A 144,179-nucleotide genomic window follows, 5' to 3' on the forward strand; every position below is an offset into this window, starting at 1 on the left:
GTTATTCGGGACATCGGCTACTAAAATTGATCCAGTAAAAGCTAACATTTATAAAAGAAAAAAAATGAACGATATCTGGAAACAACTGTTTCCTTCCACTTCAAAGAAATCAAGAAATTTAAATACTAGAGGACTTAAGCCCTATGATTTTGCTTTAAGAGGCGGCAGGGAAAAAGTGACATATTGCCAATGCGTAATGTAACGCTACTTTTCTTGAATATCGTTTTGGTCATCAAATTGTGAACAAACGGTTAATTTGTTGAGCGCACAGATGTTTGGTAGATGAGGGTCCCCAAATGTTGTTATACTGGGGAAAATCCATCCGTCCGTCAGGAAGTGCTCCCATTCGATTAACCAATTACTTAATAGAATTCAAATCTCACTTTAAAAAAAAAGAAAACTGGTGGAACATAGTAGTTTTTAAAAAATATCTTAGCCCAAATTATAGTTTAAGCATCCTTAATTAAAATATCCAGAAGCCCTTCACTAACCTTGTAAATAAATAAATAAAGAATCCGCTTCATAAAGGATCCTCTTCAAGCGGTTAGCTTCTGTAACCATTTGAACCAAACCCATTAAAGTTTTTAAGAAACGTACGAACTGTATTACGCAAGAAACTTGACACATTTCTGGTAGCGATGTCAATGCTAAGATGCAAAAACACAATGCAAGGTTGTGTCAGTTAAATTTCCCACGTTCTGCTTATCACTCCTCCATATCTCCCTCCCAGCCAGTAGACTCGTCTAACACCACCTGCGTGCCGCTACGAAGAAGTCAATACCAGTACGAGAACTAAGTTCGAAGAGCGTAGTATCTCGCTCATACGGTTTTACGTTAGTAAGCGCGTTGTCATAGAAATGACCCTCTGTTAGCTTGGTGTTTGTGCATGTCATATGGTGGAAACTTGTTCCTCCTCACTGAAAGATACCGGACATCCCGTCAGCTGGTTTACTCCTATGTTGCATGCTGGGCTTCTCTTCGTGTTGTAAAACGGACAGGAAGTTTATAACAATGAATAGGGATATTACTGGCGGACTGCACATGGCACGTGGTGAGACCATCTTTTCACGTTTATATATTACATTTGATTAGATAGGAGTTGTATTTGTGCTTTGTTCATGACGGAGACTATATTTATAAACTAAAGATTTTGTGATTTTATACTACGGGATTTAGTTATCTTTGGAATGAGTACAGTCCGTTACACAACTGGTTGTCTCTGAACAGCTTCAGTATGCTGAGCAAAGATAGTTGATGAGTTTGGGAATTGCGTTAACCGTTGTTGATCCGTTTGGAAGAACTGTTTTAATTTCGTCTTTCAACTGTTTAACGAAAATCTTCTATCTTTTATCTTTCTGTGATTTTGTTTATGGGGTTATCAGATTGTGTTAAAGGGTGTTAAAATCATCAAATTGTGTTTCTTAACCTGTAGTCCCCAGGCTGCTTGTGGTCTGTGCATTGATTAAAAATCAGTGGATTGATTTTATTATATATTTTTAACAGAAAGCTAGTTTTACAACAATGTTTTCTTAGATCGCATTTGTCATAATAATATAATTTCTATTATTTTAGTGAAATCAAAGATATAAAATATATCGGTAGTCTGCTTAAAATTTGTCAATTGAAGGCGATCCTCAACGTTGAGAAGATATCGAGTGAAATCAGTCACTATCGTAGATTGATCACACGATGCGTTTTACAATCCAGATAAAGGGATGTTTCAGTCCCTGTTAAAATCGTAACGTACGTAGTAATGTATATTATCATTTTGAAAAGTAATCAAATAAATTTAATTGTGTCGTCTGGAATTCAAGTATTTGCCACAATTGGCGTGACATAATTTTATCTGCTTTTTTTTTTTTTTTTTTTTTTTGAAACAATTTTTTGCGTTCAGTTTGGGATTCGTGGGGGATAACAAGGGGATAGGGTCTTCTAAGCTCTTCCAAAGTTGTTCGGCCAGGTCTGAAATATTTTCCTCTTCTAAACTGCCTTCCAGCACTTCAACTTTGTCGACATTCCCAGCAGTCGTGTTTGCAGCATGATTATCGTAGTCGTGATTATGAAATATTTACCACTCGTCATACGATAGCCAAGTCACCAGTCAGGTATGTTCACAGTCACTGTTTTATGAGGGGGAATGTCTGTGACTAACACTATAATCACTTATAAGACAGTTTCTTTCCTCCCCCCCCCCCCCTTCTTACCTCATGCGCATTTCTTGGAGTTTGGCGAAACGCGATCTAGTTAGCCAGGTAATCTATCTCATGTGAATTCTGATTTTAATGTGTGACAGCTTCTCAATTACGGCAGTGTGCGTGTTACGACTTACGTTATACTTTAGCAACTTCAAGTATGTGTTATACTTTGGATGATGATTGTTATTGAAAATAAAATTGAGAATAAGAATGTAATTCTCTAAAGTGCGGTTGCATTACTAGTTTGTTTTTTAGGGTGGAGGATTGTGGTTTGTAACGGTATATGGAGGCAGATTATATATAAAATATAGACATTTAAAAATCCAGTTTAAAATGTATTTTAAATTATCTGTTTTTAATATTCAGTGAAACATAAAGGTAGTTATCCAGCGTTGGGCTTGTCTGGTGTGAGATAACACTAGCGCTCCCCCTAGTAGTCTTGATCGAATTTATACTCCTAAGAATCTGAAGTTGTAAAACAAAATATTTTTCTGGATTAATTTGAAAATATATCTCCTTATAAAATTGTTTAAATTGTAAAAATGCAAGTTGTAGTAAAATACATTATGTCCTGTTGGTCGTACAGTTCTCTTTCATGGAGTAATAGTCTAAATTAACTGAAAGACGTAGAAGCGTAATGGATTCTAGGCTAGAAATCAAAACCATCCCATCAAACTCGTTGAATTTGATAGAAAAGTGTTCATTTGGTTGTTTGTCTTATTAATAGCGGTGTCGTAATACTTTGGTGTTTGGGGGAGGCGATTCGACATTGGTAAATTGATGTTTATTAAAATAATAACAGAACTTCTGCTGTTGTGTAATAGGCTGTCAGTTTTCAACCAGAGGATTGTAATTGTGAACCTCTAGGAACTCTTGAGATACGAATACAAAAATTAAAACGCAACGCAATCTCAGTAAAAGAAGGGCATTAAACATGTCATAACCAGTGGACAAGGGTGTAGTTGCAGAGTTTTTTTTTTTTTTTCTTTGTTTAAAAGGGGTGTTGATCACTAAAAGAAAGTTCCGAACTACTTCGCTAAGCAAACTCTAGTTAGAGAGGGGTGGGAGAACTGATAAAATAATCCTACGGTTTAAGGATGTTGATTGATGTGTCAGGTCATTTCTATGAATTGTATCTAAGCACATCACGAAAAATAAAAGAAATATAATTTCTTTTATTTCTCATACTCAGATCTCCTTATTGAAATGAGATGTCACCATCCCTTCATTGCTGCTGTCAACAGCAGCGCTATATTTCAGATGATGTGCAGCCGCCTGCTTTGATAACTTAGCATCATATTAAATTAGTAAACTAATTATCAATCAATGCGTCATTGTTTTTGATTCACGGTTCTATTTAGTTTTAAAGTTGGTTCAGTTAAGACATTTAAATACTATATTTATTCTTACTATTACGATGTTTAATAAATTATTAATTTGGTATATTTTAATAAGCTTTTTTGTTTTATAGAAAATTAAAATAATTTCACTTTTTGCTTGTAGATTTTTCATACAAACTGTTTCATATTGCGTAAGGTGAGGAATTTATTTATGGTTTTGTTATGGAGCAATGTAATAAGGGGATGTGTGCGAATTGCTAAATGGATAATTTTCGCAGTCACTTAGGCACTTTTTCCCTTTCCCTGTGGCTGTAATTGTTAAAACACTGACCATTTAAACATTATTTAAATACTGATATATATGTATATATTGTTCATTCTTACTTTAATCCTGACATAAACACATCATTAGTATACCTCTCCATTGGTCAGTTGCCGAAGTAACACTTTTTTTTTTTAAGTGACCATTAATAGCTTTACTTATGATGTGATTTGTTTAAGTCGGGTTGATTAATAGAGTATAATTAATTCAATGATTTTAATGCTTGCAGCAGAAAATTTTTTTGTTACGAACGAGTTACCTTGAATTTCACTACGTCTGAATAAATAGGGTTTCGAACCTTATTGACAAAAGTGTTATAGAAGTTGTTCGATGAGGAATACCATGAGGAATTTAAGTTAGAACTTCGAAATTATAAAATAGCTAATGCTGTTTTGGCTTTTTCAAAAGGATGAAAAGTAAGGGCTGTTAGTGCCTGACATTTACTATTTGATAACCACGTCAGATAAGTGTCGGGCACTTTTTCAGTAAACCGGAAATACTGTCAGCGCAGCGTCTCACTCTTAAAAGTAAATAGCAGATTAAAAAGCAGTTTGTGAGCATTACTGCTGAACCACAAACACGAGAGACAAGATAGGCTTCCATTGTTTCATCAAATTAGTGCTGATTTTGAAATTGTGATAATTTCTGACCTCTCTATACAGGCTATTGTTAAAACTTCTGCACTTTTAAACTTTCGTGAATGCACAGAGTTGTACTGGAAAGTAATGCCCCTTTCCTGAGAAAATAAATTTTCATCATATAATCCGGGAGCTGCATAAGGTCAAAGGAATGTCCAAATTAGAGACTACAAGAATATTTTTGTATTTTGTGGTATCGCGCGGATTCGACCTCGCGGAATGCGTAATTCTGTATTTTTTAACTCTGACTATTCGGCGAAGTGCAGCAGACCTTAGCGCAGGGGTGGCGAACCTATGGCACGCATAAAAATTAAGGGCACGCGGAATTCAGAGCGTCCAAAAAAATTTTCAAACTTCGAAACAACATCACTCCAGAATCCACCTTGAGTCGTGAACTACGCACACCCATTCTGTCTGCCAGGCATGTAGTGACATAACACCATTCAGTAAATAGTGTTTATGCAGCGATTTGTTTGAGGTTAGAGTGGTGAGACGTACGATACTCAAGACGAAATTGTCTTGAGTATCGCCTTCCCGAGGGGCACGTGAGGGTAGTTTTTTAAAAGGTTTATCCAATTTTGGCACGGACCCTTAAAAAGGTTCGCCACCCCTGAGCGAGTTACTTCGGACGATTCTTGAGTCCGTCTGAATTTTCTTGGTGGCTTCCCATTCAGCGCAGCTCCAACTACACAGGACCCATTAAATAAAACATTTTAGGAACTAATTTCGTTTTCTTCTCTAATTGTTATTAGTATAATGATCCACGTTCACGTAGTGTGAACATGATCTAGTCCTTTTTCCCGGTATTTTAGGCGACATGAGTTCTTTCACATATCTCACTAAACTGTCGACGGGCAGACATTGATTTCGTAACGTGCTCTATAAAAATGTCTAACGGTGTTTCTGCGTATGAATCAAAAGGCAGGTTCATATTTGGGACGACCATACTTCCCTTTTATTTATATATATATATATAAGCGATTGGTTCGTTGCTGTGTGGCATATCGATTCTGGTCACAGTGCGCTGGTTCATATGAAATACTAGTTCCTTCTTTTGTTTGCTTTATCATGTATTAAATGTATGAAACGAACATGAGAAAGACTACTATTTAAAAGACAGTCTGTTTATATTCTCTCATGACCACTAGGTCAGACGAGTTTAAACTATCATTTTAACAAGAACACAATTGTTAATAGTATTTTGCAGTCACCTGAGCTTGAACCACGGTAAACTCTAACGCATGTGCTACTACACACCGGTTCTTGACCACTCGTCCACGTCGTGCCTTCAATGTGCTGTGCTGTGTTATTTCTTTCGATACATCAAGTAGTAATGAATAATTCATACTTTACAATGCAATTCTAATTTATTTTTCATGCTTTCATTCACTACGTTCAGAATATAACTTGTTGACATTTACTCTACTGTGATTTGAAAATTCGGAGCCATCGGTAGAGGAAAGCTGCCTTCGTGAACTTACTAAACATCGTGCTTGACAAGATAAATGTTTTTCACTTAAGACCAATTTTGAATGAAATTAGCCAGGTAGGATAAACTGGACCAGACAGAGCTACGAGAATTGGAAGGTCGTTGTGCGTCAGGGGTAAATGAACTTGTCCAGTGTGCGACGAACAAGTAGTGAGCCCAAGGTTATCCTAACGATGCTATATGTAAGAGCGGTTCTTCAAGGTGATTTTCCTCTGTTTGCTAGAGAAAACCGGAATACTTGAAGAAGAATGTTTACTACACGTCTGTCAACTAGACATCCCTCATAACTTTGAGAAGAGGGGGAGTCTATAGGGGATTTTCGGTTTGAGAGTAAACGGAAGCATCCGAAGTATGCACCTTGCAGTCCCACTTGACTAGATATGGTATGTGATGATATTTAATGACGGGTTTTTGAACAACTAGATTTACCTTAAAGATAAAAAAAAGATTACAGGATTTTCACTGATAAACTGCCAATTTGTAAAAATTTCTGGTGCAGTATGGCCAAATGCATAGTTTTTTTTTTTTTTGTTTTTTTTAACTTTTATCATGCTTTGTAAATGTTCCACCGTGAAACTTTATTGCTTTACTGAGGTGTGGGAGGATTGTTGAGAATTTAGTTTCCATGGTAAGTTGTACATCTAGTTTAACTTGAAGAATGGGTCTTGTTTCGTTTACAATGCACAGCAAAAAAAAAAAAAAAAAAAAACCGTTGTAAAAAAAAACACACCAAGTAAATAAGAAAATACAAATTCAGTTGACTTTGAATTTATTCAAACTGTCAGCCTGAACTACCTGCGAGGGCAACTTGTTCTAGCAATTAACGACTCTGACGAGTTTTAAAATCTAGTCGTATAACTAAAATTTGGCCTAGTTTTCAACCATCGATGATACTGTATTGTTAAAAATTCAGAATATCAGAATGATTCTTAAGATGCAGTGTCGAAGTAGTGGTCACAAAAAAGAGTTATTTAGAAGATACCACATTTCTATTAAAATCAAATTATTTCCGATTAATTTAATGTTCTTTTCTTTTCTTTTTTTTATCCCTGTGTGTCAGCAGCCCGTTCTAGACTGATGAGTACATGTAATTATCAGGTGTAATATGTCATGGCACTTACCTTAAGGCAGTCCACTACAGCAACGCTAAATTAATTGTTAAAATAGAAAATATGTGAGAAATTTATAAATTCCAGGTTTCCGATTGGATAGAAACAAATGGTTGTTCGAACAAATATTAACTGCATCGTGTTAATGACAGATGCCTTGCACCATTTTTCTTCCAGGGTCAAGAAAATGGGCTTTGAAGTTGCTTAGCTAGTTCTTAAAAAAATAGGATTTATAACTAACATTTGGAGTACTGTGTTCAAGTATGGAAACATCGTCTGAAAAAACACAGAGTTTAAAGGGTCCAAAGAGGAGCAATTCGAATTGTGAGATCGGCGAAAGGACAACCGTCAGGAAAGATTCCTATTATGTGTGCTACGGAACTTGGCAACCAGGCACCTCAGAGGTGACCTGATTGAGGTTTATAAGGTACTGAGAGAGATTATTAAATGAATGAAGGTGGAATTTTCACTGTTATAAAGAATTCCAGAATTAGGGGCCATAAATTCGAATTATAAGGGTTATGATTTAGATTAGATTGTAGGAAGTTTTTAGTCAGAGTCGTTAATTGCTAGAACAAGTTGCCCTCGCAGGTAGTTCAGGCTGACAGTTTGAATAAATTCAAAGTCAACTGAATTTGTATTTTCTTATTTACTTGGTGTGTTTTTTTTTGACCGTGCAGAAAATTCTGTGGCTTCCTTGCACTATATTGCGAATACTGTTATTATTAATATTAGGACTAAGTTGCGTAAACCCAGATGATGCATAGAAGCGGACTTTCTTCATCAGCCAAATAAAAATTATAAATAATAAAACAAAATATAATATTCATATTATTCACATTCCTGCAAGATAACCATGTAATTCTACCTTTAGTTTAGCCAGAATCACTGCCTCTACCACTTTTGGTACCTTATTCCAGTATTACACAACGCACTGCCCATTAGTGAATAAGATAATAATTAGAAATGGAGGTAAATTAACAAGTGAGCTTAAGAAGCTATTAGCGAGCGGAGGGCAGAAGCTTAAAATTAAGTTGCAGTCATTGTGGTTTTAAACCGGAATGGTCTTAGTAACGTCTATATTAAATGACTCATTGGACGCCAATAGACATCACATTTTTCTGCGATACGATCGCAGACCTCTTTAGATTTATCGTTTTACACTCCTCAGGTGCCAATAGCCGGTTTGCGTCAAGGGTTTAAAATATAAGAAAAATTAATTTGTCTTCGTTAACTTGGTACGAACCGGCTCCATTTTTATACCTCCTTATTAACTATTCTCTGAACAGTTGACTAAAACTGGTAGTGTTAGTCTCCCTTTTCCATTTATAACCTTGTCGGTCTGATTCGGAATTCCAGATTACCGTTTTGTGTGCCGTGTTTTAGACAAGGTTGATATTTTAATGATTAAGCGATTCGTCTCTTGCGGTAACTGTTAGCTTTACGTACTAATGTCAATTAAAAGCAAAGTCAAATAGTATAAATCGTACAAAAAGAAACTTCCACTGCTTCAAACCGACCTATTTGGACATGCACAAATTTTGAAATCAGTATGATTAGTGTAGGACCTACTGGAAGTTAATTAATACAGCGAGAACCGGAATCGCCCATTTGACAAGAACGAACTTAATATCCTACTGGAAAATTCCTGGAGAAGGCGCTCACATGAGCAATTACTTTAGATTCTCATGCTTATTAATTCTAGAAGTTAAATTTGAATTGAACTGGTTAAGTCAACGAATCCAGACACGACAGAAATACCAGAAACCAACTGTAACACCCACAGGGTGTGAGGGGCTTCAGGTTAAACCCCCCGCAACAATTTCTGGATACGTCTTTTATCACAAACATATAGTGAATGGCTGATATAATGAATGCGGAATTTGAATATTGTAAATACAGTGAATTTAGAAAGGATAGAAATGATAGAACTTGGAGGAGGGGTTATACATTTAATTATCAAATACAGTAATGTAAATTCAAGATGAGCGTATCCAATAGCAAACTATATAGTCAGTCCGGCGTAATATCAGTATTATTAAGGCCAAATGATGCAAGCATGCGACTTTTGAAATGAAATATCGAGACAAAGTGGTGATTATTCCATTATATAAAGCAGTGGTAAAGCCATTGCATAGAGACTTGGATATACCGTTTCAGGAAAGATGTGGACCTGTTTGAAAGGGTTAGAGAAGAGCGATAAGCTTGGTCAAAGGTAAACCCAGCATAAAGCGGTATCCTTATCCAAAGGGAATTAAGTTAAGTCAGTTGTTGCAGTGTTTGGAATCCAGGCATCAGGAGAGGGCCTGATCGTGGTATTTAAGGGTTTGAAAAGGTTTAGTATACTAACCGCCGAGGGCATCGTCACACTTAGTCACGTGACGGGTCATAGATTTAAATTGCAATGCGATAACTGTAAAATTAATGTCCGAAAATTTTCCTTTATTGAGTGTTCGAATTAACTCCCACTCTGTTCAAGGTTGAAAGTTTATCTACGATATCAGTTACACTGGGTGTTTTTTTTTTATGTTCATCAGAAATATGATATGCTTCCTTGCATAACTTTGCGAATACACCAACCTTGCTTTTCATTAACGATTGAAAATCTCTGAAAAAAATTTTGTAGTGTTCCCCCTCTTCTACATTGCGAAATCTACTATTGATATCCAAGTATTTAAAGCAGCAGAGAAGTGGGTGATGCGTAAATGAACTTGACACAGTTTCATTGGTGCTACATGTATGTACATGTAGCGCACAAAAAATTCCCAACATTAACAAAGCTTTGTAGGCGTATTTATACACGCTTATAAAGATACCTATGTTTATATGTATCTTTATAGATGAACTGGTGATTTAGAGTAGTTTGTAAGAGTTTTTAAATATTGGGATGAACACTTAAGCCTTTATTCTGTAAACTAGTTGCTTATAAATAAGATTTTTTTGCACACATCATGCCTTATGACCCTTATTAAGCTATCAATTTAGAGGATTGTAAATAATTCTGTCTCTCCTGGCACAGTTTATACTTAATAATACGCTTGACGCATTAATCCAGTTTTTCGAAGAAAACAATAACATCAGTTAATAGAATCACATCATCGCCCTACAGCAGGTAACAGATTTTTTTTTTTTTCAATTGTTGACCGCGACAGAGATGCAGGGAACAGGTTAGACCGTTAGAGCATTAGATTCAATACAGTAGAGCCTCCCTGAAAACATCACTGTAACTATTCAAGGCAGAAACAAAGGAATACGAATATTCGGTGTATTTAAATACGATCAGGCTTTCTCTGTTACATTTCAAGTCATATTTCCTGCATCTGACATGAATTATTAAAAATATTGATTTAAGTTTTTTTTGTTGTGTAATCTATGCGCATGTGAACGGTAATCAGGTCATAATACTAATAGTGGCACGTGATGAAAGAAAGCAAGCGTATGAGCTTATTTAGCATCAGCCAAAAAAAAAAAAAAAAAATTCCCGCACCGATTCCCTCTAAATGTTTGTCCAGTTTCTCCTTCAATTTATTTAAGCTATCAACTTCCACAACGGCAGATGGAAGTTTGTTCCAGCAATTAACCACCCGCTGGCTAAAGGCAAATTTCCCCACATCTATGTGAGGCCTCCAGACCTGTACTCAAGGCGTGGCCTGACCATTGCCTTATACAAAGGGATAATCGCCTCCTTTTCCCTGCTAGCTGTATATCATTGACAAAACCCCATGACTTGCTCTGGCAGCCTGTCTGCATTCCTAAAAAAACTTCATATCTGACTGCACAATTAGTTCCAGGTCCCTTTCATTTTCTACCACCCTGAGTGTAGTACCACACAGTTGGTACGTTCCACTGGGGTTACTTCTCAGCCCATCTGCCCAAATTTTCTAGATCCTGTTGCAGTAGCCCACTGCCATTACTGTCATTAACAACCCTGCCAACCTTTGTATCATCTGCAAACTTCGACACTAAGCTTGATATGATATACCTTCATCAATATCATTGATAAATATACAAAACAACAGTGGACCCAACACCGAACCCTGTGGGACTCCACTGATAACATTAGTCCACGAAGAGCAGCGTCCATTGATTACCACGCTGTCTTCTCCCACTCAACCACCCTTTTATCCATTTTAGCAACTTACCCTTAATACTATTCTGCTCCAATTTATACAGTAGTCTTCCATGCCCAACAGTGTCAAAAGCTTTCCTAAAATCCAAGTGTATGATGTCAAAATCATTTTTTGCATTCAGTTCCTTTGTGACCACATCATAGTATCCAATCAAATGTCAGACAAGACTTTCTCTTAACAAACCCATGCTGTGTCTGAATTATTGCTGCAGCCTTGTCTAGATTATTCTGCAGTGCATCTTTAACCATTGATTCCATTATTTTACCCGGAACAGAAGTTAAACTAACAGGTCTGTAATTATTCGTGTCACCCTTCGATCCCCCTTAATCACTGCACTGCTTGCATCTTAACAGTTACTTGTAATTAAAATAAGGATGCATATTATATTAGCCTATTCGGAGTATTTAAATGCGATGAAGATTGATGGCGCTAATGGCGTGTATGGCAAACGTTTCTAGATCCTGTTGCAGTAGCACACTGCCATTACTGTCATTAACAACCCTGCCAACCTTTGTATCATCTGCAAACTTCGACACGTTATTCAGCCCGCATAAATATTGAAACGCCGTAGAAGAAAACCGGATGCTCTCTATTAAATCCATCACCCACGAATTTAATTGGCATTCAAGTCTTCAAGCCAACAAATTCACTGTGGGAATTTTCAAAAGCTCATAATAGTTAAGTAACTGTTAAGGTGGCGATAACAACTTCACCAGTAGTTAGGTCTGCTTTTGGATTAAGAACGCATTTAACTACTCAGACCAAATGGGTAATTTAAATTTAAAGCAAAGGATTTCAGTTTATTACCGAAGCAGATTCGGGTCACTTGTATGACAGTTCGTAAACGTACGAGTTTTAAAGTGATGAAATGTCATTTCCTTGTGCATATTAGTAATTTGGTGCATGGAAACAAAGCCTACACTGCATAAAAAAAAAAAAAAAAAAAAAAAAAAATCCTGTTTCTTCATGATATTAGTTCTAATCTTCGTTAAATTTATTCAAACTGCCTACTTTCACAACATTAGATGGAATATTATTTCAACAATTAGCTGCTCTTTGGCTGAATGCAAGTTTCTGTACGTATATTCTGCAACCATCTTTTTTTTTTTCTTCAATTTAAATTTTTCCCCGTGTGTGTCACCTGAGAGAGTAATGATGCCATGAGCATTCAGTTTATTTATCCTTTTAAGGCTTAATACACTTTAATTCGGTCACCATATAAATGCATAGTTCTGAGAGGCTAGTTTACAGAAACCCTGTCTTTCTTGGTAAGAATATCCTTTTGTGTCTCCAACTAATCTTTTTGCTCTTCACTGGTCCCTTTCCAACAGATACGTCTGCTAAAATCACGGTTCCAAATTAAGCAGTATGCCAGATGTGGCCTAATCATTGCCTTATACAATGGAATAATCACTTTAACCCACTAGCAAAATTAATGTATTGATGGAACCCCATGGGCTATTCTAGTAGCTTTTTGCCTTGCTCATATAGTTTCATGTTGAACTGCGCAGTTTACCCCTAGATTTTATTTTCTCAGCAAGTACCTAGAGTTTTATGCTATCCAAATGACATTTTATTCTGGGATTACTGCTACCCAAGTGCAGTACCTTTGCATATGAATGTTAAACTTCAATTGCCAATTTTCACCAGTTCGCTTATTTTATCAAAATTTTACTTCAGTTCCCATATATTGTCGTTTTACTATTCTAAATTCAAAATTATTTTAATAGTTAATTCGATTGGTCAGGATGAACTTCTTCAAATCAGCCGAGCAGTCAAGAACAATGGCACTCAAGTACACGCTTCTTGAGTGGCTGTGGTTCAAGCCTGCGTCGCTACTAAATACTATAATGTTCTCGTATTTCTCCGTCTTGTGAACTCTTCTTATTTTCTGATCGTCCCGGAGTATAAACAGAATTTATTTATGAACGGCCGCCAGCCGCGTAGCAAGCTTTATGGTGCGTACATCTAGTAGTTGAACTAGTGAATTGTGTTCTGTGTTCATACCGAGAAGTTTCACTGGTCAACTGCTGTCTGTGTGTTCATAGCCGGTGAGAAACTTATTAATATCAATTTATTTCCGAAGAAATGTCCATTTACAGCTATGCAGCTAGAGGACATGAGTTACATTCAGAGATAAAACATAAAATACAGACAAATGCATTGTATACAGATACAATATACGGCCTTAAACAGCCACTGGTGAAGATACAAAACATAAAGTTACAACAAATAAAAGTGCATACGGATACATCGGAGCGTGAATAGTGCGGCATCACAGAGAGTCCACCTAGAGCATGACTAAGGCATACATGTCTGCAAGAATGGAAGATCTGTAGGTTCTGTCCTTGCAAAGTTTCTCAGCGTCTATGGCTAATCTATTAAATATTTGGAAGGAGTAATGTGGAAACATGTTGTCCAGGGAGGACATGCTTCGTAGCTTTGATCTGTATGGGGAGGTGTTGGACTGGCATCTTCTCCTGTCGGACGGTCTGGCGATGATATCCCATATATCAGGTGAGCTCAGTTTTCCGGATAGAAGCTGAGAGAGGGTAAGAAGGTTCCTAGAGATGATGTGATACCTCCAAGGAAACGTATTAAGATTGGTGACCAGAACAGATTTTGAGATTGTAGGTGTTAGCCCGGCAACCCTATTTAGCCATTTCAAGATCCAGAATTCCAGGCAGAGGAACCTGGCTTGGTATGATGAGGGTGCTGTGGACCATATAGTCGAGGCATATAAAGGAATTGGGAAAATGCAACGAAGAATGTATTTGATGATAAGGTCCGGGTTATGGAAGTTGGAGATCTCTTGTTTTACTGCCCATAAAGCCGAATATGTTTTCGTTCGAGTGGCATTAAAGTGAGGCAAGAAGGTGAGGTCTTTGTCCCAGGTGACACCCAAATCTTTATGTTGGGTGACTTTTTTAACTGGAGTGTTCGCTATAATGATTTTCACATCGTTGGTATTTTTCTTCTTGGTGATAAGAGAGTTGTGAAGTTTACTCTTTATTAATGGAGAGCCCAATAGCATGAAGGTAGTTTTCCAGTTCATGTAGCTGACGGTTAGAGCTCACAGTAATAGACTGGAGAGACTGGGGGCATTTTGTGATGATGAAGAACTTAATATCATCTGCGTAGGTGGTAATATTAGTACGGTTTGATAGAAAGGGTTCTGAAGAGGGCGGCAGAGAGAACGCCCCCTTGGGGGAGTTCTCTGGAGCAGAGAATGTGGTGATTATGGTTTTGATTTCTGATCCATAGGGTCCTGGACTGAAGGAGTTTCCTAAGGAGAACTAGGATGTTGCCAGAGATTTTGAAGTAGTTGCACAGTATGGGACATAATGCATGGGTGGACAGATTGTCAAAGGCCGCCTTAATGTCGAGGAACATAATATCCAGTTGCTCTTTGTTGCTTAAGGTACTTTTAATTCTGAACAGTGTGTCCAAGAGGTTGGTGATCGTGGATCGTCCAGGTAGTACATTATGGAGGTATGGAGGTTTGTGGCCGAACATGTGATGGGTGAGAGCAGGAAGTATGGCTTTTTCCAAGATTTTGAGGAAAGTGCATCCTACGAAAATTGGTCTGTAGTCATTAGGCGATTTTGGGTTAGATTTTTTTGGAACGGGAGAAACATATGTGTTCCAGATAGCGCTCTCTCTCTCTCTTTTGAAAACTCTTCTGACCTTATATGGTCTTTCCGGAGTATAAGCAAATATTTATTATTTTTTTTAATTTACCTTAATAAACTCCTTTGGTTGCCTTATGGCTCCGTTCTTATCAATATAAACTTACATTACCTATTTAACTATTGACTCCATTATTTTCCCTGGTACATAAGTCAAACTTACAGGTTTGTAGTTACCCACTTCGTCCTTTGAAACTTATGAATATTAATTGTATTTCCAATCTGTGGGGGTGGGAGAAACTTATCCTGAATCCAAGAATGCTGCTGCTTTTGCAGCTTCTTTTAATATAGTTGGGTAGATTCCATAATCCCAAGTGCTTTTTCACTTTTAGCTGCAACAGTTTCTCTTGTTATAAAATCATTTAACTCCCAAACAGTATTAGACTGCTGCTAACCTCATTTCTAAAGTTTGTGTAAACGGACTTTTAAAGAGAATCAGTTACCCCCACAATAATCTACGCCTCCTAATATTTTCACTATAACAATTTTATCCTAAATGCTTAAAACATTTTATAAAATTAATTTAATACTAATTATATACGACAAACAAAAAAGATTCGTTCATAGAATTTTCCTGAGGAGCACACTAGCGCCCTACCTACCAGCACTAAACTTAACGCTAACAGGCGTTAAATATGAATTAGATTCCGTTATATTGAAACTTTGGTCATTATTTTTGACAATAAAAGTGGAATTTAAACTGTCACCTTTTTTTCTGATTTTTGAAATTTATTATATAATTTTTTACCATTTTTTTTTTTTTTTTTTTTTTCTCTCTCGAATCAGAAAGTACCACTTGAGTGTCATGCGTACCGCAGGTTGGCCACCCATGCCCTGTACAATTCCACGAACTTCACAGTAATGTCTTCGCCCCACTTAACTTTTTTTTTTTTCGACAACGGCCGAATCACTGAAGTTATAAGAGAATGATGTTTATATGTGTTCATAACACAATTGCATGAGAAAATTGTCTGGTGGAGGTAAGCAGTGGGCAAATAAGAGAGCGTCTTTCTATTCACTTGACTCCCTTTTAAGATCCAGCAATCTCGCTACTTAGACGGTACTAAAATTGATGTTTTAGTATATTTATACGGATCGGGTTACTAAAAGATAACTGCTTGCTCCAGCGACTCTCCTCTCTATTAAACCCGTATAAACGAGGCTTATGTTTAGTATTATTGCTTAGATAATATTAAAATTACTATATTAGTGGGTATAAAGACATTCTATTCATGTACCTCCTTGATTCCACCCACCACACGAATTTTTCATGTGAATGCCACTAGAATTAATGAACGTTCATTCTAGTAGTATTTCGAATCCACTAATTAGTTGTAAACTGCTTTAATTTGCATGGTCGTGCGAGAGTATGAAAAGAAATTGTCACATACAATATACTGACGTTTGATGGCCTTAGTTGCCTCGGCACAAAATTTAAAACCAACCAAAACCATCCAGATTTTTGGTTGATTATCATTTGATAACAATCCAAATGGAAAGGTAGCTGAGGCCACGAGGCATTAGTATATGGTGTAATAAAGGCTTGTGTAATTTAAGTGATTATGCCCATGTTGAGAAAAAATGCAAAAGTGGGCGAAGATACCCATGAAGTTCGTTATTTACGAATTAAAAATGTTTGGTTTAATTTGGAAACAGCCGCTTTTGAAACCAAAAAAAAAAACGAAATTGCTGCTCTGTTCTGTTTGGTTTATTGGTTGTAGGTCATTCGTTATCTGCCCTCTTCTCTATCATAAGCAGAATATAAGCATGTTTATGTTGATGAAAAGGGGTGGAATTGTAGCGTGGGGGCATCGTGGAATAGCTGGTGAATTACCTTGATCCCCTTTAGAAATTATCTCTACTTAAGTAATGTATGACACTTATTTTCAATTTTATTATTGCTGTTAAAGCATGCTACATTAAATTGTCAGAGTGTTAAATTAAAGGAGTGACTAAGTGGAGACCTTTTTTAAAAACATTTTGTGTGTGAGATCGTTGAAATACAGAAGTTTTTTTTTTTTTTTTTTTGCCAATTAATTTCATTTATAATGTAAAACTCCTGGCCATGTCGCCGTGTTGAGTATTATTGTCTCTAGTACATGTCCTGTACTTATTAGCAATAAAGAATGTATTTATTTATTTATTTATTTAAAATTACTTGTAGATATCCTGTACATCTAATATCACTCTCGAAGCCCAGTTTGTGTGTCTTTACACGTTATTTGCAGGGCCAACTTAAGCGTTCTCTGAGCCCTGGTTGCGCACAATTTCGTAGTCTGGACTGATTGGATATATAAGAAAAATTTTCCGCCATCGCAGCTGCTATCCTGGAAGAGGTGTATTACCAATTAGTTAATAAGGAGCGCGGTCGAAGAATTTCAGCTAAGGGTAAACGCTGGTTACAACAGTTTGATAAATTTTATCAAAATATTTTTAATAAGGGGCTTGCGTGAGCTGCTTCCTTCCAGTACATCCCTAGGACAGTGCTACAGGCCCCATAGTCTTTCCCCCTAAATGATCAGTTGCTTATTATGTGTTCGTCGAGAAGATCCAAAAGGTCATCTTATAACAACTCATTCTAATTATCTTTTTAAAATGTAGAATTTTTTTTTTTTTTTTTTTTTTGTTAGTTGGCTTCTGTAGCCATAATGCACCTCCCAAAGTTCTTGCACTACTTTGATTCAAGCCCGCGACCTTTGGGTTGCCAGGTGGGTACTTTACCCACCCGGCTAGCCCTTTCGGCTATAGAATATCAATTTTTTTTCATATCCATTTACCAATTAATACGAAATGTACCTAGATGGGTGTAAACACTGACTAGATTGACTAGCCTTCAAAACAAATGAAGTTAGTAGCTCGCTCCAATGACTCTCCCGTCAACTAAACCCTTGTAAACAGGTTTTTATTACTTCCTTGAAACATTTTGATGGCACTAATATTAAACAAGGTTTTAAGATGATTAACCGTGTTACGACCCCTCCCCCCATGTGATTTGCTTGTTTTTCTTAACCTTTAATCTACGAGCACTTACAGGTGGTTCGGGCATCGATCAAAAATCAGTTTACTGATTTCATTTTAAAGAGAACTTGAACTTTAATCTTCAGCTTTCGATGCGGTTAGACGTTTCATGCAAATTTTATCCTCCGAACACTTCTGCTTAATGAAACCAATATTTTCTTCATTTAGCAATCTCTCTTTCATCGTACACTCCTGCTATATTCTAATTATAGTTCCCTCCCCCATAAAGATCTCTGCTGTCCCAAGGGTGATTTTCAGTTATTTTCTGCGCATTTACTTTTTCCCTCCTGCTTTAATGTTGTCCCTCATCACTTATACGAATGACATCAAAATTTGGACGATCTCTACTCGTCCCCAAGAACTATTTCCAGTAATTGGTCATTGAGTTTTTTGTTTCTTTTATCATCAAGCATTTTAGTCTCTCTGACCTCTACAGCTATTCGGATAAATTTATCCATATCATCTTTACAAAAAAGTCATGCTTTTCCACTTTTTCTTTTATTGGATGAAAACCTGTTATCTCTCTCCTTACCTTCAAAGATTAATGCTCACTTCGACACTAAGCTGTATTTATCAGGCATATTAATCATTTAAGAATAGCTTTTAGGCCTGACGTAGCCCAGTGGTCAGGAGCGAGAGTGCATAGCACGCGTTCCTTGAGTGGACCTGGGTTCAAGCCCGTGACTGCTAAATACGATAAATATTTGTATTGACGATTTATTGTAAACTCTACTGACTTGGTTGTCGTGCCGGAGTATAAACAGAAAATTTATATTTTTTAAGCAACAACTTCTCCATGTCGCAGATCAGACTTTTGTTTTCAGGTATATTCCGATCCCTTCTTCTTGCACCATTGTTCTGTGGTGCCGAAATTTGGTCAGGAACTGCCCCTCTTTTAAATTAAAGAGTATTCTTTCGGGTGAATACAATCTTCCAACTTGGACCACATCTTAAATTTCAATATTAAACTGTCTCTCTCTCTCTGAAATGAGTAACAGTCTCAGTTTGCTTTCACCGATGAACTCATTAAGTTAATCTCAGAATGTTACCTCCTAAACTCGTTGCTCATATCTCGGTAAACCCCACCACCGATATTGGAAACAAAGTCGGTTGGCATATGATTCCTCTAAAATATTTCTAGATAAATTCTTTCCTTTTCGCACATTAAATTTGATTAATAACCTGAATATTGAAGTTAATTGATGAATTTTTTATATACCCAAAACTTTAGTAATAAATACGTTTCTGTAGGCTGTAGAATTTTTTTTTTTTTTTTTTTTTTTTTTTTTTATAGTCGCGTTAGCATATATGCGTAATGCTCCTATTGCCTTCGCCATGTTCGTTCGCATGTAACAACTCTACTCTCAGTGGACGAATTTTCGTGAAATTGTATATTTTGACCTTTTAAAAAGATTTGTAGAGCCATTACAAATTTCATTAAAATCGGACCAAAAGAAATCCTGCAATTATTATTTTTTTTCATACATATCACATAGGCTATCCATATACCATATATTTTAGCTAGAGCACTTGATATATTTGCTGCCGTGCACTGGTTTAGCATAGCAACCACATGTCCAAAAAATTCTTCCCTTGAAGAATTTTTTGGACATGTGGTTGCTATGAAATCCTGTTTTCTTGATGTTGTCGGCCATTTTCTTAAGACAAGAAAGCAATAGCATACGCATTAAAATTTAAAATCATTTTTCCAGTACAGAAAGAATGCATTGTGTTGTAGAAATATACCGAAAAAAAACAGAAAAACAACTTTCCTGTTATGTTAAGGTCAAGTGAAAGCAACCGTTACAGCTTAGAGCCCAACACAGATCTCCTTGTTACAGAAGAAGGAAAGACCGACAGTTCAAGTTGATTCGTAACATGTGCAATGGCATTCTTTTATTTTCCATCACGTCTCGGCCTCCATCTGTTCGTGTGGTGGTTGGATGAAAGCAGTATTTATTCTGAGATGAAGGGAAATTGAGGAATGCGCATTTAGCTTGAATAAACCAAAACGTGCCTTCCTTGTTTCAGTGCGTCATGTTAACCGCACTTAGCCAGCCAACAAAAACTATAAGTAATGAATGGCGTCAGGTGCTGTACGAGTTGTCAAGTTATTTAATGAATAAACGTGGAGCATATCATTAATGAACAACATTAACAAGCAAGAAAAGAGTTTCTAATTAATGTTATTCATCTAATTAATGTTTAGAAAAACATTTATCTAAAGTTTAGAGGGAGAAAGTTCCTAATTTCATAAAAGATGCAGTGTATTCCTTTAAGAACATGACATATTTATGTAGTGATTTTCATATAAATGTAATATAAGACACTCACTGGCCAAAAAATTAGAAACGTTTTTGTAGTAGACGTCAACAGATAATTAATAATACAGTAAGTAAACGTAAGTTGTCATGCGGACCAAGATCACATGACTTGTGATCATACCACATGGGGAAAGGCAGTTGATCTTTCCGAATTTCAGAAATGCGTTATTATTGGAGCACGTTTAGTAAGAGCCACAGTTGAGAACACAAAGAAAATCACTGGTTTGTCGAAAATAACCATCTCAAAAGTATAGAATGAGTGAAAAACGAAAAGTGAATACAGTTCTAAAAGAAAGGAAGACATATCGCAGAAAGTCTTTACTCTAAGAACCTCAGGAATTTTAAGAGAATTGGGTGTTGGAATTGAGGGTTCAGTGTGCAGTAAATGATGCATTTCCAACCGAACTATGTAGCCGGAGTTGAAGAATCTGGGATTGGTAATCGTATGCCTATACGAAAGCTACTTTTTCTTTTAAAAAAAATGGAAAGATTCGACTGTAGTGATGCCGCCAATGCTAAGAATGGACCGTGGAACAATGGAAAAAAGGTCATATAGTCTGACGAGTCTCAATTTACGCTTTTCTGCACCAGTGGTAGGGTGAAAGTGTGGCGTTGAACCTCATGAAGCCAAGCATCTAAATTGTCTTCTCTAACACCCAATCCACAGGAGGTGGTATCATGGTATACGGTGTGTTCTGTTGGTATGTACTTTTCATACCATTAGAAGGTCGTTTTACTTCCAATGAATGTATTTCTGTCGCATCGCATCAATTTCACCTTGCAGTGATTCATTTTAACCCGGATTGCAATGGAACATTTCTGGACGACAACGCAGCTAACCACTGTGCAAAAATTGTATCTGAATGGTTCGAAGAACATTCCAAATTTTGCAACGTCTATCCTGACTGCCTAATTTTCCAGATCTGAATCCAATTGAGAATGTCGAGTGTGATGTGGAAAGAGCAATTCGACTTCACAGTTCTCTACCGACCGCATGCAGCAGCTGACAAATATACTGATGGAAGAATGGTCGAACCTGGAGCTAAGCTTCCTCAGATATCTAGTGGAACCCATGGCATGAATTGTACTCACTGTAATTCGGGCAAAAGGTGGCCCTAATATATGGTGAATAAAGGTTTCTAATTTGTTAGCCAGTGAGTGTATAATACAAATGCAGTATCACTGACTCTTTGTGGTGTATAATGTTGCGCTTGGACATCATTTTAGTACAGTAATACCCCGAAGTTACGCGATAAGTGGGTCCGACGAAAATCGCTTAAGTCGAATCCGCGTAAGTCTTGGTTCAACTTTGCATGTAAATACATATAAATTTTGTTTAATTGGAACCAAGGACTAACAAAAACACTAGTCTAGAAGAAAAATATTTAATAAAATTGCAGTTCTTTATACATATTAATACAAAATATGTATTAAAAAATAAATGATTTACGTAAAAAAGTTATTTCGATGTCGATGGCTTCATAAAATCTAACAAATTCGTCTGACGACACAGCGCCTTCTTTTTTTCACGCAGAATTTATTCGTAGCAAGCTAATAATTTTTTTATTCCTTGCTTTGTAGCTATAACACGTTCTTCGTTGGAGTCTATGTTTTCTAAAATTTTTAAGCCCTTTTCAATTGAGCTGAGACCTTCTGTCAAGCTTGCAATTGTCATGTGCTTTTCTGGGTCTGAAGTATCAGATACTTCAGTGACGTTTTGCTCACGCATCCCATTCATTGTCAGCTCCTGACTATGTGAATCCAACAGCTCGTTGACATCATCACCATTGACTTCCAAGTCTAATTGCCTGGCAAGATTAACAACTTCTATCACATGAGCGACATGATCAGTTTCTGGCGTTGTTTTCGTCTCGTTTTTGAAAAAAAATGGACAAAGTTTCTTCCAGACACCATTCAATGTTTTTTTTGTGAATTTCATCCCAAGATTCTTCAATGATTCTTACGGCATCTAAAACATTGAATTGTTTCCAAAAGTCTTTAACAGATATCTCACTATTTTGTCTCATAGCTTCATTCAGACGTGCAAACGAACGCCTCGTGTAGTAAGCCTTGAATGTTTTGATGACTCCCTGGTCCATCGGTTGAAGCAAGCTGGTTGTGTTTTCGACCCACGTGTGAAAGTTGTGAAAACACAACTTTCACACGTGGGTCGAAATTAATTAGGGTGGGAGGAGGTTGACCGGGTGCATTGTCAACAAGAAGCATCACTTTAAATGGAATCTGTTTAGACTTGCAATAACGTTCGACTTCGGGTATGAAGTGGTGACCAAACCAGTCCTCAAAAACGGAAGCTGTCACCCAAGCTTTATGATTTGACTTCCAAATCACTGGTAAGCTAATTTTAGATATATTTTTTAAAACTCTTGGGTTTTCGGAGCGATAAATTAAGAGAGGTTTTAACTTGCAGTCACCAGCTGCATTCCCGCCAACCATTACTGTCAATCGGTCTTTGGAAACCTTAAAGCCTGGAAAGTTTTTTTTTTTTTCTTCACGCGCGATAAAAGTTCTTTTAAGCATCTTCTTCCAGAACAGGCCAGTCTCAACCACGTTAAATACGGTTTCACTGCCATAGTCACCTTCTTCTATCATAGCCTTCAGTGTCTCAGGAAAAGAAGACGCAGCTTCTTTATCGGCACTTGCCGCCTCTCCGCAATACTGTGCCAGTTACAGCGAGTTTTAAATCGGTTGAGCCAACCGTTATTAGCTACAAAGTTTTCATCTTTGCCCGCCTCCCCAGCTTCTTCTTTCAACCTCTCAAAAATTAGCTTAGCTTGATGGCACACAGTGTTCTGATCGACTGGACAATTCTTCACTTTTACTTGATTATCACACCATAATTTCAGCATTGTTTCCATCTCAGCAATAATACCATGACGTTTACGAATTAAGTTCAAGGATTGAGCATTTTTCACCGCTTCGAGAATTCTTTCTTTATCTTTTATGATTGTTCTTACTGTGGCTTCCGGTAGCTCAAACTTCTTTGCCAATTCACAAATTTTCATTCTGCTATCAAAATCCTTGATAATGTTCAAGTTTACATTCCAAAGATATTGTTTTCCTTTTCTTACTAGGTGCAGGAGAATCAGATTTACTTCGTTTGAACGACAGTTTTTTTAAGGGTTTAGAAAACGTATAACAAAACAGTCTTAACTTTCGTCGATCGTAGAATCGTAATTGTGCACGTAGAGTTCACAGCAAGAAAAAAAATCAAAAACCGCGTAACTCCGAGTTCGCGTAAGTCGGGGTATTACTGTACTGTATTACTAAACGATACTTTTCATATAACTACTCCATAAATTTTATCAATAATCTGTTAGTAAACTGCTGTATTAGTGACCTTTTCAATTTGACATGTAAAAACCGAAAGACAAGCTGGTGTTAAATTAGTTTGTAATGTAAATCATGCGGTGTGTAATAGCGAACGTACCAGATGAATATTTTGGTCGTCGATATTCACTGCATAGATGTCTAGAAAAACTAGTGCAAATTATCAGATTATACTGTTACATGGTTAAAAGCATATAAGCTCAATCATTTAATCAGTGTTTAACATTAAATTACATAAATAAATTTTCTGTTTATATATGGTCAGAGGAGTTTACAAGCTAGAGATTACAGTACAAGAATATTACTGTATTTCGTGACTACGAACAAATTGTGTGAGTAACTCTGTATACAGACGAAGATCCTACCCACTCGACTGTGGTCAGACGAAGTTAATATGAGGGTGGGTTCAAATATAAATTCGATTTTACTAGTTACTGGCTTATTAAGAAATGGGATGCAGATGCCATAGGCATGCTATACAACGTTGTTATATAATTTTGATTGAACAAAATTATAAAACCGGCAAATTTTTTTTTACAGACTTAATGAATGTTGCAAGCATAAGCGTATAGAGGTGCAAAGCCTAAAGTTAAGGGCTTACGAATGTGGCAGACGAACTCCTGCGTGATTTTATTTTCTGTTGGCAAGTTATTGACTAGTGCTTTATTGGAATGCACCGTCGCATCGATAATGCAACCCTTCTGAGAGATCAAAATATGCAAACTCCTGACTATAGGTGCTTTCACATTCCACGCCAGCCACGTTATTATTGATTTTAGGGTCGATATTTAGCGGAAATTACTACTTCATATATCATCAGAAAAGAATAGCAGAATATATTAGAACAATAACAATTCATTTGAAATACTTTCAGCAGTGTTCATTAGAACGAAATTTTGATACATTGAAATGTTTCGTGCACCACCCCCCGAGATGTTCTTTGTAATGGGGATTTTACATTACATTATAAAAGACCATATGAGGTAGTGCGCCATGAACCCCCTAAAAACGGCTAACCATCATTGTAGAGCTTGTTTTAAGAGAAACTCCTTTCCTAGGACTACCAAGTTTGAAAGTGGTCTATCTATAAGGTGCGTGGTGTTCCTGGAATAGATCTTAGAGTCCTCCCACTTTCGTCAGGCCCATTCCAATTTATTTTTCACTATTTTATGTTTCTAATGTTTATTGGAATAATATAGTGTATTTACATTATTGTTCATAGTTGAATATTCAGAACTAAAAGCTTTTATATATCAATTATGCATCATTGAATTGTTAAAACCTATACAGTAGAAAACTTCACACATAGATTCTTCGTGTCTACAGGATGCCGAGACAGCCAGTGGAACAATTTGGACTTCCACATTTTGGAAGATAATGCTAATAAATGAGATGATGATAAGATGAGGTTTCTGATCTAGGGAGGACGTTATAAAAAGAGGTAATTTGGATGAAAGAAAGTAATGTGTGTCAATACTGGCAAGTTATCAGAGTTTTAAGGAAAATATTAATAAAATATGACAAGCAGTAATATAAATCGTAGCACATGCTGATAAGGACTATATTTGGTTGCCAAGACTGATTTTTTTGTATTATGGAAACAAAGAAAAATATTACTGTTATTGTTCACTAAAAAGGTAGGGTACGGTGGACAATTTCTTCCTAATAGGCTGGCAATGGCTGTTAAAAACAGCTGTCAGGGTACGATGTAAGATTTTTATCGAGACATTAATGAGCAACAAAAAAATTTTGAACTTTATCAGCCGTGCGCACACATCGGTGAATGCTTGCTTAACTACTTCGTGCATGTTATCATTTCTTCATCTTGGCCATAAATTCTTGCAACTGTCTATTGGCTGCTACGCTCTGAGCTGTTGTAGAGATAAAGGTGACAAGTTTTAAACACGAGTGCGTATACGGCGTTCATCCATATCTCCAGGTCTTCGACATTCATCCCAATGACCCACTGACAGAAACCTGTCCGGTGGTTTTTTTTGCCAAAAGTGTAAGAAGCGATATGTATATGTGGATGATGTATGTACTAGTTTGTGGGAGTCAAAATATAATTTTGGCTGCTCATCGCACCAGCAATCCAAATGAAGGAATCCAAAGATGCATGCAGAAATAACAGGACGCTGTGACGGAAACAGTAAATATTATTCTGATGGTGACTTTACAAGTGCATTTATGCTTTATTAACAGCCAAAAAGGATTGCCATGAACCTCTTATAACAGAATCATAAGGTTTTTAATGTGATTAGAGATGGATGATACGTTGCTGATTCATTACGTAACTGATGTTTATTGCGTTATGGTTCATTGCATTACTAATGTGCAAAGAGAGCGGGCTAGAAATGAACCGAGTTCGTTTTTAGCGTCTCTCTCTGTGTGCACATCAATAAAGTAAAACTGATGAAAAAAGAATTAGTAAATTATGAACATTTTCTACCGTTCTTACTTTTATTTTAACAAAACCCCCAAGCACAAAGGTATTTGAACATACAGTATGCATAGGTAGAGGACTGAGAAGACAGAAGGTGCCTATTCACACTAGACTTTAATTTCTGTAAGTTTTCATTTTCGGGAAATACATGTTGGAGAAAGATTGTTCCAGTAAACAGAAGTAGAACGGATAAATGAGGAGGAAGAAGAAAGGTTGGCTCTCTAAGTTTTTGGAGTTGGACAGTGACTGGATTTGATGACTGCTTGCGGAAAGTAAAAGAGTGGCGGAATTACAGATTCTAATTCAGAAGAACAGTGCCCATGGAAGTATAAAGACAACAGCTACAAAGCTGATATTTATATCATTTATTAAAAAAACAATGGGATGCATGTATACATTCTATGTATCCACCTTATTCATCCATACATTTTTGTCATATTTCTTCTTTCCAACTCACTTATGCAGTGTCGTAAAAGGACGTACCCTGCTGTTGAAACCAGCCTGTCACCATCTTTTTCAGCTCCCGATCACTCAGTGTTTTCCCGAAGATATCCCATTATATATATAAAAAAAAAAAAAAATCAAATGGAACAAAGTCCGGACTTCATGCAGGATGAAACAAACTCTCCATCTACTATTTTCATCTGAGTTATATGGGCATTATCGTGGTGTAATGTAATGTAATGTGGTGTCCTATTAGAGCTTTTTTTTTGTTGTAGTTGTAGTCCAATTAACCTAACCAAGTGTTTTGCAATATATTTCCTTATTTATAGCCTGACCTTTCTCAAAAAAAAAAAAAAAAAAAAAAAAAAAAAAAAAACTTTTCTAACCAAAAATCGTGATCCCGTAATTAGAGATTTTTTGTTCCTGGAGATAACGGATGCGGCCACTCTTCAGACTGGCGTTTAGAATAAGGGTTACAATAAAAATTCTAGGTCTCACCACCTGTTATCATGCCTTTTAAAAAAAAATCTTGACTGACCTCCTACTTAGAGAATTTCGTTTCTCTTGTTAATAGCTTGTATACGCGATTTTGCGGTATATTTTCCTAATCTAAAATAGTTAATACACTTCTCTTCGAACGCCCATGTGCTTGCATCATTATATATGGCTATTTAACTGTGGTTTTGAATCATTTCACCCAAAATCAATCAGTGTTTTCTTCAATTCTGGCAGACTTTGTGACCAGCCAAGGAGCTGAAGCCCAAATGTTCGACTCCTTTTAAATATACAAACCATCTACGAGCATTGCTTATATCATAGCGTCTTGCTAGTATTTCTTCCCCAATTTTTTATGAATCTGGACAACTGAATTTTTTTCTGACTTGAAAGGGAACTCTTATTGACCAGTGGCGTAAACGGACATCAATTTAACTTTTCATAACGTCATGTGTGCAATAGACAGAAAATTTTATTTCAGCATGTTTATGCCTCAGTATCTATAATAATAATATATAAAGCTTCATGATGCTAACTCATTTACAGAAAATTTTGTTACCCAAGGGGTATTGCTTATGGATCAACCCTTTCTATAGAAAAGACAAACAGAACCTTAACATCTAACTTGGATTGTAAGTCATCAGTTCTGAAGAAATTTTACGTTAATAATTGATCAAAATGCATATATCTACATTATTCTCCCTTTGTTTTTTTTTTATGAAAGAGTGATGCCAGAGACATTTTATTATACGCATAATGATTACTTCACATAACAAAACGTTACGTTTGCCTTAAACTTGAAGACATGCATTTCCTTAAGTTACAAATGTATTGATTTGAAATGGTAGCTGGAAAAATTCTTTCCAAAAACTCTAGGCAGTTAGCTAGCCAAGATTTTGTTGCTTCTCAGTAAGAACATCCTGTAGGATTACGCTTCTGTTTGTAGTCTTATTCCAAGTTTAGTAACGACCGCGTATTAGTGTTTAATTAGTCATGGTCGCTACTAAACTTGTAGTCTGTTATTCCAAGTTTAGTAGCGACCATGACTGATTAAACACTAATACGCGGTGAACTTAAATTACGGCGAGCTTTTCTCTCATAAATTGTATTTATACAAGGCATTTGTACAGGAAATGCATATGTTATGTATTGTTATGTTATTCATAGCGGTTTGCGTAACTTGAACAAACCCTCCGCCCCACCTCATGAACGAGGCTTGGTTTCATCTAATTACGGTTGTCAGCCAGGACTGCAGAATGTGGAGTACCCTCTCGGCTGGCACAGTGACAACGATTCTTTTCTTTCATGCTGTGTGAAAGCATGAAATAAAGTTGGAATCATATAGTTGTTCTCGAGCATGGGTTTTGTGTGGTTTTCTCCTGGAAATGGAGATTTCATTGTGAAATATAAAATCGAAAAAAGAGAATACTGATCATGGCAAACGTACGTATATTCAAGGCACTGTGGAAACTATATGTGAGTTGCTGTTTTAGGCTGGCCGTGTGGTTAAACCCCTTTCCCTCACCCTAAGTAAAAAGGACCAATCAGAGCATTACCAATAATGCACAAAATTTATTCCTATCAAGCCGCGTCAGTATACTTTTGAAACTGTTTCTTAGCATTCTAAAAAATGATAAGAAACAGAATTAGTTGCTCAAATCCACATCGCTATTTGGGTTCTGCTGTGTCTATCACAGTTTAAGTCTTCACTGCTGAAAACTACCGAAGTGAATGGTATGGATATGTCACCTTCTCTAGAAAGTGACCATCGTCGATCGATGAAACTAATGTTCCGTGTTAAGGTTAGTGCATAAATATTTAGACGTAAGCCATGGATTCGCTATTTCCTTTTGTAAAGGATAAAATTATATAATCACATGTTTTGGCCCCCAGTATGTCTAAAGCCAGCCCTGGCTACAACTTTTCCACTCATATATGTCAAATGTATAGGTCCAAATCGTTGATGCGCAGAGTATTATGCACATTTGCGCGTAGTGCACAATCGCAATTTGGTCATGACATCTGCACGCTACTGGCTTGTGACCATTATTCACTGGTAATTTAGTTATTTATCCGTAGCCGAGTGGTTAGGAGAAGGAGTGCAGTAGCACACGTCCTTTGAGTAGACCGGGGTTCAAGCCCCTGACTGCTGAATACGGTTGATCTGCCAACCCGCACTGGACCAGCGTGGCAGATTATGGTCCATTTCCCTCAGCATGAATTGTTGAGGAGGCTTCCACCCTGCAGTGGGGTGATAATGGCTGCACTTTACCTTTTTTACCTTTATTTGTGGTCGATAATTTTTGTGCTTGTTTCTCTTTCCCCTGATGTGTGGAAGTTAATGATATTTGTTATTGTTGATTTGACTCTTTAAGCTGTATTTCTAGTTTATTTTAAGTGTTATCTGAAAGGTTTAATATTTATGCATATTTATACCATGTACTAATATATTTTCGGATTTTTTGTTAGTGCCTGGCTTTCTGCAATGATGGGTACTATCTGTCTATCATTTGTAATTCATATGGTACATCAAAATAAAAGATCACTTTTGTTTCTTAACTGAATGTTGAGGTAGATAGTTCTGATTCTCCACACTGATGGCACAGTGACCGAAGTACCTATCAACTATGCTAGTATCATGTACGCTGTGCACTGAACCGTGACGAATTCTGCAGCGTGACCGAGACACTGCTGATTTACTTGTACCTTGAGACTTAACTGCCGATGATCCATGCAGTTGGCCCTCTTGCACCATGGACTTCAAGAGGTCACCGTTTCAATTCTTAACCATGTATATACATACTGCCCTGTCTCCCTCTTTTCTAGCACTCCCATACCGCTCAACCTGTGTATGTACAACACATAGTGACATCTTTAACATCGGAAAACTACTGACCTTCATGGTTATGCAAGCGTTACGGGCATTCGGCTTCATCCATGCAAAATGACCTCTCTCTAATTACGGCAAGCCACAATAAATCTGTCAGATAATGTAGCTGCAAGGAATGACTTGGTGGGGGAGGGGAGGAGGTAAAAAGGAACTCTTTAGAAGTGTGAGAGTAAAAGATTAGTGAACACGTTGAACGTTGCTTTTTTAATGATTGAGCAAGGTCGATTGGTAGATAAGTTACTTTCTCTAACTAATACAAAGCTATCGTGTACAATAGGATAGTTCTTTAGAGTGATAACCCTACCAGGTGGGTGGAGACTTGCCATTTCAGCTAGAGATGATTTTAGCTTGCCCAGATATATATGTCATGCAGTGAGGAACTGGCGATTCTGGGCAAATACCAGTGTCCTGAAGTGCCGGTGTTCTTATTTGCCAGTGGGCCAACTCTAGTGGAAAACAAACTAATGTTAAACTTTAAAAAAAAAAAAATATATATATATATAATTTTTCCTCCCCGTTACTTGACGGTTTTTTGTTATTGAAGACTGAAGGACCAGCACATTTTATAATGTGCAGTTTACAAAAATAAATTGAATCAGGTTTCATTTCTTTTCTTTTCATTTCTCTGACGCCCTCCATTATGTATTTCCAAAGTACTTTTGTTTTATGGTTCCTTTGAAGTAACAAAGGAACAAGATTATCAGTGCACGATCCCCCCCCCCTTTTTTTTTAAATTTATTATGAAAATTAAAAATCACATTTTAATTACCGTACCAAAAGTCACGCTGTTCGCCATTTTTGGGTCGGTTTACTTTAATTCCAGGTCCTTTTTTTTTTTTTTTTTTGTTTGTTTCAGTTCCTTACTGGTGTCATGCATTACTGTACAGCGAAAATATGCACTTTGTTTTTATTTCTATTAGAAACTGTGATTATTACTATAAAATTTGTTGTTTTTTACATCGTATGAATTATTTAGTGCGCAATTCCAAGCAGAAGCCTGCCGTTTTTTTCCAAACCTGTGCTGCTTTCTGGATGAATATGTATATATATGTACATATGTACATATTCTGGATGAATATGTATATGCCTCATTAAATCAAACAGGCATGTACTTCATTTAGCTATCTAAACTAGACTCAGAAGCTGCCAATACAATCTGCCTGATTACGCATGTGAAGGTTTTAATTATCAGAAACCCCCATACAATTTCTCACTTAAACATTCATTCTATATAAAATTTTCCTACCACTCCTTAACACTAGCGCAGAATGCTTTAAATGGTTGAGGTACATATGAAGAAAATTAAGTAAAAAATCTCTACAAAGAATCGTTTCTTTCTCAGTGAAGAAATCGAAAACTCGAATCAAAATCTTTACACTTTACCTATGTGTCATCTCGATTATGGAGGAACTTCCTGCTCTGACTGAACACAGAGTACTCGGCGCTATTGGCTTAACTTAGGGACAAATACCATTATGTACACGGTTCTCCCTAAGTTGCTAATATCTTTTTAAAAAGTGTAGCATCACGGGATTTCTGAATCCTCTGTACATTTAAAAATCTCAAATACCCAAGATTGGTTTTGAGCATTTATAAACATAACTATTATGTTTATAAATACAACGAAATCACTGCGGTCCTGTTGTACAATAATATAGGATTGCAGATTGTCTAATTTTTTTTTTTTTTAAATGTATAGCCAGTTCACCTATTCTGGGGTGATGCTATACAATTTAAAAAGATATTAACAACTTCGGAAGAATTGTGGATAACTGTATTTGTCTCTTAAGTTCAGCATAAGCCCAAGCCACAGTGCCGAGAACTCGGTGCTCGGTCCTCAAGTGACGACTTCTAGCATTAGTAGTGGCGTATGATGCAAGAAAGCAAGCTTATACAGCATCAGCCAAAAAGGGGAAAAAAACACCACTTCCCATTCACCTCTCCGTCCGCCTTAAAACTTTGTCCAGTTCTTCCTTGAATTTATTTAAGCTATCAGTTTACACAACGACAGATGGAAGTTTTGTTCTAGAAATTAACCACTCCCTGGCTAAAGGCAAATTTCCGCACATCTATTCTGCAACTGCCTTCCCTCAATTTGAATTTATGCCTCCTCAGGTTCTGAGCAAGAGGAAGAATCCCATCAGCATTGAGCTTGCTTAACCTGTTCAAGGTCTTATACACCTCAATCAGATCACCTGCATGTGTGCTAGTCTCTAGGCGCTGCAATTTGCAGAACTTAAGCCTATCTTAGTAAGAGCACCCCCTTCGTTCCTCTCACCAATCTTGTTATCCTTCTCTGTACTCGTTCTAACAACTCTACATAATTCCTAAAATGATACCTCCAGACCTGTATGCAGTACTGAAGGTGTAGCCTGACCATGGCCTTATACACTGGTGTGCAAAATTTAAGTACCAGTGAAGTTTTCACTTTTAGCTTCTCGTAGGAGTGGCCTGGATATGGGAAAAGCATACCAAAGGAACCTCGTGAAATACAGAAATGATGAAGGAAACAACACCGACACAACAACGGCAACAAAACGGTACAGAGGGACTTTATTCAAAAATGGCAACATAGCATTGGCTGCCATGATACAGATGCATCACTACCAAAATGGAACAAAGGAAAGAGGTGGTCCTGAGTAGGAGATATGGCCACCCCTAATGTAATGGCTTTGCACCTCCTGTCCATACTTAGAAAAATGTTGTTGATAAGTTCTTGCGGTAACATCGTCCATTCCTCTGTCAGCGCCATCTTCAGCTGGTGAACATTTTCTGGTGGATGTGGACGTGCCGCTAGGCATCTCCCCAGAGCGTTCCATATGTGTTCGATGGGATTTAGATTGTAGAACGGGCAGGCCAATCCATACGAACAATGTCCTCACTTTCCAAAAGCATATCAACAGCTGCAGTGTGATGGGGTGTGGCGTTATCATCCATAAACACAAACTCGGGACCAATGGCACCTCGGAACAGACGCATATGGGGAAGGATTACCTCAGTACAGTGGCATGCGCCGGTTACAGTACCGTCTTCCAGTATCTGGAGTTGTGTACGTCCATCCAAGATAACGCCTCCCCAGACGAGAACACCTTGCGGAGTGATACCGTGTGCCAACCTCTCGCCAGATTAGCTGACGTCCAGAATCGCTGCTGAGACTGAATCGACTCTCATCAGTAAAGAGTACCTTAAGTAGAGTTTGTGGTTGTAACCTTTAGAAATAGTTTTGCACACCAGTGTACAAGGAGATAACACCTCCTTCTTCATTCTCAACTACCCTGAGTGTAGTAACGCACAGTAGGTACATTACTCAGGAGTTACTGCTACCCATATGCAGTACTTCGTATTTGTAAATGTTAAACTTTAGTTGCCACCTCTCAGCCCATCTGCCCAACTTTTCCAGATCCTGTTGCAGCCGCATACCGTCATTAACAACCCTGCCAACCTTTGTCTCATTTGCAAACTTGGACATTAAGTCTATTGAACCTTCATCAGTATAATTGATAAATATAGAAAACAACAAGGGTTCCGACATTGAACCATGGGGGACTCCACTAATAACATTAGTCCACGACGAACAGTGTCCATTGATTACCACTCTGTCTTCTCCCACCCAACCATCCCTTTATCCATAGCACCAACTTGCCCTTAATGCCACACTGCTCCAATTTGTACAGCAGTCTTTTATGTGCAACAGTATCAAAAGCTTTTCCTGAAATCTAAGTATATGATATCAAAATTATTTTTTTATCCAGTTCCTTTGTGACCACATCGTAGTATCCAATAAAATTGGTCAGGTAAGATTTCCCCTTAACAAACTCATGCTGTGTCTGAACTATATCTGCAGTCTTGTCTAAATGATCCTGCAATGCTTCTTTGACTAGTGACCCCATTACTTTTCCTGAACAAAAGTTAATCTAACAGGGCTGTAAATACTCGTGTCACCCTTTGATCCTCCTTTTTTAATTGGGGATACATTTTATGCGCTACCCAAGAAAATTTCGTTACTGCGCATGGCAACAAATAATATCCAGTCCTTCAGCTACAATATACGATATGTGGATAGGCTATGTGGTGTATATGAAAAATAATAATTGCTGGATTTCTATTCGTTAGGTACTCGTATTAATAAAATTTGTGACGGCTTTACAATTTTTTTTAAACGAGCAAATATATTATATAATATATATAATTAAAATCTATCCTCTAGAAGTCGAGTTATAGATATGTTGAAGACAACAGGCACTTTACGCATATTTACCATGCATATAATAATCTACAGTCTTCACCCAAAATATGCCTAATAAATGAAAATTTTATTTCATGCTTTTTAGGTACATAGTTTAGGTATTTTAATCGACTGCATTCAGCTTTAACTTTTTAACTTACAATTTATTAGGCACTTTAGCATATATGCGTAAAGCGCCTTTTGTTTTCACCATGATATCCCTTCTATCCATATGTGATAAGTCCAATCCCAGTAGATAGATTTTTCATGAAATTCTATAATTACCTCTTTCAGAAAGGCTTGTCGAGTTTTCCTAAATGTCATTAAAATCGAACCAATAGTAATCCAGCATTTTTTTTTTTTTTTTTTTTTTTTTCTCGTGCATATGACATAGGCTGTCTATATTTGGATATTATGTTTGTTGCCATGCGTATAGTTGGAGGATTGAACGAACAGTGTGTCGGTTCGCTCATAAAAGGCGTTACTGTTTGAAAAACGGCCGTTTTTGTTATCAGCTTACAAAATGTCACTAATGAATTATTTACTATTTGTTTATTATGTTAATCAGAGCATAAACGTTAAATACGTGTTATATTTCAATTATTAAAATTTAGGAAGAAATAAGTAAACTGCATTACGAAAGCGTTGACAATATACTACAATTGTTCGTAATTTATTAAATCACGAATCCTGAAATATGCAGCGAATTAAAAAAAAATTAGCGATTAATTGGTAACAGGATAATTAGATTTTTCGTTTTCACTTCTTTTTCCTTTATCACAGGAAAAAATCAGTTAATTTAAGAAATAAAAATATAACGCTCTTGAAATGTAAAGCGTTGCGTACATTAATTAACTTAATGTACGCAATGGGGCCCAGTGTAGTTGCACATCTCTAACGGCGTCTTTACACAATTTGAAGAGACGGCTAATAGCGGTATTGAGAGATATATCTCGCAGACATCTAATACAAGGCCATCAGAATCTGATAGAATATACAGCACTTCAAAGCTAGTGGTATCAATGAACTGATTTTTTTTTTTTTTTTTTTTTTTAATACTTGTACGGCGGGTCACTAATGATAAAAGTAGTTCAGAAGTGAATTTATAACACTTTGTGAATTTTATACACTTTTTACTTAGACAAATAACCATGCACGGGGGCTCCAACAGAGAAGGTTCAGGACAAAAAAAATATTCCCAATAATGATGCTCGAAGAGGTAATTTGTAGTATTGAGAGGGAGAGAGAGAATCTTTATTGAAACATAAGGATTACATAACATGGTTGTACAATGTTATAATGTTACCATCACGGCCTGAACCCAAGTGCTCACATTAAAATGAGTGTACACTAATACAACAAGTATACAAGCAAAATATAATGATATAGCTGTGATTGTTTCTTATACAAATTTTATATAACATTATTTACAGGCAGGATATTTACAAGAAATGGTGGTCATACAAACAAATCTTGCCTGTAAGAGCTTTGGTATGGTGAGACGTCTCCACTAGTCACATAATTTTTAAAGAGTGGTACTTATTTTTCTGTATATCTGGTGTTGTAAGAACTCACTACTTAAGAATGCATCTTGCTGAAAAATGGTTCTGTTGCATAGCAGTATTGACCATCACGGTCATGGATGCACCCACGTCACCCGACTAGCATGGAGAAGTATCACTGGTTTTTGTATTGTACGCTGTTTAGTGTGGAGTCCGAAATCACGCATGAACACAGGCTTGCAGTAGAATTCCAGTTATCAAAAATATTTTGAGACATTTTTGTTATTTTAACATTTTTGTTATTTTATCCCTACATTTTAATCAAAGAAATCTGCACATTTAATATCGATCTGTAAGAAACTGAATTATCATTTGAATATATTAAAATCATGATTCCACTTATACCAAAGCATTATGAAATAATCAAAGAAGAGTACATTTTATCCATATTACTTCTGTATAATGCTTGATGTGATGCATAAAAACTTCACTATTAAGAAAAGGCTACAAATTCGCCATTACCTAAATTACTGCATATGAAAAATTTGTAATGAATTTTCTATTTGCGCACATTTTATTTGCTTTTTCAGCATAATTTTTATGCATTAAATTAGTGTGATTGGTGTTATATGGAGATGGGATGGATAATCTACCTAGCCTTTTTGGCTTTCTTCGCATACATTAAACTTCTTTGTTTTTTAATACGCCTTCGTTATCTCAATTCAATTAGCTATTTGTTTTTTTTTGTTTTTTTTTTTCTTATTTAAAAGAAATATATGAAGATATCCGACTATATTATACTGAATTAGGCACGAGGGAATTCTGAGAGCAATTCATTGACAGATTGGCGTGGATGTATCCGTTCAACAGAATATTTTCATCGTAGATGGTTTCAGAATTACAAGGAGCACTGGTTACTGATCCACATTGCTACAGAAATGGCTATTTAAAAGACATACTGATAGGAACTAATAACCACTTGGATCAACTTTTTGAACCATCTTCCGTTGACTCTTATATGAATATATTCGTATAAGAGTCAACGGAGGAATTTTAAGTCCTCTAAACTGGTGGAAGTAGTTAATCGATATCAGTCGGAGGGTTGTAGAATTATCCACGTGAGTTCGTTCCGAGATTTTTCAGTCACACGACATGTAAATGTCTGGAACGCGTATGTGCTGACATAAGCAATGCTAGATTTAACTACTTCGGGGCCCTGGCGTATATATTTTTAGAGGCCTAAAGATAAGGTCGGATTAACGCAATTTCTGCTTGTCCAGGGTAGCAGCAGTAATTTCGAACCTCCCCAACTTCCTTGAACCCCTGAAGCAACTGCATGTTCCCAGTAAATCCGGCTTTGCACATAACACACCATAGATAGTATGCCATAGGAACTGACCTTAGTAGTCGATGCACCAACTCCCTTCTCAAACAAAAAAACACAAATATCCCTCATTTAGCCAGTTTTCGTTCATTTAAATTCTGCTCAGTTCTACATTTTCATGCTGCGAGCGTGTTTCTCCAGTGCTTTCTCTGTACTAGTGATACGCGATTTGACCTTAGCCAACAACTGTTTACATAAGATGCCCACCATTCTTTAAATTCTCTGATACCACTAGGAGAATGTTGACAATTTCTAATAATAATCATATAAAAAAATCAAAAAAAATCCACGTAGTCAGCCTTAGCCGTGAGATAATAAGGATATCGCGATAATTGGTGTTGTAAATAATATCTTGACGCAATTCCATCAAGAAAATTGATAACATCGATTAGCGATTAAATTTCACGACCTCGTCTTTCATAGCCGTGCTGCAGGCTGCGAATCCTGTGTAGCCCAACTGCATACTCATATTTTTAAGTTACAGGATACTGTAGCTTTTTTCTTTTTTTAATTTGTTTTTATTCTTCGCGTGATTCAAGTATTATTTTAAACTGCTTAATACTGGTGTTGCTATGCGTGAAAAGTATGCAAACGAAGAGTAATTAAAGTAATCAGCATTGATGTGTTCACGATCTACTTTACGGAACTTGCCACTCGCAAAGAATTTATGAAAAAATGACAAGATTATAATTATTCTTGCATGTCTTGAAGTTTTGTTAAAAGGATTTCACAAATTCATTTCACATCCTTAAGACTTGGTCTGTTTTCAGCTGAGGATGACTATCAAGTTGTGCCTCTTAGAAAAAAATTAATGCTAAGATTAAAAAGAATAATTGATTACGATAAAAGCAAAAACTTCCTGTATTCAATTTCTTATGCACATTTACGCAACTTTCAGCATTAAATTAAACTTAAAAGGAACAAAACTTATTAAAACCACAGTCTTTTTACTGTCGCGTTTATCCCCTCTTGTTTAAAAGGCCTTTACATTTTAATTCGTATCCAGTCAACTTGCTGCTATCTGATTAAGCATATTCAATGAATAAATGGCAGGTATAAGATGAATAAGGACGGTTGTAATTTGCTGTTTCTGCATTACTGCTTTTGTGGCCTCATTTTTGGATAGTATGTCACGGACTTCGTTTCTCTCGCAAAATAATAAATTTCTTTCAAGTTTCTTTCGTCATTGTATATAGCTTAAGTGTATATCCGTGCTTTATACTACTTTTCTATTCCATCCCGTTGTTTCTGTTAACTGAGGGGCGACAAAAAAGAGATGCTGCCGTAAGAAATATGTAGACTATAAAAACCTCTTTCAATGAATGATGAATCTTTCGGGGTCATATTGTGACAATCGATTTGTCCCATCCGGAACAAGGAGAAGGATTTTATAGGCCGTATGCAATGATCAGCTCTGGCTTAGAGCTGATTGCGATTGGGTGATTCTAGGAGCTTCATTAGGGAGGAGTGTTACGTATTTAGAGAGAAAATCCTTCATTGTTCAGAAGGATTAGGATCAGGGGCGGATTTTCATACAGTGCCTACGGCGTACGAAATTTTTAGGGCCTACGAAGGAAGGGAAAAATTTTAAAAAAGTTCACTCTTTTAACTGTGACTAACGTAAAACGACCTTAGAAAACATGTGCGCAATCAACTCTAGGAGTTTCAATTCAGTACGCAATCTAGCGACTGTTTCGTCAATTGTAAGGTGGTTTATCATTTATTCTAGTTGAACTTGAGTCACGTTAATTGACGTGATTCGCAGTCGAAGTGTTAAAACAGAAGAAACATTTTATCCTTATTTTAGCACATTTCGGAATAAAAGTACCTAGGGCCTACGAGCACCAAAATCCAGCCCTGATTAGAATTCATCACTAAGGCTAATCGATTCTCACAATACGATCTTAAAGGTTATCTTTATTTCAAAGAAGCAATAGTAGTTAGTGATTACATTTATTGTGAGTAAATTTGAATTAATTGTGGATCCTTCAGTTGACCTCACTTCACCTTGCATGTAGCGTATGTTTTCAGCGTTTGAGGAAATCTGTGAATGTTTCCTTGTTTCTGTCTGTAGGGGAGGCTGGCAGCAGTTGTTACAATTTTCAGTTGATTTTTTTCTTCTGTTTCCTCCTTGATGCATGGCCGGTTATAGAGGTCAGGGGACCCAGGTGCAAGAATTAACCTTTGAAAAAGACGACGAGTCATCCTTGAGAGGCTCCCAATTTGTTGTGATTTTGTGCCATCTTCAGTCTGGAGCTCGAGTGACGTGCCTCCTATAAGGGACGAACTTGGCTTAAAGTAAACATTATGTCTAATATAGTTAGGGAAGGACTTCAAGTGTTTATTTTCCATTAAAATTATTACTATTATTAATACCACTCATATACCGCGTGAAATGAATAATATAGTTTATTAAGCTAATCGCCTAAATTACTATTCGATTTAAGGTGAGTTTCAGGCATCGTACCAATACCCATCATCACACCGTGCTGTCGGGGCACAGAGAAATATAACGAGTTACAAATTTGAATATTACAATAACAATTACATAATACAGTTCTAATAACTTAGTTAATTGTATAAACTTATTGGAATTTTTATATGTAATTGTAATATTGGTAATTGTGTTATTGTAATATTCATATTTGTAAACCTTTATATTCCTTTGTTCCCCGACAGCACGGTCTGATGATGGGTATCGATAAGATACCTTAAAACGTCATCTTAAATTGTATAGTGATTTAGGCGATTAGCTTAATAAACTATATTATTATTAACTTCACGTGGTTATGAGTGATATTAATTATAGTAATAATCTTAATGGTAAACATTAAGCTTTACTTGTAAACATTAAAACTGAATCCAAGGATGCTCATTTATATTCCAGTGCCTTGTTCACTTTTAATTGTAATAACTGGGCTTTAGTTCTTCTCATTTCACTTCTCATTTATTCAACTTCATTATTATTTATGGCAGGGCCACTGGTATCCTCAACTTTTATAAACTTCCTCACCGGTTGAATGCGAATGCAAATCATTGGGATTCGCTGATACCGTTACCACATATATATATATATATATATCACAGCAAATTTAGACATCAAACTTGAAATAACTATATTAATATCATTAAAAAATATTTGAAAAAACAGTAGGGGGTCTTTGTTAGTATATCAAGTGTACTAGCGTGGTTGATTCCTTTCCTTTTCAGTGCTAATATAAGCAAATAATTCCTTGCTGTTGTTCCTTGCTTTCCTATAGCTAAGGGCTTCTTTTACTCTCTTTGGCATACCTAATTGTCTTAACTTTATTGCAGACTAATTTATAGTTACTCTAAAATTCATGATGGGGTCTGGAATGGACTACAGCACACCGGAACACAGTATCGTTTCGTCACACGCTTCGGAGATGTCATGTACATTACTTGATTATTAAAAATATTTTATTAAAGAGCGTTCCGTGTTGTAAAATTTTCCATTTCCACTCCTGAATCAGGCCCCTGATGATTTACAATCATTCCGCGCATCTTTCTTCCCTGCAGGACCGTGCAAATGGGGGATGCATTGGATGCGCCGCACCAGGGCTCCCGATCTAGGAGCCCCCAATCGAGGAAGCCACCAAGGTCTCAACATAAATAAACGAAGCCCATTTGTATTCTGGATGCAACGGGGATAATTAATAGTCAATTAGCCCCGTTTGCATCCAGGTCCCCAAGTACCTTTGCACTTCCCTGCCACTGAGATCATCCGTTCTTTTGTCATTCATCCCCGTTGATATAAACCTTGAGCAGTACCTTTTTGTTGGTATAAAAGCTTAGTAGTTTCGAGAATAATTTCCTTAAAAATTTTCCATTTATCATTTGTTGAGTTGCCATTCGATCCCACCGAAAAGAACTTAAAAGATATCTGAGACCATTGTAGTTCCCCTCCCCCTGCGAAAACAAAAAACTCTTTCCCTTGAGAGTAATTGTCTTTAAATAGATCTCACATTAATACGCAATGGTTACTTCTTGCAAATGTTTCTATTCTTTTTTAATTAATATTTGGTGAGTCCTTACTGATAACCAGGTCGACAATAACATCTCTAGAATGCCAATGTAGAAGCAGTGATCCAGCGGTCCTGATTGTATGAAAGATTATATTATATGAATATATACGATGGATATGTTCTAGCGAGAGAGAAAAAAGCGTTTTTAATATTTTCGCTTATTTCTCTTTAGCTGCCACCTAGTAACTGCTGATGCGTACAATGTGTTTCAGAAATAAATGAGAAAATTGGAAAATTCATTAGGGTAAGTGCGAAAACTACCGCTGAAGTGGAGTATATTTTGTGAAATATGGAGTAATTTTTTTATAATTTCATGGCTCATTTTTAATTAGTTTCAACTTATCCTTTCTGTGCTCTGCTATATATATTTTTTTAAATGTTAATTCTTGGAATTTATTCTGTTTCTTTTTAGTTAGTTAAAGTTCGAATAGATGGCAGCACATGTTCATTGATCTTACTCATTTTTTTCAACATCAAATTGAGCTCTATTTTTAGCCTGGAACTTTTAATGAAAATGAAAAATAATACTCAGACAATATAAAAAGGCAGGCCATCATTACTGATTATTTACTACGCTAGTGATCCATTTTCTTTTGTTGAGTGTGCCAATTTTTAGAAAGCCGGAAATTGTGAATTATGAGCTATGGTGAATTAATAGTCATCTTTAGAAGTTTCATCTTTTATAATGCAAGAAGTAAATGAACTTGCTCGCTCTCGTCAAAAATAATACATTGGGGGGCCAGCCCATTAAACTAAACCGAATTAGAATGGCTTTATGAACTTCCGTCATCAACTGAAGAAATTCTTTAATATCTTTTCAGTCAGGATCAATTAGTGTGTGTGCGGGTCAGGGAGGGGGGACATTCAGCCTGGATCTCCAGCTCAAAAGGGGCTTTAAGTAAATATTTCCTCGATAATTAGCTTTATACAAGAAAAAAAAGTAGAAAAGCGTTTTGTTAAATTAAATACTATGTTTCACTCTTCTCATGTTTTACGAAACATGAACAAAAAATCTTTAATGTTTAAGTTAGATAATTGGATTTTATTAAAGTATGATTGCAGAAATTTTAAGGTAACATGCATTCCGCTGGTTTTAAACATCGTAGTTTTTATATATTTAATTCAGTATAGATCCAACCAAAAATTTCTTTCTGTAGTCCTAAATTTACTAAATTATTAATGAACCTTTTAATTAATGAGATTTATCATATACACTCAGTGGGTGGGAAACACTCGTGCCTCAACACAGAATAGAAATACTCCTTAAACGTTTGCTAAATAGTTAAAACAGAAGTTAGGTTGCTGGAGGGGACAAAACCAGTCATGCATCCGAGCCCAAAGATACCATTGCAGTCCTGTATACATCCATCAGTCAAGACTATCATGAACCCATGTTACACTGAAATTTTTCAGAAGAGCGATCGATCTTGCATATCTCATCGGCAGTAAGAATAGGTCACAGGAAAATCTAGAGAAACCGTACGAAAGAAGTGAAATTAAAAAAGTTAAATTGAATGAATTAACATTGAATCTCTTATAAAGAACTAAATCAGACCCAATAAACACCAGTTTGCAATGCTGAATTTGGTAGGCTTGGGGGTTCTTACGCATGTTTTTGGAAATTCTAAAAATAAGATCGCTGGTCGGGGAAATTCTGGTTAAACGGTAATTGCGTTCCCTACAACCTTGGATTCTTGGAGTAACGATACAACTGCACCAAGGTAAATCCGGCTTTGCCAGCTTGCGATGGAAATATGCTGCGGTATGATATTAAGCGGAGATGGTGTTGGTCCTCACATAATTAATTTTAAGCCTCTCTTTGTTTTGAATTTTAAACCTTTTTTTTTTTTTTTAATAGATTACGTGAATTTGCATTTTTATAATGTTAAATTAATAAAGAAATATCCAAGATGAAAATTTGAATAGCCCTTAAGGCTCGCTGATTTCAATCGGGCGTAATCATGACGTAATCATTCGAGCGAATTTCTGTTTTTAATGTGGTTAAAATAATTTTCCTCCAGGCTATTAGCAAATTTCATTGACCATTTAGTATATGATTAGATAATAATGATACGTGATACATTATGAAAAAGGCATAGAAAACAGACGTGAAGTATTTGTATAGTAGCTTGACTGTGTAAGATAGTTACCATCACGTTTATAACCTATTTAAGTCAATAAAGGTAGTAATAAATACTTCACGTGGTTTAGTACATGTTTTCTTTGCCTTTTTTGTTCATATTTTAATTTAAATTAGATATTTTGGTTATTGTTTTCAATATATATAGTCGTATAATTAAAAGAAAATTACATTTTTAAGAATTATATGTATCCCATTTTATACCTTAGTGATTAATACAGTGTTTACTAATATAATCACAACGCCATGATATATTTAAAATAGTTCATTCTAAAAGAAAGGTCTCCGACTCCTGCTCAAAGCAGAAAACATAAATAGAAAGGCTGACTTTCGAATTGATAGCATTCGCACCATACGGAAATGAATAGCAAGAAAAAAAATAAGAAAAAAAGTGTGACGACGGGGTGAAAATAGTGCGGGACTCAGCCAGCATTAAAAAAAAAAAAAAAAAAAAAAAACAACATGTACGGGGACTATGAAAGCAAGTATGAACTTAGCAACCGGCCAAAGTCAACATGAGACTCGATCTATAGAATGCTCTTGATTTTAAAGCTGTTTTCATTAGGATAGCAGCAAGCCATAGCTATGTTCTGTGAATATCACCCCTTAAAAGGAATGAGAGGAGAGGAGAGAGTAAAAGAAACTCTTTCACAAAATGGGCTCCGCAATGCGATGAAGATTGAAGAAGCTAGCGTGTTGTCTGTATCCCGAAGAATAGGTTGGTTATCAGATGGACAACGTTGCTGTGATCAAGATGTCGGAAATAATCAGTGTTCCGTGCTAGTACTGTGACAGTTTCGTGACAGCATAATGTGTTCGTCACTTGTTATTCATTTAAAGAAGTTTGGGTTTTAATTCTTTAAAAAAAAAACAAAAAAAAAAAACAGTTCTGGCTGACTTGAAGGTTAGCATTACGTGTCATGTTATTACCATTGCATAAAGCATGTTGCAGCCACCGACCATGCGCCTATGCTTTTACCATATTGTGGAAATGGATGCAGTGGCGTATCCAGGTATCATCATAAGGGGGCGCATGGCGACAAGGCTTTTGAGTTTGTTTTTTTTTAAAACGCCTCCTACATTCTTATTCTTTAATTTTAAATTTTTGGTTGGGGGGCATATGCCCCCCTGAATACGCACGCCCCTGCACGGCTGAACATTACACTAAGCAGTATGATCAATAAGGCGTGCACCATATTTGAAATAGTCGCTCCATTGACTGGTTCTCAGAATTTATTTATAGTTACTTGGTGTTGAGACTGATTAACCATTGTACTGTACATTGTGCTTTTGACCAATTTGTGTTACTTTTTGAAACCCCTCCCTTACCTTGGCGTTCATTTATCCCCGGATATCTATCATTCACTGAAATTGCAAAGAACACGTTACTCGTAATCGGATAGATTATAGCTGTTCTCTTCCTATGTTTCACAGTAACTTTCTTTAATTATAACCATCCTGCGCTTTCATGCGTTAATTTTTAGAATTGTGATAGTTACCTGGCAATAATTTTTGTAGCTCTGATGTAACAGATAAATTAGTGGAAATTTGAAAGAGTTTTTAAAACATTCAGTTCAGCTACTACGTATTTTTCAAATGGCAGGAAGGTCGTGTGCGAGAATAGCAGTTGATAAACATTTTCAAATATATACTCTTAACTGGCAAGGTTCCCAGGATTTGCAAGAGGCTGTTTTTTATTATTGTAATATCATACGGCTTCCCCCGCAAACAATAAAGTTTCGCAATTTAAACATAAATGTGCCAGACCTATATCAAAGCCTGTATATTATTTTCCGAGTCTTGCTGATAACAACTCGCTGCTGTTGTGAATGTTCATACTGGACGGCTATTTATAGAGGAATTGAATTATGGACATAAAATGACACAGAGAGCTAGTGAAAGATTAAACATACTGTTTCATGACATATAAGATTTATGAAACATTGTGTGTGCGTGAAAGAAAGAGAGATGCTGTCTCGGAAATTGGGACCCGCATTCTGAACTTATATTTAAATCCTCCCACCTTGCTTACTGATGCAGTCCCCCTCCTTCAATTGATGAACTAATAAATGAAATGGTGCAGTTCCTCGATGCGCACGTTTAGTCTCTTAAAGTAAATATCCAGCTCTGATGATATGTAGGCTGTGTATTCATCTTTGCACTAAGAAGTTAGTCAGAATGAACATTATACTGACCACAAATATTGGAGGTTGAATGTATTACGTACGACATAAAGTTTTTTGTTTTAACATGAAAGTTGTTTTTGGAGGAATGATTACACCACATTTTGTGACCGCTTTCGCGAAATATCAAGACTTTTTATCGCACAGAATTAATAATCATTGGATGTCAAATATTTTCCTCTGGGAAACAAACAAAACCGCAGTGTGTACTGAAAAGTAAATACGCTAGTTCTTTTGATATCAGTAATAATTGTAGATTTATGTATTTTGAGATCTTAGGCTCAACATCATACATGATATATATGCGTGTGGACGCATATATATATCATATCTCGATTTACAACTTAACTCAGTCGAACAATATACATATACCACTTTTCAATTTAGGAAGCCCTAGTTCATTCATTAACGCCGTTTTGTAACAAGTCACTTTACAGGAGAGATAATTATGATTCATGTGTTTTATTGAGTAGTTAATTGCGTAAAAGTTTCAACGAAAATAGCTAAAGATTATAAGTCGGCTCCCGATATTTAAATTTTTTAATTATAAATTGTAACATGTTTTTCTTAATATTAAATTCTAATTATTATACAGTTTATGCATTGCAACAGAAAAGCATACAATTGCTTTATTAACTGTCATACTGTAGGTTTTAAAGAACATAAATTCTGAAAGAAAACATGAAATAAAAAAACAACAACATTGAGAGGCTAAAAGATAAAAATTTGCGCTACAAAATCAAGGAAAAATTTAATATAAAAATTCAAAATAAAAAAAAATTAAAAATTAATAAATTAAGGAAAGGGAGGGTGGAACTAAAACTAAAAATTTGAAATAACTCACTCCGCCAACACAGCAGGTTTTCGTTCTCTTTTGGTTTTTGCATTTCAAAACACTTAATACATGTATCTATGTATTTTTATATGTTGTATCTTTATGTTTATGTATCTTCACCAGAGGCTGTTTAAAGGTCGTGTATTGTATCTGGGCTCTGTACACAATGCATTTGTCTGTCATTTTTTTTTTTTAAATTTAATCACTGTATGTAATCACTGTCCTCTAGCTGCATAGCTGTAAAGGGACATTTCTTCGGAAATAAATTGATATTAATAATAAAATTTTAAAAAATTATATTACTTGCATGTTTTTCACGAATAAATTTCTTTGTCTGTCATTCAGTTCAACCTATGCATCTGCTTAGAATTGCACACAACCACTCCTTTTCCAGTAAACTTCTTGAATGCGCGCGGCACTTCTCCACACACCCCTGGACAGATGTGTTGTGCTCTTTTTAGTTTCGTAACATAACAAATTCCGATAATCAGTCTTGGATAGTATGAGAAATTAAACGAACCCTTGGATACATGACAGCTGTTGTCCGTAGAACAAAAAAGAAAACTAAAACAGATTCACGATGTTGCAAGGGTGTATTATCAATAACTTAGAGATTGCCGGTTTTCTGTTGCAGAGCGCACCACCAGTATGTAGCCACTATGAACAAAAAAAATAAATAAAAATAAATAAATAAATAAATATATATATATATATATATATATATATATATATATTTTTTTTTTTTTTTTTTTTTTGTGGTTTAAAGAAATCGGTTCCAAAGCTTATTTGGGGCATTGTATTGATTAATAATATAAAATTAAAACGTGTACTACTACAATTTATTCTATTATCAAGTCTCTCTCTTATCTTTCAAGTAATTACTGGAAAATAAATGATTTTTTAACATATTTTAGATATATTAAACGAAACCGAGTAGTTTTGAGCAAGGAGATGTATTTAGTGTTATTTTTTCTTACGTATTCCTTTTGTGAGTTAGAAGCATCTTACTTTCTAAAGAGTATACGCGCCGGTGTATAAGTACACGTGCCTTGAGTGACCGGGGTTCGAGACCGTGACTGCTGAATATGGTACTGTTTCTGGTATTCTGTCTATCTTGTGAACTCCTCTGAACGTTTGGTCGTCCCGGAGTATAAACAGAAAATTTATTTATTTTTATTTATATGCACAAAAAGAAATATCTGCAAAAGTGGCCGAGGAGAGGGGCAGTTCTCCCTACTACCTTGTGCCAGCTGGAACGTCTCCAATAGCTGGCCAATTGACATGAGCGCACCCCTGTTTACAGATAACACTTTAACTATGCTGAGTAATTTGGGGCCGCGCATTCTTCTCGACCTCATTCAGTGTGCAGTGTGTACTGTAGATCTAGGTAAAAGGACTGGAAATATGGAAAGTCTACTCCAGATTAAGCTGTAAACGGATTACTTTCTCTGTCGATGAACCGTGCATCTCATTAACAATGAAATTTTTCCACTAAGGTGTTATCTTTTTATTATTTTATTGTTATTAAAATTTTTCCCCTCAAAATACCTTTAAGATGAAAAAAAATCAAATTATTATTATTTTTATTTTTTTTTTTTTTTCCTTTTCAAATTATCTGCTCTTATATATTCAAAATCCTAGTGCGATGCAGCTATCAGTTGTTTTGGTAGCTGACCACCGTAATCACTAGCTGAGGAATAGCCTCGTATTGTTTTGCCTAGGTTTAAGGCATCCAATCCTCATCAATTTGCACGTAATGTCCACTATCGGTTTCCAGGCTTTCTGCGCATTCAAAATCAGAAACAGTAATGCTAAGGAAACATGGGAATTTTATTGAAATGTGGTCGAAACAAGTTCAACTGCAGTCCATCGTTTTAATAATGCCGAATAATAGTGTAGTAAACTTCGCTATTCGAAGTTTATTAGGGAATAATGCAGCTTCTACAGCATGTAGACATGTATAGTATCTTATGTAGGACGGCACCTGAACGAAAGTTCAACTCCACCTTTGTACACTGATGGTTACAGAGCACTGTAACAGGCCAGAAATGTGTGTAATATTATGTTTGTGCAGTGTGTGTGTGTGTGTGTTGTTTAGTTGTTTCTGGCCGTTTTATCACCAGGCAGGCGACCTGGAAAGCTTGTCCAGTGTCCAGTCTACACCACGGGGAGGTAGGCCACAATTACGCATGTGCCATGGCCAACCTCAATAGTCACGTACTGAATGTCCAAAGAGAGTTTTTGTACAGCATGAGAAAAAAGAATTTCTACCCACTTCATTTGGCCAACTATTCTGATAATTTTTCCAGTCCTCTAAATTCATTCAAATTTCCTACCGCCAACAAAACTGCGAGGATGGTTCAAAAAATATTTGCATTCAATCTAGAAGTAATTGAAAGAGAAGGATGAAAAATTTGTTTGATACCTTTAAATCTCTATAGTAACCATACAAATTTTGGTTTCTATTTCACAATTCATTTTTTTTTTCTTTGCAGCGCTGAATGAAATGAAGTTTCACAATGGATAAAGTAGAATACAGATCAGTGATTCTGTTCCTATTTCAGCAAGGAGAAACACCCAAAGAAATTCATAAAGAAATGGTTGCTGTTTATGGAGAAGACGCCCAGGTTACAGCGTTATTGCACATAGATATACACAATTCAAACGTGGAAGAACTTCGGTGCATGAAGAAATCCTAAAGATCGCCATATTAGCGTCAAAGAACTAGCTACGGAGCTTCAAATTAGTGCAGGATCTGTGGAGAACATCATCCATCAACAGCTGCATATGAGTGTCTGCTAGATGGGTTCCCTGACTTGTGACCCCCTTACTAGAAGAAGGAAAGGGCACAATATGAACATGAAATATTGTCGATATGCCAGTAAAAGCAAGAGGAGTTTTTTTTTTTTTTTTCACTGCTAGTCACCATGGATGAAACTTGGATCCATCACTATGATACCGAAACTAAACAAATGTCAAAACAATAGAATCGTGCAGAATCGCCTCCCCCTCCCCAAAAAGCAAAGGTGCAACCAATTGCTGACAAGGTGATGCTGTCAGGTTTTTTTTTGGGATCAGCATGGTTGAGTGATACTAACAGATTACCTTCAAAAGGGCTATACTGTGACAGCAATGTATTATTCCAGCCTCCTCTTAAAGCTACCTGTTGCTATAAAAGAGAAAAGCTGTCAAAATGGGTGCGCCTGCTCCACGATAATGCCCCTACGCATTCTTCTCATGCTGCAGTGAGGTGTGTTCACGAATGTGAGTTTGAAATATTGATGTATTCTGGTTTCTGGTTCCCAACTTTTGCAACCTTGGATTTCTACCTTTTTCCTACCCTGGAATCCTTCCTGCATGGAAAACACCTTGCTTCTGCTGGGGGTATGATTTCTGCTGCCCAGTCGTGGATGTGAAGGACAGTCAGAGGACGTCTACAAAACTGGCCTGCAGAAGTGTATTGAAAGGTGGAAAAAATGTGCCATTTTGTCTAGTGACTATATTGAAAAAGTGTAATACTCGTATTACACTTCTCCTATCGTAAATAGCGTTTGTTTCAACCTCCTATTATAGGCGAATACATTTTTTTTTTTTTTTTTTTTTTTTTTTTTTGAGCTCCCCTAAGTTGAATTTATTCCAACAGTCAGTTACTCACGAGCCTAATGAAAATTTCCCATACCTATTCTTCAATCATCCTTTTTCAATTTAAGTGTATGTGTGTGTGTGTCATCCGAGAAAGAGTAAAGAAAAATTGATTTAAGTAACCTGAATTCTATCACTTAGTTTACTGATCATTTTAAAGCCTTGAACACTCCCAGTTAAGTGTTCAAGAAAATGCTTAGTTTCCAGACGTTGCAATTTATACAGCTGTTTCTTAGCAAGAATAGCCTCTTGTGCCCAACTAACGTTGCTCTTCCGTGCACCCATTCCAACAGATGCACGTTCTTCCTAAAATGAGGTTTCCAAATCGTGTGCAGCTCCCAAGATGTGAAAAAATATTGCTTTAAGCAAATGAATAATTATCTCCTTTATCCTTGCTAGCAACGTTCCTATATTAACTATATAATAATTTGCTTATGCCTCTCTGTCTGGAACGCTCTTTGAACCTGAATACCAGAGACTAAACTGGTTTGTGTTTGCACCAGAGCAACTAAGGCTGTGAGGTACCAGTGTACTGTATCTGTAAAGTGCATGTATACTATTGTCGTTATGTCTATTTCGCTGTCCAGCAAAATAGACAAATCGTGATCAGCAGTATGCAATATGTTGCGAACGTTAGTGGACATTGTCATATCAAATCGCTAACAAAGTTTGTTGTCAGCAATTTTTGTTGTCCTTTATCGTTTTTTTTTTTTTTTTTTTTTTTGTTAGTTATTAGCGCATCGACTTCTGTGGCCATAAGATCCAAGCCCGAGGCGGGATTCGAACCCGCGACCTTTGGGTTGCCAGGCAAGCACTTTACCGTCCTTTATCGTATCATTTTCTTTACGTGTCCATAAAGTCGAACTATTACATTACTCCTTTGTTCCTAAGGCATGCCTCTGAATATTACAGCGAGTACAAGACGCATTTGCGCTGTTGATCACAACCTTTTTAGTCCAAGCAACAAATGAATTTCTTGTCAACCATCTGATACCAGAAGTACTAAATACTGCAGTTGTCAGGTCGCGTAAATGTTTCATCTGCAGGCGTATGGAGGACATTACAAGAGTAGTAAGTGTATCCATTTCACAGTATACCTTGTAGACCTACAAGAATTGTTGCTACAAGATAAGAATAAATGTAGAAACTCTTTTCAGCTGCTCATTTTGAAATATACATATCATTCTCAGTTTCTCAAACATGTTCTGGTTAAAGATAAATCTTGTTTTACAAGAGGAATTCTCAACTCGTGAAACACTGACGCCCATTCCAAAAAAAAATCCACATTCGATTGTCAGTACTGTATTCATCATCAACATATATTTTCCTTTAATGTTAGGTGTGATGCTGTTGGGGACAATCTTATTGGTTCTAATGGCATATCTATTCTGTAGAAGCCAATTTGTGGGAATTATTGGCAGATGTACTCCAAAACCCGGCAGAGGATATGATTTTTGCGCTATGATGCACCAGTTCACTTTTCTCGTGATATTTCTGACTTTTTAAATGCGGAGTATATATAATAAACACGCTTCTTAGTAATATATTAAGGTTGTCCACCTTTATGGGAAAATTACTACAATGGTCTGGTCGAAATTCCCCTCTGCAATGGCCACCACGATCACCCGACTTCACACCCTTAAATTACTTTGTTCTACTCATATTAGGAATGAAGAAGAATTGAAAAATCACATTTTGAAAACTGCCTAAACCATCTATATAATAATTTATGTCCATCCCTCTTTCTGTCCGAAGCGCTCCTTGACTTGAACTCACACTAAGCAAGCTTTTGACATGTTTCCTTTTGCAATAGGTTTTATTTAGCAGGAAAATTAAGAAAAAAAATCCAAAAAAATTTTCGATTGATTTTCAAATCCCGAGAATTTATCTAACTCCTAGTGAAACTGAGTTGCCGTTTACTTTGAGGAGAAGACAATTTCTTAGCCTTTGTCATCACAATCAGCAAATCTTTGGGTAAGATATTCAACAAAGTTGCCGTTTTTGCTCTTGGACAATTTTACATAGCAGTTTCCAGGTCAAGATAATTTTTGTGCAATAATTGTAATTTTTTTTTTAAAAGACGATATAGTCATACATGTAAAAATTATCAAACTGCATTTTTACTCGAGTCCGCCCTACTGGCATCCTAGTTAGAAGCGAAGGGGACTGAGGAAAAGGTTTTTGTAATTACATTACTTCGATATTAATCTTTACTTCCTTTTCCTTTTTGAAACAGTTTGGCGAAATGTTCTCCACTGGTATTCTAGTTACTGATAGAACTCCATGGGCTGTTTTAGCAGCCTATCTGCAATAACACAGTTGTATCTGCATGAAGATTCTTGGTTTTCAAATGTTGCAATTTAAAGAACCTTAGAAAGAATGCCCTTTTGCACTAAAACACTCACACACACTCGATGAAAACAAGAAATTGTTTAAAATTATTGCAGGCTCCATTCATAACAAGCGGACCAATGTCATTAAATAAAAAAACCCTTCACTTTTATCAATGTATACATACAATTATTTTTCAGCTCATCGGAATAGTTTATCTGAATTTTGTTGAATTAGCATACCCTGATTTCGTGTCTATCTTTGTATTATAAACACGCTTAAGACACGCTTAAACTTGAGACACCTAAATCAGTATCATTAATAGCAAGTTTAAAGTGCCTTGTTTACTTTTAGTTGCAACAACTTCTTTTCCAGATTCCTTTCGGTTATCATGAAATCATTTAATTCCTAGTGAGTATTAAACACTCCGTTCCAGTTTGTCGTGTTCATTGGTAATGTCACGTATATGCGTTAAACTGCTTGCTGCAAGTATTATGCGTTCCATTTCGAGCAATAGTATTAGACTTCTAGTATCCTATATATGTAAAAAAATTCTTCACGATATGAATGTGGATGTAAACTATTGATTCAGAAACCCGAGTCTTTATTCATATTTATGAGGCAATACTGGGAAAAAGTTGTGAGTAGGGACTAAGTTTTAGTTAATTGTCTGGAACTTTTTTCGGGATAATAGGAGAGAGTTCATGATAAGGGCCTGGGTAAAATTTTACTCAACGTAGTTTGCACCTGTTAAAGAAAGACATTTTTGTAGAGACGAGATATTTTTGATTAGAAGAGATGCAAAAATATCTGCTGATAATATCGAGGCAATGGTGCTTCTGAAAATTGCTAATTTGGGAGGATACACAGACTAATAACTTAATGGCAGCATAAGCAAAGGTAGAATTGATTGTTTTACTGCTACAACTGGGACATGCAGTAACCTAGAAATAAAATAGCCTTATAGTTCTATTCTTATCCAGATTGTCTTGTATTACTTTAACTATGGGCTCCATAATTTTCTCTGAAACAAAAGTTAAAACTTTATAGGAATCGCCTATATGAAATGCGAGAGATCTGCACATCTCCAATGTGAAGAGACTTTCCAGTATCCATGAGTGCTGTTAGTATTATCTATAGCTAGAGTTTGATAGTTTAACAAATAAGCGTCGAATTTTATTTCAGACATTGGGACTATTTAATTTGATATGCAGTTAGTTCACCATTTTTAATTCATATTTTTATCTGAGAGTAAAATTTCCCTCCTTTTTTGAGTTTTAAGAAATGGGGATGAAACAAAGTCTAACGAAATAAATATGTAAATGCATTGGAAACATGACCGTATTCACAGCAACAAAAAGAATGGAATAGACGCACAAACACTCCCTTAAATCTATTACATGCATATCATCACTTTGAACGTAACATTTTTGTGTATTTTCTGCTAAAAACGGAGGTAAATGCTATCAAATGTTGACCTATTCTTGGAATGGCACGCTAAAGAGTTAAAACACAAATAAAGACAAAACGCAAGGTAAATACTGTTGAAAATCGATATTATAGTACAGGACAACGCCTAGCAACGTCAAATATATATGTGTGTATTTAATGCATCTACATGGTCGGAAAGCTTTAGTTTTCAAGATTTTCTAAACATTTACAAACTGATATGCAATATGTGTACACATACTGCATCGAATTCAACTTCTAATGATACGGAAGGTTTTATTTTATTTTATTTTTTTAACAGATTTAACTGCCATACTGATAACAAAATGTGGAGGCTGTATTAAAATAAGTATAAAAACGTTGGCGAGCGAATTAAAACTATGATTCTCTCCTCCACACACATTCCACAAAAAAAAAAAAAAAACACAGCGTAAAAATAATGAGGCGCTCCACTAATAACGAGCAGGACCAAGATATTACATGCATTTGAAATATTTATTACGAGATTTACAAATGTAGACTTATAAAACTTATTCGTTGTCTTGGCTTGAACTCAGTTGCAAGCAATAGTAGGATAAAACTGAAATAAGACAATCACAGTTCAAGAAATCAGCTCATTTGCGACTACAGTGGATTTATTTTTTAAAAAGTGTTTAATTGTTCTCCCCCCCAGTCCCGCAATTTTTCTTTATTTGAATATTGATTTCGCTTTTGGTAAGCTTTCACGTAGATAGTGTTTGTTTGAGCAGAGGGATGTTAGGTTGATGTTGGTATTCCATGAAAGCTCATTCTTTAGGAGATTAGTGTATGTTATAATTTTTAAGGCGGTTGTAATTATATTAAGTTAATCCAGGCGAAATGCAAGATCTAGATTACATTTAAATGCAAGATTTAGCTCATATTTTACATCCCGATGTAGATATGCAAAAAAAAAAAAATCAGGTTTTACACGCCTCCTGTCGGTCATGGTTGAATTTAGCTGTGCTGAGTACGTGGATATGCACCACATATACGACCAGTCTCGGTGAAATACAATACAAACGAAATGGTTGTAAAGCTTTCCTGGTACAAGACTGCCAGACGGAAAAGGTTCACAAGCATCCGAGGGAAAGTGGTAAAGTTCGTCTCTTGAAACGAGACAGGCGAATGCCAACCGAAATAGGAACATTGAATGTCGAATTCTTCAAATGGCAGAGCACGATTCAGGGGCAAGCACTAGAAGAATTGAAGCCACCAAAATGGTATCCATTCCCAGAGGGCAATTAACGCCTATGCATAACAAGTACTAAGGCAACTCGCACTGAAGTGCCACACAATTTCAGATCGATGCAACTTAGTAGGAAACCTAGTTGTTATTAAGTTTCGTCGAGGCCATTGCCCTATATTCGTTGAATTGTTAAAACCAGAGCTACACCAGACTTGGCAACGTAGAACTCCCTCTATGAAGCCATTATATGCGCTTCGAATCCTAAAGCTTAAAAAATTTTTCAAATGCATTAATAATTATTATTTAGTTGTGCAAAACAAGTACAGTCGAAGGATTAAGATGGTGAAATGTAATGGAATGATCGAAGACCGCTGCTACACGTAATGGGGTAGGGTTAGCGATATTCTTTAGCTCAAATATTCAAAGCCCTTCGTCGCAGCCTAGTTGGCACAATACATCTGGTGCTCGTTTGGAGAAGTCTAGGTTCGATTCCCATCGGCAACGATAAATTTTTAAAGTCCTTTTCATTCCATGAGTTGTTCCATCGTGAGTTCAACAACTCACGATGGAAACTGTACATCTCAAGTGAGTGTACAGTTTCCCTTTGAGTTGTTTTTGGTTTTTCGGCCTGTGAACACACACTTCCATGCATAATATCTCTAAGGGTTCCCAACTGTATGCTCATAGCCTTAATACCGATACCAGTCCTGAGAAAGACGTACACCCTTTTCTTGTACTACACTAAAGAGGAATAGAAGTTTACACTGGAGCATAATTCTTCCCCTGATTACATTTATTTCTTATGAAGCACCATCCCCATAAATTGCTTCCGTACTACATCCTGAGTAGTGTTTTAATGCATATACCTTGTTAACAAGGGATCCGTTAACCTTGTCATGGCGAAACTTCAGCTAAAAATTTTCTCGTTTATAGACCATATTATTAGTAAATTAATAAGAGGAGTTTACCTCAATATAGTACGTGGAACACTTCCGTATGATACCCTCCAGAAATTAAAACGGAAAAAACGAAAAAATCGACAACTTACCGGTACATTAAAGTAAAATATAAATAATTAAAGTAAATTATAAATAATTAAATAATCAATTTAACACAATTCAAAATCAATTCAAAACAATTAAAATTCAAATTAACGCAATTAAAAGAATCTAACGAAAATATTCAAAACGATTTTCCTTCCTGAAGCTGACAATGCTTTTCGACCGACTGTCGTGATCACAGGAATGAAAATTATCGAATCAGGCTAAACCTGCAACTTAAATAGTGATTATGTGTCTTCGCGCATGCGCGTAAAGGTCCACGCATCGGAGATCAAATATGGCCGCCGAACATTAACAGAATTCTCGTGTAATTTAATTTCAACGGTTTCTGCAATTAATAGTCGCGTATAATTACGTTGAACGTTAAGTATTTTGGCCTCGTTAAATAAAAAAGTATGTTTTTCGTTAATGGCATGAAAGGCTAATTCTGACGCTGCTGAACGAGAAGCACGAACAGAGGCTTCGTGTTGATTTACACGGATATTAAGAGAAAACCGCGTGGAACCCTGATAAGACGAGTCGCAATCACCGCAAGAAATGTTGTATACTAGATCATTAATTTGTGTTGCGAACGCCGAAAGAACCGAGCGATTGTTCAGTATAGTGTGTAACTTCCGTATAGGCCTAGCTATAATTTTAAATTCGGTATCTTTAAAGAATCTGTTAAGCTGTTTGTGCCACTGTTCAACATATGGGACAGAAATAAAGTATTTTTTGATATTACTATTGTTGATTGGTGCAGTATTTTGTATCCTATCCTTAGCTTGTACCCTAATTCGATTTATTGTGTTAATGGGATAACCCCTGTTCAAGAATCTGCTAGTTAATATTTGTATTTCTGAGTCTAAAGCAGAATCCGTCGTTGAATATTTATAGGCATTTAGAAATTGATTAAAGATAATCGATCTTTTGTAGGTGAACGGGTGGTAGCTATTATAATGTAGAAGCATACCGGTGTTTGTGGGTTTTCGATAGATGCTAAATTGTATTTTGTTCGAGTCCCGGGTAAGCGTGAAATTTAGAAAGTTTAATGACTTAGTATCCGTATCTTCCCTTTCCAATGTAAATTTGAGTCTAGAATGAATATTGTTAAACGAATGTAAAATATCTTGGATAGTACTACTATCGGTAATAACTAGAACATCGTCTAAATACCTCCCATAGTATGTGATACGGGGACGAAAAGGTGTCAAATGTATCTGCTCAATCGTTGAGAGATAGATCTCTGACATTAAGCCACTCAGGCTCAAACCCATTGGTAATCCAAAAATTTGTTTGTACACCTTGTCTCGAAAGGTGATGTAGTTAGCCTCAACTAATAGTTTAATTAAGTGAAAAATCTCCTTTATAGGCAGCTTCGTATAATTAATCGGTGTCGAGTTTTTATTTAACATATCCCAAATAATATCTAATGTGTATTCAACGTTTACATTCGTATATAATGAGGTAACATCTAATGAGAATAAATTGTCATTGTCGCCGAGTCTACAGTCTTTGAGATTATTAAATAATGTATCGTAATTCTTAATTCCAAATTGTATAACCTGTCTAAAAGGTTTTATAATGTTATATACATGTGTGGCTAAGGCTGAAAATGCCGAGTTCCTGTAGGAAACAATAGGTCGAATCGGAAATCCAGGCTTGTGTAATTTTACCTGACCAAAAAGTGCAGGAATATTGTATGTTCTGGACTTCAATTCCTTCAACTGAACCATAGTAATGTAGTCGTTTTTACGATATGTGGTTAACGTTTTATTGTATTGGTTTACCAAATTGGTAAACAGTGATTGATTATTTAATTATTTATAATTTACTTTAATTATTTATATTTTACTTTAATGTACCGGTAAGTTGTCGATTTTTTCGTTTTTTCCGTTTTAATTTCTGGAGGGTATCATACGGAAGTGTTCCACGTACTATATTGAGGTAAACTCCTCTTATTAATTTACTAATATCATTATCAACGTAGAACATATTGAGTATTACAGCTCTGATTCATACTATCTAATTAATTTTCATACTCTTATTGACTATTTCATTCACTTCCTGTCTCTCCAGTAGTATACAATCGATACACACAATTATGGGAGATTTTTTGAATGGCTTGGTACAAAATTACATTAAATCTACACTAAGGTACTCGGCCCAAAGTTACCATATTTCTTTCCTAAAATATTGCCTTCAAAACAACATCGTTCCGAAGTTTGCCAGGGTGAATTTAAATCAAAAAATTTCAGGCATAAAACAACTATCACTGGCGACATCACGTAATATTGTTAAGCTTGCCTTAAAATCTCGATATTCGGATAAACAAAAATACCTTTCCCAGGTTAGGAAGCTTCGCGATAAATTAAAAAATTATCTACATCCGAACGATTGGTCTGTATTGAAGACCTCCATAGATTTGCGACGGGAAGCACAAGCCTCAGAAATAAAAAACAGACACGTTAATAAGTTGCAAACATTATCGAATAGTTCAAGACACGTTCATACGAATTCTAACACATTGTCGCGAGCTTGCGACCAAGTTCACACGAGTTGGGTGACATCCCCCCCACAGACACATAACGCACTACCACAGAATATGTCGGCTAGTTCACGAACACCCCCTCACCCAGTATCCAACGAACCGACACATCAACAGGTTACAAATCTTTCCTCGTGTACACTATCGCAGGACCAGATTTCACTTTTATCCAAAGGATTAAATTATAATTTACCACCTCGAAAGCTGCCAAAAAAACAATGCGTAATTGATTTTGAATTTGGACTTCGTAGTGTTCCACAAAAAGATGTATTTATTCAACAAGTTAACCAAGTAGTGAATAACATAAAAGAAACACGACTTCCTAAATTGAATACACATGACAGTTCAGCTTTACGAGAACTTCGAGAAAATAAGGACATTATTATACAGAGGGCAGATAAAGGAGATACAGTGGTAATACTAGATAAACATGATTATATTAATAAGTTAGATTCAGTTGTATCTGATAGCTCCACTTATTGTGAAGTGGACCCGACACTGTTTACCAATTTGGTAAACCAATACAATAAAACGTTAACCACATATCGTAAAAACGACTACATTACTATGGTTCAGTTGAAGGAATTGAAGTCCAGAACATACAATATTCCTGCACTTTTTGGTCAGGTAAAATTACACAAGCCTGGATTTCCGATTCGACCTATTGTTTCCTACAGGAACTCGGCATTTTCAGCCTTAGCCACACATGTATATAACATTATAAAACCTTTTAGACAGGTTATACAATTTGGAATTAAGAATTACGATACATTATTTAATAATCTCAAAGACTGTAGACTCGGCGACAATGACAATTTATTCTCATTAGATGTTACCTCATTATATACGAATGTAAACGTTGAATACACATTAGATATTATTTGGGATATGTTAAATAAAAACTCGACACCGATTAATTATACGAAGCTGCCTATAAAGGAGATTTTTCACTTAATTAAACTATTAGTTGAGGCTAACTACATCACCTTTCGAGACAAGGTGTACAAACAAATTTTTGGATTACCAATGGGTTTGAGCCTGAGTGGCTTAATGTCAGAGATCTATCTCTCAACGATTGAGCAGATACATTTGACACCTTTTCGTCCCCGTATCACATACTATGGGAGGTATTTAGACGATGTTCTAGTTATTACCGATAGTAGTACTATCCAAGATATTTTACATTCGTTTAACAATATTCATTCTAGACTCAAATTTACATTGGAAAGGGAAGATACGGATACTAAGTCATTAAACTTTCTAAATTTCACGCTTACCCGGGACTCGAACAAAATACAATTTAGCATCTATCGAAAACCCACAAACACCGGTATGCTTCTACATTATAATAGCTACCACCCGTTCACCTACAAAAGATCGATTATCTTTAATCAATTTCTAAATGCCTATAAATATTCAACGACGGATTCTGCTTTAGACTCAGAAATACAAATATTAACTAGCAGATTCTTGAACAGGGGTTATCCCATTAACACAATAAATCGAATTAGGGTACAAGCTAAGGATAGGATACAAAATACTGCACCAATCAACAATAGTAATATCAAAAAATACTTTATTTCTGTCCCATATGTTGAACAGTGGCACAAACAGCTTAACAGATTCTTTAAAGATACCGAATTTAAAATTATAGCTAGGCCTATACGGAAGTTACACACTATACTGAACAATCGCTCGGTTCTTTCGGCGTTCGCAACACAAATTAATGATCTAGTATACAACATTTCTTGCGGTGATTGCGACTCGTCTTATCAGGGTTCCACGCGGTTTTCTCTTAATATCCGTGTAAATCAACACGAAGCCTCTGTTCGTGCTTCTCGTTCAGCAGCGTCAGAATTAGCCTTTCATGCCATTAACGAAAAACATACTTTTTTATTTAACGAGGCCAAAATACTTAACGTTCAACGTAATTATAAGCGACTATTAATTGCAGAAACCGTTGAAATTAAATTACACGAGAATTCTGTTAATGTTCGGCGGCCATATTTGATCTCCGATGCGTGGACCTTTACGCGCATGCGCGAAGACACATAATCACTATTTAAGTTGCAGGTTTAGCCTGATTCGATAATTTTCATTCCTGTGATCACGACAGTCGGTCGAAAAGCATTGTCAGCTTCAGGAAGGAAAATCGTTTTGAATATTTTCGTTAGATTCTTTTAATTGCGTTAATTTGAATTTTAATTGTTTTGAATTGATTTTGAATTGTGTTAAATTGATTATTTAATTATTTATAATTTACTTTAATTATTTATATTTTACTTTAATGTACCGGTAAGTTGTCGGTTTTTTCGTTTTTTCCGTTTTAATTTCTGGAGGGTATCATACGGAAGTGTTCCACGTACTATATTGAGGTAAACTCCTCTTATTAATTTACTAATATCATTATCAACGTAGAACATATTGAGTATTACAGCTCTGATTCATACTATCTAATAGACCATATTATGTAATATTTCTCCGAAAAATTTGGCTGCTAACATTGCAAATACCTGGAGGTGGGGGAAGAGGGGGAGAAAATATAAAATTTTAATTGCTGTCGATAGTACGGTACGAAGCTGCGATCGTAATTGCTTCTGTGAAGAGACCCGATAAGTGGTTGGATGGGAAACTCAGACATGTCTCACGCGGAGGAGAAAAGGGAAGCGATAAGCAGATAAATACGAGAAGTCGTACTCTTTGCTGGCAACCCTTTCAGTCAACTAGTGTTTGTCCCTCTGATCACAAAGTACAGTATATGTACTCGTAAACGTTCGTCGTGGGATAATTGTCACAATTAAATGAGTTCCATCGGTGGTTCAGTGTTCATTTGCGTGTTTCAAGACATAGATAAAAAATTTTTTGAACTTCAATTTCCATCAGAGTTCTTTTAGTTTAACTGAAATTATTATTGTTGTGGAATCAAGTACTGCATTCTAAATTATTCGTGGTTTTATTGTTTGAATGCGCAAGCGGATTACATTGGTAATGTATATGTATACTGTATTATAAAATATTCACTACAAATTTGTTTCTACCACCAATGAAGGTAAGAAAGTACAAATTATCGACTTATTTATTTATTATTATTTTTTTTTATATGAGCATAAGCGTGCTAAACTTTTGCACAGGTATGTATATGAAGTTTATTTTATGCATTTATCTTGTAATAAAATGCAGTTAGCTGGTTTAAAAATCTGTAAGGACAGAGCTTTTGTCCATGTCTAAATTATTAATATACGAAAATTTAGATTAAAATTCAGCATGAAAATTTCAACGATCTTTTTTTCGTTAGTAATTGAAAGTTTTCTATACATTTAATGTTATAAAAATAAGGTAAGCCCACCCATTACTACCTCCAGATACAATAGTTGCTTTTAACAGTCCCCGTCATTCATAGTCGGAACAGCTGTTTCTTATCCTTATTTGTGTAATCTTAGCTTTAATGTGACGTTGTACATCTGCTCAAATATTCTTGCACAATACCGAGAATGGGGAATTCAGGCTATTCGCATTTTGATAATAAGCTATACGGCAGCTTGTGTATTTGTTTTTTTTTTTTTTTAATTTCATTCATAATGTATAATTGAAGCCAGGGTCATTTATTTCGTAAGTGATACACCACCCTGGTGAATAAAATATACTTTTCCCCTAAAAAAATGTTGTCACTGTAATTCGTCACCCGCTCCAAATTTTTCTTTGACATTTTATTCCAAAATAAACAAGAAAACGCTGTAAATATGCAAATCAACTTGTGAACAAACATTATACACGATTAAAAAAAAAAAAAAATCGAAACTAATACACCATTTGAACTGGCGCACTATTACCGAAGTTATCAATGCACCAAAAACCGCAAACATCGAAAAAACTTCTCCCTGTATGTGCCATTGCATCCGTCATCTGCTCCAAAATTATCATAAGACACAGTAAATTATATGCTATATAATAATAATAATATTATTATTACTATTATTATTATACCACGTGAAATTATAAAAAAGAAACGTTTTATGAAACATATGGAATACAAGCTAAATTTCTTTACTAATTGTTAGCGGGTGACGTTTCAGGATTCTTATCGAACCTCATCATCAGACCATAAATAATGCTATGGGGAGGGGGGAGAAATAGAAGAACATTTAACAACTATGTAAAATAAATTGATAGACAATAAGATTATATATATATATAAAGCAAATACAACTAAAAATCTTTAACTTTAGATAAGATGTGCGTTCGGGAACTTAGAAACTGTGAAAACTTAGAAACTATCATCAAGATAAAATACCAGATAAAATGGTAACTGTGAAAACTGTACATACCCTATGACTCTATGGAAATGGCCCTCTTACTTCCTAGCTCTCAATTCAATTACAACAATACATTCCTAGGAATGTTCCTAAATACGATAAATATTTGCATTGACGATTTATTGTAAATACTACTGAAGAGTTTACTCTATTGTAAACTCTATTGGTTGTCGTGCCGGAGTATAAACAGAAAATTTATCCGCCATAGCAATTATGGTCTGATGGGATTCGGCAAGAATCCTGAAACGTCACCTGCTAACAATTTAGTGTAGAAATTGAGCTTGTATTACATATAAGTGTAATAAAACCTATACCTATTTTGTTAATAATTTCGCATAGGTGTCTAATGGTATAATAGTGTCATTTATTATTTATATAACAATATATATAATTTACCGTATGGCTAGAAATCACAAACGTTCTTTCCCACACTATACTGTCAAAGGACAATTCTGGAATGGATGATAGATCAACAATGATTTGTCAGATAAGGCAACCTTTTTCCTTATATAGCAATCAGCCAAAAAAAAAAAAAAAAAAAACACCCTTCCCATTTCACCCATCCATTCACTCCAAATGTTTGTCTAGTTCTGCCTTGACCTCCACTACAACAGATGGAAGTTTGTTCTAACTATCAACTACCCGCTGGCTAAAGGCGAATTTCCTCACATCTGTTCTACAATTGTCTTTCCTCAATTTGAATTTATGCCCCCTCAGGTGAGTAATCTGAGCAAGAGGAAGAATCCCATTAGCATTGAGCTTACTCAATCCATTCAAGGCTTTATACACCTCAATTAGATCACATCGCAGATGCCTAGTCTCCAGAAGCTGCAATTTGTAGAATTTAAGCCTTTCTTGGTGTTACCGAGAAAGGCTTAAGTTCATAAATGTTTATAGTTTTTTTTTTATTTGAAGTCAATTTTTTTTTAAATATCAGCCGCTGGGAAAAGCCGTTAGTGTAATTGTGTGCAAAGTCATATAGTGAAGTTTCTCATTATAAGCTTTCAGGAATTGCTACTTATTTATAACAACAATAGACTGTTTACTAATTTTAGTTAGTCCTCTCCCTGCCACACCAGTACTCGACGAAAATTTCTGGTTTTTTTTTTTTTTTTTTCGGTTTACTTTGGGTACAATGGCCTCCTTAGCCGAGTGGTCAGGAGCGGGAGTGCAGTAGCACACGCTCTTTGAGTAGACCGGGGTTCAAGCCCCTGACTGCTGAATACGGTCGATCTGCCAACCCGCACTGGACCAGCGGGCAGATTATGGTCCACTTCCCTCAGCATGAATTGTTGCGGAGGCTTCCATCCTGCAGTGGGTTGATAATGGCTGCACTTTACCTTTTTTTTTTTTTTTTTTTACGCAAGAAAGGTTCGCCATACCAATGTTTATAGAAATTTCGCGTGCAGCATAAACCCTGCCAGAGAAAGACGGGCAACAGTATCCATATTACTTGCACCGGCACGTAGGCGCCTCCGTAGCCAGGTGGGAAGGAGCAGCAGTGCGTAGCACACGCTTCTTGATTAGACCGGGGTTCGAGCCGGTCACCACCAAATACGGAGGATGCGGAAAGGTCAGGGAATGACCACCGCATATCGCGGAGCAATATGGCCTTAGTGGCTAATGCTCCTAAAAACCAAATAAAAAACAAAAAAAAGCACCGGCACGTCTGGCGCCTACTATCAAACCGTGCTCAAAAAAAAAAAAATTGTAGCTCATTACTCATGTAAACACGCAATTCGTGGAAAACAATTATGAACGCACTTCCACGAAACCCCACGACTGGTTTGTTGTATCAAACAGTGTTTGATATTTTCAGTGGTGAAGCGTCTTTCTTGGGATATAATTATAGAGTCCTATAACAATGGCCTAAAAATATTTCCGACCTCCAGAGCAAGAATTGCCGATTCTAAAGGAAATATTGATCCGCTAAATCCCAAAATTATGTCTCTATCACGCGTCCATTGAAAGATGTACAGAAATTTCAGTAACTTAATGATTTCAAATATCATACAATAACAAATATGTTATCTTAAAATGTCTATTCATTTTAAAATATTTTAATCAAACATATAATGTTCCAAATAAATTCTGTTTCCTTAGAAACGTTTGCCACTCAGAATGTTTTTTTATGGTCCCTTTTCTCTACCTCCTTTAAGAAACGAGTAGTAATTCCTCTTCTTGGTAATATCCTAGAGACCTTGAACCGCTTTTCCAAGAATCTTTATAACATTCAGTAAAGCTGATACCTGAGATTCATAATTTGTCTTCTTTCGTCCTTCTAAGAAGTCCATGCACAACCTTGAACCAATTGCCATGCGTCTAGTTCAGTGTCCTGTATCTTGGTTTCGAGGAGTTTTTCTGTTTGAGGCCCAATGAAAATGACTTCTATCAGTTTTGCATCTATTAAATTGAGAAACACTTCCCTTAGGTGATAGAATCGACTTCGTTTTTTATTAAAAACACTTAACAAAATTAATCATTCGTCCAAGCTTTACATGCAATGGTGGAAAGCAACATTATTTTATGTTATTTCTCTCTGGTAAAAATTCCTCCCTGTTTTCCCTGCACAACATAACGTTTTTATGTTGCACGAATGTTCCAATGAGTACTCCAATTATCTTAAGATCACCACTGACATTCCAAGCAAAGTCATGGTACTTCATTGCGTTCAGGAGCTTGGACATAATTTCTTGATTCATTCAAGCTAACAATAGGAACGGGGAACTCAAGGGAATGCATTTCTAATGTGCAAATAAAACTACTTTTGAACTTAATTTTTAAGCACGAATAAATATACGCATTCATTAGAATTGTGTTCGGTATCCATTTCGTTTAGAAGGCCACTAATATCTTTACAGCAACACATACCACCTCCATAAAAATATTTTTTCGAAAACACTGTAACGTTTTCGATTCGCTATAATATTAGTTGCTGCTTCACGTAAGTGTACTGTTGTCACATAAAGCTAAATGCACTACCGAAGAAAACACCATTTCCCGCTATAACGCCGTCGAATCGTACAGCAATTTAAATTTGTATGTCAGTTTGCAGGGAAACATTTTGGCCTTGTTCAAAGAGACATTTTAATACTCCCTCGCCCCAAGCTTATGCTTATATCTGTATATATTTTCGGTTTGTAGAAGTGTGTGTTCAAGGGTCGATTTGTATGTTGTACAAGCTTCATCCTGCACAACATGCAATTCTAACCTATTTCAACAACCAGTGGCTCACATCTGGTGAGTATGGTCTTGACACATCCAGGGTCCTGAGCTGGATATCATCATTTCTGATTTTTTTTTTTTTTTTTTTTTTGGCTGGTGCAGCATAAGCCTTAGGCTTTGCACCATATGGCCATTACTAATAACTTCCCTCTCCTCCTATCAATCCGTCTCCCTTTCAGTGTATTGCTCCATTGTGTATTGTCTGTACACGTGTGTGTTCACGGACCAATATGTACATTGTTCGGCAACTACAGACTCAACTGAAGTGGAATTTAGACATTCCTCCAGTCATAGACGGGAACCGAACCAAATCAAACTAAGACATCTCCAAATGAGTGACAGGTGAAGAAACCACTAATTGTCACCGAGGGAGTGCATGCCTTATGGAATCTCCAAGCCATGGTGGGCAGCCCAATGCAGAGCTTGAGCTTCAACGAATAGAATACACAGATGTTTCTCTACCTTTTTTGTAGAATACCCCCTTAGAGAGAGAGAGAGAGAGAGAGAGAGAGAGAGAAGAAGAGTTAAGTACCATCATTACCAACAACTTTTTAAGATGTGCTGTTTATTGCTTATAGGCAATTTTTTTATAAAAAAAAAAAGAAGCCTATAAGCAATAAACTTGCCATCGTACTTAGGATTGTGCAAGTCGGATAATCAAAAAAATTAGACGAAATAAGTCCATTCAGTTATATGCATATATTTTAATGCAGACGTAAATAAACATGGTTTTAAAAATATAAATACCGAAAACTTCAACACAAGTGTCAAGAAATTTTTCGTTAGTTACCGCCCCCAATTAACCTTATTTCAGTGTTTTAAAAATACAAAAATGATAAATAACTAAAATTTAAAAACAAAAATTCGGTTTTCAAATTGTATTAGTGTACCCTTAAGGATACTCCTGCCACCCGTTGAGAAACAGTGGAGTAGATGGCCCACCTCCATGTGGACTAGACGAGAGCTAGCTGTGTTAATTTCTGCTGGCTGGGCCCTTAAGAGGCCAGTCAAAACGCCTAAACAGTGAACACATGTGCCATGACGACAGTTCTCTACTTAATGTCATTAATAACACCAGTCTAAACTTGAGAAAAATATTAATTGCGCTGCATCCTAATAATACTACTAGTACGATAAAACCTTCATACACAAAACACACTACTCAGTTAGCGTATGCCATTTTGTTCACAAACTGCTTATGGAATTTTCGAAAACTCATGTTTTACATATTCTCTTCCAACAAATTATTGTAAATAAAATGCATATAGATAATTCAGAGTAAATTTTTAATGAGACTGTAGTTTGACTGTAATTAATTTTTAATCATATTGATATATATATATTTTTTTTTATTTTAACTTTTCTAGTCTAACCTAGTAAGCAGAAAATTGGAGAAGTTCCTGTAATCACAGAGATGTCGGTTATCTGCCAGAATTTTGTACAAAATGCATGGAAGAAAGATTTATGTTCAAACTGCTTCAAATCTTTAGGCGATCATAGTACTAAAGACGTCACTTTACGTTCTAGTGGCGAAACAAATGACCTTCCAATTACTGATAGTCCTAATTTTTTACCCACCCGGACCACTTGGAAAAATCTTCTTGATTCACGAAATGAAACTGAAGGTCAACCTTTCAAATTAGAAAATGGTTTTCATGGAAAACTGCTTACTATAAGTTCAGCATTGAACGGCATTGAAAAGGACCATGTAAATGGAATAAAAACGCCAAGTGAACAGACTGGCAATAATTCGGTGCCTGCGTATTCCAGTACTTTGCACAGTATTCTTAAAACGGATAAAAAGTCCGTTCAGCGAAAAAACTGCGTTGGCTTCAAAGAAGAAGAACCCCTTGTTATTGGATATGGTGGCAGAGACTATGATGCTGATGAGCAGTCCTGGGAAGCTGCAGAATCAGATGAAGAACAAAATGACTGCCTGGAAGAAAGCGAAGAAGATAAAGTTATATCAAAAATCACTCAGGAAAATACGGAGTTTAATTCCAGCAACGTCAATTTGCTTAAGGAACACAAAGATCATTCCCTTTTGGAACCAAACAAAACACAATACAAGCAGGACACAGATGATGATAATAATAGAACAGCTGTCCTGAAAAATAGCACTACTTCGTTTAGTTCAAAGAGTAAAAATATCACCCATCACGATGATGCTTGTTCAGTTGAGTGTGGGTGTGCTGGAAACAAAAATAGCGAGAAAGAGAAACGTGAACTAATTTACGGAACGGCAGCAAGACATAAAGTGAAATCTTCCAACAAACCGAGTGCGAAGTCTTTTTTTCTGAAAGTCTCTTATGACGAGCAGCAGGTAAACGAGCAAGCAGCATCGGCCCTACGAGAGCCTCCAAAGGAAGCGACTTGCCTGGATGAATCTGACGTCGAAAGCAACGTATCCTCCCTTACTTCACTCGGTAGTGAGACTGCGTCGGCCGCAGATGACCTTCATTCGTCTGATAGTGATGGCGTAAATCGAAAGACAAGTGCAATATGTACTGATGAACATCGCGAAGCATATCAGTCCGAACGAAATATTGTCGAGGTCACCGAGCATACAAACAATTCAATTGTAAAAGCGGCAGCTGTTCTCGGATCCAGCTCTGACGCAACGGTTACGTGTTCATCGACCGGTAGTCCACAAACGGGAAAATCAAATGTAGCCTCTCTCCAGTCAGCACACGAAAGCGACGTGCCAAACATGCCGCTAAATAGCTTTCCTGAGTATTGTGCGCCGCAAACTTCCATACTGCACGTCACTTTTTCAGATGGCAATGAAAATAAAATTGACGTTAGTGCCCCTAATGCAGTCTACACGCCTGGAGCTGATTTGTTTGTGAATCGGAACAGTACGTCGTCGTCATCGTCGGATGAAGTGAGTACTTCGGTTGAACCTACAATAACGAATTCCTTTACGTGTGAAATTTCGCCGGAATCCGATATTACTGTAATGCAAAGTGATAAACCACACTCTATAAAAGCAGAAGCAGATATTAATGGAAACGAATCTCGCCAGCCTGAAAGGAGCACAAATACAGTGATAATTAAAAGTGAAACTGCAAGAGAAAAGCCCAGGGTACCGGTTAAGCCAACAAAATCGGCACTGATACTTTGCAACTTTCCAACTTCATCACCATATGAAGATGAAAGCTCTAGTAAAGAGCAACCAATCTATTATGACGTTACACAAACACATTGCGAAAATGAGGATGCTTTAACTTCTTACAGTAATCACTATGCAGAAAGCAACATATATCAGGAAGTTGGCAGTAATTTAACATCCGATCAACTTCAAAAGAATGAAGGTAGGGAATCAAAACTTGCAGCTTTGGCTATGGAATTAGAGCAAGCAAGATACAGTGTAGTAAAACGGCAAGCCCCTGCACCACCCAGAATTCCCGATCCACCTTCTGAAGAACCACCTAGCAGTTCAGTTTCCGTCACATCTGTGCCATCGCCATTAACTGCCGAAAATTTTGGTTCCACACCGATTAGAAGTAAAACAGTGCCAATTAATCCAGTTCCTGAAACATATGCATCCAATTCTCTTCCAGGGAGTAATGGAGACAGTACTAAAAGTTATTCCATTCAGCCAGTAGTGAAATCTAAAAGTTCTTTTTTGTTATCTCAGTATTCTAAATGTAAAATGTTTGCCCTAGGTTCTGATGAAGGGTCAAAACCAAAAAAGAAATTTTCTTTAAAGAAATTGCTGAAATTAAATAAAGATTCAGATGATTACCAGATGGATCCAAACTATCGAAATGCAAAAGCATGGAAATTAGGTGATTTTGATCGGTCAAAAAAACTGGAGATACTTCATCCTATGGATCTCATGAACAGGGAGAATAGTTTTGAAAATCTTACATTTATGGACCAAACTGAACACGCAAATTTTATTAATGCAACATATAATCCTCGCCTTTCTCAGGCTAGTATAAATGATTACAATATTATAAATGAAACTAGAGAAGAAACTGATGTGCATAATGGATCACATGATATGGTATCTTTTCAATCAGACTCAAGTTCTCATAATGGCTGGCCAAAAGCTTCAAGAAGTTACTCCACAGTAAGTTTTGCAATGGATTTTTGTCTACTTTAATGTATATTTATATTAAAAAAATATATATAAAAAACAAGTTTTTCGAAAATATACCTTAATTCCGATAAAATATAATGTAGCCTTTACCTTTGTTTAAAATGAGGCATTTTATGTTGCAGGGGTAAAAGCCACACCTTATATTTTATCGGAATTAAGGTATATTTTTGAAAAACTTTTTTTATATTACATTTTATTTTCTTATTTTTTTTATTTTTTATGAATAGAAATTTTCATACATTTTTCATAAATAAAGTATGATTATGTCAAAAGAGATTTTGCTTACAAAATTGTAATCATATAAGAAGTGTGAAAAAGGTCTGAAATCCGGGTCAGGTATAAATCCAGATAGCCAATATGACATGCAATGGCTGAACGGTGCACTGCTTGATAGATTTAGCCCAAATTTTGATAGAATGCATTGTCACGTGAATTAGGAATATGTACAAAATTTCTACCTTCTGTCTCTATTAGAAGTGACTGAAAAAGTGACCAGCAGATTTGATGACAGAGCCAGTGACTTAATATAAGTGACTGGCTCTGTATAAGGTATATAAAAATATACAAACATGGAATTATATTAAGATTGTTAAGCATATATAAAGATTTCTAAATAGAAAACTGAATTAAGAAGTTTAAGAATGCTTTTGCATATTCTTAATCTTGATCATAGTTGGATTAACTCATAGACTAATTATAAATCCATAGGTCTCTATCACATATACCAGCTCTTACTAGTATAGGCATACATATATTATTTTAATAGGACCTCCATACCCTTAATTCACCCCCAATATTTTTATGTATATATAAGTTACTTCCTGGTAGTGCAAATGTTATTTTCATATTTATTTTTCTATTTTCAGTTCATATTGGGGTTATTAATAACATTTTATCAAATATACAGTCTCTTATATTTAAAAAAAAAAAAAAAAAAAAAAAAACCAGACTTCTGCCCGACTTTTAATTATAACTGGGTTGATTATTTACTGTGCTGAATGTAGTCTTTGTACTAATTACTTACATTAATTTTTTAATATAATGAAAAATGATTATTTTCATTATAGTTTTTAGTATTGATAGGTAAAACAAAACAGTCTGAAAAGCTGCATTATTTAAATAGATAAATATAAATATCTTTGACTTCACCAACTATTATTATTCTTCAGTGTTTTTTAGTAATCTTATTTGCTTGTAGCAAATCAGATTATTTATAATTAATATTATTATAATTAATTAGATAATTATAATTAATTAGAATACTTTGACATATAGCGATGATCATCTGTAATGCAAAGACCCCATTAATTTCACCAATAAACAAACTGTTTATTGGAAAACAGTATTGACTAACTAGAGATCCATAGCCACATCAGCAGTGATTAATAAAATTGCAAAGCATATTATACTTCACAAACTACCCTGCAGGTAGCATAGTAGTTATGATTGCTGCAAAACCATGTGAAAAGTGAGAATTTTTATAAGCTTTTGCACACTTTGGAAGAGTTAGTTAAAAACAAGGGTTGTTTCACCCCCACACAAAAACTTGACTTTTTCATCTGAAAATCAAGAAAGTTATAATGCATGCAGCTTACAGACAACACGCTGATGCTTCATAACCTTAGTTGCATTTCTGCAAAAATAAATAAAATAAAAATCCACAAACTAACTACATAATGAAATTTGTGTATTATTACAGAAGCACAGTATGGCCAAAGGCAACAAGAAGAGGGGGAGGGGGCAAGTAGATCAGCTACACCATGCCTAGATATTGTGTAGGGGCCCAGAATTGGATTTGTAAAATTCCAATTCTGGGCCCCTACATGTAGAAAGGCAAGCCAGCCTGGTAAGGCTGTTTTTTTTTTTTCAGGGCTTATGCTGGCTCTCAATGCTCCTTAGCATGGTTTACAAACAAAAAAAGAGGAAACAGTAACATCCTTGGAAAATTTCAAACACCTAATTATCACTGGATTAGTTAAAAAAAAAAAAATAAATAAATAACAATAAAATGCAATAAGTTCTTATTGACTTGTCAAAGTTTAGATACCATTATACAAACACTACAGAATAGGTATATATTTGGAATGCAAGACCAACTATGCTCATTGTTCAAAGATCATCTACAAAATAGAAAGCAGACCCACATTAACTTATAGGAAAAGTTTTAACAACACTGACAACAGAGTCAGGGTGTCTATTCATGGTAATATAAACACTGTTCATATTGTTATGAATAAAATGTAGGTAATGTATAACAACATTAATCTTGCCAGAGATGGGAGACAACAAATAAATACACCTAAATTATAAGTAGACTGAAAATGAAAAAAATTCAAAAATCTAATTGACAGTTCCATTACAGTTTCCTGTGCACAACAGTGATCAAAGATATGCCTATCATAACAGTAATAAGCAGGGATGGAAGTGGCTTTTCAGAACCTAATGTACACTCCAGAATCGGAAGTTTCTGAGGGAAAGACCAACACCAAGGATATTAACACAAATGCATAAATAGAAGGAAAAATTGGAGGTTTACGCTCAAGATTCCTGCCTAGCAAATTAAAACAATATTTTTTATACTAAGTATACTGTATATACTCATATATATGATAGTAAGATAAATCAAAAATTGCTTTGATTAGAATATGAACTGAAATTTGTCTATTGATTTATGATTTTTCAGATAATTTCTGAAAAAAACAAAACTGCAGGCAAATTATTATGTGAAACCATCTTGTGATATAATCAGTACAGCTGCAATAGGCGCCTCCATAGCCAGGTGGGCAGGAGCAGCAGTGCATAGCACACACTTCTTGATTAGACCAGGCTTCAAGCCCTTGACCACCAAATACGGAGGATGCGAAAAGATCAGGGAATGACCACCGCATATCCCCGGAGCAAATATGGTCTTAGTTGCTAATGCTCCTAAAAAAACCAAATAACAAAAAAATAAAACAGCTGCAATACATAAAGCAGCTGTCTCAAGTGCAACTTTTTTGGGTGGTTGGAGTGGTATTTTTTAGGAGGCATCAGACCATTAGACAAGAAGATATATACCAGATTTAAGGTTTACTTCAGGTGCCAAAATCATTTTTGCTTCATATATCACAGCCCTTTACACAATATAAGTTTAAAACTGGATGGGGCAACTGCCACTTCAGCTTTTTTTATGAGAGATTTTGCCAGTTTTAATTCTGCCAAGTGCTTTACACCAACAGGATAAGTAATAAAGTTAGCTAACAGATTTTCTTCTTCTCTTTTTATATTATTGCTTAGCAATGATGTTTTTACTCATTATTAAGGCCCTACATCAGAAAAAGATTATATAAGACTAAGACATTAAAATGAAAATGCATTTAAATTTTTTTATTTTTGTACAAATAGTAGCAACCACTGTCTAAAGTACTGCTTCCCAACCTTAGATGGTGATCCAAAGCAGAATCATAGTCATCAGAAATTTTTATTCTCTTTTAAATGCTGAAAAGTGCCAGAAATTTTCTTGTGTGTTCAAATGAAATTTACTTAAATGTCTTGGAAGTCCTAATTTAAAGTCTCTGCAAAAAAAAAAATAAATAAATAAATAAGAAAATAATACAGCTCTTGTTCTTTGCACTATGCTTTGGTATAGCGCTAGATCAGGAGTACTCAATTACTTTTGGAGGCCTCATTTTAGGAAAGATGTTGTGCTGCTGGAATGAGTACAGAGAAGGGCAATGAGATTGGTGAGTGGAACAAAGGGTTGGTGTTACCAAGAAAGGCTTAAGTCCTGCAAATTGCAGCTTCTGGAGACTAAGCACCTGCATGGTGATCTGATTGAGATGTAGAAGGCCTTGAATGGATTGAGCAAGCTCAATGCTAATGGGATTCTTCCTCCTGCTCAGGTTACTCACCTGAGGGGGCATAAATTGAAAATTGAGTTAAGACAGTTGTAGAATAGATGTGCAGAAATTCCTTTAGCCAGCGGGTGGTTGATAGTTGGAACAAACTTTCATCTGTTGTAGTGGAGGTCAGCAACTTAATAAGTTCAGGGCAGAACTAGACAAACATTTGGAGTGAATGGATAGGTGAAATGGGAAGGGGGTTTATTTTATTTTATTATTATTTATTTATTTTTTTTTTTTTAGCTGATGCTATATAAGCTTGCTTTTTTGCATCATGCCTCTACTAATGCTAATGCTAAAAGAATATTGTTCAAGGTTCAGGCCTAAATGGATGTCAGATGAACTAATGAGACATATGGCAGAGAAGAAAAATGCATGGGATACATATAAATTAACATGTGACACAGAAGCCTATGATAGATATAAGTTGATCTGTAACCAAGTTACAAAGGAGGTTAGGCAGGCGAAGGCAGATTACGAGAGATCTTTGGCAAGGGATGCAAAGAAAAACAGCAAGGAGTTCTTTACTTATGTAAACTCTAGAAGGAAGGGGATGAATCAGATTGGTCCACTTGATATCGATGGTTCAACTGTTCATGATCCTGCTCAGGTAGCTAACAAACTAAATCAATATTTTGCATCTACATTCACACATGAGGAGTTATTCAGCAAGGGGAATGCCATAGATGAAGTAAACACTGGCAGTGAGCTAGATTATCTTGTAATAATTGAGAGTAAAGTGGAGGAGAAATTGTTGAAGATAAACACAAGAAAGGCACCTGGGGTAGATGGGATCTATCCAATTATTTAAAGGAGGCAGCAAAGGAAGCAAGCAATCTGTTAGCCATAATTATGAGAGCTTCCTTGGACTCAGGGGAGATACCCACAGACTGGAGATGTGCAAATGTAACCCCAATTCACAAAGGAGGATCAAAGGCTGACACAAGTAATTATAGACCTCTGAGTTTAACTTCTGTTCCAGGAAAATTAATGGAAGCACTGGTTAAAGAAGCACTGCAGGATCATCTTGACAAGAATTCAGTTATAGCTCAGACACAGCATGGTTTTGTAAAGAGAATGTCTTGCCTCACCAATTTGATTGGATACTATGATGTAGTCACAAAAGAATTGGATGCAGGGAATAACTTTGATATTATATATTTGGATCTTAGAAAGGCTTTTGATACTGTTGCACATGGAAGACTGCTGCACAAATTGGAGCAGTGTGGCATTGGAGGCAAATTGCTGCTGTGGATAAAGGGATGGTTGAGTGGCAGAAGACAGAGAGTGGTAATTAATGGACACTGCTCATCATGGTCTAATGTTATTAGTGGAGTCCCTCAGGGTTCAGTGTTGGGTCCATTGTTGTTTTCTGTATTTATAAATAATATTGATGATGGTATATCAAGCTTAATGTCCAAGTTTGCAGACGATACAAAGGTTGGCAGGGTTGTTAAGGACGCTACTGACGCTATGCTGCTGCTGCTGCTGCAACAGGATCTGGAAAGGTTGAGCAGATGGGCTGAGAGGTGGCAAATGAAGTTTAACATTGACAAATGTAAAGTACTACATATGGGGAAACAGCAACCCCAGAGCAACGTGTCAACTCTGTGGTACTACACTGACAGTGGTAGAGAATGAAAAGGACCTGGGGGTAATTGTGCAGGCAGATATGAAGTTCTCTGAGCAGTGTAGACGGGTACAAGAATAGCTCATGGTGTCTTATCAATGATATACAGGAATTTTTCTAGCAGGGATAGGGAGGTGATTATTCCCTTGTATAAGGCAATGGTCAGGCCACACCTTGAGTACTGTATACAGGTTTGGAGGCCTCATTTCAAGAAGGATGTAGAGCTGCTGGAATGAGTACAGAGAAGGGCAACAAGGTTAGTGAACGGAACGAAGGGTTGCTCTTACGAAGAAAGGCTTAAGTTTTGCAAATTACAGTGTCTGGAGACTAGGCACTGGCGAGGTGATCTGATAGAGGTGTACAAAGCCTTGAATGGTTTGAGCATGCTCAATGCTGATGGGATACTGCCTCTTGCTCAGAATAATCACCTGAGAGGGCATAAATTCAAATTGAGGAAAGACAGATGTAGGATAGATGTGCGGAAATTTCCCTTTAGCCAGCGGGTAGTTGGTTGGTGGAACAGACTTCCATCCCTTGTTGTGGAAGTTGATAGCCTAAATAAATTTAAGGCTCAGCTGGACAGGTATTTCGAACAAACGGAGGGGTGAAGTGAAAGGGTTTTTTTTGGCTGATGCTGCATAAGCTTTCTTTCTTGCATCATATGCTTCTACTAATGCTAATGCTAATAAATAAGTAAATAAAACAATACAGCTCTTGTTCTTTGCGCTATGCTTTGGCATAGCTCTAGATCAGAATACTTAATTGCTTTCTTGGTGGGTTTATTATTATTTGTTTTTGTTATGCAGCGCACAATAAATTTTAAATAGTTAAAAGAAAGTAGTAAGATTGGTATAATATGCCTATATAAAATATTACATTGACAAAATGGATTCTTCCTCTTGCTCAGAATAATCCCCTGAGAGGGCATACATTCAAATTGAGGAAAGACAGTTGTAGGATAGATGTGCAGAAGTTTGCCTTTAGCTAGCGGGTGGTTGATTGCTGGAACAAACTTTCTTCTATCGTTGTAGAAGTTGATAGCTTAAACAGATTCAAGGCAGAACTAGACAAACATTTGGAGCTAGTGAATGGGTGAAATGAGAAGGGTGTGTGTAGTTGTTTTTTTTTTTTTGTTTTTTTTTGGCTAATGCTATATAAGCTTGCTTTCTTGCATCATGTGCCCTTGCTAATGCTAATAGATTCAAAAATTTTCATTTGATAAAGATGGGAACATGAATATAATTGTAGCTTGTGGTTTTCTGAAATTTGTTACCACCCTGCTAAATCTTGAATTTACTTCTGATATATAACTATGACATGTGCCTTCCTAGCTAATCACAAATTAACATCAGCATGCTTGAAAAGGATTGTTCTTCCTCTAATTGCATGAGGTCACTAGACCTCCACATGTGAAAAATCAACAAAAAAAAATTCACTTTTTGATACCGCCCTTATTTTTCATTTCTGAACACAACTGTGAAAATTCCATTTTTAATATTAAAAGCATATATGTTTAATTATAAAACTCCTGTCAGCGAGCGAAATACAAATATAGAAACGGTGCACTTCAACGAATGCTTAGACACCAGCCTGTCAGTAAAAGGAGTTCCTGCTGCATGACATATCAAGTGCAAATGTTAATCCATTTGCACTTTGTATTTCATAGATTCAGTATGATGCTTCAATATCACAAATCTAAAGAGCATTTACAGGGTTCAAAATGAAAAATTTTACAAAGCATAGCACTCATCAGCATACATATGATATTACCAATATATATGATGAACTGGAATGGCATTGTGGCATCCATTCTGTACCCAGTGGCATTGCGGTATCCCTTTTATTAGTCACAATGAAATGTTTGAGAGTTTGAAAAATGGATGCCACAATGCCATTCCAGTTCATCATATATATTGGTAATATCATATATTTATGCTGATGAGTGCTATGCTTTGTAAAATTTTTCATTTTGAACCCTGTATTGATTCTCAACAGATAAATAAACAAGCAGAATGCAAGGTTGGAAAAATCCCCCCCCACCCCCATTGTTTGGAGCATCTACAAAATCTGTACAATTTGTGGAGATGACATTGAATTTCCAAAGAAATCTGTTGTGGGTTCGGTGCCAAAATGATTTCTGGGCCATAATTTTTTGAGAACCCTAAAAACAAGGAAGCAGTAACAGTGAATAATATATCCAAATCTTTGGTTATTTTTGGAGGTGTGCACATAGTGAAAGAGACTTGGTTCTAGCAAGATAGAGCTACAGCACATGTACCTGGTAATGTAGTGCAATGTCTTAAGGAACATTTTCCTTGATACTTAATTTGCAACAGGTTTCAAATTCACTGGCCTCCAATTCAACCAAATCGGTGTGCTACAGATTTTTTCCCCTATGGGAGTTTCTTAAAGAAAAAGTCTTCCAGGAGTAGCCAAGACTGGTTAATGATTTGACAGATTATGTAATTGCAACTATTACCAGTATTAAGAGTAAACTGCAGACTGCAGTGGGCAATTGTGCTGCTCTCATTTGCTTGCATGTTCAGAAGGGAAGACATTTTTATTTTATTTATATATTGATGGAATAAACATGATGGTTTCTTCTATTATTTGGGTTATGTTTCACACTCATATCACGCTTCATTTATTTTTTATAGTATTTTTAAATAAGTTACTGTCTTATGACCCACCTTATAATGATAGTAAACTCCAAGGTGAGGGTACTGGCACAATTTTTGCATCACTGATATGGAGATTTTTAATAAATTGTACATATTTTATATTGGAGAAGATTTGTATATTGATGTAGTTATGATGTAGTATTGATGTAGTATGATATGGCTTAGGTATAATTAGGAATTACTACATTAACATTGCTGCCAACTCACTGATTTACAATGGAGAGTATCTCTCTGACTTGACTTGACCCCTTTATTGTCTCATCATCATATTAGAGTTGGTACTATAGAGTTTCTCTGTCTTTTTATTTTTGCAAACTTTGAATTGGAATTTTATTTTAAAATTGGAATTTTTAAATACCATTAACATTTTCTTAATTTCAAGCTGTTCTCAGGTGTCTATCACAAATAAGATTATGATAAACACCAGAGAATAGTTTTCTGTAATTGTTCAGTTTACCATAAAAATACAAAACAAAACAAAAAATAATAATAAAAAAAAAAAAAAAAAAAAAAAATCTTTATTCTGCAGGTTTTCATTTTCAGTGCAAGATAGACATTATGGCCCAGGGATGATAATCTCTCTAAGTTTCAAAAGCCATAAATATTAATAAAAGAAATTTATTTTCAAAGAAAATAAATTATGCATTTTCAACTCTTAACTTGCATTGCCAATAGTCTAGAAATACAAGCCAAAACACCAACCTCCCCTCTCAAAAAATAGTAAAGGCTGCTTTATTTATCAATCACAATTACAAAAAAATGAGAGACAAGTTCAGAGACAATACATGTTGTAGTGAAACATTACTGTAAGCTTTTTTATATATAGTATGTGGCAAAAAAAAATCAAAAGAACATTAGTGCAAATATACATGTTGTACTGACATGGTGATTTGTATGCTAATATGATCCAACGAAGTGTTACAATTTCAAATGTTTAATATGCTAAAGCTGTATGACTATATGAAAAATCTCACCTTGCAGGTGCCCAGTCTCTAGATTAGGCACTGGTGAGGTGATCTCAATGTTGATAGGATTCTTCCTCTTGCTCAAACTGCATACATGTGGGAGCATAAATTCAAATTTAGGAAGGATGATTGCAGAATACATGTGAGAAAGTTTGCTTTCAGCAAGTGGGGTTGATTGTTGGAACAAATTTCCATCTGTTATTGTGGAAGTGGATAGTTTGAATACACGTAATATACAACAACCACAACCACTGGACATTTGGGGATGACTAATGCTGCTACTGCAGCAATTAGAATCAAATTCCATCAACTTGTCAATGAAAAATTAACACTTATAATTTAGTTTATATACATTTTGAATCACCTTATGTTTGGAGTGCTTAAGGAATTAATCATTTAGTCATCTTATATTTAGACAAAAAGCTTTGGAGAAAAAATGTCACTTTTGTTTATTTATGGTTTATTAAAATTGGAGCACATTCACTTTACATTTGATACAATTTAAATCCTCAATAGATGCGCTTACATACAAGTCTTTATTGCAAATGAAAATTTATTTTGTTGTTTATATTGGCAAGTATTTATTCCAAATGATCTATTCTATGCAAAAGAAATTGTTTTTGTGAAAATTCAAATCTTCCTCCACTTCTCCATACAGAAGAAAAGTAAATAGTTTACAAGGCAAAAGATCAAAAGGTTTTCATGCCACATCTCCAATCAATATTTGTGAGCTTACAGGCATTGCTTTCAGTTTAACTTCAGTCCAATTTGATGCTGAGGTATTTAACAGAGGACTCTTGATTTGAGAGCTGTAGAAGGCAGCTTGAAAGGCCTCCTTGCTTCATGGTTATTGGAAAGAAAAAAAACCTTGTGGAAACCATTATGAATATATTTAGCTCTGTTTACATTGCTCTCTAATGCAATATATTTTTTTCCTCTGGTGAATAAATTTTGGTCGAATGAAAGTCGCAGAAAACCTATAAAACAGAACTTATTATTCTGCCTGGAAAAATTTGCATTGAATAGCATCAATCGCCATAATGTTTCCAATATTCATGTGATTTATAATATTTATTATAGAAATTATTGCCATAGTATCTATCAAAGTAGTACTGGGTTGTTCACTAAAGAGGTTTACTCTGCAAAAGGTACTTACTGTAATTTAAAATACATTGCTTGAGACAGTTAGGGATATCTTAAGATTAACTTCTGCAACAAAATTTTTGATATATTTAAACATGCAGAAAATCTTTAAAAGAATGTATCACAATTTTTTTTTTCCTTTTATAATAACATTTTTTCAAGCAACTGCTATAAAACAACAGTTAAGGTTAACGTATAAATTTTTTATAGACCATAGTAAATTCTGGGCCACTAAAGGTTCCAACATCACCCACACCTTCTCATTCATCACAGTCTTCAGTTAGTAGCAGTACACCATCTGGAAGTTCCAAGTGTGGAGGCTTTCCAGTGAGGCCCCCAAAGCCACCACCACCACCTCGTGCTAATTCTCTTATACCTACTTCAAAGATTAATGATGTGTATAGCCGTCCAAAGGTAAGTTGAGGTTTCAATAACTTCTTTTTTTTCACTCGCTTATTTAGAATAACACATTTTGCAGTCAACCAAATTTTGGCATGAACTGTTTTCATTGTGTAGAAAATTCCAATTTATTTGCTATTTCCTCCACATTGTCACATACTGCTGGAGGACCACATGAGGTCAGAGTTTGAGAGAGAGAGAGAGAGAGAGAGAGAGAGAGAGAGAGAATGTGAACATCATACCATATTTAGTAGCCACAGAGGCTCGAACAACAAAAAAAGTGCATTCACTTTCATGCCATCATGCTTGACCACTCTGCCTCAGAGGTCATAAAATAATTTTTTGTTGTGATTTAAACTGAGGTCTGTATGCTCTATGGACAAGTGCCTAAACATGAGATGAGAAATGTAATTTTTTAAGTGTGTAATTACAGCAGTATATGTAAAATAACATATATAATAATGTCAATATTTAAAATAACAGACAGACTAGGTTGAAATGCAAGGAATTAAGGACTGATTTTATTATCAAAATTTATATAAAGGAGCATATAACTTGTTTATATAAAATATTTTTAACTCATTTCAAGAGAAAAAAAAATATCTCAAAATTTAGGTTTAAAAAAAGTTTATCCCATATTCACATGTACCATTAAGGAACTAACAGCAGCCAGTTCAAATATATAATAGGGAAGCCAGTGAATCAGAAAATATGGGGAAACAAGTCAAACTACTGATGACTATTATGCAGCCTCACATGATCAATATTATTGTCAGTATTTTGAATACTTGACAGTAATATTGATCACTTTTGGAATCATGGAAGGTGTTTGTCATTGCAAGTATGAAAATTTGAAAAACTTTATTTTTATTTATTGTGGGTTAACAGAACTATAGGGGAGTATTCACACAAGGATAAGCATGAAATTGCTTATAAGAAACTACAAAAAATGTTTAAGGCCATAAGCCAGATGCTACCATGGAAGATGTGAAAAAGAAAATAAACACCCAAGAAACAATTTCCGTTAAAAATTTAAAAAAATTCAGAATTTAAAGCAAAGTTTTCTGACCTACCTAACACTGCCTCGATAGCATCATCAAATATTCTTGTACCCTTTCTGTATTTAAGTGTATTCCATCCCTGAAGAAACAGTCTCTCCTGTTAACAAGCACAGGACCAAACTGAGAAAAATTCTGCCCCCAGAAAGGCAACTAACAATGTTTTATTCAAAGCTGAACTGGAAATTCCAAACAGATGTTCAGTGAAAATTAATGAATCCGGCAATCATATATCAACAGTTCATTTGTATCATCATTAGAACAAATTGGACAAACATATTTAAAGCTTTTGTAATGCATATTAAAAACTCAAACATTGTTCTTCAGTAACATGTACAATATATTTGAATTAATTAAATATTTTACTTACCTGAATATAGTTTTATCTCATGTGCAGGAAAAATTACAAAAGTGTACAAAATTACAAAAAGAGAGAGGAGACATTGTTGCCAGAATTAACTTACCAGCTGATAAGCATGTTGCTATGGAAGTTGAGGGCTGTGCAGATTTAGAAGGGGTTTTTTCCAACACATCACAAAATTTCTCTGCAGCTGCAGAATCGGTACTGGCAACTTCACCGCATACTTTAATGTTTTGGAAACCAGTGTGATGTTTGAACCTATTAAACCACCCGTTGCTTGCCACAAACTTGGCTTGGGGGGGTTCACCATACTTATCTTTAATATCTTCATAAATACTTCTTGCTTTTGCTTGAATGGCCATTGGACTCAGGGACACTTGCTTCTGAATCTGATTTTCTATCCATATTATTAAGAGCTTTTCCATCTTTGATATAGAACCTGAACGCTGTTTTGTGATCACTGTTGGGGCAGACTGGTGCCGGTGTGATCCTTTAACATGTTCTTTTATACGCACACTGTCCCTTAAAATAGTATTCACTGTTGAAGCAGTGAGACCTAATTCCCTGCAATAGATGACAACCTTTGTCTGCTTCGTACTTCTTAATTAATCATCTTCATTTCTAAATCAATTTTGTTTTGTTTCCTAGCACTGCCATCACTTGCACTTTCCGTTGGTCCCTTTCCCTTCACCATTGTAACAAGTAAATAGGAATGAAGAGAAGATTCTGAAAATTTATTTGTTTTTTATATGACTGAAGATTTCAGTGAAGGGAGAAGAACACATTTCACCATAATAACGTAAAAACCCACACAATTCCAGTTATCGGGATTATTGCAAATGCAATAAGATCAAGTTTATTACCTGTTTATAATAGATTCCGCTAACAGAAAAGCCCAATAAACTGGAAAGTGCAAATTGTTTTAATGGTAGTGACCTCCAGAAATGTGTTTTAGAAAAATATCAAAAAGATGTTCAAAATTGATTCTTATAATGGAACATATGATAACAATGAAAGTGTAGTGCAATTTCCATTATAAAAATGACCTTTTAGAGAAATAGCTTAGTTATATAGCGAAAATTTCAACTTCCAAGGTCTTAGAACAATTACCAAAAAAAAAACAATGTGTTATTGGGTTCACATTACGATATTTTCAGGATACCTCCATTTATTCCTACAGGATGCAAAATATGTTTCCACGATTTTTTTTAAGTTTGCACCGACTGGCAAAAACTTACGTAAAGTCGAATTGTGCAAGTTGAGTACAGGTAACCCTTGTATAACATGGTAGTTAGGTTTCTCTTAGTTCTGCTTAGTCACTAGCAGAACTTCATATTTAATTTTTACCTTCTAATGAACACTCTGGTGTATTGGGTATGCCAAAAAAAAATTAAATATCTGTTAGAATTAAGTCAGTGCAAGTTTTAGTATTCTTTCAGTATATTATTTACTCTCAATCTCCATTGTTATTTTTCAATTAGAAAAGTATAGCCATAAAAGATCCTTCACAGTACTGCATTTGGTACAAAGTATATGCCCACCTGTGTTAATTTTCTATAGAGCTTTGGTTTTAGCTTTAATTTTTACAGCTTTGCATCAATGAGTGTTAGAAGTGAGGTGGTTTGAGAAATAATTTATTTAGTTAACAAGACTGATGTTACTAAGAATATTATATGCTCTTATCCAATATCCTGCCAGAATAAAGAATATTTTTAAATGCATTTTAAACTTTTCTTGCCCTTTCATCCCAAAAAAACTAAATGATATAATAAATAAACCACATGCCTGCTGTTTTGGTCATCCTAGAGGTAATTAGTACTTTTACTAATCTTTTCAATAGCTTCATTACTAATCACCTTCATATTTGGCATTAATCCTGGCAAAATGATGCATGAAAGTAAGTTTATACAGCATTAGTCAAAAAAAAAAAAACCACCTTTTACCACTTCATTTATCTATCCCTTCTAATACTTTGTCAAATCCTCCTTTAAATTTATTAGAAACTAACAGTGCTGCTCTTTAGTTTAAGACAGTTTCTAAGTCACATCTATTCTGCAACCATCCATTTTCAATCTCTCGTGTGTATCACTGTGAATGAGTAAAGATGCCACCAGCACTTAGTTTACTCAATCTTTTAATGCCTTAAATAGTGACTTGGCCTAAATTCTAGATGCTGCAATTTACAGAACCTTAGTCTTTCTTGGTAAGGATACACTTCAAAGAATACACTCCAATTAATCTTGTTTCCCTTCCCTACCCTCCCTTCTTTCTAAAATGAGGTTATATCCTTGTCCTAACCATTGCTTTATACAGTGGGATAATTGTTTCTTTATCTCTGCTAGCAATGTTCTTGTATACCATTATGCATCATTAATAAAACTAGCTCTACTTCTACCAGAGCACACATTTAATAATTTCACTATCTTTATTTGTAAGTTATCCTTCTTATATCACTTCTCTTTGATTTAATCTTTTTTTTTTTTTATTTCAATCTTGTATTTTTAAAGAAATCATATTTGAAAATGTTAAGAAAAACATTTTAAAATGACTTACAGTAATATCACCACTGAACATTATGCATTTAATATAGATTACTAGATTATTTCTAACTATGAATTAGTATGTATAATATTAAATGTTTGTATTCAAAATACAGTCAACAGAATCTGATGAGCCAGGACCTCTACCACCTAAACCACAAGTGCCAAAGAGATTATTCCGACCTAGTACAAGATCTGAGTATGCAAATTTAGGTAAATATAGCTATACACAAATTTAGCTATACACAATCTTTATAAATGTATGTAATTCTTTCTTTTTTTTTAAATCATTTAATCAATTTAATAAATGATTAATTATTTAGATCACTACTGTTTATTGTATTAATTATTGGTAGTTACCTATTTTTTTGATTCTGTGACCCTACTTTCTTTTTTCAATGTAAAATTTATATAACTATAAATTTTATATTGAAAAATGTAATATAAAATTAATATTTTCACTTCATTCATTTTAATATATTTTACCAATTCATCTGATTTCTGGAGTTGCTACATTCTCTTCCTCCCTCACAATAACACAAATGTTATTGCAAAAATAATTTGCAACGTGTGAATTAATAAGAAATAATCCACAACCACTAATAAGTTTAAATTACTGCCACTCAGTAATCATAAAAATAATGCACTCAAGACATAGCACGTGCTACCAGCCTTTTTGACCTCAAGGGCATTTTTCTTTTCATTTTATTTATTTTTAATTCAGAAAATGACATCAGTGCATACTCTGAGAAGATAATTCAAGAGAAAAATTTACCTTCAAATTGAAAATTAACACGCATTATTATTATTAATAGAGAAATTTGAATAAAACCAAAATAATACGGAAGAAAGAATTTATAACCTTGTTTTGTGGAAATCGGTAGAAGCTGACACAACAGCTGACCTTACTAAAATACTCTCTCAATGAGAATGTTGATATTGCATATCTTGAATGGGCTTAGTGAAGTCTGAGTTTCAATTGGTGAATGTTGCTCATAAAACAGCAATCAAAATGTAAATTAGTTAAACATGGTTTAATTTCAGAGTTTTACTTATTTGAGAAGCATTTTACACAAATAAGTTAATGTGAGCCAGGAGTTAATTTTTAAGATCTCTATTCTTAGAATGAAATACTTGTTTTTGTTCACAGGATCACAAAAATTATTAGTGTAAAAACAAAATTTGGAAAACATTAAAAATTTGTTCCAGCCAAGAGGCATTTCACCAATTTGTTCACCAATGGCAGGGACAGGGCAAAATGAAAGACATATCAAATTTGAGCAAATTAATGAAAATCTGTGCTGTGGTACAGCAAGTCATGCTGCAACTCTTCCATCCTCTATGACAGTGTAGTGCAGAGGTTCCCAGACTTTCTTGGTTCACGGTGCCCTTAGTGTCCCGGTAATATTTTCACGGCACCCCTAGGCCAAAAGAGATACCTAACACAGTGGTTTTCAACCTTTTAATATATACCTATATAATAATTTTATTCTTTATATAGAGGTACTAAATAATGATCACCACAAAATTAAAAAGATATGGTACAATGGATACCGTACACCTTTTTATAATGAAATAAATATACAAATTAAAAAAATAATAATAATAACTTTAAGTAACTTAAACCCAAATTACATGGCACCCCGGTTGCAAACCACTGGTGTAGTGGTTCTGTCACTTGTTTGTAGTAGTAGTAATAACAAATGATGCAAGAAAGCAAGCTTCTATAGCATCAGCCAAAAAAAAAAAAGCTCTTGTTTATACTCTGGCACGACCACCAGGTTAGTGTAGTTTACGATAAATCATCAATACAAAAGTTAATCGTATTTAGCAGTCCAGGGCTTGAACCCTTGTCCACTTAAAGAGCGTGTGCTACTGCACTCACACTCCTGACCACTCGGCTACAGTTCACCCATCGGTACCCTCCAAGAATTTGTCTAGTTCTCCCTTGAATTTATTCAACCCATCCACTTCCACAACAACAGATGGAAGCCTGTTCCAACAATCAACCACCTGCTGGCTGAAAGCAAACTTCCACACATCTATCCTAAAACCATCCTTTTTTTAGCATTAGTAAAGGCATATGATGCAAGAAAGCAAGTTTATACAGTATGAGCCAAAAAAATACTTCCCGTTTCACCCATCCATTTGCTCCAAAAGTTTGTCCAGTTCTTCCTTGAACTTCCTTCCTCAACTTTGAATTTATGCCCCCTCCATTCAAGGCTTTAAACACCTCAATCAGATCTCCCCCACTGGTGCCTGGTCTCAAGATGCTGCAATTTGCAGAACTAAAGCCTTTCTAGGTGAGAGCACTGTTTTGTTCTCTTCACCAATTTGCCCTTCTCTGCACCTGTTCTAGCAGATCTACATCCTTCCTTAAAGTGAGGCCTCCTGACCCGTATACAGTACTCAAGATGTGGCCTAACCATGGCCTTATGGGGTGATTGTCCCTTACAAAAGGATAATCATCCCTTATCCCTGCTAGCAAAGTTTCTGTATATCATTGACAAAACACCATGAGCTGTCCAGGCAGCATGTCTGCACTGCTCTGAAAACTTCATATCTGGTGACACAATTATCTCTCACTCTTTTTCATTGCTGCACTACCCTGAGTGTAGTACCACACAGTCGAAAAGTTACGCTGGGGTTACTGCTACCCATATGCAGTACTTTGGATTTGTCAAAGTTAAACATCAGTTGCCCTTTCTCAGCCCATCTGCCTAACTTTTCTAGCTCCTGCTGCAGTAGCATACCATCATTACAGTCATTAATCACCTTGCCAACCTTTGTATCATCTGCAAACTTGGACAAGAAGCCTGATATGCCTTCATCAGTATCATTGATAAATATAGAAAACAATAATGGGCTCAACACCAAACCTGGGGGACTCCACTAACGACATTAATCCACAAAGAGCAGTGTCTATTGATTACCATTCTGTCTTCTCCCACTCAACCATCCCTTTATCCATAGCAGCAACTTGCCCTTAATGCCACACTGCTCCACTTTGAATATCAGTCTTTTATGTGCAACAGTATCAAAAGCCTTCCTGAAAGGCAAGTATATGATGTCAGAATTATATTTTGCATCCAGTTCCTTAGCCACTGCTCGTAGTAACCTATCAGATTGGTTAGACAAGACCGCCCCTTGAAAAATCCATTGCACTATAACTGCATGGCTGTCCAAATGGTCTTGCATTACTTCTTTAACCAGTCATTTCATTATTTTCCCTTTATTTCACTATGTGGCCTTCAGTGTTCCTAGAGAACTCCATCAAAGGTTCTAGAACCTTCCAGAAACAATCCAATCTTTCTTCTGCGTGTAACAATATTCTAGAATGTTCCGGAACATTCTCTAATGCTCTAAAAATCTCCAAAATGTTCTAGGAAAAATAAATAAAATGGAAAATATTATTAAACCAACTACAGGTCTTGGTTTTCAGTCATTAACTTACGATATTTGAAAACTGAGAGTAATGAGAACGCTTTAAGCATATCTGAGTTGTCAAATATATTTCCTACAAGAATCTCTCAAAATTATTATTTCAGGGAAGAAGTTGTTGACCAGTGTTATCATCCTGTTAGGCCAGGGTCAGACTAGCCCAGGTGGCTAGGCCACAACTGTCAGCAGAGCCAATAACATTGGTAGGATTTCCCTATAGAGAGAAAAAAAAAAAAAAAAAAAAAAAAAAGGAATAAAATTATTGGGAGCTGCTGGGGCCAACCAACTATAACCAGTCCAACAAAAGTACAAAATAAGCTATATTTTAATATTATACTATGTCTATTTATGCAAATACAATATGACATTAAAAATATTATACAGTATTGTATTAAAGATACTAATTATACATTAGTTAAAAGTAAATACATAATCATTTCATTTAAGGTTACCATTGTAGATACTTAAATTACTAAATTTATTTTAAAAATTTTATTACAAAGTTTGTTTTTTTTTATTTAAAACTGATTCAGATCCATATCAATAATATTTCTTCGTTCAATCAATGGTGCAAATCTGGAGAATAAACTATTCATGATATCCTTTATTTATAGGAAACTTTCCCCTCTAAAACATATATACCTAATTATATTATTTTGTAATTGCTCAGTGGTATTAAATCTTGCCTCTGTTGACCAGATAAGAGGCCCATGTTGTGTAGTTGGGATTATCCAATCATAGCTGCCAAGTCTCCAGATTTACAATGAAGAACCCTTTTTGACTTGATTTGAATCTCTCTCTCTCTCTCTCTCTCTCTCTCCATCATTGTACTAGAGTTTTGATAAAACCATTTAGTAAAACTTGATTAAAGTCTGAATTTTTATTTCATTTCATTAAAGAATATGGCCATAGTAAACTCTTGAAAATAGTTTTCTGTAATCATTCACTTAGCAAAAAAAAAAAAAAAAAAAAAAAAATGTTCTGCAGCAGCTTTTCATTCCCAATAAAAAGCATATGTTTTGGCCTAGGGATGAAATCTCTCTCTCTCAATTCAGAAAGCAGTGAAGATTAATAAAAAAATTTAAAGCCTTATTTTAAAGTTGGTTTTCAGCTTAACTCATTGCGGATAGTCTAGAAATAACAGCCAAAAGGCAAGCCAATCATGATTACAAAGGACCAATGAGAGACAAGTGCAGAGACAATACATCATGAATATTAAAATAAGTTTATACAAGAACATATCAGCATAAAAAAAAGCTTGTATGCTGATATATTCCAGTGAACTTCAAATATTTAATTATACTCATTGCAGAAGCTGTGTGACTCTGTGAATAAGCTTCATAAATTGCAGACTTAGTTTAATGACCAGTTGACTTTCTAATGTGAATTCCTAAGACTGAAGCATGTTTCCTTATGGTATTTGAAAGTCTGCTACCTCTAAACAGAATTCATAGATAGCAAACTGCTCAACTGGGTTACTGGAAGTGTTAATTAAATTAAGTATTTAATTTAATATAATCATATAAAAAAAAAGTTTCCAGTACAGTATCACTGATGGTAAATAGATATTTTGCAGATCAGTTCTGTTAGTTTCAATGTGAGACCCTACCAGATTCTATTTTGAAAAAGAAAGAACTGATGTACAGTTGTCCTTGGTTAGGGAACTGATCAAAGGAAGCATGAAATATAACAAGTTACCCCAAGTCATTCTTAGCATTTTAATGATTCCTTATAGCAATGCTTAGTTTCAGACAATACTTAAGCAAGTGGGGGGACTGAATTTTGACCCCTTTCTGGTGCAGGTTTGAAAATACTCTTGATAGCCATGTCTCAACAGTGGTGCTATTGCTATAAAGAAAACTTTTAACTCTACATTTCTGAGGAAGTGCAGAATCTGCTACAGTTACCTTTCTTGAAGCAATCATAATCAGTTGATGTCTAACAGATAATTCAAACTGAAATCTACAGACAGAAAAATATTAGGTAAGCCAATGTTTAAAAGCATACCACACTGGTAAACAATTATATAGAAAAACCTCTTGCTTTTTCCAAAAAATCTGCTGTTTTTCAGGAAAGAACTCCTGTTTTCTCCAAAACCTTTTTTTTTTTTTTTGTCTGTTTTTTCCAAAAAACCTCCTGCTTATGAATGCCTAATCCTAGAGCCTTTGGAAAGTTATCAGCTATGCCCAGTGATATTCACTATTCATTGGCACGAGATCAAAGATTATTTCTATCAGAAATAATCTTTGCCATAACCAAGATGAACACCAATGAGCAAGAGTATCAACAAAATTTACAAAAAGTAAAAGGTATAGAAAGTTCCCTTAGCCATACCTAACTTCTTAGAATTAAAATCTTTCTTTGTCCACTCAATGATGCTGAGCTGAAAATATTGATATTAATAGTTTCCTTTTGTATTCAAATGTGGTTTGTTTATACAGGTGATATTCGCTATCCGATGGCACCAAAAAAACCTGAGCGTATCATATCATTGCAACCAAGTTTGGATAATACCAAAGAATATTATACAGAGCAACATCCTACATCTGATGGAAATCTCCACCATAACAAAATGAATATTGGTGAAGATGATGACCAAGAGTATCAAGATATTGCATTGGTAATTTATTTGTAAATATTGAATCCAACTTGATAAATATATTTTACCAGATTCAAAAATAGTTCCAAATCGGTAATAGTTGTGAAATTACTGGCTTGACCAAATACAGTCAGAAGAAAATACAGGAAATTAAAAATCATTAACTTATTGTACATGTTGGGCATAGTCTCTTTCTGTACCTAGCTATACTGGGTTTGCTACTTAATGCGTCGATCTTATATTGTGAAGGCAGTTTTCCCCAAGATGGTAGTAGTGGCAAATGATGCAAGAAGCCTGGGAAACCAAGAAGCCAAGCACTCTAAATAAAAGATACTACACCAATGGAGAAGTATAGTGCTTTTCATTAAAAGTGTACGCCACTACCCAGACCTAGGCTTGATTCTGACTGGAGTCTCATCGGTGGGCAAATAGGCATTGTGAAGACCTAAGCAACACAGTAATGAGACCCAATTCCCAGCATGTACAATGACTTTATAGAGCTTTCACAGCTTGAGGCTTTTGCCCTAGATTTAACTATGCTTTACTTGCAGCACTGTCTTGCATATTGTGGAAATATCTTGTCACTGGTTTCTCAGGTCTTCATAGTGCCTAACTCCTGATTGATGAGACTGCAATCAGAGTCGAAATCCATGTATGGGTAGTGATGTACACTTCAAATAAAAAGCAATATACTACTCCATTGGAGCAGTGCTTTTATTTAGAGTAACATTATACCAAGGCAACTTGTGATAAGGTGCCCCTTCACAATATGAGGTCAATGCACTAAGTAGCAAACCCAATTTTCTCATAGCTATGTACCGAAAGAGGCTATGCCCAACATGTACAATTACTTTATATAGCTTTCATAGCTTGAGGCTTTTGACCTGGACTTAACAACATATCATGAATATTTTGGGCAGGAGTCAGAGCTTGCAGTTTTCTAATTTGAATGAATTTTCCACATTAAGTAAGTTTGTAGAACTGTACAGTTAAGATTTTAGACAAGGTAAAGCTCTTTTCATTAGAAAGTCACAACATGCATGCAATGCATTTTGATATATTTTTTGGTAGCATTTTTTTTTGTTTAAGTTAAATTTTGGCAAAGTCTAACCTCTGAAATCTGGCAACCTTGAGAGCTGAGCAGTACTGGATCTTGGAATTTTCCAGATTTCAGGTGTCCATAGTATATCACACTTAAATGGGAAGGGGGGCTACAAAAATCCTAAATTTCTTTATTTCAATTTATTGTATATAGTTCTGTGTGGTACTATGTGCATTTTCTCCTACATCAAGAGAAAAGCAATATGCAGTACACTTTGTTATTACTTTTTTTTTTGTATTGCTCTCTACAAAGAATTTAAGCAGCTTCATGCTGCTATTCACAGAATGTCTAATATCACATATCCACAGTATTTTTTAATGAAAATTCTCCATTAATTTTTACAAAAGATGTCAAGGATACTTGTTATCATTGAAAATGTAAAATTTCAAGCTCACAGCTGCAATAGTTATATATCTCTTAAGAATGTTTTTATAAAATCACCCCTTTTTTAAATAAAATTAATCTGGTACTCTTTCAGTGGAAGTCTAATAAACGTATAATGTCAAAATTGTTTCATGCATCCAAATCCTATGAGATCGCATCGTTGTAGTTTATCAGGTGATCAAGCAATATTTTCCCATAAAAAAGTCATGTTGTAATCCATGTCTTTCCCACTACTAAGTTAAACCTGACCAGTCCTTAATTATCCATCTCCCTCCTTCTGAACTCTTCGTTTCTGGATTGATTGAGACATCACTCTTTCATAGCATTCTTCAATATGACAGGTGTGCCAGTACCAAAGTCCCTATCCAATTGCAAGTTGAGTAGTTTTTCTGCTAGGCTCTCTTCAATAACAACGTCACTTAGCCTGCAGTGCTGAAGTACATAGTACAATATCCCTCAGCCGAAAGGGAACTTTCTGCTGTGTCAATTAAGCAAAGTATCTACAGTGAAATCTTGTTAATACAAAATAGGTTTATAAATAAAATGTAGATTACTCATTTATAAAGTATTCATTTATATGAAGCACATACCATTCCCCTGCAAAAGGATAGACTTTTCTATGTATTTGTTTATTACAAAATACGGTTAATATGTATTACAAAGTTCGTTTTCACCCCTATGAGAAATAAATATCATTATTTTGTATGTTTAATACAAATCTTGGCACAGTTGTCTGATTATTGCCCCTATTATTGCTTCTGGCCACCCTGCTTCCTGAAGGATGGCACAGACTTGTTAGAATTTAATTTTGTGTAAACAAAACCAGTTTATGGTAAAAAAAAAAGTAAAGTGCAGCCATTATCAACCCACTGCAGGGTGGAAGCCTCCTCAACAATTCATGCTGAGGGATATGGACCATAATCTGCCACGCTGGTCCAGTGCGGGTTGGCAGATCGACCGTATTCAGCAGTCAGGGGCTTGAACCCCGGTCTACTCAAAGAGCGTGTGCTACTGCACTCCCGCTCCTGCCCACTCGGCTACGGAGGCCGTTAGTTTATGGTAACTACAACTTAAGTGCACTATGAAAATCACCATTGTGAAAGATAAGATGTTAAACAGTTTTTCTAAGTTGTTTGCATAAACTTGTTAATACAAATTCTCTCTCCATGGGAAAAGGTCAGTTGCAATAGTTACGCCACTTCAAAGAATCTTTTGCTACAGTATACTGTAATCTATTTTTTGTGCCATTTTATCTGAGCTAATGTCTTTTTCAGAACTTGTCTCTTTAAATTAATTTAAAGTTTGTTTATATTAAATCTCATCTAGTAGTGCTATGGCAACAAAACGTAAACTGACGGAATTAAGCCTGGAAATTAAACTGAAAATTATACAAGAGGCTGATAGGATGGACTGCAGCAAAACGGACATTGCAAAGGAATACAACATCCCTTTACCTACTTTATCTACAATACTGAAAAACTGAAAAAAACTTAAGTGCATGATACTGGAGCAGCAATAAAGAAAACAGGAAACAAATCCTGGTTCAAACCACGAGGGACTTGAAACAAAACTTTTCCAGTGGTACCAACAAATGCGTGCATGTAATTTGCCAATATCAGGTCCAATTTTGTAAGAAAAAGCAAATTATTTAGCTCAGCAACATGGAATTAGGGACTTCAAATGCAGCAGTGGCTGGCTCCAAAGATTTAAAGACAGTAATAACTTGGTTTTACAAAATGTTTGCGGCATGTGTGGATTATTCGACAAAGAAAAGACTACAGACTGGTTGTGTTCTGTACAGTCCATTCTTGAAAAATATGAGGCAAAGGATATTTTTAATCTTGACGAGACAGGTTTATTTTATAATTTGCTGCCAATGTATTTGCTGTTTGAGGAGTCATGTCATGGTGGAAAATTAAGTAAACAAAGACTCACTGTTCTGTTATGCTGTAATTCAGATAGCAATACAAAACTATGCCCACTTATGATTGGTAAATTTTCCAAGCCAAGATGTTTTAAAGAAGTTAACCAACTTCCCTGTGATTATGTGGCCAATAAAAGTGCTTGGCTTATGGTCAAAATTTTTCAGTCTTGGTTATCAAAAGTGGATAGAATGGCTTCAGAAAAAAAATGAACATTTTGATTATTCTAGATTGTTGTACAGCACATTCTGCCGAGACGCTTAAGTTGACAAATATACGGCTGTTGTTATTACCTCCCATAACCACCAGTTGTATGCAGCTACTGGATCAAGGCATTATTTATAACCACAAGGGAGCATATAGAACCTGCCTGATAAGGTACTTCATCCTCAACGTAGGAGGGAGGGAACAATTTGCAGCCAAATTGGAATGCCTTGGATGCTATCCATAAACTTGTTATTGCTTGGGACAGTATTGCATCAAGTGTAATAATCAACTGCTTCAGAAAGAGAAAGAGTGGCTTTGGAGGGAATATCATTGAAAAACATGGTCCAGCAGACGAATGTGATAGCAACATTGAGGAATTTGAAGGAGCATATAGATTTTATTGGTGGATTTGAAGAGTTTTTGAAGGTACATGATGTAATTTCTACCACAGCAATGCAACACCAGAAGAGCTGCTGAGCACCAAGCAAAACGATGTTTTCGTTACCAGCGACAGCTAAAGTGAAGAAGCACACACACTGTCATCTAAAAAAAGATGCCCAAAATGCATTGAACATAATAAAGAATGTGTTGGCAGTAATATTGATAAAGAAACAACTATTGCATTTGATAATGTCTGTGCTGTATTTAAAAATGCATATAGGACAAAACTGTGCAAAGAACACTGAATTCTTTCTTTAAATTAGATTAATTTATCAAAAAATTAATGGTTTGTATGGCTTCTTTTATATTAAGATTAATTCTTTTTAATGTGATACTAAAATTTTGTATATGTCAAAATATATACTGTACAATATTTTCATTTCTGTTAATTGCTTTTCTCTTAGTTTGTATTACAAATAAAATAAAATCTTTAAAATGTGTGTTATTCCTATTACTGTGTTGTTAGACAAAGTTTTTTTTTTTTTATTTTTATTATTTTATTTTATTAATTTATTTTATTTATTTTTGATATAATTATTATTTATTATTATTCTTATATATATAATATAGTATGTGCCAAAAAAAAAAAAAACGATAAAATGTTGACATGTTAGGGGACCTCGTTACTACAAAACAAAACATGAAAATTTAGGTTCCTTGAACTTTGTATTAACAAGATTCAACTGTATTTAAGTTATCGGCTTTAGCTGGATTATCTGTGATTGAACCAAGGCCACCGTATCCGAGTGGTCAGGCGTGTGGGTGCATAAGTATGCGTGCCTTGAGTGATCCAGGTTCAAGCCCGTGACTGCTGAATATGGTGCTGTTTCTTGTATTCTCTCTACCTTGAAACTCCTCTGACCGGTGTGGTCGTCCCGGAGTATAAACAGAAAATTTATTTATTTTATTTATTTCCATTATGAAAAGATCCTATTTGGTTTACCCTTTTATGTTTTCTTTTGTTCTTTTGCATTTACATATGAATAAAACTCCTTGTCTCCATTCTTAGCTCTTTTAGGGTAGTTTGTTATACATACTCGGATTTTCTTGCCTAACCCCTTGTATGGTTTTTAAAAATCAACTTATATTTATTGTGGAAATCTGAATCTTCAATCACTCTGAAACTTTTCTGGGTCGCATTCTTCTGTTCTGTCAAGCTTGCAAAGGTACATTATCCATTATCCCTTTTTATCCATCTTGACATCCTGATTTTTCAGTATTTTGTGAATGGAATGAATGTGCTTGTAGCTTGGATGATAAATGCATTGAAAGCTTGTCCCATAATGTAACTGTACTTTACTCTTGTATATTTCATCCCACTTGATAAGAGTCCTTGAAAGATCCTCAAAGATCCCCAGTCCACAACAGTCCCCTTTCTTGAAACTCAAACCTTTATCACTATTTGTTCACTTTTAGGACACTATGGTCACTACCCCATGACAAGTGATGACCAGATCAAGGATGTTTATGCTTGTTGACACGTTCATGCCTCCTGACATGTTAATTCCAAAATTTACCCCACATGCCAAGTTACCAGTTCACAATTACCATTCGATAAGTGGTTAGTTAATTTCCCATAATAAGGCACTAAGACTAATTTGCCCATTCAAATCATATATAGAGAGAGACTTATCACACTCATTGGTATCATGTGATCTGCCCACTTCCTTTGCTACTAACCATCTCACACCACACAGACTCTGTGCTTTCCTGGGATTGTTCCAAATCAGGGTTCAATCTTGTCACATTCAGGCAGTTTTCTTTACATCACAGTGGACCTTCAGCACTGAAATCACATTTAATCATCATTTAAAGGTTGCTCATTAAGAGAATTATAGAAGAAATGCACCTGAAATTCCAGGTGCATGGCTTGGTCATTGAATAAATACTAAAAATAAGATGTGAGAAGTACCAAAGTATTGGCATGTCGCACCCACCTTATATTTGTGATTTATCATCATTTGATCACACATTTTGATAAAACCTTGTACAAGAAATATGAAGTAAAATAGTTCAGACAATAGCAAGTAATAACATAGAGGGAAAGGTACATGAGAACTGCACAAGATATATCAAACAAAAAAATAAAAATTCCAGGTACAAAAGGGTACTCTGCTAGTTTAATTTTAGCAGTATGGGATCCTAGATCCTTACAGCCACAGAAGTGCTCTGATAGCTTACTAATAATAATTAGATTTCTTTACATAAAAAATAGCAATGCAAGCTTCGATTTTTGAGCAAAGTTTGATTCCACCACACTACACATTTTCACTGAACGTCTTGAATTTGGTGAATGTGTAGTACAGTGCCACGAGTGTCAGGTACACTGGAATTTTATCACAACTTTTAGGTATAAGAGTACTCTGATGTCTAAGTCATAAAATGAAAGATAAGCAGTTATCACAATCAGTTTAAAATTCTTAATTTTCAATATATTTATTTGATTACTTTCTAATACACACACTGCAATTCTGAATTTCACATTAATATAATTACATAGTATCACACAGGTAAGCATAAATAAGTAATGCTTAATACAATAAACTGTGAAATCTGGCACTTCAGAAAGTGGAATACTTTAAAATTTGACATATTTTATAATCTAGAAATATTAAAATAGTAATCCTGCACTCATCAATGATCAAATTTGTCTTTTAAGAATCCAAGCAAAAAAAATGAAATTTCTTTCTTTATAAGATTCTTGCAGGACCCTTGAACTTTAAAATCCAGTAGCTCTTGAACCCCGAGGGTGCCAGAGTTTCAAGAATTTACTGTTATTGTTAAATTACAGACTTTGAGTTTAATTCTGTAAGTGTTACATAGCACTAATTGCAATCCTTAACTATTTTCTCTCTCAACCCCCTCCCTTCCATTATATGTTTAAACTTGTTATTAGATATTTGGTTCTAATTTACAAATTGTTTCTCCTATAATATAAATCATTACCTTTTATTACTTTTCACAGTAAACTTTTTTTTTTTAAGATTACAGTATAAATTCTCTAATTATACAGGGGTAGATTAACCAAGGCCTCTATTACTTGTGGACGTCTAAGTCAGATAAGAAAAATGGAAAACAAAAGAGAAAAGAAATACAAAAATAAAAATAATTTAAAAACAATAAAAAATAAAAATAATTGAAACCCTGGATCTGCAAAACAAAAGATAAACTCTTAAATGTGACAACAAATTTATTAAGATATTGTATTCATATTTATAAAGTTACAGGTGTTGTTTTCTCACATTTATAATGCTCCTGTATGTATGACCCTCTAATTTCACAGAAACCACATCTTTCCTTTCTTTCTACTAGGTTACCCTAGTCATGTAATCCTGTTCTACTACTGTACAGTTAATTTTAACATTCTTCTCAGAGTTTTTTTTTGTTTTAAATTCTAGCTGTGTGCCTCCCACATGTTAAATGGAAAATGATTGTTCTTTTATTGAATAACTCATCAATAAACATGATGAAAAAGATAAAGTATCATCTTTAACGAGTCTCTACTCAATTACTTGAAATAACTAGGAGATGCCACTCTTGACAAATGATGCTTTGAAATTTTTCTTTCGCAGGAAAGTAAACCAAGGGAAAAAAGCAAACTTCACACTTTTCCTTTTCAAAAAAGTGTGTATATCAAATTAGAAGTGAAATATCCACCTTATACATATATATGCGAATGTGCCTTAAAAAAAAAAAAAAAAAAAAAAAAGTCCTGCTTTACATTGCTTTATAGTTTAATTTTGCATAGTAGTGATAAATTCTTATGACTATTATTTAACATTTGCAATGTTGATCTACAGTGATTCTCAACTAGTTTACCACAACACTTGAGTGGGAAACATTTCAGAGTCACTGCTTTATAATTACTGGATAACTTTTTTTTGTTGATATATTCTGTTTTTTAATTTAGCATAAATTCTTTATTTCTTGAAGTCTTCAGCCTTCCCAGAAAATACAAGTCTTAATGCTTTAACTAGATATAAATATAGAGGGTTTTACAGGGTGGTCCATAAGAGGAAACTATTTTGAAGAACTGCTGATGTAAATATGTACAAGTTAGTTTATGATCTAATTTATTATTATTATTTAATAATAATAATAATAAATTATTATTAGTTGCATGCCAGTTCAAGAAGTTTTTTTTTGACATAAATCTCACAAAAAAGATCATAAAGCAAATTGTGAAGAAGTTTGAAGTGGTAACAGTGCACAATCTACCAAAACATGGCAGACCTTGTGTTTCTTCAAAGACATTTGCTGATTTGGAACCTATAAAACAGGATATCAAAAGAAGTCTGAAAAAATCTCAAAACATAACTTTTGGAACTTAAAACAAAAACAAGCTTAAATAGATCAAAGGAATGTAAATGCAAGGATTAGCATCCCACATTGCTACAAAGTTTGAAGTTTGAAGGAGAATGACCCAAATAGAAGACTAGAACTTTGCTAAATGATTTTTAGCCACAACCCAGTGTTTTTTTTTTTACAATGTTTTGTGGACTGATGAAGCCACATTTAAACTAAATGGAACTGTTAATTGTCATAACTGTGTTTATTACCTTCTTAACAACTGTCATTTATTCTTTAACAAGGATTTAAACAGCTTGACAGTCTGGGCTAGAATCTGTACAGGAGGTGTTCTTGGATCTTTTTTCTTTGAAGGAACCATGACAGGTGATAGCTATCTACAATTGCTAAGAGACAAAATCATTCTATTAATGAAATCCAAAATCTACTTTTTTTTTTTAACATTATTTTTTATGCAGAATAGAGCACCAGTTCACTATTCAAAAACTGTGTCCAAGAATTCTTATGCAAAAAGTTCCAGAGTCAGTAGATATAATGGCAGGGTTCCACTGAATGCCACCCCACTCCCCAGATTTAACACCAGATTACTTTTTTGTGGGGATTCTTAAAGGATAAAATATTTACTAATAAGCACAGCTCTTTGCTAGTACCTCAGCAATCAATGTTTAGAAAATTTGATAACATTTCTGAGGAATTGTACTTGTTGTGTATACCTCTATGCCCAAAAGACTACAAAATCATAAAGACCCAAATAGCAGCCATATTGTACAGATGTAATTTTTTTTTCTTTTACATTTATATATATCCTTTCTATTGTGCTAGCATTAATTAAAATATATATTTAAAATAGCATTGTTATTTACAGTCAAACATGTTTCCTTACTTATGAACCACCATGTTATAACTAAATATATGTCATATAATCAATTATTAGAATGTTGCAGTTTCACACAGGTCCATCTGAAACATGTACAAGTACAATTCAACAGTTTATTCTACCATGACAGCCCACTGCATTATACTTAGATATCTGCAGTAATTAGTAAATACTATTCTGCTCGCAAGAATTGAACATGAATGTTTCAGGTAGGCCTTCCCAGAACGACAGTATTCTACATATTTAATTATGCAGTTGTTTTGATTATATAACCCTCCTCTCTAATTCCAAGTAAATAAATTATAATGATAAAATTAAAGCATCGTTCCTAACCACAGAGTAGAAACATTATGTATCATTATTATTTCTGTTTCAAAGTCAATTTGTGTAATTAAAAAGAAGTATTAAATTTTCCTTCTATTTTTAATCTTTCCATTTATTTCATTCCAAACGAGTATTTTTAAATTTTCTAGCAACCAGAGGAAAGAACTTATTATGAACCTCCCCAAGAAAATATGTGCAACAGACACAGAACATCAGCCCTTAATTCATTCGTGCCTTTGCAGGTAATTTCTTTCAATTAAGAATTGCACACTGACTTATCAAATTTTGCTGTATACATCTGTGCTTAAGCAAAATTTCAAATTAAGTAATTGAAATGTTAGTACTACAGAAGTGGGCTGTGCTAAGAATTATTAAATTGTTTTAAGGAAATTCTTAAAATTAACCCAGCCATATAATTGTAGTTCCAAATAGTGATTGTGCACTTCCCTTCAAATTAATGATTAAAAATCGGAAATTTTTTTCAAGCTTCCTGAGTATAGACAAATTTTTACTTCAGTAGTTTCTGAAGCAGTTTTTTTATACATTTCAGAGAGTAAGAATAAGAGTTTTTGCATGTGTATCTATATAATATAATTTTTAAAAAAATCTACAGTGCTACCACCTTTGCAACTATTTGTGAAGCATGGGAGCTGATCAACACCGATGCTGCTAAGAAGTTTTGAATTAAGTATTTGTAGTTCAAGGGTACTTGGCTTCTTCTCTCCCACTAGTTATAAACATCTACAATTTCACACGAGTAGTTTGTTGAAATTTTTTTGTTGTTTTGGAATAAGACAACGTGAAACAAAATATTCACTAAAGATGTCTACTTCTCTATGTGAAGCAAAATACATAAGTTTTTTTCATAATTATATTTAAATTTAAAAAAAAAATTGAAATAAATTTTGAAAATTTTTCTTTCTTTTAACAGAAGTGCACAATAGTATCTGCAAGGAGACTTGATTGAATTGTTTAATGCTTTAAATGGATTGAGTAAACTAAATTTTGATGCCCTTAATCTTTCTTAGAATACACACATAAGAGAACCTAAATTGGAAAAGGACGATTGCAGAATAGATGTGAGAAAATTTGCTTTTAGCCAGAGAGTGACTGACCAAACTTCAGCATTGTGGAAGCAGGTAGTTTGAATAAATTTAAGGAAGAATTAGTCAGTTTTTCTTTAAATAATTAAAGCAGGTAGAAAACTGAGGTGGACAGTTATTGGGAGGGGGGAGGTTGATATTGTATAAACTTGCTTCCTTGCATAATTTGCACCATCCACCCGTAACCTGTTTGAACTGGTTTCAAGCAGTATGAAGCATAGTTATTGAGTGTCAGTGGGATGATGTCATTTGTTCTGAAGATCCTTTGCTCAGTTACTTCTCACTTGTCGAGCAGTGCGGTTGTGTTTCATTTAGTTAAGTTGTGATGATGCCGAAAGTTACATCAACTAAACGTGTTCAACGATTTCGACAAAATCACAAATCTAACGTTGAAAAGCAAGCACATTCCTCGACTTTGTGGAATCAACATTCAATCTTAAACTCACATCAGATCCTACAAAATCTACTACGCGTGGTCAATCATGTATCGACTTGGCCTTCGATCGCAATGTTAATAGTTTGGATTGTTTCAACTATATATCCTACTTTAATTACCACAAGCCTTTATTGTTGACTGTAAATGAAAATACCGAATAAAATAAAACTAATTTTATTAAGCTTAAATTGTATTTTTTCATTTCACATGACGTTATTCACGGATCCACCTTCAGCTCCATGGAGCTAAGGCCGTTTTTTTTTTTTTATTATTCAACACATTGACAAATGGTATAATTTAGCTGAAATATTTTGTTGAAAATATGTTAAAGGATTGATACTATTTAAGCGAAGTATTGTGGAAGTTCATATACAATAGCATGAAAAAAATATATTGAATACTGAGTAGCTTTTGCTAATGCTGTTCATTGCGCCGTAAAACCTCCAACAACAACTAATGCTGTTGAAAAATAAATCTGCAATTATGGAATAACTTGAAAGCTGCTATCACAAAAGCCATGATTGTTAAGAAAATACAGCATAAGAAGACTGCTGAGGTGCATTAATAAAGACCTGGCTAGTTTAACAGAACAAAAAATAGCATCATACAGGTGTAGAGTATTAAAAATCTCTAAAGACAGAGTATGAGAAATCACTGGGAAAAAAGAAATTAAAAGGGGACAAGTTTTAAAGTTGGTCCCTTACACAAAGAATACAGGACAGTCATTCATTTATGAATGGGTAATTCACATCCATATTTACAGATGAAAGCCCTTCAACAGCAAGTAGAAACAGCAGTAGTAAACCTAAGTGCTATAAAATCAGTGAATAGGGAAACTACAGGTGATTGTTTTGTGCCTTCAGGCACAAAAGTTGTTTTTTTTTGTTTTTTTTTTTTTTATCCTGAAGGCAAGAAAGTCCCATTAGGTAGAGGGCACATATCTAATTATTCTAAGGGGAAGTAATAAGATATATATTAAATCATAATAAGGGCTTCATTAGACTTGGGAATGGAATTCCCTTGGATTGGAAAAGTGCCAGTGTGTTGTCAATCCATAAAGACAGTTATAAGGATGAAGAGGGCAACTAGAGACTGGTCAATCTGACTTGAGTGGTATGTAAAATTATGGGGGTGATGATTATGAATGTAATACAGGGTTATCTAGATAATATATGCAAATATTACCAGCACTTCTTGGTCACCACGGTGATTATAACAGTTGGGACAGCACACATGTGCTTTCTGCTTGTTAATAGTTCTCTTTGCTTTATGATTATGTTGTTTGCTAGTTTTTTGTGCATCTTATAGTTCTTATGGTATTTCTGTAATATATTAATTCTCACTGGTTACAGTATATCTGTAATATCTTAATTCTTGCTGGTTACAGTATATCTGTAATATCTTAATTCTCACATTTCTACTTAGTATGTGCTTGAATGCAATCCACCAGTATTCTAAAAACTAGCTATTTTGCTTTTCATGGGAAATATTCATCTGTGCTTGCTGTGGAATATGCTAAATTGAGAGGACTATGCTTGCTTTTAAGTTTGAAAATGAGTGAAGGAAAGAGAAACAATTTGTAACCCCCTTGTGGACTGTTAAATCAAAAATATAGGTTCCAGTAAATTGTGCTAAAATCAGATTTTACCAGATTGTTCATTCAATAAAATGGAACATTTAGTAGAATGTACTTTCAATGGCAAGATCTATTACATTAACAGAACATATTTTTTGAATATGTTTCTTCATGATATTGGCATTGAGTTTTGCCTTGTGTATAATGAAAACAGTTGAATCAGTAGTGAAATATGAAACAGTTTTATGTATTTTTATTACTTCAGATATATGTGATCACATATGGATGTAGGTGGGACCCCCTTCCTCACCTAACTATTCCTTGATTCTAATAGAAAAATTGAACAAAGTGATATAAATGAAAGAAATTTTTGGAAAGGAAATTTTCTGATTAAATAAACTAACCACTGAACCATTAAACTGGAACCATATTTTTTTTCTTTAAAACCACCCTCCATGGTGTTCTGCAATCCACTTGGATCAAAAATATGCCGTTTTTTTAATCAAAAATTGATAAAAAAAAAAATCAGCATATTTTGGATAAAGTGACTATAGCCACTCCCTGACTTACATAAGGGTTGCGTTCTGCAGAACTCTACGTAAGTCAGAATTTCCCTAAATGCTTATGCAGCACTCGCAACTATGTGCACTGAATTTGACTGAAGCAAAAAAGAAATGGTTGACGAACATGTAAACAGAATTATTTATTAAATTTTTTTTATCTATGTGCAGGAAAAATTATAAAATTACAAAAAGAGAGAGGAGACAAGCTTGAATGCAATACACCAGTATTCTAAAAACATCAAATAACAAAAGATAAAACATCAGCAAGTATTATCTTTCGAGCATCGTTGCCAGAATTAACTCTCCAGCTGATAAGCACGCCACTGAGGAAGTTGAGGACTGTGGAGATTTAGAAGGGGTTTTTTCCAACACATCACAAAATTTCTCTGCAGCTGCAGAATCGGCACTGGTGGCTTCACTGCATACTTTAATGTTTTGGAAACTAGCACAATGTTTGAACCTATTAAACCACCCGTTGCTTGCCACAAAGTTGGCTTGAGGTTCGCCATACTTATCCTTAATATCTTCATAAATACTTTGAATGGCCACTGGCCTCAGGGGGACTTGCTTCTGAATCTGATTTTCCATCCATATTATTAATAGCTTTTCCATCTTCAATATAGCACCTGAATGCTGTTTTGTGATCACTGTTGATCTTAAATGCATTGATCCTTTAACATGTTCTTTTATGCATGCACTGTCCCTTAAAATAGTATTCACTATTGAAACAGCAAGACTTAATTCCCTGCAATAGATGATAAACTTTGCTTAATGCAGAAGTTTGTCATCTATTGCAGATGGAATGCAGAATACGTTTCTACGATTTTTTTAAGTTTGCACGTGTTGTAGAAGTATATTAAATGTGTAATCACAGTACTGTACTAACTCTTCACATTTGTGACACACATTGTCAAATTAAATACAGTTAATTTTACTACCAAATTAAATCTTCAATCACTACATTTAACTGTTATAGCAATTATTGAACAAGTAAAGAACATGAACAGTTAATTTACAAATATGTAACACAAGGCAGACTCAGACCTCCATCAAGGATAGTCTACACTGAAAATATTGTCTGACAAGAGAAATTTATGAAATAATGCATTCTAGCAAACAGTTGCTGATAGCTAAACTGAAATGCAACCATTGTAAAGTATTGCTGAAGCTTATTTTTTTAAGCAACTGTTTATTTCCTTTAATAAATTTTCTGCCTCTGATATGTATGTTTCAGAGTGATGTACCATGATACACATATATCATCATTCTTAAGTGGTCAATAAACAAGTGCTGTAAAAGCACAAGAGATTAACAGTTTGCTCAATATTGGCACACTGATTTAACTCTGCACTATTTGCAGAAATTCCTGCTTTTTTTTCTTTTTATCACCAACATGCATTAAAGACTGTGTACAGTTTTGATTGTTCTTTGCTTGTGCTGAGGTTAGTTTATGTACATGGGATAAAATTTTGAAGTTTCAAATTATGAAAACTTTAATTCCATATACATAAAGTAATCTCAATATAAGCAAAGAACAAATAAAACTGTGTACCAAGTCTTTACAGCATATAGTTGAAAATACACATACTGTGTATATATATATATATATATATATATATATATATATATATATATATATATATTTTTTTATATTGCTGTATATATATATCTATATATATATTGCTGTACATAATGCTCGGTTCAGTCAGTGTGCTGATATCAAGCATTTGTTAATTACATGTGTTTTTACATAACTCATTTATTGATTGCTTAAGAATTATCACATACATGTGTCATGATGGCACACCATTTGGGGTACCGTTTTATGTGTATATACATCAGTGCCAGCAAACATGCTAACAATAATTGCTCATATCTTTAATTTGACTTTACTGAAAGATATTTTAGAATATGTGCTGATAAACATTAGGAGTTAGTACTATAGTTATGAGTTAAGTATTCTTTTTGTAAAAAAAAAAAAAAAATCCATATCCAAGGCAGTACTTTAAATCTTACCTGGTGACAAGAATGTTGCACCAACTTGTTTAATATAGTTTTGTGTTCCAAGGTTTTAGAACACAAAACTATGAGCTTCGACTTTGCTTTTAACCACATTGATACCTTTGCTGATGTATCAGGCGCAACAAAAAAGGGGTGGGAATGTCTGTGTTCACTGAGATTTCAGCATCTAATGTAAAGAATTGGCCTTTGTATATAAGTATTTTGAATCTTTTGTTAAAATTAAATTATATAAAGGAGATATTTTTATTCAGTTGTATTTATACTTAATTGTGTATTATGCAAGGAGAAAACAATCAGTATCTTGTAAACCCTCTAAGGCTGTAAGATATGCTGCCTATTTGTTTGTTTTTATTCTTTTTAAATGTAATAAAAGAACAACAAAAACAAAGTCTAATTTTACTATATGTTAATGTGTCCTCACTTTGAAAGTGGTTGGCTTGGAGGAGAAACCTGCACAACCAACTCTGATGCTCTACTCTGTGAATGGCCAGCCCAAAAAACTAAAATTGCTAATTCTCAGCTTTTGTGTTGTTCTTTGTGCTTGTTTGACATTTGGGCTTGCCTTACAAGTTTCTTCATTTACTGGCACTGCATTCATCCATCGCAACTAATATATATATCTTTCTGTAAGTTACAGAATCTTGAAACTTGACACCTGTGAGGAGACCTGATTGAAATGTTTATGGCTTTAAATGGATTAAGCATGCCAAATGCTAATGGCTTCCTTATTCCTTCTCATACAACCCATACAAGGAAACATAATTTAAATTGGAAAAGGATGGTTGAAGATAAAAAAAAATAAATAAATTTTCTGTTTATGCTGTGGGACAACCACACTTAGAGTAGTTCATGAGAGAGAGAATATACAAGAAGCAGCACTGTATTTGGTAGTCACAAAAACTTGAACCGTGGGCATGCAAAGCAAATCTACTTAGATGGATAGATGTGAAAAATTGCTTTCTTCCAGAATTTCCTTAATTGTTGGGGGAAAAAACTCCTGTTTGGTGTGTGTGTGTGCGCGGAGGTAGATAAGTTGAATAAATTTCAAGGATTAGACAAATTATTAGAAGTGATGGACAAATGAAGATTTTTTTTGGCTGATGCCATATAAGCTTACTTCTTTGCATCATTTTGCCAATAATCATAGATTTTTTATTTAATAGTGGAATTTTCATATAATTTATAAATGGTGGCTTGCATTGATATAAGAATATATTTTATACTGTTTTATGTATTTCTGATAATTTTTTAACTTATTGAATTTGACCTGTAATGGAACTATTCTTGTGTTTGCTACTGTTAGCAGTTTATTAAAACATAAAATTTGCATAATATAGTTAAACTTTTTTTCACTGTCACTTTGTGCAACCTGCAAAATAAGAATATTTTATTTATTTTTTTAACTCTGTAGGCAACTGACAACTCAAAATCTAAAGACAATGAGAAACAGACTATTCCTATTCAAGTCCAATCTACAGAAAGTAAAACTGAAAATCACCTATCTCAGACAGTAGAATCCAGAGAAGATACTGCTCTTGCTAGTGAACAAGTCATAAATAGCCAGAGGACACTTACCAAAAGTAATGGTCCTAATAAGCCACCTCATGGTAAAGGTGTTTATTGTAGAGGCAGCACTGGGGACAAACCATGGCTGACTCTGGAAAAAAGTTATAATTGTTTAACATCAACAAATTATAGAATACTTTCTAAATTGCAAGATAATGTAAGTCATATTCATTTGTTATTAACTGCATGTTTATATTTATACAGGTATACTTAGACTTTCTGCCAGTGAAAGTTTTATGTGGTCTTGCTTAAAAAAAAACTTTACACCGGAGATTCCACAACAACTGAATAATAGTGCTTTGACTTGTAAAAGCATATTTTCTTTGTTAGTTTTATTGCAACAAAAATTGAGAGTCTAGATTTTCAAATTGAGGGCTGGGGAGGGGAGTCAATGCATCCAGAGCACCTGATTCTCACCACAGAAGGATCCCTTGAACCTTTCATTAAATTTAATATATTGAGTAGAGCATCAAACTTAACTATAAAATGAAGATTTTATTTCAAAATGTAAAAAAAATTTTTTTTTTTTTTTTCTTAAATTTATCAAGCATACAATCCCCATATTTAGTACAATTACTTGCTACAGGCTACATATCTGTATGAGCTCTGTGATCCCATCATTTTCAGACTAAAATGGGATTTTTTGATGTGAAATAAGTGTCTCCACTTCATTTTATATTTAAGTTTGGTTAAACTGTCAAAACTTAATTATAAGAAAGGGTGAAGGAAACCCCAAAATCAACTATGTCTGGAACACCAGAAAACTGTGAGAACTGAATACACAGCTAGTACGAAGTGTACTATTTTCAGCCTCCTCAAATAGATTAAAAAGGAAAAAGATGGTAAATGATAAGTAAGTAAATATATTTAGTTATAAAAAAATAAATTACAGAAACAGCAATATGTTTTTTATGCATTATATATATATGTGTAAAGATCATTTTTAACCTTTAGAAGGATATTTAATGAGAGTGCTTGAAAATCTGCAGATGTAAGAAAAATTACAACCTTACCTGTAATACATATAAACTTCTTTTATGCCTGTGTTTTTTCATCTATACACAAGATTTTACTTTTACAAACTGGAACCTTTGATAACTGAAATTATAAATAATGGACACTTAAATAATAACTCCATATATACATGGTGTGGCAATAAAGTTCTTGGACTGGTGCAATAAAAAGAATACAAAATGAAGGAGCTCAAAAAGGGTGCTATTTTAATTCAAAGTAATTACCACCTGATTGAATGCACTTATTACACCATTCTAAAAGTTTCTGAAAAGAGTCGGCAAAGGCATCCAACAAGATAATGTTCAGTTTAGAAGTTACATTTTTCTTTATGTGTTTAGAACATATCTCTTTCTGTCGAGGACAGTTTTCATCTTGGAAAAGAGGAAGTCTTCTAGTGCTAGATTGCAAGAGTAGAGTGGATGGTTGATCTGTAAAGTGCTATGTTTTGTCATAAATATCTGCACAAGTGCAGAATGAACGGAGACATTGTCATGCAAAAAGAACCAACTGCCTTTCTTTTAAAATTGCAGCCTCACCTGGAAAATGTGCTTCAATAGCCTTTAAGTGCCTATATCTAGAATGCAGTCTCTCTCTCCAGGTAAGGTCCATGTGAATCGTATCCTGTTTGTTGAAAAACATGATTAGCATAGTCTTGATCTTGAATTTCTGTATACAAAAAATTTTAGCCCTTAGTGATAAGTTTGAAGTCCACTGCATTCTCAGATCCTTTGTCTCTGGGTTGTACTAAAACAACCAAACACTTCTCTCCAGTGACAGTACAGTCAAGGAAATTAAGATTGTTTTGACAAGTCTGGATGGATGAAGTCAGGTATACAGGCATACTTAGACTTTGCATGAGGATGCTGGTTGTTACTTCTGCTCATCTGTAAGCTGTGCAGCACAAATTTTGAAGAGACCTTCCTTTTCCCTAAATCTTCATGCAGAATTTGACAAATTGTCTCCTTATTCAACTCTTCAACCATCATTCTAAGGGTCAAGCAACAATCTCTTGCCAGTTTACCCAACTTTTGCAACTCTGTCCTCATTTCGAGAGGTTGACAGATGCCCACTTCTTGAGTCATCGCAAACATCTTCACATCCATCTTTGGGATGCCTCCGTGGGCAGGAGCAGCAGTGTGTAGCGCGCACACACTTCTTGATTAGACCGGGGTTTGAGCCCGTGACCACCAAATATCGAGGACGCGGAAAGGTCAGGGAATGACCACCGCATATCCCCGGAGCAATATGGCCTTGGTTGCTAATGCTCCTAAAAAAAAAAAAAAAAACCAAATAACAATAACATCCATCTTTGAACCACCTATACCATTCAAATGCACCAGTGCGACTTTACGTTTCATCGCCATAAACAGTTCTTAACATTTCATATGTTTCTCTTACAGATTTTCCCAGAAGAAAATTTGATACATTTATTGTTCTATTGCAAAATTGTGACAAAGAACATTAATGCTACTAATGAAATGGTTGTTACTTGCAACCTGTCAGCCTGCTGGACAATCTCTGTACCACCATCTGATGGAAGAAGTTTGAATTAGAACATTGATTGCAATAGCACCAGTCCAGGAACTTTATTGCCACACCTCGCATATGTACACACACACACTCTCTCTCTCTCTCTCTCTCTCTCTCTCTCTCTCTCTCTCTCTCTCTCTCTCTCTCTCTCTTCTACATAGCCAAACTGGAAAATTCCAGTATAGGTAATGTCTAATAAAATAAAAAAAATCTAATTTTAGTGCTGTATAGAAATTGCCCAAGAGTTCACAGATTTTATGTAAATTCTTAGTGCCAAATGCAGTAATAATGCACAGTTATTTTTTTAAGATTATTTACTCTTAACAAGAATAGCATTTTATATATAACCAAGAGCGGTTCCACGAATAAGTGAATAAGGAAAAAGGTTCAGTCTAGGTATGTTTAAAATGCATAAACTATAGACCGAAGTTTCTAGTAGAGGTACAATATTTAGTTTCAGAATTTATTTTAGATGCTTCAGTAAAACATCTAAGTTTCTTAAGTACTAGCACCCAAGCAAGTACATTTTTATTTATTGAAATAATTTAATGAAAACATATGAGGTGTGGCTATTAAATAAAAGACTGCACGTGCAACTACTACACATCAATTGCCACCTCTGAAACAGAGGCACAGCAGTTGACCTTCAACCTTTCCCTAGTTTTCTGTCAATTCACATTCCAACATTCACTTTGTAAGGTTTTCATTACCTTTTCTTTTTTTGCAGTTTTCCAGAAAAAGAATCTAGCAATGAATCAACTTCAAATTTTTAACAAAACTAAATAAAACAGCAACCGAAAGTTATGAGTTGTTAATGTCAAGTTTATGGGGAAGATACTATGCCAAGAACCCCACATGTCTGGATGGCATAAAAGAATTTTAGAAGGAAGAGAATGTAAAAGACTGTAAATGACCACGTCATCCACTATCCATGAAAACTGATGAAAATGTGGACCAGATAAGGACAATGATTAGAAGTGATTATTATTTAATCATTAGAATGGTTGTATCAGAACTCAACATGGACAAAAAAACAATTAGAAAAATTTTAATTCAAAAGTTAAGCATGAGAAAACTGTGTGCCAAGATGGTGCTAAAAATTTTGAATGAAGATCAAATGAGAAGAAGTTTGTGACGATGTTCTGAAAAAGTCCAGTATAACCCATAAAATAAAAGACAGTCAATATAATGGAAGACAAAACAATCCCCCAGATAAAAAAAAAAAACAAAGAATGTCAAAAATTAAAACCATGCCTCTTGTTTTCTTTGATATTAAAGGAATTATTATGACTGAATATGTCCCACCAAATCAGACTATCAATCAAACATACTACATTGAAGTACTGACAAGTCTATATGAAAAAATTCAAAGGAAAGTACCTGAATTGTGGAAGGTGGTTGGATGCCATCAAGATAATGCTCAAATACACAACATGCTTGAGCATTATGTTCACTATTATGTGTACTCTCTCTCTTCACCAGTTTATGGCCAGAAAACAAATCTGTGTGTGTGCATGTGCACCCTACTCACCAGACCTAGTCCCTCATGACTTTTTTCTCTTTGCTAAACTGAAAAAAAAATGTACGTTAGGGAAACCCATTTTCACTCCACTGAGGACATTGGGGGGGGGGGGGGGGGGCAGTGTTAAAAGGGCTTACAGAAGATGACTTCCAGAAATGTTTCTGCGCTTGGAAAAACATATGGAACAGTGTGTGCAAACCAAAGGGAATAACTTGTAAGGTATGAAATATTTCATTATATTTATTTTGTTTCAACAATCTTGTTAATAGCCACACTTTGTATTATATCATACTGAAAATTCAAGTGAATGAGAGTTCACACCAAATATAGACCTTCTAACCATCCAGTCATTGCCAACTTAACACAGAACATGACAAATGACAAGAATCAAACAGATATCATTTTTCTTGATACACCCCTGCCATTTGATGCCATTAACCTTATTCTCTTGTTACTCTCCTATTGTTGTAATTGAGGATTTTTGGCACAAGGGGCTCCTGGGCCATATTGTGCCTGTTCACAAATTTTATATTGTCTTTCAGAGATGGTTATATAACTTTGTGCAATTCAAGTATTGAAATAGTTATTCAAAATTTGCACTTTTGCCAAGTATGTGTAATAAAGTTAAAGGTTCCAGCAAATTGGATAGAGAATAGAAACTGGATTTTTTGGATACTTGAGCACTGAGAGCATTCTATTAGAATATGTTTAAATGTTAGCTGGGTGTTACTCTCCTATAAAAGTTGCTTAAATTTAAAGATGATATTTTTTTCTTTTCTAATTTGCTTACACACTCAGAAAGAAGACCACTGTTCTCTCTCTCTCATGACAAGTACAAAATTGAGTAGGCTTAATACACGAATCCTACAAAGTAGTACAGTAATATCCATTTTATATTTGGTGTTACTATAGCATTTCTAAAAAATAATGATAAACTCACATCATTGTAGACAATATAAAACTATGGTTTGTGTGACCTAGCACCCAAGCAAGTACTTATACGCTGAGAAATACAGTTAGTTCCCAACTTATGGAAGCCCGAGTTACATAACTTCAGACTTACGTGAATTTTTTTTTGGTAAAATCATAAAGATACTTTCTGTATAATTTTTAAGAGTGAAGTCGAATGAAGGAACAATAAGTATAAATTTTTATTTTCATTCCCATACAAACTACATTGGATAATAATCTGCAGTGTAACTAGAATCTAGGTAAATAACTAGAGTTAACATTTCATTTCTGCTTTAAAAATTCTGAAGGAATATTCGACGTGTTTAAGACGGGTGAACTATGTCAAAGCACTTCAGAGAAATCTCCACAACGTTCAAGCCACGTAGATTGTGTCCCATCAGCTCTTTCTTCAGAGAATTACACTCTAGCCCTTCATCTCTACATCCTTTCCTTTCTTTCTGGATTGTAGAGTCAATTCAGTTTTGTTTGAGAGTGAAGTGGGAGCTTTTGTTTGCATTTTGTATGTAATATTTGTTACACGTTGGGTGATTGTGGTGAAGTTGAAATTCACATTGTCCAACCGTTTTCAACAACTTCGCTTCAAAATATCATCGTGTAGTGGGTGCTTCATTCACATGTCATAAGGTGTGACAGCATATCTTTTAACTTAACCCTGTGAAGTTCTTCACAGAAAACTTCATTTTGACAGTTATCATGGTGCCACCTAAGAGAAAAGGAATAAGTGAAAGCAGTGCTACTTCACTGCTGTCCCCAGATAAAGATTTTAATTGTTATGGTATATAACTATTTTTTTTTATTCTTCTGAGGATATTATGTGGTTTTTGTAATTTTGGCATATCAGGATATGGTAGCAATATTTTATTAGTCATTCCTGAGTTACGTAAAACTATACTTACATAAGTCCTGCAACATATCTCTTACATATGTTGGGGACAGACTGTACTCACCCAGAATGATCAGCTCACTTGTGTATTACAAATAAGAAAAACTGCTTCGAATTAATGTCTGATTTCATGGGTCATCTTATTCTTATAAATTTTTAATAGAAAATTTATAGCACAGAAACAATTTTATTTTTATGTTGTAAATATTGTTTTGTGCCCATAACTGATATAGTCCCTGGAGGCTAGTCGTGGCTATTGCTTCAAACAGTTCTAAACAATTCAGCATGTATTTTTCTTCTGTTTCATGTATTTGAATGTATATAACATAATTCATCTATTCCTAAAATTATGACATATATTCTCAGTAACTTTTTATTTTTATAGGCCTTATCTAAAAGGTTACACTTACTTGAAAAACCAAATAAGGAACAGCTGTGCTGGGAAGATTTTGAAGTTTCAGATGATTACATTTCTGTAATTCTGGAGGATAAAATTGCTTATGATGCTTTATTTAAATACAGGCCACAATTAAAAGTAACTCTTCTGGTAAGTTATATGAGTGGCTAATTTATTTGTATTAAAGGCATGATTATTTGCTGTTTCATAAGTTTAGTTTTCTATATTACAATATACAGAGAACTTAATTTGTGGCTAAAAAAGGACATGGCATGCACAAAAATGCATGGGTGGGGATGGGGGTTGAACAATGATATATTCTCAGAAAAACTTGAATAAATAATTAAAATTATTTATTCAAATTTATTATCTATTAAAATTAACCTAATGAAAAGTGTAAACTCTTTCAGAAAACCTATTTAGAAAAATAAAATGAAGAGCTGATACTTAAGAATTTGCATAACATAAAAGAAAAGTAATGAAAACTATTTAATTACATTAGCATACCTGTCAACTGTTCCAGTTTATTTGGAAATTTCCAATAATTGAACGTGTCTCCTGGTTTTCTAATAAGATTAGAAAACCAGAAAATTTCTTTTTTTTTTTTTTTTCAAGTTTCTATTATTTTTAAAATATACAGATTTTTTTTTTTTTTTTATAGTTATAGAACTATCAAATTTAATATGTGCAGTTAAAAAACAATGTTAAGTGGCTCTGCATGTTCTCTTTATATTTCTGGTTAGGAATGGAATATTGTTCTACACAAGTTAGTCATCTACATTAATAATATGTGAATAAAGTGTTCATTATCAGTACTTTGTGTGGTTCTTAAAACAAGTGTTGGCTTTAGCTCATAACAGCCAAGATTAATGTAACAGAGTTGCTACTATTACTTCAAAATTAATGTGGCCAACCATCCCAATTTATAAATACAAACCCCTCATCCCTCTATGTTAAACATAACAGTGAAAACTTGCCCAACTTTTTATTGATTGATACCACATCAGTTAATTTCATTAATTTAACAAAATTCATTTTATCAATCCCATATTCTGATGCAGTGACTGAGCAGATCTTTAATTTTATGAAAAACATATGGTGAAGTGGAAGGAATAGGCTAGCTGTTAATACATCAATAGAGAATTAATGGTTAAACAATTTTGTCTTTATTTGACAGCATGACATGACAGCATCTCAGAGCATGAAAGGGCCATCTGGTCAGATGACCCTGTACACTCTGTAGTTGCAGAGCATTATTGTTCCATGGAGCATAATCTCAATCCCAGGCATGATATGGTGATACAATTGGTCATTGACCAATCGCCTCACTACCATCAACAATTGTGACTTGAGTCACTTCACATATCTGGATGCCATAGCGTTTTCAATCGCAATAGAGGCATGCAGTTGCACCCAATCATAGAGGCTGTAGTCTTGCATTGTGACAAGCGCTGGCTTTCAGCTCATGTTTCAGCTACATTCACAGCAACAGTAAATGCTTCTAGCATTACATGCATATCCTCGTGCATGCTCTCTGTTTCCCTAACATGACCACGCCCGACACATTCTCTATTCCATATGTAATGTATTTATATATTTTATAGCTGAAGAAGGGACTCTTAGTCTCGAAAGATTCTATTCATCTTATTTTATTATTTTTTTTATTTTTATTTTATGCCTTTTGTACTTATTAGCTCTAATAAACCTTAGATCCCTTTTTTCCGGTTGAACTGTATACATATTGTTTATTTATCATTATGGATCCCAGAACAAGAGGCCTCTTCAACTTCATATCTCAGCATACCTAATGGCAAAAAACTGTAAAGGGGGAAAATACATATAATAATCAGTAAAAATTAGACATAAATAGGTGTTAATAGGTGCTTTTAATTGTAGTAATATTATGCTATAATTAATTAATCCATTTGCTTCTTTTGATTATATTAAAAGATCATGGTCACATTAGGTCTCTCTCTAAACTAAAGTTAGAATTATAAATTAATTCTGTTTAAGGTGCTGAATTCAGTTGATATTATCTTCTTAAGTACCCTTCAAGAAGCGTTGAAGGAGAATAAAGAATTAAGACTAAGTAGAAATAGCTAAGGCTTCCATAACATCTTACCCATTTCTAAATTCAAATATGAAGACACCACATGGAATATTCCATGTAATAATACATGGAATATTAGAACCAACAATTGGAATATAAATTTGGTTACTTTGAACCAAGGTTAGATTCCACTGTGCATGTGTTTCCTCCACAGTATAATTGCTCATAAATTCGGTATGGCAACTGAGGATGAAATGGAAAACCTTGAAAAGTGTGGGCCACTTCTTGCCATTTAATTTTTGGCTTTATTTTTCATGCACATTTTCTTTGTGTTTCTAGTTGTACTCTATTAGAAATGCACTTCCAAATAGGGTGACATCTTAGTAATTTATCATATTTTATCTTTATTTTAATTCTTTCTTGTGTAGACCGTGCAGATTTAAAAGTGAATTATTTTCAAAGTGAAACTTAGCTATTTAATTAGTAATTGATTGATATATAAGCTGTTAGGCTGTATTAAACAATATTCTGTTGTTTATTTCCATCACTAAACATTCACAATTGTTAAAGGCACAATTGTTAAATTGTTAAAGGCTCTTAGATTAGTTCTGCAAATTGCAGTGGCTGGAGACTAGGCACCTGCAAGGTGTTCTGATTTAGGTGTATGAAGCCTTGAATGGGTTGAGCACGCTGAATTGTGATGGGATTCTTCTGCTTGCACAGATTACGAACCTAAGAGGACATAAATTCAGGAAAGGCAGTTGTAGAATAGATGTGCGGAAATTTGCCTGTAGCCAGTGGGTGGTTAATTTCTGGAACAAACTTCCATCTATCATGGAAGTTAAATAAATTCAAGGAGGAACTGGACAAACTTTTAGAGGTAATGGTTGTGTGCAATTTTTTTTTTTTCGCTGATGCTACGGAAGCTCATATGCTTGCTTTCTTGAATCACATGCCTCTACTACTACTTTTTTCAAATTTTGTTTTCCTTAGGTTTTTAAACCGTTTTCCATGGGTTCTGCGAGATTTTTTGCTGAGAAGATATGAGATATTTTACACTTTTTTTAATGAAAGAGAGGAAGAAGGCATAGAAAGAAGTCTGGGATGAAGGTTTTTGAGATACATAAACAATACTTTAATATAAATTAAGAAATATTCATAAGGTTCTGCATATTTCACCAATTTATTATCATGGATTTTTTAATTAGATTGTACATATACATTATTATTTTTGACTGAAATGTGTTAAGGGCTTTAGCCTCAGGCTGTGAGAGATTTACAAGTTAGTGCAAATGCATCATATTAGTACGCAGCTAAACTCTGAATTAGCACAAATATGCAAAGGCAGCATCATTTAAGTTATATTTCATATTGTGAATACCTTCACAACGAGTTGCCATGATATTGCACTACTTCGAATAAGTAACACTTCACCAAAGGAGAAGACTGTTGTTACTTATTCTCAGTGGATACCACCACCCAGACAGCACTGTTTCAGGAATATCTGGCCCTTCTTCAGTGGGTGGGTAGGTACCCTAGTGATGCAATGATGACATAATGAGATATAACTTAAATAATGCCACCTTTGCATATTTGTGCTAATTCAGAGTTTAGACTGTATCAAGTTAGTGCAAATCATCAAATATGATGCATTTGCACTAACTTGTACATTATTATTTTTAATCTATTGTTAATTATCACTGTCTTTAATGATATAAAGGTTCTGCAGAACATTTAGATTTACAAAAAGATTCCATGGCCAAAAATAAGAAGTGCTGTTCTATAGAACTGAAGTAATCCTGGCAATGCCATACACATAATGATTTCATCTGCAGATAATCGTCAGTCAGTCTGATATAATGTGGGACATTATTGTTCTGTAGGATGAAATTGTTTCCTATTGTATCTACACAAAGTACTGCATAGAGATCCAGGATATCATCTCTCTTTATTTTTCGGCAGTTGTTTATCTTTGTTATCCATACAATAAGATTTCAGTGATTTCCGCCTCCCTGAAAGTATATAAAGTGTTGTTATATCCATCCAAAGATATTCCCACCCAAACAAAAGCACTGTCCTCCCCCACCATAAGTATCCCTTTCAAAAGTTAGGAGGGAAAATGTACACCCATCTCAAATCTTCTACACGACAAATCTGAACTTATCAATATAAAAAAAAGAAAATAGACACCAGCACTGACTGAGTCTGTGTAACATGTCTACAATAATTCAGGTGCTCTCTCCTAACATGAGGTAAGGGTAACACATGCACATTAGTTGTCTTTCATAGTGACCACCATTCTGTGGTAGAGGCAGATGCATAGATGACAGTTTTTCTTTGGTGAAATTTGAAAAAGTACTGAGAATATTTTAAACCTTCAAAATGGTAGAATTCATTTTATCAAACTGCATTAAATGCTGGGTGAAATGCTCTACACAATAAACCTCAAATGTTAAAAAGATAGCTATCACCTAAACTGAAATTATCACTCATTTCTGTTACCAAAATTAAGGATCGAGACCATTTACATTCCAAAATTATATCAACTCCTAAATGATGATTATCCTGATAGAAAAATATAATTTGCTAAGACAATGCAGATGATTCTTGTGCATCTTTTGTCCAAAAGATGCACAAGAATCATCTGCATTGCACAGACAATATTAAGCATCATAATTGTGTTTACTGGGCATATGGTAATTCCCATACACAACCTGAATCAAGGGTGGTTGTTTGGGAGGAGAGAAACCCATTCATAAAAACTATTTTAACCCCCCCCCCCCCTTTGAGACACTGTCACTTCACAGTGCATGCATTGCCAAGAACATGTCTACACCAAATTATAGAGAATGGTTCCATACTTTATAAAAGATGGTGCCCTAGAATATTATTCTCTCACCGTAACAGAATTTCTTAAATGAAAATTCCCCAACAAATGGACAGGTTACTGTAGCCTCCAAGGTCTCCACTTTAATTCCTGTAAAGTCATTTGATATTAGTAGTAGTGAAAAATGATGCAAGAAAGCAAGCTTATATACAATCAGCCAAAAAAAAAAAAAAAAAAAACCTACACACTTTCCCCATCCATTCCCTCCAAGAATTTGCCTAGTTCTTCCTTGAATTTATTAAAACGATCCACTTCCACAACAACAAATAGAAGCTTGTTCCAACAATCAACCACCCACTTGCTGAAGGCAAACTTCAACACATCTAATAAATATTGAAAACAACAATGGACCCAGCACTCAATCCTTGGGGACTCCACTAATAACATTAGTCCATGAAGAGTGGCGGCCATAGAAAAGGTGCATAGCTATAAACTTAAATCTTTAGACATTCACCACTGATAAATTTTCTGAAATTATGTTAACAAAAAAAGTATGTCAACGTATAAACCAATTCAAAAAATATTGTTTGGTTATAGTTTTTAACTTGGTTTTGTTATTTAATTAATGATAATGTAAACCAATTTTCATTCTTTCTCTTGAAATACTGAAATGAAATTAAGTGACTTATGATTTGCCTTGTATTATTAATCAGAACAAATGTTATTCAGTTAAAAAAATAATATTGATTGCTTATAAATTAGTATTGTAATAATAATAACTTTAATTAGCAAATAACTGATTAAACTTTTAACATCTTTTTCTAGATTTCTCTTCAGGACTGCAGTACTTCTTTAAACAGCACCTGTTCCATAAAGAATCCTTTTCTGTGTCACTTCAATGCTAGCATACCAGGGTGCTATATTCCCAACCAAGTACATACAGAAGAAATGATCTTGGTAACCGTATTTGTGCTGGAAAGAACTAAAATAGCTACTATTGAAAATTTTCTAAAACAAGCTGATAGTCTTTACTCTTGTGACCATGAACAGTTCATGAGAATAGTGTGTTTCATTTTACTACAGCTTATTGTTATTTTAAAAAGTTTACAAGCACAAGGAACAGAAGTAATTGACTCAAGTTTCCACAACTTGTTTCTAGCCAAAGGTGATAAGGATAAACTGTATACATTAATACTTCTCTCAGATGTCATTTTTCTTGAACAAAATAACAGTGTAATTGTTCCAGACACTGATATTCACAAAACCTCTCTTTGTCACTATGCATTAACTTTATTGCTACAACTACTGAAAGTCGACAGAGTGGAAAACTTATCAGACTCCCCATTTTTAGCTGCAGATGGAAAATGCATACCTTCTAAAGTATTCATTAATATATCAAATATTCTCGTTCAAGAAAGGGCTTTCTCATTGTCACAAGCTAAGATGTTGTTAGAATATATGTTATGGGGAGTGAAAGATCTGCTTGAAGACTCAAGGAAAAATACCATAGAAACAGAAGATATTATTCAGCGATGGCTTGACTTAGAAAGGTCACAGTGCCTTGAGGGGTTGATGGAACAGAATATTCAGACAACCACCACAACTGCTTTTGAAGAATTTCATTTGCAGTTCCTATTAAGGACAAGTGCACGAAGTTTAAAAGAAGTAGCAACATTACTATGACATAGATTTTTTTTTTTTTTTTTTTTTACTGTACATACATAAGCATTTCTTTTGTTACATTTTTATTTGTTGTAGTTAGGACATTTTTATTAAAAATACAAAATAACTTCACACGTATGCCTACTTAAAAATGTTTTGAGATTGCATTACAAATAATAATTGAAATCTCAAGGTGATGAGAGATATATTTTTATAACCTTAAAAACTGTGAATAATGTATAGTTCTGCTTATGAAAAGAAGTTTAAATAATTGTTAATATACTTATATGATTATTAATATATTGTGGTTGTATACCATTGTAAAGTTCCTGTTTAGGTGTATTTAAAGTATGCAGCTTATTTTTGGGTACACAAAATATTTATGTTAAATACTTGTACATATATTAACAAAACAGAATATTTTATTTAGTTTTAATTGGACAGAATATTTCTTGTGTACATGTTTCACATGCAGATTGTATCTGTCTGCTGCTATTAATGTATATTAATATAAAAAAGTTTATGAATTATATTAAATCAATGATTGTCTTTCTCATATTCAAATGAAAGTCACAAAGCTATTTAAAATTATTAAAAACAATTGCACTTACCATATATTTTTCTGAGGTGAACAATTGTTTATTATATATGTTCATTTAAGTAGTCAAGCATATTGCTTTATTAGATGGGATTTAGTTCTTCTAGCACTCTTCTCCAAAGAACTGCACTCTGTCATAGCAAAACTGTAAATTTAAGTTTATGGAATGTGTTAAATTTCATTTCAAGCAATTCAGACTAAAAAAATTAAATTGCTTTTAATGTAACCTATTCCAATTTTAAAACATCTGTAATTAACTAATATGCATATTAATTTTAATTAAGCATCTTCCTAACTTAAAAATTTATTAAGTTGTATGAATATATATATAATTTTTCCATATCCTTATCTGTTCCTTATTTACAGAGCATGACTTCTAATAAATATATTCCTATTTGCAGTAGATAACATACTGTAGGTTTCTGTAGTTAGAAAAGTCAGCTGTCATATAGTAAAAAAACTTATTGATAATCTATACTAAATGCTACTACAGTAGATTATAGTTCTTAAAAAAAAAAAAAAAAAAAAACTCTACAATTAGACTATTTAAATTTAAGACCACAGAGTAATACTATGGCACCCCAATTGTACAGTTGATTTTGAGTCCTTCCTACTTTTGTTATACCTATGTTTTAACCAAACAATTTAACAGATATCTTGGAGGGGGGGGGGGTACTCTTCTCTGCCAAGAACTGGGTGTTTTACACCATCACTGCCTTTCTCACAGCACTACTTTAGTTATTCAAAAAAAAATAAGAAACCAATCCCAATGACCCTTTAACTATATATTTCTCACATCACCAATTAATATAATTGATATTTTACATGCTAGAATAAAATATATTAGTAGTATAATTATAAATTCCATTTTCTTTGTGTTTAGGTCAGTGGTGTCCAGCCTGCGGGCTAGATACAGCCCATGAATAATTGTTATACAGTCCACGCAGAAATGAATTAAACAGCATTTTAAAATTTTGTTAATTATTTCAAGAACCATGTACATTCAACACTAAAATAAGTGGAAATAAATGAATTTAAAAGACTGTGGTGCTTGTTGCGCCGAATATGTGAGAGTATTGAAGTTACGAAGCCACGTGTTGGTGTTGTGAATTCTGTTTTGTTTATCTGTTTTGTATCAAATATGCACATGCCCTACCAGAAGCATGTATATGTATGAGGTGCTATCAAAATGTTCCAGGGATTCCAATTATGGTGCACCATCTGCTTGACCTTGGTGACTGCACAAAAGCGTATGTGCAGTACACTTCATTGAAAATGTAACACTAATTTTTCTCAAATTATCCAGTGTGGCCCGCAAAACAAATCTAAAGTTCAATATGGCCCCTGTACGGGAAAAGGTTAGACACCACTGGTTTAGGTTAATATTTTCATTCTTGTTAGGTTAATATTGTGCTGAAAAATCAGGGCACAAGCATCTTTTAAAGTCTTTTTGTTCATTGCATGAATTTCCATAGATTGTTTAATCAAAGTAAGCATTTGCCACATTTTATTTCATCTGGATTATTAATTTAATTTGAATCTAATCTACACTTATGTCCAAAAGGAGAAACTATTTATTCTAAATCTTGAGGTAATGATTTTGAGTTTTTAACTCTCTGATGGAAGAATCCCAGGATAAATTATGCTAAAATTGTTTATTTTAATTAAAAAAAAAACAATATGAGTTACATCAATGCCAATTTATGAAATCCTCATTATTGTGCTTCTGATCAATCTGCATTATCAGTTGTTTTGTTTTTTCAGAATTTGACCATAAAAAATAAAAACCAAGCATTTTTAATTATGCCTATTCAGGCATATTAATTATCTTACATTAAAAAAAAATTCAAAATTAGTACCATCACATTTGATCCATGCATCTCCTAACAGAAATTCTTGCTTTCTTCAGACTATGTTCATATCTCTCTCTTAGTGGTGGGCCATTCACCGCAGCATGAGAGTTGTTCGATTTTAGTTTCTTTTGAGTTTCACTTGCCAACAATGAAGTTAACATTCAATTGCACACATTTTTTAACATGTGGAGAGGGGAAAAAAAAACACAATCTGAAATACTGCAGAAGAGGTTTTATTTTAAAAATATACACTTTCATATAAAAAATGGATTATTGACAATTATGTTCATAATAGATTGAAAATAAAGGATGGCATCAAATAGTAAATTTTAAATTTTTTTCATACCAACTGAAAGTTATAAAATGCCATATCTTATCCCAACATTTAACTATCAGTTAGAAGAAAATCTGCATGAACATCCGAGGGTTAAACTTTTGTATTAGTGAAACATTAATGATAACAGAAATGGTGCCGTCTTGGGTGGTGGTATTCCACTGAGAATAAGTAACAACAGTCTTCTCCTTTAGGTGAAGCATTACTTATTTGAATTAGTGCAATGTCATGGCAACTCATCATGAACGTATTCACAATATGAGATATGACTTAAACGATGCCGCTTTTGCAAATAATTTGCTAATCTAGAATTGGCTGTGTACTAACATGATGCATTTGCACTAATTTGTACATGATAACAGAACAATAAATAATTTACATCAATAACTTAAGAGCCGAATCTAAAAAGTCCTGATAAAATTACCTTCACAGTACAAATAATTTGTGTTCCTACAATCAGGGATATATATAAAAACAATGTAAATTTGATGGGTTTTTGTTTTTTTACATGTGTATTTATATTATAAACACATCTCCCCTTTATAACATATACATATGTATAAAAAAAAAAAGTTAAAAAAACAAATTTAGAAAAATCATGTTAAAGTGAATTCTTTAATGTTGAATAGCTTTCCAGCCATCACTTTCTCAAACGAACTGACAGCTTCAGACATCCTTTCTAACACGAGTTGTTTTTTTAACTGTTGTTAGGTTTTAGGTGCATTAGTGGCATGCCACTGTGTATTAATTCTGTGTGAGTTGAAAACCTGTATTTTCTCTGCCTAACTACAGGCTTGGTTGAAGAGAACTTTTACAAATTCCTGCAGATGTAAATAGAATCACACCCAGAACTCTCCAAATCAGTGAGTGGTGAAACTACTATACCTTTACAGAGGAACTGTTTTAGTTGCAGCATTGGCTGCATTTCCTTTTCCTCCTGCACTCTTTTCCTTTGTTGTGCCAACTCAGATTCCTGTTGGTCATTTCAGCATTGTACAATTCCAGCATCTCTTTTGTATTACTTATGTCCACTTTGTCAAAGCCAATCTCATTTGCCAATTCCACAATGTGTAACTGTGTAAGTGAATTTTAGAGACATTGGAAACTTGCTGGATACTATGATGCACTTCAGCCATATATCCTGTCATGCACCATTCAAGCCTAAATTATCTTCTGTCATGATGCTACAATGTTGTCTGGAGATTCCTTAATCTTGTATCCCATCCAGAACTCCTGAATCAATAGCTGGTCCTCACCACCTGTTCAATGATCAGTTGGCTTATGGTGCATTGAATATAATGGGCTTTGAATATTGCTACCACTTCTTGGTCCATTGATTGGAACAAAAATATCATGTTATCTAAATCTTGTTAACAGGATAGCCAGGCACATCAAAAACTAGCAAGGCCCTATCGTTGAGATTTTATTCCCTCCTTTTATTCTTTTATAATTCTCAATGGAGGGAGGAAAAGTGTTTTCATATTCAGAATTTCAAATTAAAAACATATTAAAATGTAATTTGGAATGACATAAATCTGAAACTTCCTGTAATTTTATCAGACCTTTAATTTATATGATAGAATTCCATTGGTGATAATTTTGCTACAAGAATAATTTAAGATTATTACTGGATGGTAATCCAAAGGCATGTAATTTTGTATTGCAAAATTCATTTTGTTGCTAAAATTAAATAGTTTCTAAAATAAAAACTATTTTCTTCTTGCTTATACAAAAACTGCCTATGTTTATCCATAAACTTCTTTTATTAAAATGCTAATTATTTTATTCTTGATTATAATCAGAGTCATCCACTGTATTAGTTTCTTATACCATAAAGTTGTAGCAATTTATGAAAGTAATAAGAAAACACAACTTGTTGATCTTTTTCAACTTTTATAGTAAATTTTTTTGTAAATGAGTGTTACAGTAAGTATAGAAATGTAACTATAATCTCATTCAAAGTTCGAGATGCAGTTATTCTCTACTCTTTTTCTATGTCAAAAACTGTACAATTCATCTCCAGTTATTTTTGGAGGAGTCAGTTCAGTGCAATAAATAAAAATGCTGTTCAGTTCAGCAAGTTTCAGGTCAAAGTCAATATGTTTCACTATATTAAGAAAATTATACAAAGACTTCACTGAATATAAAATTTAGCTGATTGTACTTGACTGGCCATTTTTAAGAACACTAGTGTGCATTCCATGTAATTAGAATTATTCATTTATTGCTGTTCTCAATAAAATTACCTTTTATAAATTCTGAAATTTAAATTTATTTAAACCTATAATGTTTAAATATAAATTATATTTCTTTACATCTCCATTTATACTCTGTATGGCAACCACAGTTGGAGGAATTTTTAACTTACTGCAGCTATTTTATTATAGTAGATAAACCAGTGCAACAATTAGCAATATACATATCACTGTCTGCTATGCCAACTGAGAGTGTCTAAGACTACAGCCAGTTCCTCACTGAAATCACTATCCTTATCATATTACATTATAAAAAAAAAAAAACATTCTGCTTGCTATTGGTTTTTTTTTTTATTATTATTTGTAGAATTTTTATTAGAAAACTTGACATTTTCAAAATCATTAAAGTCCATTTAATCTAATTTCAGACTTTCTGAAAGTTGCTATTTGGCAATTGTACCCCGGCATGACAATGTATCTATCTGTCAAGTGTCCCCGTTCAGAAACTGTACAGCTATCACAAAAATTTTGCAACACCTTTCTGCATAATTCAAAATATATAACTTAATTTAATAGCATTTAAAAATTTTTAAGTACCATTCTCTGCATTTTAAGTGTAAATAACAAAGTTAGTCATTTTTAATTAAACGTTTACTGTTTGAGGAACAAGGGCAGACTTATCTTAATCAACCAAGTTTTCTTTAAAAGAACTTTGTGTATTTCACATATATGAAATTCAGACTTTAGTGCTGTCTTTTTTCAGAAATTCCCATCATAATACAGAACTACTTTCTATAGAAGTAGCATCAAATGTTAACTGTGATATGTATAATGGTCACAATTTCAGATCAGTAATTTTTTCCTTCTAAGAATGCTTTAAAATGTTTATAATAAGCCATGCACCACTCAGGAATTCAGAGACAAACTGTTAGAAAAATTTCAATCTCATTTTATGAGATTTTTATGCTCATCACTTTAAAACATGAACAATGTCTTGTTCTTGGAAGTTTTTGGCACATTGATGACTCAAGCTGTAGTGTGCCAGTTTTTATAGCATTTGGTATTAGTATTAACAAATGCAAATTGATGTAAGAAAGTCAGTTTTATTTAGCATCAATCTTAAAAATAAGGATAAAAGTCACTTCATTTTGCCAGTCCTTCCTTACATTTACATAAGCTCTCCAGTTCTAACAAGTTTAGGTTATAATTTGATCTAAAATTTAATAACCCCCTGGCTAAAAGAGAATTTCCTTATATCTATCTGGTCTGCAACTATCATTCTATAATTTAAGTCCCATGTTCTTTATTTTGTGTGACCTGTGAGAGGAAAAAATGTCTCCATTATTTGATTTACCAAAAGTATTTCAAAGCCTTAAATATCACCACACCATGCAGAAATTTGGTACTGAAACTGAGATCTTTGGGTAATGAGAAACCTTGTAATCAAAAATGCCCACACAACAAATCTGCTGAGGTGATTATTACTAACATCACATTCTTTTAAGCCTAAGTTTAAAAAAAAAAACTACTGTAATTTTTTGTTAAAAAAACTATGCCTTTCAAGTTTATTATACAGTGGATTCCGGCTATTTGGGCCATCGGTTAATCAGGGCAGCCGGTTATTTGGGACAAATCTTAAAAAACAGAACCCAATCGAGAAACCCAAAAACAAACAGAACCCAAGCCAGGTTTTACTTTGATTGGGACAACATGCCGCTTAATCGGGGCAAGAGACCGCAGCACTGGAGATTACCCTACGATTGTCTGTGACTACCACCTAGTTCAGTCGAAATTCTGGAGGTCACAACCATAAAACAATAAAAACAATTAGCAGTCACCTGTTTATTGGGCTTTTCTGTTAGTGCAATCTATCATAAACGGGTGGTAAACTCAATCTTATTGAATTTGCAATAATACCGACAGCTAGAATTCTGTGGGTTATTATGGTGAAATGTGTTTACACTTCCATGGAATCGTCAATCATATAAAAAAATTAATTTTCAGAATTTTCTCTAAATTCCTATTTTTAAAACTTCGTAACTTGTTACTCCATTCTCACTTGCGTGTATCGTGTTACTTGCAATTTGTGTGTGTGCCGTGTTCTTTGTTATTGATTGCTTATCTTTTTACTGTTTTAAATTTTAATCCCCACCCCACAAATGTCAGTGAACAGAAACGTCAACTAGTTCGTATGTACATATTACAGTACATATTAATTATTCCAATTATCACATATATTCTTCCGATTTTCACGTATCATTTAATTTTTTTATTGGTAAGGTTGTTGTTGTTGTTTGTTGGATTTATTGGTGCAAGGGCTACAAAGGCCATAATGCACCTATTTCAATCTTATTTGATACATGATTGTTATATTAAATAAAAGGATTCAGATCAGGTGATATTTGTTTATCAATTTGAGGAAGGTAAAAACATCATTAATATCTTGTTGGTCTCCGAGAATCTGTTGTAAGGTAAGTTTATTAGAAGAATATAGATGTGAAGAGAAAGCTGTTTTTCGTTCTCTCAGATATAATGGGCATTCAATGATCAAGTGGTTTACTGTGAGTTGAGTTTGACAGTTGTTGCATCGTGGAGGGTCATCCTGAGTGAGTAAATAACTATGAGTTAGGTGAGTATGTCCTATTCGAATTCTAGCAAGTACTACTTCTTCCTTTCTATTGCCTCGTAGGCTTGATAGCCACTTCTTGTGATCCTTTTTAATCTGAAAAAGCTTATTGCTCTTTTCTCCCTGCCAAATGGATAGCCATTTTTTTCTAACATTGGTATGTATGATGCGTTTTAAATCTGTGTAAGGTATCTGCATGTCTGATTTTATGTGACTGGCGTTCTTGGCTGCAAGATCCGCTTGTTCGTTTCCTCTGATTCCAGAGTGCCCAGGTATCCAACAGAAAATTAATTTTTGCCTGTTTGCAAGAAGCTGCGCTAACTTGGTTTGAATTTGTTGTAGAAACGGATGACTGGAAGGAAATTTACACTGAAGAGCAGATACAGCACTTAAGGAATCGGTGTAGATAATAGTTTGAGGATATAATGACTGTTTTACATTGTCTAGAGCCATCAGGATAGCATACAGTTCTGCAGTGTAAATACTGTACTCCAAAGGGAGCTGCTGGGATATTGTATTGTTTGGTAGAACTGCAGCTGCTCCAACTTTATTATCTGTCTTGGAACCGTCAGTGTAAATTTGGGTAAAACTAGAGAACTGAAAAGAGTGAGTTGCATGGATCTGCTGAATACTGAAATTTGGAAGTGCATTCTTTCCCCATTGTTGGAAATGTTGGTCAACATTGGCCAAGGGTATTTGCCATGGTGGCATAGCCGTGCTAATATCTTGAATTATGTCATTCATATTTAGTTCGCTGCACGTAGTTATGCTTTGTAATCTAATGCCACATGGTTTATTCTGCAAAGGTTTATTTTGGTACAAATTATGCCATTTTGGGGTGAATAAATACTGTTTTATAGGATGATATGGGAAACTTCTGATTTTTGCTGCATAACTTAATAACAGAGCTTGCCGTCGAAGAAATAGGGGTGGTTCATGTGCTTCCGTATAGAGACTCTGAACTGGCGATGTACGAAAAGCTCCCAGTGCAATTCGGAGGGCATTGTGATGTACTAGGTCGAGCCATTTTAATACACTTTCTCTGGCTGAGGCATATGCAGGTGACCCATAGTCTAGTTTGGATCTTATGAGCGACCGGTATAAGTGCAGCAGCATGTACCGATCTGCACCCCATGACATAGCGGAAATTGCCCTGAGGAGATTCAGCTTCTTTAGACAGGTTGTACGAATGTGTTTAATATGCTCTAAGAAACTAAGTTTTCTATCCAGAATTAGTCCAAGAAAGCTAATACTCTGTTGAAAAGAAATTGGATGAGAATCAAGATGTAAATCGGGATCTGGATGAAAATTCCGTTTACGGCAAAAATGAATTGCTGTTGTTTTTTGTTTTGAAAGTCTGTATCCATTATTTTTGGCCCACTGAACAAGCTTGTTAATTGTACCTTGAAGCTGTCTTTCAATGAAACGCATGTTTTGTGAGTGGCTTGAGATTGCCAGATCGTCAGCATACAGATAAGTTTCAACTGTGTCGGGAATAACTTTTGTAATGGAATTAATCCTGAGAGAGAAGAGCGTGGCACTAAGCACAGAACCTTGAGGGACCCCCTCTTCTTGCACAAAAGTTTGTGAGAGAGTAGAGTAAAATCGTACCTGAAAGGTCCTATTGCTCAAAAAGTTCTGGATAAATTTTGGAAGATGACCACGAATACCGGATTCATAGAGATCGTGAAGAATTCCATACCGCCAGGTTGTATCAAAAGCTTTTTCGATGTCAAGACATATCATCACTAGGTGTTCGTTCCTGAGAAATGCATTTCGGATATTTCCTTCAGCTTTGACCATAAGGTCAAGTGTTGATCTAGTTCTTCGAAATCCATATTGATTTTGATTTAGAATGCATTCAGTCTCTAGGAACCATGTCAATCTGGCATTAATTATTTTTTCTAATGCTTTTCCTATACAACTAGTTAACGCTATCGGTCGGTAATTTATTGGATCTGAATGGTCCTTTCCTGGTTTTGGGAAAGCTAGTACGATAGAATGACGCCAACTGGTAGGGTAGTAGCCTTCGCCAAAGATTCTATTATACAGTTTTAGCAGAGCAGAAAGGGATTCTTCACTCAAGTGATATATCATGGCATAGTACACTCCATCAGGGCCAGCAGCACTATTTTTGGATCTTGCAAGTGCGCTACGTAACTCTGCCATGGTAAGGGGTACATTATATGGATGCTGTCGTGAAGTACTGAAATTGAGATTATGTTTTTCTGCTTGTATTTTATGTGCCTGGAAACTTGGCTCAAATGCGGTTACAGCGGAGATTTTTTCAAAGGTTTCACCTAGTGTATTAGAAATATCGGGAGGATTGCAGATTTCTTTGCCTTTTAGATATATTATCGGAGTGGTTATAGGTGGATATTTTCCATTAATTCTTCGAACTTTATTCCAAACAGTTCTGATATTTGTGGTCCTGTTTATAGAGGAGACATATTTAGACCATGTCTCTTTTTTGCTTATTCGTTGTATGTGACGAGATTTAGCTCTAGCTTTCTTGAACTGTATGAGGTTAGCTGTGGTTGGGTATTTACGAAATAAGTTCCAGTATCTATTCTTTTCTTTTTTCGCATTGCTACAGGCTTCATTCCACCATATTTTTGGGTGGGAGCAAGTTTTCATGGATGATCTGGGTATACTGGTTTCTGCAGCTGCTATCATTTGCTGAGTTATGTAAGTTACGGCAGAGTCAATGGTGAGGGTCTCGATAGTCTGAATATCTAGATGTGCCAGCTCTTGATATTTCTTCCAGTTAGCTTTGTCGAATTTCCAAACAGTTTTTATCTCAGTTTGAGGAGGAGAGTTAGCCGATAGTGTGCATATTACTGGAAAGTGGTCACTATTTCGCAGGTTATCAGTGACCGTCCAATCAATCAGAGGAAGGAGGTTTGGCGAGCATATTGAAAGATCAATTGCGGAAGTTGACCTTGAGGAAAGATGCACGTACGTGTGAGTCCCATTGTTTAATAATGTTAAGTTGTGCCTTTCAAGAAATTTTTCAATTAACTGACCTCTCTTATCAAGGTGCGAGGAACCCCCATAGGGGGTGATGCCCATTCCAGTCACCTAAGATAAAGAAAGGTGGTGGCAGCTGAGTAACTAAATCATTCAAATCTGCTAGAGAGTATGAATAGTTTGGCGAAAGGTATATGGAAACAACTGTTACCGCTATCTTAACCATAACTCTAGCAGCAATTGCTTCTAAAGTTGTTTGCAGTGGGACTGGTCTGAAAGGAGTTCTGGAGTTTACTAGCAATGCTACACCTCCATGTGCTGTATTTGAGTCGTTCCTATCCTTTCTAAGCATTATATGGTGTTTTATGCTCATAGTTATTTTAGGGGTCAGGTTTGTTTCCTGTAGACAAAGAACAGCAGGCTTATATTCAGTAATTAAGTCATAAACATCGTCTAAGTTAGCTCTGAGTCCGCGACAATTCCATTGAATGATTCTGTGCATTATTGAGGATTATCGGGTGTGTCTGCTTGCTTACGGGATGTGGTCTGTTTGCGTCTGTCTAGTCTTTTTTCCCTTTTTGGGAAATTTGGTCTAGTGACGTCCATGTCCTCCTCTTCCGCATGAAGTTCAAGTAGTGGTTCATCTCGGTGTGAATTTCTATCTATGTCCATGGTATCAGTACTGGTTTTTTGATTATTTATTTCAGAGCTTGTTTGATTAACTGGCTGTTTTACAGGATTTTTATCTGGCGGTATTGTCAATGGTGTGTTTACCGAATGAGTTGATTGCTGTTGGGTAGGCTGTTCTTTTAGTGTAGAGAGGACTGACTTGGCCCAATCAGAAATTGAGATACTTGGCGGAACTGAACAATCTGTTTGTACTGTTATGGATCGTTGCTTTTTTACAACTGAAGAATAAGATGGCAATTTATTTGAAATTAAACAATGTCTTTTTGCTTCTTGGTATGGCACCTTGTGTTCCACTTTGTACTTTTGTATATTCTTTTCAGTCTGCCACTGGATGCACTCCTTTGAAAATGCTGAATGATTCCCCTTACAGTTTGGGCAGCTTTGTATTTCAGTGGGGCAGTCTGTGTGAACATGCTCTTTTGAACCACAGGAGGCACAGGTGGTTACACCCCTGCAGACTGCTTGTGAGTGTCCAAATTTTTGGCATTTAAAACACCGGACTGGGTTTGGAATATAAGGGCGAATTTTGCACCTTAAATATCCAGCTTTAACAGTTGTTGGTAAAATTGGTGTTTTAAATGTAAGAATGACCGTTCGGGTAGGAGTAAGAACCCCATCTTTCTTAATGACTATCCTTTTGGCATTTATTACATTTTGATCGCCTAATTCCTGAACGATTTCCTCCTCAGATACGTTAAGGAGATCCCACTCGGCTATTACCCCTTTAGAGGAGTTTAAGGTGGCATGCGGGGTAACCTTTGTGGGAATTCCACCAAAAGTCGATATTTTTAATAGTTTTTCCAAGTGTTTATTCTCGTTCATCTCCACTAGAAGGTCTCCGGATTTTAATCTTCTAACCATTTTTGGTGGGCCCGCCACATTCTCAAGACATTTCTGTATTAAGAATGGGGAGAGCTTACTCAAAAGATTGTCAGTCAAAGAATGCAGTATCAAAAAAAGAGGAGCAGGGGTTTCTGTTCCTTCTTTTTTCTGCCGTTTTGCATTTCCTGCATTTAAGTCTTCTCTGTTTGAGAGATCTGGATCATGAGATCCATAAGTGGCATGTCTATTTATGTCCATCTTTGCTCCTTTTTGCCCCGGGAGAGTGTTTTTCTCCTCCCAGGTTTCCAGCCCCGCCACGTGGAGGCAGGAGCGGTGCCACCAGTGACCAAGTGGTTTAGAGGTTTAGTTAGGTTAGTATTGAGTTATATATATATACACACAAAGAAAGAAAGGTGTATTTCCTTTCTGGATTCTACTTCAAAGCTTTTAAGTAAAGAATCACTTAAGAAAAACAAGAAGAATAGTGACACTGGAAAATAAATATAACTAATCCGCTGTGAAAGAACGCTATGTATCGCACAAAATATCGCTTGGGCACTATCGCTTGGCACTCGGGGGCCATTGGTAAGGTAATAAAGGGTAAATTTGTGCTTAATATATCTTTACTTTTATAGCCTGTGGATAATATTCCTCCTATTTTCGCTCATTAGAATCGCTGTTTAATAGAATTAAAATTCAATTTACAAACGTGATCACAATGACACCGGTGCTTAGTACACATCGTATAGTGAACAGTACTTTACTATGGTGAGTCCATCGTAACGTAATTTGATTGTACAGTGAACTAATTGTAAAGCGGGGTCCATTGTATTTTTAACTGTTTATGTGAAACTTCGGATAATTGGGGCAGCCACTTAATCGGGCCAAAATGCACTAGTCCCGATGTGTCCCAAATAACCGGAATCGACTGTATTTACAGTTTCAATGACGTCTTTGTTGCAAACAAGTAATACGTATAACTTAACGGTGTTCAATATAAATGGTTCAAATATTGATTTCAATCCAGTGTGATCTTTATCAGCTACACTCTGATAAAGTTACTATCACTACAGTTTGCAAAGTCTGCTGAGATGCCATGAAACATTACCAAATCACGCAGAAATCTGGACTGCAATAGCTTTTAACTCTTAAAGCATGTGACATGGAAGATTGTGTGATTTTGCTCCATGTGAAAGTTACAATTTTATGTATTTTAATCTAGTAGGTTCAAGGACTGTTCTAACTATAGAAGTACATTCAGAAATAATGAATAACAAAGGAAATTCAGAAAAGTGAAATTACCAAATTTTCACTGACAAACAACAGAAAAGCTACATTTAATATAAAATAAACTACCACACTCAAGGTTAGATAGATACCTTCAGTTTTCAGATCTGTGCTATTTTCAGCAGTCGAGCCATATATGCCAAAAATGTTGACCAGGCTTGCCAGATGGTTGGGGAGATTTATGGCCAAATTAATGTTTAAAAAAGGCCAACTCCTAAACTCCATACAAAACTACAAAAAAACAAAAATCAAACTTAAAATATATTAAATTTATTATAATATATAATAAAAAAATTTAAATACACTAAAAATTAAAATAACTCTCCCGAAATTACAAGAAAATTGTTGTCTTCATCTCCTTCTTCCCGTAAGGCAAGTTGCTCCTTTTGTTTTGGGCTAGCAAAGCTACTACTGGGAATACTAGTTCTATAATCATTCCCCACATCTGCTTTAAACTTGCTCAGCATAAATATTTGTAGCAACAAAGTCCTTACAACATATGATTTTCCAAAAGATGTGATCTAATTCTAATGCCTTCATCCAGAAGATTAATTTGAATCCTATTCCTTTGTTTTGACAGCAGTAACCAAAGAAAAGATCCTTTCAACAATAACATTACTTACTAGTGTGACCAGACATGTTAATGCACATGTTGCCAGCTGATTTTTTGGCGCCTCCGTAGCCAGGTGGGAAGGAGCAGCAGTGCGTAGCACACGCTTCTTGATTAGACTGGGGTTCGAGCCCGTCACCACCAAATACGGAGGATGCGGACAGGTCAGGGAATGACCACCGCATATCCCGGAGCAATATGGCCTTAGTTGCTAATGCTCCTAAAAATCAAATAAACAACAACAACAACAGCCAGCTGATTAAAATTGCAGTGCTTAAGAGACATCCATCCAAAATTCTGCAGTATCTTTAGGAATTCCATTGTTCTCAAAAATATTTTCTTGTCAGCAGTCAATTAGATTAACTTTCCTATACTGCTGTTCAATTTTATCTAACTTATCAGCAGCTAAATGCAACATAGATAGGTCATTAAAATTACCTTTTGCTGTTTGACTCAATATGATGTGGTGATTAAGCAATGAAAGTTTTCTAAAAATTTCAGCTGTCAGGCAATTTCTTATTTACTTGATCTATTGCTTCAACAATTAACATTCTGTAACTTCTTTTTACCTCAACAACTTTACATTTTCCTTCACATTCATGTGGACTATCTTTCAGTTTATTTAGATAAGCTCCACCTGAGCTCAATTAAATTTGGCTCCACAACCAATTTTTTCTAAATCCTTTTCACTTCCATCAAGATTGTAAAGTCTGTTAAACAGTGTTTTTTTGAGTGACACCAACTCATTAGAGTATGAGGATTCATATTAGTGGCTTGAAACACTGCATTTACAGTTTCAAATTCTTTTACAATTGGTGTAGTAAACACAAAATAAAAATAATTCATATCATCATACAGCATTTCTTTCAAAATTCTGGCTTTGTATCAGGATGGCCACAGCACTAATGCTGAAAAATAAGCTTAAGTTTATGCTAGTTAAGTAAAATATTAAGCATGACTTTCCCTCTAACAAGCCATCTAGTCTTAGAAGCCTTTTAAAATGGGGGTAATTGTGCAGTCAGATATGAAGTTCTCTAAGCAATGCAGACAAGCTGCCAGGGAAACACATGGGGTTTTGTCTATGATATACAGAAATTTTGCTAGCAGCAATGGTCAGGCCACATCTTGAATACGCAGTATTCAAGATGTCTGGAGGCCTCATTTTAGGAAGGATGCAGATCTGCTGGAATGGGTACAGAGAAGGACAATGAGATTAGTAATGGGAACAAAAGGGTGCTCTTACCAAGAAAGGCTTCAGTTCTGCAAATAGCAGCGTCTGGAGACTAGGCACCTGCATGGTGATCTGATTGAGGTGTTTAAGGCTTTGAATGGATTGAGCAAGCTCAATGCTGATGGGATTCTTACTCTTGCTCAGACCACATACATGAGGAGGCAAAAATTCAAATTGAGGAAGGATGATTACAGAATAGATGTGCTGAAGTTTGCCTATAGCCTGCAGGTGGTTGGTTGCTGGAACAATCTTCCATCTGTTGTGGAAGTGGATAGCTTAAATAAATTCAAAGAAGAACTAGACAAACTATTGGAGGGAATGGATAGGTGAAATGGGAATTTTCTTTGTTTTTGGCTGATGCTGCATAAGCTTTCTTGCATCATTTGCCACTTGATACTGTATTCTTGGATGTTGAGTCAGGTCATAAGCATTCTGGCCCTAGTATACATCCTGAAACAACATTTTAATATTAGAAAATATTAAATCCTTACCATTCTAAAAGAATTTAGAGAAAACACTCTATATGACCATAAACAATATAAAGCAAGCTTTGCAATTTCCAGAGGAGTTTCCCAGGGTGAAGTCCTTTCTGCACTTCTATTCGCTGCTGCTTTGGAGCCCTATATATATGTTCAAACCAAAGTTTTTAGTTCCCTACAGATGACCTTGAGTTCTTTATAACATCAGTCAAACCAGATCCAAAGAATCAACAATGAAGCACAAATCCATATCTCAGTTGTTGTTGTTGTTGTTCTTTTTTTGGTGCAAGGGCTGCTTAGGCCATATTGCACCTATCACCGTTATAAATGTTACCCATATCTCAGAAAACTTGAAAAGTACCTACTCTCTACAACAGTGCAAATCAATTTTACAAAAAAAAAAAAAGTACAAAATGATAGTGTTATCTGCATCCAAGGAGAAAAAAATTGAAAAGGTTAATTCTTTCAACATCACAACAACATATAGACCTAGGACTAACCTGGAATAATAGTTTGCTTTTCACTTACCAATTTAAGAAAGTCACCAAAGCAAAACCATTTGTCACCCTTCTGAACATTAACAATATCACTAAGCTTGTCATATAACACATTCAACAACATCTCATCCCAATGATCAGGATATACCAGAAGAAACTGCAAAATATCTATTAGTCAAATATGAATAAGTCGATCTCTGTGGGACTAAACTTTCTGCACAAGCAGCTGATGCTGAAAATATTAACTATGGAAAACTGTCATACAATACCATTTAAACTCTTATGGAAAGAGCAAAGTGTTTACCAAAAAGTAAAACAGCCTTAAAAGCACACTGTTGCAGCAAAACTGTCTGACTCATGTTTTGCGCAATAAGACATACTAAGGGAATACTTGATACTGATATCATTTTCAATAAGCTCACTGTACAATTTCAGATAATGTTTTGAGAATATTCTCTACTAATATCACTTGTTGTCAGTGCATTCTAGTAAGAGATTATTATATGTTGGCAGTATGCAGGAGGTTCCCCTATTTCTAATTCTGTACTCAAAATCTCATAGACTTATAGACACCACACGAACCTTGATGTCCAGAGTATGGGAGCAAAGGTTACCCCAGGCTTCACATACACAAGAACCCTGGATTGAGGCTAAAAACCTGGCACCAGTAGCACAGTCTGATAATAGCTACCAGTAAGAGTCTGAACTGGCCTACACATCAACCCTGATGTTCAGAGCATGGGAGCAAAGGTCACTCCAGGCCCCCACTACACAAGAACCCCGTATCCAGGATAAAAACTTGGCACTATCCTATTGGGTAATGGAGTTAATCACTCACCTATAAATTAACTGCTGGCAATGCCTCTTGCCTGCATGCACATCAGGTTTCTGGGCACATTAGCACGAGGAGTCTGTCAGTAGCATGGTCTGATAATCGGTATCAGTAAGATACCTGAAACATCACTTTAATGTATAGTAATGTAGGTGAACAGCTTAGGAAACTATATTATTAATTTCACGTGGTATTAATATAATAATCATCTTATAGACTTAACCAAGAATTATCATACTTTCAAATTTCTAATAAAAGTGCATTTATTACCAAATCTCCTATATTATCCTCTTTCATCAAACCTTGTATTGTATTGAGAGGATCTAAGTGTAGTCATCCTAATCCAATTCTTGATATCTGAAATTTTCAAAGAATTCAGTTAGAATTATCTAAATTAAAATTATCTACACTGTATTTAACAAAATGAAAGAGAAAATAAAAATTAACATTTATTACATGGATATAACCAGGGGTAGTCCCAAACTCCAAGGGCAGATATAGGCTGAGATTTTTGATTAAGTGAGAAACATTTTGCTGAGTGGCTGAGTCATTGGAGTTCAGTTATGGCTTATAAAAATTGTGGAGTGAATCCCACATTAAAAATTAAAACCTTTATCCCACATTAAAAATTAAAACCTTTATCCCACATTAAAAATTAAAAAATAATCTTACTAAAATATTTCTTTTCAATAATAATATTGAAAAAATTAAACAATATAATTATTAAATTATATCATAATATAATATGATTATTATATAATACAAAATTATTATATGACAATATTAGAAAATATAAATTTTATTCATCAATATATGTGACATAATAATAAATTCTCATAAATGTAAGGAAATGAATTATAATTCATATTCCTCTTGTATGCATGCAGAAATCAAAAGGGTAATATTCTTTTATCTTATTTGTGGTTCTTAATAATCTGGGCACATTAATTTTAGCAACTTATTTTTCTCCTCTTGAATTTGGCACTCTAAGAAACTGTGAAGTTCATCTATGTGGATGCGCTGCCTCTGAATTTATCTAAAATATACTTACAAAATTTATTTTGTAAGTATTACCAGTATGCTAGGTCTATAATAAAACCATTATGTTATGCTAATACTGAGAAATTTATTGATATATAGTGAAACCACTTAACATGTTCTAAAATTAATTGCAATAACAAAGAACACATAGTTATGTCTTCAAGGCTATCATAGAAATTAACACCATTGTTAAGACAACTTGATACAGAATCAGTAAAATTTGAGCTTTGCCAAGTATGACCTTAATTACTGTATTAGCATGTCATATAAGACTGTTCTTTTCTACAGTGCTCTACAATATTCCAGAAGGGACAATTAGCATTACCATTAGTAGAGGCATATGATGCAAGAAAGCAAGCGTATGCAGCATCAGCCAAAAAAAAAAAAAAAAACTCACTTCCACTTCAACCCTCCGTTCATTCGAAATACCTGTCCAGCTGAGCCTTAAATTTATTTAGGCTATCAACTTCGACGACAAGGGATGGAAGTCTGTTCCACCAACCAACTACCCACTGGCTAAAGGCAAATTTCCGCACGTCTATCCCACATCTGTCTTTCCTCAATTTGAATTTATGCCCTCTCAGATGATTATTCTGAGCAAAAGGAAGAATCCCATCAGCATTGAGCATGCTCAAACCTCTATCAGATCACCTCGCTGGTGCCTAGTCTCCAGACACTGTAATTTGCAAAACTTAAGGCTTTCTTCGTAAGAGTACCCCTTTGTTCCATTCGCTAATCTTGTTGCCCTTCTCTGTACTCGTTCCAGCAGCTCTACATCCTTCTTGAAATGAGGCCTCCAGACCTGTATACAAGTATTCAAGGTGTGGCCTGACCATTGCTTATACAAGGGAATAATCACCTCCTTATCCCTGCTAGAAACCATGACACCATGAGCTACTCTTGCAGCCCGTCTGCACTGCTCAGAGAACTTCATATCTGTCTGCAAAATTACCCCCAGGTCCTTTTCATTCTCTACCACTGTCAGTGTAGTACCACAGAATAGATATGTTGCTCTGGGATTGCTGTTTTCATATGTAGTACTTTACATTTGTCAATGTTAAACTTCATTTGCCACCTCTCAGCCCATCTGCTCAACCTTTCCAGATCCTGTTGCAGCAGCATAGTGTCAGTAGTGTCCTTGACAACCCTGCCAACCTTTGTATCATCTGCAAACTTGGACATTAAGCTTGATATACCATCATCAATATCATTTATAAATACAGAAAACAATAATGGACCCAACACTGAACCCTGAGGACTCCACTAATAACATTAGTCCACAATGAGCAGTGTCCATTGATTACCACTCTCTGTCTTCTCCCCCTCAACCACCCCTTTATCTATAGCAGCAATTTGCCTCCAATGCTACACTGCTCCAATTTGTGCAGCAGTCTTCCATGTGCAACAGTATCAAAGCCTTTCTAAGATCCAACTATATAATATCAAAGTTATTCCCTGCATCCAGTTCTTTGGTGACTGCATCATAGTATCCAATCAAATTGGTCAGGCAAGACTTCCCCTTAAGGTGCCTCCGTAGCCAGGTGGGAAGGAGCAGCAGTGTGTAGCACACACTTCTTGATTAGACCGGGGTTCGAGTCCGTCACCACCAAATATGGAGGATGTGGAAAGGTCAGGGAAAGACCACCGCATATCCTGGAGCAATATGGCCTTAGTTGCTAATGCTCCTAAAAACCAAATAACAAACAAAAAAAAAACTTCCCCTTAACAAAATCATGCTGTGTCCGAGCTATAAATGAAGTCTTGTCTAGATGATCCTGCAGTGCTTCTTTAACCAGTGCCTCCATTAATTTTCCTGGAACAGAAGTTAAACTCACAGGTCTATAATTACTTGTGTCAGCCTTTGATCCTCCTTTGTGAATTAGGGTCACATTTGCACATCTCCAGTCTGTGGGTACCTCCCCTGAGTCCAAGGAAACTCTCATAATTATGACTAAGGGTTTGCTTACTTCCTTTGCAGCCTCCTTTAATATAACTGGATAGATCCCATCCACCCCAGGTGCCTTTCTTGTGTTAATCTTCAACAATTTCTCCTCCACTTTACTCTCAGTTATTACAAGATTCTCTAGCTTACTGCCAGAGTTGAATACACCTCTGACATTACCCTCGCTGAATAACTCCTCATGTGTGAATGTCGGTGAAAAATATTCATTTAGTTTGTTAGCTACCTGAGCAGGATCATCAACAGTTGACCCATCGATATCAAGTGGACCAATCTGATTCATCCCCTTCCTTCTAGAGTTTACATAAGTAAAGAACTCTTTGCTGTTTTTCTTTACATCCCTTGCCAAAGATTTCTCGTAATCTGCCTTTGCCTGCCTAACCTCCTTTGTAACTTGGTTACAGATCAACTTGTATCTATCATAGGCTTCTGTGTCATGTGTTAATTTATATGTATCCCATGCATTTTTCTTCTCTGTCATATGTCTCATTAGTTCATCTGACATCCATTTAGGCCTAAACTTTGAACAATATTTCTTAGTTGGTATGTAAAGCCTAGTAGCTTCCAAGATAAGTTCTTTGAATGCTTCCCATTTTGAATTTGCTGTTGGTAACATCTTCAGTTGGTCTCACTGTATAGAATTTAAATACTGTCTCAGACCATCGTAGTCGCCTTTACGAAAGCAATAACCCTTCCCTTTACCCCTGATGGTAGTTACCTCTTTGAGTAAATCCCACTTCAGCACACTGTGATCACTGCCACCTAGTGGTTCCTCTATCTGCAGATTCTTAATGAATGAAGAATCACTACTGATAATCAAATCAAGAGTATTACTCCCTCTAGTTGCCTCCCAAACATGCTGATGTAGAAAACAATCATCCAATAAATCCACAAAAGCCTTGCTAGTGTGTGAGTGACCAACCCACAAATTCCAGTCAATATCTGGGAAATTAAAATCCCCCATTGTAAGAATCTCTGATTTACTGGCCCACTCTATTTCCCTGTACAGTTTCTTATTATACTCATCAGAGTCATTAGGCCTATAGCACACTCCTACTCTCAATTTTGATCTCCCAATGCTTTTTTTTTTTTTAGGAGCATTAGCATCTAAAGCCATATTGCTCCGGGAATATGTGGTGGTCATTCCCTGACCTTTCCGCATCCTCCGTATTTGGTGGTGGCGGGCTCAAACCCTGGTCTAATCAAGAAGCGTGTACTATGCACTGCTGCACCTTCCCACCTGGCTACGGAGGCGCCCCCAATGCTTATGTCACACCAAACTGACTCGACACTGCACTGTCCAGCGGTGTCGACTGGCTTCACTTCCTTGGATTTTATTATTATTATTACTAGATATATAGTTCAAGGAAGCCCGAAGCTTATGCTGCACCAGCCAAAAAAAATTTCTGAGTTACCCCGAGAGAGAGAGAGGAATAAAAAGGGAATCACCAAGAAAGAGAAGAATGATGATATCCAGCTCAGGACCCTGGGTATGCCAAGCCCATACTCACCAGATGTGAGCCCCTGGGGTTGTTTCTTAACTAATAGCATAACCCCTCCTCCCTTCCTATCCTTTCTGTAGACGTACTCCCCAAATTCCAGTTCTGCATTCCTTATATCTGTGTGACACCACGTCTCTGATATCCCAACAATATCCGCCTTTGATGCTTTGAGCAATACCTCAAATTCATCAAATTTATTTACCAAACTCCTAGCATTGGTGTACACGCAAGTATACGTGCACCTGTTTCTATTCTTAGCTACCCTAACACAACCCATGTGTTTACTTGTACCTCAATGACTCCCAGCAGTCGCTGAAATATCCTGCATCTTGTTTTTCAGGCTTCTGCTCATTCCAATAGAAGCAGTGCAAGAATCACTTTCACCTCTGCCAGTGGTTACTGTTAATCTATTAGTCTTTGTATCCCCCTAAGCTAGCAGTTTTCCGACCCACCTAACACTGCTTCGATAGCATCAGCAAATATTCTTGCACCCTTTCTATTTAAGTGTATCCCATCCCTGTAGAAGCAGTCTCTCCTGTTAACAAGTACAGTTCAGGCTGAAAAAAATTCTACCCCTTGAGCCTTGCACAATCTTTCCAGGGCCGAATTGATCGACAAGGCTCTCATCATATACTCCCTCCTATCATGTCTGGGTAGAATTGCAGACACTTTCAAATTCAACCCTAATTCATGGCTTTTTTTCAATAGTGACCTGTACTTGTTAAGTAATTCTGCCGGTCTCCTACTCTTGATATCATTAGAATGATATCAAGAGTAGGAAACTACAACGTCATCAACCTTTGCCCCTGGCAGACATACCCTGGTCCTGTTCCACGTATCCCTGACAATTTGGACATCCTAAGTGGGAAAACACTAAAGAGGATAAGAGTATCCTTCACCAACACAGAAACAGTATGTGGAATAAACTTGAAAATGAAAGAGATTAAAATGCTCCAGCACTGGTAAAGGAGAAAGCCTATAAACAATATTCAAATTGCCCAAATATGGCCTTAATTACTGTATTATCATGTGGTATATAAGGCAGTTCTTTTCTACAATGCTCTACAATAGTGCTTCTCAAACTATCTGTGGTGAAGGACCAGTTTCTTTTATTTAAAATCCATTGCACACTGATACTTTTTGTAAAATACAAATTGTCGCAGACCGGTAATGGACAAATTATCGCAAACCAGTAACCTTCTGTGACGAATTGAAAATTTGTCGTGGACGACTAACAAAGAGCTCATGGCCTGGCACTGGTCTGTAGACCACTCTGAGTAGCACTGCTCTACAACACCAGAAGAAAGAATTTGGACATCCTAAGTAAGAAAGCAGCAAAGAGGATAAGAGCACCTTTCGCCTACAGAGGAAAAGTATGTGGAATAAACTTAAAAATGAAAGAGCTTAAAATGCTTCATCGTGGGTAAGGGAGAAAGTCTATAAACATTATTCATATTGTAAAATATTAACAACAAGCTAATACCTTGCAACAAAAAACAAAAGTAGGCATAAATACACTGAGTGGCTAATTTATTAAGTACCCTCCCATCATCCAAAGAATCGACTGGTCCATTCAGAGAGACAGTGTCATATGTCCATACCACTCCACAAAGTAGGTGATAGCAAATATTGTGTGCAGTTTAGTAAGATAAAATGCCAATAGTGAATGATTTTGACTAGAGTATGACAGTTGGCTCCTGATGAGCTAGTGGTCATGGTCACTGTGTAGTCTTCACATACAACTGTGTCTAGGGTGCACTAAGAATAGTCCAAAAACCAGAAAATATCTAGCAAGTCAAAGAGAAGACTACAATCAGTCAAATGATTGTGGTACAATAGCAGTGTGCAAAAGAGTATATCGGAATGTACTGGACACTGTCAAGTATGAGAGTACTGCTGCAGATGACCTCACTCTTATCAGCTAAATCAAGCAGTAACTGCAGCTGCAGGAGCAATGACACTGGCTGTTTGAGGAATGGAAAACGTTTTCCTGTCAGATAAAGTCCAGTTTACTGTTCCATGCTGATGGCAGGACCATTGTATAGTAATAGCAGCATGAATCAATGAGCACATTGTGTTCATTGAATGGTGTTATCACTGCAGGCTAGTGGTGTGATGGTGCAAGATGTTTTTCTGGTATATGTCAAGTTTCCAGATCCCAGCAGATCAACAACTGCATAGCACATACTGTTTTCAGCATGTGTTCAAGCTGGT

The 144,179-nt window shown here is 35.2% G+C and overlaps 1 protein-coding gene and 1 long non-coding RNA gene across 2 annotated transcripts in view; one reads left to right on the forward strand and one right to left on the reverse strand.

The window, feature by feature from the left end:
- The first annotated feature begins 797 nt into the window (after nt 1–797).
- LOC150075087 (uncharacterized) lies at nt 798–120,459 on the forward strand. Its single transcript, XM_090389088.1, has 9 exons — nt 798–1,051; nt 67,312–70,022; nt 80,563–80,766; nt 84,827–84,923; nt 90,593–90,771; nt 100,465–100,557; nt 107,427–107,738; nt 113,888–114,049; nt 119,602–120,459. The coding sequence occupies exons 2-9, from the start codon at nt 67,359–67,361 to the stop codon at nt 120,457–120,459; spliced, it is 4,569 nt and encodes a 1,522-aa protein (XP_090245214.1). The 5' UTR covers nt 798–1,051; nt 67,312–67,358.
- A 17,327-nt stretch (nt 120,460–137,786) lies between these two features.
- Nucleotides 137,787–144,179, reverse strand: part of LOC150075088 (uncharacterized) — a 12,703-nt gene continuing 6,310 nt past the window's right edge. The window contains exon 3 of the long non-coding RNA XR_016547932.1: nt 137,787–137,819. This is a non-coding gene — a long non-coding RNA (uncharacterized LOC150075088). The remainder of the gene's footprint in view (nt 137,820–144,179) is intronic.

The sequence above is a fragment of the Mastigoproctus giganteus genome, chromosome 14 (assembly GCF_048544385.1).
Source record: "Mastigoproctus giganteus isolate SK-2022 chromosome 14, ASM4854438v1, whole genome shotgun sequence".
Taxonomy (NCBI): domain Eukaryota; kingdom Metazoa; phylum Arthropoda; class Arachnida; order Uropygi; family Thelyphonidae; genus Mastigoproctus; species Mastigoproctus giganteus.

What these genes read in the sequence shown, in the direction of transcription:
- LOC150075087 (XM_090389088.1), top strand. Translation starts at nt 67,359, where the DNA reads ATGTCGGTTATCTGCCAGAATTTTGTACAAAATGCATGGAAGAAAGAT. An exon ending in TTTCTAAATTGCAAGATAAT is followed by an intron (nt 107,739 to 113,887) that starts GTAAGTCATATT and finishes TTATTTTTATAG; the next exon opens with GCCTTATCTAAAAGGTTACA. An exon ending in AATTAAAAGTAACTCTTCTG is followed by an intron (nt 114,050 to 119,601) that starts GTAAGTTATATG and finishes ATCTTTTTCTAG; the next exon opens with ATTTCTCTTCAGGACTGCAG.